This window comes from Microcebus murinus, chromosome 3 (genome assembly GCF_040939455.1).
Source record: "Microcebus murinus isolate Inina chromosome 3, M.murinus_Inina_mat1.0, whole genome shotgun sequence".
NCBI classification, from domain to species: domain Eukaryota; kingdom Metazoa; phylum Chordata; class Mammalia; order Primates; family Cheirogaleidae; genus Microcebus; species Microcebus murinus.
Genome location: NC_134106.1, coordinates 25,438,885 through 25,583,063, shown reverse-complemented (window position 1 = coordinate 25,583,063; position 144,179 = coordinate 25,438,885). Strand labels below are relative to the sequence as shown.

The following is a 144,179-nucleotide window of genomic DNA, read 5'->3' as shown; positions in this document are numbered from 1 at the left end:
AAACTCTTTGCCCAGGCCGATGTCTAGGAGAGTGTTTCCAACTTTTTCCTCTAGAGTTCTAATAGTTTCATATCTTAGGTTTAAGTCTGTTATCCAGCGTGAGTTGGTTTTTGTGAGAGGTGAAAGGTGTGGGTCCTGTTTTAGCCTTCTACAGGTGGCTATCCAGTTTTCCCAGCACCATTTATTGAAGAGGGATTCTTTTCCCCAGCGTATGTTTTTGTCTGCTTTGTCAAAGATGAGACGGCTATATGAGGATGGTTTTATATCAGGATTCTCACATCTGTTCCACTGGTCAATATTCCTGTTTTTGTGCCAATACCATATTGTTTTAATTACTACAGCTTTGTAGTATAGTTTAATATCTGGCATATTAATGCCTCCCATTTTGTTTTTGTTGCCTAGAATTGCTCTTGATATTCGGGGTCTTCTTTGGTTCCATACGAAGCATAAAATTATTTTTTCTATATCTGTGAAGAATGCTGATGGGATTTTAATAGGTATTGCATTGAATCTGTAGATCAGTTTGGGTAGTATAGACATTTTGACGATATTGAGTCTGCCGATCCACGAGCATGGTATGGATTTCCATCTGTTTACATCCTCTGCTATTTCCTTCCTCAGTGTTTCATAGTTCTCCCTGTAGAGGTCTTTTACCTCTTTGGTTAAATATATTCCTAGGTACTTTAATTTCTTTGTTGCTATTGTGAAGGGAATTGAGTCTTTGATTTGGTTCTCAATTAGATTGTTGTTGGCGTATATGAATGCCTCTGATTTCTGTGTATTAATTTTGTATCCTGAGACTTTACTAAATTCATTGATCAGTTCCAGGAGTTTCTTGGTTGAATCCTTGGGGTTTTCTAGATACAATATCATATCATCAGCAAACAGTGAAAGTTTGATCTCTTCTGCCCCTATTTGGATACCTTTGATTCCATTTTCCTGTCTGATTGCTGTAGCCAAGACTTCCAGCACTATGTTGAATAGAAGTGGAGATAGTGGGCAGCCTTGTCTGGTTCCAGTTCTAAGTGGGAATGATTTCAGTCTTTCCCCATTCAGTATGATGTTGGCTGCGGGTCTGTCATATATGGCTTGTATCATTTTTAGGTATGTCCCTTCTATGCCTATTTTCTTAAGTGTTCGTATCATGAAAGGGTGTTGAATTTTGTCAAAAGCTTTTTCTGCATCTATTGAAAGAATCATGTGGTCTTTGTTTTTGCTTCTGTTTATGTGGTGAATTGCATTTATAGATTTACGTATGTTGAACCATCCCTGCATCCCTGGGATGAAGCCCACTTGGTCGTGGTGGATTATTTTTTTGATAAGTGTCTGTATTCGGTTAGCTAAGATTTTGTTGAAAATTTTTGCATCTATATTCATTAGGGATATTGGTCTGTAGTTTTCTTTTTTTGTTGCATCCTTTCCTGGTTTTGGTATCAGAGTAATATTCGCTTCATAAAAGGTGTCGGGGAGGTTTCCGTTCTTCTCGATGTTGTGGAATAGTTTCTGCAAGATAGGTACTAGTTCTTCTTTGTAAGTATGGTAAAATTCAGGTGTGAAGCCATCTGGACCGGGACTTTTCTTTTTAGGGAGATTTTTAATTGCTGTTTCTATTTCAGCTGTTGAAATTGGTCTGTTCAGGGAATCTATTTCTTCCTGGTTGAGCCTAGGGAGGCTGTGTGTTTCTAGAAATTTGTCCATTTCCTCCACATTTTCCAGTTTGTGTGCATAAAGATTTTTGTAGTATTCATAAATTGTATCTTGTATCTCTTTGGGATCAGTTGTGATATCTCCTTTTTCATTCCTGATGGAGCTTATTAGAGATTTCTCTTTTCTGCTTTTCGTTAGCTTAGCCAATGGCGTGTCAATTTTGTTTATTTTTTCAAAGAACCAACTTTTTGTTTTATTAATCTCCTGAATAGCTTTCCTGTTTTCAATTTCGTTTAGTTCTGATTTGATCTTGTTGATTTCACTTCTTCTGCTGGGTTTGGGGTTGGTCTGTTCTTCTTTTTCCAGCTCTTTGAGTCGTTTCATTAGATTGTCTATTTGTGATCTTCTTGCCTTTTGGTTATAGGCATTTATGGAGATAAACTTTCCTCTCAGAACTGCTTTAGCTGTGTCCCAGAGGAGTTGATAACTTGTCTCTCCAGTGTCGTTTTCTTCATAGAAGTTTTTTATTTCCGTCTTGATTTCTTCATTTACGAAGTAATCATTTAGTAGGAGGTTGTTTAATTTCCACGTTTTTGTGTAGAAATGTGAGTTTCTGTTAGGGTTGATTTCTAGTTTTATTCCACTGTGATCTGAGAAAGTACATGGTATGATTTCTATTTTTTTAAATTTCTTGAGATTTTCTTTGTGTCCTAGGATATGGTCAATCTTAGAGAATGTCCCGTGAGCTGATGAGAAGAACGTATATTCAGTGGATTTTGGGTAGAATGTTCTGTAGATGTCTGTCAGACCCAATTGTTCTAGAGTTTTGTTTAAGTCCATTATTTCTTTATTAATTTTCTGTTTGGAGGATCTGTCTCGTGCCGTCAGTGGGGTGTTGAAATCTCCGGCGATTATGGAGTTGCTATTAATCCATTTGCTTAGCTCCAGTAAGGTTTGCTGTATGAATCTGGGTGCACCTAAGTTGGGTGCATATATATTTAAAATTGTTATCTCCTCTTGTTGGACTGTGCCCTTCACCATTATATACTGACCCTCTTTGTCTTTTACTACTTTTGTTGGTTTAAAAACTAAATCGTCTGAAATTAGAACTGCCACACCGGCCTTCTTTTGGTTTCTATTTGCTTGGAATATTGATCTCCACCCTTTTATTTTTAGTCTATGTGCATCCTTGCAGGTTAAATGTGTTTCCTGAAGACAGCATATACTTGGCCTGTATTTTCTTATCCATTCAGCCAGCCTATGTCTCTTGAGTGGAGAGTTTAAGCCATTCACATTTATTGAGAGAACTGATAGGTAAGGTAGATTACTGATCATTCTGTTGGGTTGGATGTTGTTGCTATGATTTCTGTCTTGAGCCATTGTAATATCTGGCCTTTAATATCTTTGGGTTTTGGTTGTTTTTATATCCGTGGATTATTATTATGATATTCCATGGGTAACGCTGTTTTAAGTACTTCTTGTAGGGCTGGTCTTATCTTGGTGAATTCTCTGAGCCTTTGCTTGTCTGAGAATGTTTTTATTTCTCCTTCATATATGAAGCTTAGTTTTGCAGGGAATAATATTCTAGGCTGGGCATTGTTTTGTTTCAAAAGAGTGAGAATGGGGCCCCAGTCTCTCCTTGCTTGTAAAGTCTCATTAGAGAAGTCTGATGTTATTCGAATTGGCTTTCCCTTGTATGTCACTTGCTTCTTTTGTCTTACAGCTCTTAGAAGGGCCTCTTTAGTTGATACTTTGGTCAGTCTGATGACTGCATGACGTGACGTCTTCCTGTTTGCATTGAATCTCCCAGGGGTCCTCTGGGCTTCTTGAACTTGTATATCGAGATTTTGAGCAAGGCCTGGGAAATTTTCCTCTATTATATCTTCAAAAAGCTTGTCCAGCCCTTGAGTGTTGTCTTCCTCCCCTTCGGCTAAACCTATGACCCTCACGTTAGGTTTTTTCACATAATCCCACAGCTCTTGTAGGCTTTGGTCTTTTCTCTTGTTTCTCTGCTGTATTTCTGTGACTGATTTATTTAATTGGAAGGTGTTATCTTCAAGCTCTGAGATTCTTTCTTCTGCTTGATCTACCCTGTTCTTGAGACTTTCCACAGTATTTTGTAGTTCTCTGAGTTGATTCTTCATCTCCAGGACTTCGGTTAAAGTTTTCTTCACTGTGTCAATCTCTTTGTTGAACCTTTGTTCCATTTCTTGGAGGTTTTTTGTGTTTTCTTGGTGTTGGTTATTGAGTAGTTGTTGCAGCTGGGTGAGTGTTCTTATGATCCACATACGAAATTCCTTTTCTGTCATATTGGTTGCCTGATTTTGGTCGGTGTCCGTTTCTAGGGGGCTGGTGCTCCTCCTTGGGGGTGTGTTTTCCGTTTGGTTCTTCATATTTCCTGAGTTCTTTCGCTGACTTCTTCCCATGTCGATCAGTTGTTGTTTCTTTCCTTAGGTTATTGTTTGGGTATTCACACACCTTGTTTAGTTTCTGAGGCGTTAGGTGGTGCCTGTGGGTGAAATTGGACTACTCCCTGTATATTGAGTCAGTGGATGCCGTGGAAAGGCTGTGCAAGATGCCGCCCCTGTCAGTAGGTGGCGTTTGCTTGGAGGAACAGGCTATGGTGTTGATTTTGAGTCCTGTTATCAGCTCTCGTTCTGGGCGGAGCTGGGTTGGGTAAGCCTGCCCTCAGGCCGTTAGCAGGGGTCAAAGTTCTGTTCTCAGCTTACAGGGAAAGCTGTCAGGGCAGGGCTGGAATGGTCCCACTCAGCCAGAAAGTCTGGAGGTGGGGGTGGGGCTGTCTGAGACCCGCAGTCTGCAGCAGGCCTCGCTTCTTTCCATCCTCCCCAACTCTGCAGCTACTCCTGGGCCTCTGCCAGCAGGCCAGACCACAAGCCACCAGGCCTCCCCAGACTGTGGTGCTGACGGGGAGGTTCCCTGCACAGGAACGCCACCTGGGTTGGGCGCACGGCCTCCTCCTGGGAGGAGGGTTGCCCTCTAGGATGCCGATCCGCCCCTGGAGGCACACAGCCCTCAGTAGGCTGTTCGCGTATAATCCTTCTGTGCCCGGGGCAATGCTAGCCCTCGGTGCAGGGGATCTGGTCTGCAGGTCCGACCTCTGGGTCCCAGAGTTCAAACTGTATTCCCACCAGGGAGAGGATTTCCGGTCCTAATTCACCCACAGGGAGCCCAAGCTGGATCTATGTCTCTCAGCCTCTGAGTCGGCACCGTTTTCCTGGGAACACGGTGCCAGCAGCACCTGGGAGGGCGGGCGGGGTCCCAAACAGGAAGGTCCCGTTCCCTGGAGGTGCCTCCGGCTGGTGGCTGTATTGTCTCTCTGGGCAGCCGCGGGTAGGGTCGGCGGAGGGGAGGAGGAGGCAATATGGCGCCTGCCGCGCGGCTCGGGTCCGTGCACACGGAGGTGCCCGGAGGAAGTTGGGAACCTGGTGCCACGTCTGCTACAGGCTCACCGTTGGCAAGCGGCGGCAGTCTCTGGGCTGATGTCCGCAGGTCTCTCCACCCACTGGGGAGCCCGCCAGCAGTCCCGAATGCAGGGGAGGGGAAACAGCAATTCCACCTACCCTTGCCGCTGGTCTCCGGGCTGCTCCGGTGGTCTCAGCCTCCAGTTCTCCTCCGCAGCCTCCTCCCGTGGAGTCTCCCGGGGTCTCAGGTACCCCTCCTTCCGGCCCTTGTCCGCTGTATGCTCGTCTTCTTGCTTCTTTCCTCTAGTTTCTGCTAGAATTGGTCTTTTCTGTAGAGACCCTCTGTCTGGCGGTGTTATTCGTCCGCCATCTTGCTCCGCCTGGACTGGTTTTTCGGTTTCCATCCTTTGTATGACCTCAGACTCTGTGGTAACATGCGGAGACCTTACTTTGATGGAAACATAGGATGTTGTAACTCAAAGGACCTTTTTAAAGGCCAGGGAAGAGGACATCGAATACAAACTATTTTCTAGTTACTGTGCTGGGTATTTTTACGTGCAATATCTCATTTATTTCTTACAGCAAGCTTGGTAGGTAAAATTATTTCCTTTTACACAGGACGAAAATGAGAATCTCATAGGTTAAATAACTGGCCCCACATTATGCATTTAAAATGAAGCAGAGCTAAGATTTATTTGAACACTTCTTGATCAGCATTAAAGGCCTTAAGCTTGCTGCCTGAATACATTGCCTTTGAGATCAGTGAGACATTTCGTTTTGAGCAGGAGGGAATGGCAGCACAGAAGCATGGAGCGACTTGCAGAAAGTCACACAGAGACTTATGGTAGGTCTCGGATGGGATCTGGGGTCCTGTTCTGGTGCTCGCTCTTCCAAGCCACGCAGGTGCCTGATTGGGATATGAAACCATGATCCTGTGAGCCCCACGGAGGTTTCCTTCCTAGAGCTCCTTCTGGTGTAAGGGACTCTTGCAGAGATTTGCACTCTGGGCCCGTTATGCACTTCTCGGCTAGCTTTGCTAACCACACTCAAGCCTGTGTCTCTCTGCCAAGATCTCAGACCTTTATATTGTCTGTCTCTTCCCATTTCCCATACATGAGAACAAGTAAGAAAACAACCTCAAAGCAAATGTTTATGAGCCAAATCTTTCAGATGAGTTTTTAAAAAAAGTTTCCCTTGAAATGGTTTAACAGGTGCTTGTGAAAGCTTATCTTGTACTCATCAGTTTACAAAGGGGAGGTTGCCAGGTATGGGTGGGGAATGTGGCGAGGTGACCTCATGTGACAAACAACTGAGTGGGCAGCAGGAGCTCACTGCTGAGCAGGCTGTGTTCTTTGACCTAGTGAACAAATGCCACCCCCTTTATGTCACAGTTTTGTGTCCAGCAGCCTCAGGACACCGACAGGGGCATGAGCCTGCACAAGCTCTTCTCTCCACCTTATCCCCACCTGGACGACCTCACAATGTTCTGGGAAAATGGGTAAACTTTCTTCTTTCCATACCTCCTTTGGTGAAGTTTCTTATATCAGGGATACTTCCCTTAATTTTCTCTCTAATCAATTCCTACTTCTTTTCTAAAGCCAAATTTCAAATGCTTCCTCCTTCATGGACGTTTTTCTTATCCCTCTCATGGAGATAATGGCTCCCCCACTCAGGACTCAGTGCTTGGCATCTCTTAAATTCTTCCACTAAATGCTGCCTGGTTGTGTATTGACTTCCACTTTGGTCTTAGCTGCAGGATAAGAAGTTTCTTAAGGGCAGGGAATCTTGTATTTCTCATCTTGTCTTCCCTCAGTGCCCCACATAGTACTTTTCAGGGGCAACATCAATTGTTAGGGAACACATGATGGATCTTCAAACATAGAGCCCAGCATTAAAAATACTTCAATGGCCTTCAACCAGCTAATTTATGAGTCTCTTCTTTCTCAAGAATCTTAGGGGTACTCTTCTCGCAGCCCTCAACTTTTTTTCTCCTTTATGAGGCTCTGCTTGGGGGAGAACCCTTTATTGTAGGAGTCATTTTAGAGCATGTGGCTGTATGCTAGGACATAAAGAAATCTTGTTTAATTCTTGGTCAAGATCCAGCAGAAAGTCTGGAAGAGAAACTCACATTATCTGTTGACTTCAGGTGCTGGGACTTGGTTTTCACTGGGGTTGAAGGACAATTGTGTATTTCTGTGCCTGAGGCATCTTTCAAGGATCCACACTGGCTGTGAACCTGGTGGAGTTGAGGAGGAAGCCAAGATAATAGAATGAAGCCCCAGGATAGAGGGAACAGGAAGGGCCTCCCTCAGCTCTGTCTCCCATGAGGACATCAGAAGACTAAATGATATCCTCAGAGAGACAGTCAGGAAGGGCTGTGAAGAAAAGTACCTTAAGAGAAATTTTGAGATGGGCCAGGATGAAGGAGCACTGACACCAGATATGTTTTTCAGAGAAGTAGCAGTTTGGGGCAACTGAAGCTAGAGGCTGAGTAGTTGGAGAATTGCTAATTTTTAGAATGGAAATAAATGTGACCACTGAACTTGGATTCTAGTGGCTTCAAAGAAACTCGGTGGGACTCAGGCAGACAATATATGAATTTACAAGTGACTGAGAGAATGAATTGAAATGGCTTTGGCTTTGGAAAGGAGGGTGACCTGGAAAAGGAAATACCAAATGAGTTGTACCCTGGACTCTGAACTCACCTAATTTTAAAATAGTGTTACACCCAGTGATTTTGTAATCAAGGTATAAAGTAGCTTGTAGACTGAATAGTTGATTGCTGGGAAGGGCATGATGAAGGGAGAAGAACTGAAGGAGAAACTCTTACTTAGCCACTCTTACTTAGCAAACTGACAATTTCACTTCTTCCTTTTCTATTTGGATGCCTTTTATTTCTTTCTCTTGCCTCAATGCTCTAGCAAGAACTTCCAAAACAATATTGAATACAAGTGGTGAGAGTGGATATCCTTATTTTGTTCCAGGTCTTAGAGGAAAAGCTTTCAACTTTTCATTGAGTGTAATGTTTGTAGTGGGCCTGCCATCGATGGCCTTTATTGTGTTGAGGTACATTCCTTCTATACCTAATTTGGTGAGAGTTGTATCTTGAAAGGATGTTGCATTCTGTCAAATGCCTTTTCTGTATCTAATGATATGATCATATGGTATTTGTCCTTCATTCTGTTAATGTGATGTATCACATTGATTGGTTTGAATATATTGAACCATCCTTGCATTCCAGGAGTAAATTTCACTTTCTTGTGGTAAATGATCCTTTTAATGTGTTGTTGAATTCCTTTTGCTAGTATTTTGTTGAAAAATTTTGCATCTATGTTCATCAGGGGTATTGGTCTATAATTTTGTTTTCTTGTAATGTCCTTGTCTGGCTTTGGTATCAAGGCAATGCTCCCCTCGTAAAAAGAGTTTGGAAGTATTCTTTCCTCTTTGAGTTTTTGGAAGAGTTTGAGTACAATTGATATTAGTTCTTGAAATGTTTAGCAGAATTCAGCAGTGAAGCCATCATGTCCTGGGCTTTTCTTTGATGGAAGATATTTTTTTGAATTACTGATTCAATATCTTTACTTGTTATTAGTCTCTTCAGATTTTTTATTTCTTTATGATTCAGTCTTGGTAAGTTGTATGTGTCTGAATGTATCCATTTCTTTAGGTTATCCAATTTGTTGACATACAATTATTTATATAGTCTCTTATCCTTTGTATATCTCTGTGATATGAATTGTAATGTCTCCTCTTTCATGTCTGATTTTATTTGAATCTTCTCTCTGTTTTTCTTTGTCTAGCTATGGGTCTGTTGATTTTGCTTATCTTTGAAAAAAAACCAACTCTAAGTTTTGTTGATCTTTTGTATTTTTTCTAGTCTCTATTTTATTTATTTCTGCTCTCATCTTATTATTTCCTTTTGTCTGTTAAGTTTGGGCTTAGTTTGTTCTTCATTTGCTAGTTCCCTGAGTAGTAATGTTAAATTGTTTATTTGAGATCTTCCTCCTTTTTTTTTTTTTTTTTTTTTTTTGAGACAGAGTCTCACTTTGTTGCCCAGGCTAGAGTGAGTGCCGTGGCATCAGCCTGGCTCACAGCAACCTCAATCTCCGGGGCTCAGCGATCCTACTGCCTCAGCCTCCCGAGTAGCTGGGACTACAGGCATGTGCCACCATGCCCGGCTAATTTTTTGTATATATATTTTTAGTTGGTCAATTAATTTATTTCTATTTTAGGTAGAGACGGGATCTCGCTCAGGCTGGTTTCGAACTCCTGACCTGAGCAATCCGCCCGCCTCGGCCTCCCAAAGTGCTAGGATTACAGGCGTGAGCCACCACGCCCAGCCTTCCTCCTTTTTTGATGTAGGCCTTCATTGCTATAAACTTTCCTTTAGTACTGCTTATCTCATAAGGTTTGGTATGTTGTGTTTCCATTTTTGTTTGTCTCAAGATATTTTTTAATTTTTCTTTTAATTTCTCCATTGACTCATTGGTTGTTCAGGAGCATGTTGTTTAATTTCCATGTGGTCATAAATTTTTTTAAATTCTTCCTGTTACCGATTTCTAGTTTCACACCACTGTGTTTGGAAAAGATACTTGATATGATTCTAATCTTCTCAAATTTGCTAAGGCTTGTTTTGTGTCCAAACATATGATCTATCCTAGAAAATGTTCTGTGTACACTTAAAAATGTATCTCTTGTTACTGCTGGATGGAATGTTCTGTATATGTCTCCTAGATCCATTTGGTCTAAAATGTAATTCAAGTCCTATGTTTACTTGTTATTTTTTTTGTCTGAATGATCTATCTGTTGTTGAAAGTGGGGTATTGAAGTGCCCAATGATTAGTGTAGTGCAATCTATCTCTCCATTCAGATTCTCTAATATTTGTTTTATATATTTAGGTGCTCTGATGTTGGGTCCATATATATTTACATTTGTTATGGTCTCTAAGTTAATTGACCCCTTTATCCTTGTATACTGTCCTTCTTAGACTCTTTTTACAGCTTTTGACTTAAAGCCCATTTTTTCTAATATAAGTATAGCTGCCACTGCTCTCTTTTGGTTTCTATTTGCATGGAATATATTTTTCCATCCCTTTGCTTTGTCTACATGTGTATTTAAAAATGAAGTGAGTCTTGTATAGGCAACATATAGTTGGGTCTTATTTATTTTTATTCATTCAGCCACTCTATGTCTTTTTATTAGAGAATTTAATTCATTTGCATATAAAGTAACTATAAATAGGTAAGGACTTACTACTGAAATTCTGTTAATTATATTCTGGTTGTTTTGTAGATACTTTAGTTTTCCTTCCTCTTTTGCTGTCTTCCTTTGTGGCCTGATGGTTTTCTGTAGTGGTATACTTTGACTCATTTCTATTATTGTTTCATGCTTCTGCTGAAGAAATTTGCTTTGTGGTTAACATGAAGGTTACATAGAACATCTTGTACTTATATTAATGACAGCCTGTTTCAAGCTGATAACAATTAACCCTGATTGTATACAACAACTCTGCACTGTTACACTATACCCCCCTACATTTTATGTTTTTATTTTATTTAGGCATATTATGGGGGTACAGATTTTAAGGTTTCAATAAGTGCCCTTTCCCCCTCCCTCCTTATTTTATGTTTTTGACATCAGAATTTATATCATTTTGTAATATGCATCCCCTAATAATTATTTTGTCTATAGATATTATTAATTGTTTTGTCTTTTAACCCTCATATTAGGGCTGGGCCACTGCCTTTGCTCTGATGTTAGGTGGGCTTGCTGGCTGAGTTCCACTGTTTTGGCAAGACCACTAGCTAGGTTCTGCTATTAGGTGGAGCTGTTGACTGGGTACTGTGATGGCTTCTGATCAGGCCAGTCACAGATTGTATTTTCTGGCTAGGTGATTCCACTATTTGTGATCTGCAGTTGGGTAGGGTTCCCAAGTTAGGTATAGTTGCTGCTTGAGATAAATGGGGCCAGAGGTTGTGGTCTTTAGAAACGCACAATTATGGATTGCTTCCCTCTCGGGGTGGAGCTGCAGGGTGGGCTTTTGGCTGAATTGAACAGCTATTTGACCTCTCAGGTCAAGCAAGTCTAGCCTCTATGCCTCTGAAATGTGCAGAGATGGGAGTCACCCTGCCTGGGTGGGGTTGTTGGGTGAGCTCTCTGACTGAGTGGAGCTATTGCTTGACTTATAGGGTCAAACAGATCTATCCCCTATACTTCTTTGAAGTAGAAGGAGTTGGGCATCTCCTGGGCAGAGTTGTTGTGGTAGACTCAGGCTGGTTATGGAGACTAGCCATCTAAAGACTCAAACTAGGTTGAACTTCCCACTGTGCTTCTGAAGATACCCAGCTCAGCTTTGTGGGTGAGCTGTGATATTGACTGATATTTCCAACTTGGCACCACAGCTGGTAGGAACACAGAGGCATCACCAAGATCCACACACTGGTAGCTGTGATCTCTGCCTCTTTTCTTTTTTTGAGACAGAGTCTCACTCTGTTGCTGGGGCTAGAGTGCTGTAGTGTCAGCCTAGCTCACAGCAACCTCAAACTCCTGGGCTCAAGCAATCCTCCTGCCTCAGCCTCCCAAGTAGTTGGGACTATAGGCATGTGCCATCATGCCCAGCTAATTTTCTCTATATATTTTTACTTGTCCAGCTAATTTCTTTCTATTTTTAGTAGAGACAGGGCGTCGCTGTTGCTTAGGCTGGTCTCGAACTCCTGAGCTCAAATGATCCTCCCATCTCAGCATCCCAGAGTGCTAGGATTACAGGTGAGCCACCATGCCCAGCCTCTGCCTCTTTACTTTTACCTGACCATGGGCGGTGTAGTCATGCTGTAACCCCCTAGTGTTTCCCATGAGGTGAGACTATAGTAGCCTTCCAGGGAAGCATCTTGGAATGCTAGGGAAGCTGAATGACTGCCTTCAGTTCTATTTTCTCATTGTATAAACTACTGGCCCAGGGAATCCTCTCCATCTGGCATTGTGCTGGTGTGGGTGAGGGGAGGAGTGGTGTAGTCAAAGAGAGACCATTCTTCTTACTCCTCTAATTTGGTTTTCATTAAGTTCTGCAGACACGTGGATGTCTTAGTCTTATTCCTAAGTGTTGGATTTTTCAAAAAGATGTCTGGTCTGTGGATAGTTGCTATTTGAACTTTCTGTAGTGGGGAGCGGAGCGTGAGACTTCCTATTCCACCATCTTGCTGATGTTGAGTCTTACATTGCCAGTCTTATTGATACAGAGAGAAAGGCTATCAAATAGCAGCTGAAGTGACCTCAGGGCTTTCAGCTTCTTGCCTCTACATGGGAGGTGTCAGAGCCAGATTGGGCATGTGCTGTCATGAGATGGACTCCATATCAGTCAGTCTCACACATACTTCTTGGGGATAACAAGACCTGGAGGATTTGACCTGGGACTATATTGTTGTGCCACAGCCCACCTTGTCCTGTGTCCCATCTATTTCTCTTAGAATCATATAAACTTGTCAATCTAGGTTTGAAAATGAGGATCAAGGTCTTTACTTGATTTTTCCCATGGTTAGGTGGAAAACACCTTTACAGTGATTACCCTGCTTGTGCTTTCTTGCCCTAACAGTATCTGGCAGAGCCTAGCACTTGTTTCAGATCCCTCTGTGCTCTCTGAGGGACCCCTCAGCTTAGGTTATAGTGACACTAGTCCTGTGAACTTTCCATTGGCTTTGGGAGAAGGAAAGTTATCCCTGTGAGCAGAAAGTGCAGATGAAGTTAGTGATGGGGGCAGGAAGTGGATAAGATAGTTTTATTAATTTATTGGAATGGAGTATAGGTGTGCTTAATGAAAAAAGTTGGCTCAAAAGTAAACTTTTGGATTTAGAAACACTTTCTTGTTAATCTTCATAATTAAACTAAAGATGATTTTTTTCCAGTGGGAAATTTTAATCCTAAAAGGGTACGAATTGCACTTTCCAAAAGCAACCCCTTAAAAAAACAAGACATGTGAAGGGAAAAATTAGTTTTCAGAAGACATCAATGATAACCGGAAATCACAACCTATCCATTCAATAATGAATGGAACACATTGTATTAGAAACTGAGTTCTCTTGGGCTGCTGTGTCACTAGACTTCCAGTGCCCCAATGGTGCCTTTATTGGCACTTTGGAGAATGCGGTGAAGAGAAAGACTAGTTGCGTCTTCAGAATCTAAGGAAACTTGATTGACCTAGTTGTGCACATTGGCATTATGGGAGAAGGCATTTTGACATCCCCAATCTGTTTGCAGGGAGTAAAGGTAAGCATAATGTACAAAAGTAAACCTTAGTACTGCATCTTTACATTTGTTTCTGTTTCTCTCCACTGGTGCCATATACAATCTGTGTGTAAGTTTTGATAAATGTTAACTTTTTGTGTATACTTTATTTGTGTATAGCATAGACTAGTATCTACATATGTTTTATGCATTCATAAATACCTAACTTTTCATTAATTTTTTGATATTTCTAGGCTATGTGGTTCATCTGTTTTTCCAAATTGTCACAAATTTCTAAAAAATTTTCCAAAATGTTTATTGAAAAAATCCACGTACAAGTGGATCTGTGCAGTTCAAATTTCTGCTGTCCAAGGGTAAACTGTATTTTGTTTGGGATTTTTTGCATCTATGTTCATGAGAGGTTGGTCTAGAGTTTTTTTTTTTTCTTGTAATAACCTTAATAGGCTTTGAATCAATGTTATTTTGGCTTCATAAGCTGGGAAATATTCCCTTTTTTCTATTTTCTGAAAGCAATTCTATGTAAGATTGGTGTTATTTCTTTCTTTTTTTTTTTTTTTCGAGACAGAGTCTCGCTTTCTTGCCTAGGCTAGAGTGAGTGCCGTGGCGTCAGCCTAGCTCACAGCAACCTCAAACTCCTGGGCTTAAGCAATCCTACTGCCTCAGCCTCCCAAGTTGCTGGGACTACAGGCACGAGCCACCATGCCCGGCTAATTTTATATATATATATATATATATATATATATATATATATATATATATATATATATATTAGTTGGCCAATTAATTTCTTTCTATTTTTATAGTAGAGACGGGGTCTCACTCAGGCTGGTTTTGAACTCCTGACCTTGAGCAATCCGCCCGCCTCGGCCTCCCAGAGTGCTAGGATTACAAGCGTGAGCCACCGCGCCCGGCCTTATTTCTTAAATATCTGGAAGAGTATTTACCAAATGAAACCATCTTTTCCCAAAGATTTCTCTGTGGGAAAGTTTCAAGTTAAAAGTTCAATTTCTTTCATAGATACTTGTTTTAGTTTTGGTAAACTTTGCTTTTCTAGAAATTTGTCATGTCATCTAAAAATTTAAATTTAGTGGTATAAACTCATCTATAATATCCTTTTACTATTATTTTATATCTGTAGGAGCTTCAGCAATAATTTATTTTACATTCATGACATTTGTAATTTGTTCTCTGTCCCTCTTTCTCTGTCTTTATTTTTATGAGTTCTTGTTAGAGGTTTATCAATTTTATTAAATTTTGTCATTTTCCTTTGTAGAATTGTTTCCTGTTTCATTAGTCTCTACTCTTATCTTTAGAAATTTCTTTATATTCTTTCACATTTAATTTGCTCTATTTTTCTAATCTATTGAATTTGATACTTTAAATAAAATTGATTTTCAACTGTTTTTCTTAATATATATATGCAATGTCACAGAGTCTTTTCAAAGCATTGCTTTAGGTGTATTTGCAAGTTTTGAAGTCATATTTTTATTACAGTGTAGGTAGCTCTAAATACTTTCTAATTTCCTTTCTGATTTATGCTGTGACCCAGCATAAATGGGTTATTTGAAGTATGACTGTTTCATTTCAGCATTTCATGAATGTTATCAATAGGGCTTCTAGTCAACTGTAGGTTACCAGTAATTAAATTTGGGGGGAGTCAAAAGTGATACACAGATTTTCAACTGTGCAGGGGGCTGGTGCCCCTAACTTCCATGTTGTTCAAGGGTCACCTGTAATAACAAATCAAAGCCAGTGGAGTATGTGTGTGTGGAGAGAGAGAGAGAGAGAGAGAGAGAGAGAGAGAGAGAGAGAGAGAGAGAGAGAGAGAGAGATTTATTTTAAGGAATTGGCTCATTTGATTGTGGAGGTGCAGTCTAAAATCTGTATGCTAGGCCAGAAGGCTGGTGACCCAGGAAGAGTCACAGCCCAAGTCCAGAAGCAGTCTGCTGGCAGAATTCTTTGTCCCCCTCAGTCTTTGTTCTGTTAAGGCATGCAACTGATTGGATGAAGCCCACTAGCATTGTGAAGGCAATCTATTCAAAGTCCACTGATTTAAGTGTTAATCAGATCCAAAAATCACTACACAGAAACATCCAGAATAATGTGTGACCAAATATCTGAGCACTGTGGCCCAGCCAAGTTGACATATAAAAATTAATTATCACAGCATGCATCGTTTACTTGTTACACTCTAATATAAATGATTTCTTTTACTGTTTTCTCTATGAAAATAGGAACCTTAGAAAATTTAACTCTATTTATCCTTCCTTCCTTTGCATTGTTGTTGTCCTACATCTTGTTTCTTTTTATATTTTAAACCTTACAAGTTCAAATCTTAGTAAGGAAGTGTCAGTTTTATGACACTGATATGCATCTCTTCCCAGCTTTACCTTTGCTGTCACTGGAAAATTGGTAAATTGGTTCTATTAAGTTCAAACCTGAAAATTTATCATATTCAGATACATTTTAGACTTTAATTGTCCACTTTAGCTCCCGAATTTTGAGTCAAGAATTTGATCTAATCGCCTCTTAAAGGGCCCACCTTTCAATACTGTCACATTGGGGATTAAGTTTCCAACATAGGAAGTTTGGGGGACACATTCAAACATGAGCAACAATTAGTTTCATGTCAGAAACCAATATTTTAAGCATGAGATAACATATAAAATTAAAGAAAATAGGTAATAACCTTATAGTGTTAAATTTGAGTTTGAACTACCAATATAAATTCATGATTTAAACATATATATTTTATAGTTCTGGCCATGAAAATGTTCTTAAAAGCAATGAAATTCCAGGAACAGGGTACCCCAAGTGGCCAGATTTTGGTTTGTAAATATCATTTCCCATAGAATGCTTTGGGGAGATGGCTGATTGCAGGTCTAGGGCAGAGAATATATGAGGTGAGCCTGAAATAAGTTGTTTAGTAGAAAGGAAGTAAGGACTCAAAGACTAATGGGGTCATGTCAAAAGGACACAGGAGCCAGCCTACAGGGGCTGCCACTGGCCAAAGCTGGGACATCGAGGCTCAAAAGGATGATGACTATAAATGATTGAAACATTTGAAACATATAAAAATCAACAAGTCTGAGAAAAATCCAAAGGAAAACAAGACCTTGCTTACTAACATAGGAGGTGAATGCTACAGCAACTTCTTACTGTGGATATTGGTAACTATAGGGAAAGAATCAAGCACACAGTCTGTCTTTCCAGTACAATTTCATAGTCTCAGTTTTTAAGGGAAAGTGCTTCCTTACTAAAGAATGACTGCTAAAAAACTGAAAGATACAGGGAACTGGACAGTCACTAACTATCACCACATAAACCCAGAACTGGTCCCAAGGAGGAAAATTTATCATGGAAAGATCTAGTAATCACCACCTTACCCCAATCATCAAATCAACATCCTGAATGGTAGGATAACCAGAGAACATTGCTGTCTTTGGATTCAATGCATGGTGACTCACACAGCATCATGAAGTACTCTTGCCTAAGATGTTTACCCAGAATGTAATGAAGCCATTAGGTCTAATTTCAGTTTACAGAAAATACAGGGGTTACAGGAAAACATATAAAACCATAAGGAAGTAGACAAATCTCAAATGCAAGACAATGGATTTGGTTTCTTCAGCAAGAGAAGAAAAAAAAGGAAGGGGTGGCTGTTCTCAATTAAAAAAGACTTAGGTACATTTATCAAATATAACATGTGGTACTTGATTGGACATTGGTTTGAATAAACACATTATAAAACATGTTTTTTGGGGGGAGGATAACTGGATAATTTGAATAAAGACTAGGTATTAGATGATATTAGGAGATTATTACAAATTTCATTAGAAGGGAGTAAATAGCACAAAAATGCAATTGTGGTTATGTGGAAACAAATCCTTCCTTGAAAATACATAGGGGCAAGATATTGTGAGGTCTGTTGTATACTCTAAAATGTTTTAGCAGGAGACTGTAAGAAGAAAATATGGCAAAATATTAACAATTTTAAAATCTAAATGGTGAGTATATGGGTGTTCATGAAACCATTTACTCTTCTATATGTTTTGAAGCTTTCAAATATAAAAACTTAAAAATACATTTTGTAGCTAAAGATGTCTGACGACTGAAATGTCTGGCTGCCTGAGTATATTCTGGTTTGTCTTTGAGATGTAAGAGGGAACTGGAAGTTGGATTGTTCTATCGCTGGCTGTGATTTGAGTCCCTTAACCAAAAAGTTGGAAAATGGCCCACAGGGCAACTGTCCAGGACACAGATCACAGGTGTCACTGGGTGTCCGAGGACTCATTCCTCAGCTCCATCCTGCCCTGAGGCTTTGAGTTCTGTTTCACTGGAGGTCAGACTGTCCTGGACTAAGTCCCTTAAGCAGTGAAGCATTCAGGTGGCCTTTCATCACTTGTGACCTTGCCTGTACCCCTTTAGGGAGGTTCAACTGAGATCAATTATTTGTCTCTCTAGCCCCGAGAGTCATTTATCCTCATGTGCCCGTGTCTCTGACTATAGAACTTGACTAAGATACTTGATAGAAACTTGGAGCTAGAGAGAAAGCATAAAATTCCATTCATGGAACTAAATCACTATCTTTCCCTAAAATGCTAGGCTTGGGAAAAATAGAGACTTTTCTATTTAATTAGTTGATACCCTAGTTTTTTTTCATTAAAGAAATTTATTCTTTAAATTGACAGATAAAATTTTATGTATTTATTATTTACAACATGATGTTTTGAAGTATATATACATTGTGGAATGGTTAAAGATTAACAGGTATATTACTTCACATAGCATTTTTGTGTTGAGAATGCTTATCTACTTGTGTTCTTTAAGAATATATTATATTATATTATCTACAATATAATATAGTCTTGACTATATTATATTGACTACAGTCACTATGCTGTACAATAGATCTCTTGAAGTTATTCTTTCTATCTAATTATAATTATGTATCCTTTGACCAATATCTACCTAATTTGCTCACACCCTAAGCACCCCTGCCTCTGATAACCACCATTCTATTCTCTACTTTTATGAGATAAACTTTTTTAGATTCCAGATATGAGTGAAATACTGCAGTATTTGTCTTTCTTTGCCTGGCTTTTTTCACTTAACATAGTGTCCTCCAGTTTCATCCATGTTGTTGCAAATGAGAGGATTTCATTATTTTTTAGGCTGAATAATATTCTTTTGTGTGTATATATACCATGTTTTCTTGATCCATTCCTCTGTGGATGGACAGTTGGATTGATTCCATATCTTGGCTATCATGAATAGTGCTGCAATAAACATGGGAGTTTAGATATCTTTTTGACATACTGATTTTCTTTCCTCTGGATTACCTTGTAGTGGAATTATTGGATAATATAATTGTTCTAGTTTTAATTTTTGTGGTACCTCCATACTGTTTTTCATAATGGCTATACTAATATACAGTACCCACCAACAACATGTAAGAGTTCTCTTTTCCTCATCCTCACCAACATTTATCTTTTGTTTTTTTTTTTGATAATAGCCATTTTAACAAAAGAGAGGTGATATCTTATTATGGTCTTGTTTTGCATTTCCCTGATTATTAGTGACATTTAGCATTTTTTTCATATACCTATTGGCCATTTGTATGTCTTCTTTTGAGAAGTGTCTAGCCAGGTCCTTTGCCCATTTTCTAATTGGGTTATTTGTCTTCTTGCTATTGAGTTGTTTGATTTCCTTATATGTTTTGAATTTAACCCCTTATCAGATATATAGTTTGCTAATATTTTCTTCCATTCTGCAGGCTATCTCTTCATTCTATTGATTATTTCCTCTGCTATGCAGAAGCATTTTAGTTTTTTTATAATCCCACCTATATTTTTTTGCTTTTGTTGCCTGTGCATTTGAAGTCATATCCAAAAAATTATTGCCAAGATCAATGTTCTGGAGCTTTACCCTTATGTTTCTTTCTAGTAGTTTTATAGTTTTGGGTCTCACATTTAAGTCTTTAATCCATTTTGAGTTAATTTTTGTATACGGTTAGAGATGAGGGCCTAATTTCATTCTTCTGTATGTGGATATCCAGTTATCCTAACATTATTTATTGAAGAGACTGACCTTTTCCCATTGTGCCTTCTTAGTACCTTCATTGAACATCAGTTGGCTGTAAATGTGTGTATTTATTTCTGGGCTGTCTTTCTGTTCCATTGGTCTGTCTGTTTTAATGCCAGTATCATACTATTTTGGTTGCTATAGCCTTGTAGTATATTTCAATACTCCAGTTTTGAACCTCTGTGGAGCATATACAGATTCACTGTAGAATGTATCTGAAAATTCTGGGTGACCCTCTCATTTTACAGATGAAGATAAATAGACACAGAGAAAGTAAGGAGTTTACCTGTGAGTGGTGGAATGCTAGAGCTAGAATTCACAGAGTTCAAGTTTTTTCCAACATACCACATTTCATACTCAATTGCTCCAAATTTGTTGCATCCATCCAGATCTTTCCCTGGTGCTATAAGAAGTTTGCTAGATATTTCTGTCTTCATGCACCTTGCAACCTACTTTGATAAACATTTAAAAGACCAGATTGTACTATACTTGAAAAATTAAGGGTGAAACAGCAACACAGGGCAGAATATACCTAGGGAAAATGAGTAATGAAGTTAGAGGATGCTTCTGGAAGAAGACAGAACTAGGTTGGTTGAGCCTTGAGGTAGTTTCTCAGTGGAATCCTCAAATTGTAGTTAGTTTTTCAGGGCAAGGAACTTGGTTTTGTTGTGTTTCCAGAATGCACAGTCTATATAGGCCCAATCCACCCAAGTGACATTCTCAAGAGGTTGCATTGAAAACCAGAAGGCAAATTTATTGGTTTTCCAAGGAAAACATGCCTGTCTAGGAGCCCACATATTTTTGTCTATATTCAGGGCATTCTCTCATGAAGGATCAGGGAGCCAAGATCATCAGCATTTTGCCTGGTGATTTTTGAGTCAGAGCAAAGGATGTTGTGTAGACTTGGAGGGCAGAGTGCTTTACTGTGACCAGAACTTTCAACCCATCTTCCTCAGTGTTATCACTGGACATTGTTTGGACTGGATGGAATTAACACCACCAACATTTGCTCTTTCATTCCTTTTGCTCACATATTTTAATAACAATTGATTAGACAACAGGTTTTTTTTTTTCCAACTTTATTCATACCTTAATTTGATTCCTAGGTCATTCTTCCTGCTTTGATTAAGCAATCATCATTTCCATTTAGGTAAAGACATTATCCATTTCATGAGACTTTTGCTAGTCCAACGTCTAGATGGTCACTTATTTCAAAGTTTCAGGGCATTTCACTGTAGCTTCCAGCCAGGTACCAAGCAGATGAGAAGGGCTCTAGGTCAGTGTTTCCCAGACAGAGAACCCAATTGGGGCTTGATTGTGAGAAAACCTTCCTCAGTTGGAAGTCATTTAGGAAGCTCAGTTTAAGGCAGAAATGGATCTATCAGTCATTTCTCCATACCCAGTTGGCAGTTCCTCTATCTCTGAAGGATCATTTGGAATAGGGCTGTTATGTCACCCATCACCTTGGCAGAGTCATCCTTTCTCTAGAAGCCAAGGTGGGGTAAAACTGTCCATAAAAGATGCATATCCATGGCATACACCCTTGGGACAGTGGTGATAACACAAGTGGGCTTCTAGGGTTATCACTCTTGCCTCACAGACAGGAAACTTGAATCACAGGATGTTAGGTGAGGTGAGATGGCATGAGGTGCTAACACACAAATGCAATACCACAAATCAGGGGAGAAGCTGACACTAGCACTTAGAAAATGGATGTCAGCATGTTTTCAGCTCCAAATAACATTCCAGAAGCTGGAAATAGGCCAGGGCTTCTCATGGTTAGTTTATAGTTGTACAAACAAAAGTTGAGGGCCAAAGTGGACTTACGTGGTCCACTAAACAAACACCTGGGGGAGAGAAAACACCTACAAAAGTTCTTCACCCCTGTGTCTTCCCCACCCCTGGGTCCCAGGATGAGGCCCACCAGCTTCTCTGGGGGCTGCGCCGAGCCTTCTGTTGGCCTGCCCGCCTGTCTAGCAGAGACCGTGAGCTGCTAAGGGCTGTTTGGAAACACACCTTCAGCTGTGGCCTCCACAGGTGCTCTCTCTCTAATCCTTCCCTCCCACTACTCTACTGGCTACATTTAGAAATCTTATTTCCTGAAAGAAAGTATCACACTATGAAACAATTGCTGCCTTTGTGCTTTCAACATACTTTACCCGCTGGGTCCAGGCCAGTATCTGTCTTTAGGGATAGAAGAAGAATGTGAGTTGCTTTCCAGGCAAGAGCCATAGGACTTCAAGCCCTTTTCGTGTCAGGTTCCTCTTGAAGTTTGAACTTATTTGGCATGGCAAATTCTGAGTAACACCCAAAGTAGGAAGTTTAAGGAAAGGAAATCTGCTGATGAAAGCACAACGAGGCCCACTGTTGAGGCCCCCAAATGGCCACAGGTTTTTCTTTGAAGAAGCCATGGAGAGCCCCTCATAAAGATAAAGCTAGCTCAGATTCCTGCCATCAAATATGACCCTGGGACACTAAATCCAGAGTTTGAACTTTGTTCTGGAACAGACGTTCCAGATGCTCACTCCCAGGACAGCACCAGTCTACAGTGACATTTTCACTGGGATGCTATGAATTGTCAGCATCAGATCATCAACTGTTCTTTCTAGAGGGGGAAATATTTTCCTTTATTCTGTAACTGTATTTTTTTGCTTTTTTGACAGCAAATATTATTTCTTGTATGAAGTTATTACAATGGCAAACATTAGGTTTTTTTTTTAAAAATGTATTCAATTAGCAAAGTAAAAAGTTGGCAATTCTTGGGTCCCAATTTTAAAAAATTAAGTTTAGTTTGTGAAATTTTAAAGTGTAGAACCACTGATTTGGGGCAAGGAAAAACTGGTTTCCCAGAAGCTTGGGATTAGGAGTGTTTTTCACAAGAGGTGGGTTTAAAGTTCCTTGTTCCTGGACTCATTTGGCTCCCACTCCCCATACACTACTTCTTTATTAGACTTCATCTGCCCTGAGCTTTGCCCCAGTTTCCTCATTTTGCAGACCTGCTTCTCCAAGAACACAGTGAACTTGGCGCAGCAAAGCTGTGGTTTGTGTCCACCCCCATAGCTTATATCCTTTGATGTTTATACTTCTGCCTAACTAATGGCCTGTCCATTCTCCTTCAGGACACAGAGGGGCTGTCGCTTGTTCTTCCTAATGATATTTTTGGCTAACTACTAGGGAAAAGGATCATATTAATACAAAAAGTGTCCCATGGAACAGGTTCTAATTTGGTGATATGATTTGAATCTCTATGTAATTCTCAGATATCTTCAAGAAAGATCTGCTACCATGTCTTAAATTCTCACTGAATTGTTTTTCAATGACCTTCCAGAAAAAAAGAAAAATTAAATTTTACTCGGAAGTGGTAGCACAAATTGTTCTACCTTGGGGCCACATGTGGCCCTCCAGATCCCCAAGTGCGGCATGTTGACCAAATTCAAACTTCATAGGACAAATCCCTTTATTAAAAGGATTTGTTCTGTAAAATTTGGATTCAGTCAGAAGTCCGCATTCAAAGATACAGAAGGCCACATGTGGCCCCAAGGGCACAGGTTACTCACTCCTTAATAGAGTTGTATAGCCCACTATCATGAAATAATTTATTTGACCATCATTTTCTTATCTAGCATTCAGGCAGGTAGGTTTTGATGTAGGAATGAAATGGAATGTGCATTAGGGTTTTCTTTTCTAACTAGCTTAGGTTTCCATTCTTGGTAGAGTAGGTTGCTAAATGTTATGATATGCATGTGAGTGTGTGAGTTTCCAAGCACAGTGAAGTAATGAAGACATGCATAAGAAAACAGGGGATAAAAGAAGGCATTTCATGCCCAAAATACATGAAGTAAAGGCATTAGCCACAAACTCTGCCTATTTCATAATTCTGTCCGGGGCTGGCACTTAGGGTAGGTAGCAGGCCCGTTCCTTACACTTGTGGAGCTGAGGAAGAGTCAGCTTGAAGCCCTAATTCCATATGTCTAAACATTTAAAATTTATAAGTCAAGCCAATGTACTATTAGATAAAATATGTCATATCTTCTTAACATGACAAATATGAAGTTGATCATCATTATTGGTGGATTCTGTATTTTTGAATTTGTCTATTTGCTAAAAGTTATTTGTTACCTCAAAATCAATGCTTAGAGTACTTTCATGGTGACTCATGAACATGTGCAGAATGGGAAAAATTTTAGTTGCTCAATGTATTTGTTCCTAGGAGAGGTTAAACAAAGTAACACTCCGCCCCCTTGTTTCAGTTCTCATGCTGTAAACAAGTATCTTTTACATGGCCTATTTAGTGCTATGTTTTTCACATTTTTGTCCTTTTTCTTGGTGATTTTGTTGTTGAAAATGGCCTCCAAGTGTAGTACTGAAGTGCTGTCTAATATCCTAAGGGCGAGAAGCCTGTGATGTACCTTACAGGGAAAATGCATGTTAGACAAGCTTTGTTCAGACATGGGTTATTGTGTTGTTGACTTTGAGTTCAGTGCTACTGAATCAATAGTAAATAAATGATTGTAGAGAGAAATAAATGTAAAATGAGGCTATGTATTGATTAGTTGGCAAAAATACAAAGCAAGGTTAAATATTGACCTGTTGACAAAAATGAGATGAGAGGTTTGTGGTAACCCTGTGTTTCCTTTGGGACAAGGATTCAGTATTTGATAATTCAGCATTCAATGTGACTTTACAGAACATATCTACTATGGATAAGGAGAACTGACCAAATCTTTAAGGTGACTAAGTTGAAAAATACATGTAGGACCTTCCTGCCTAGAGGGGTTGGGGGTTCAACTGAGGGGAGAAGAAGGTGATAACCAATCAGGAGGGGACCACAGGGTATGACACCAGTGGACCCCAGAGCCTCCACCACCAAAGCAGGGCTGGAAGAGCTGCTCCAAAGTCCAGTGCCCTGCCAGGGGACTCCCCTTGCCAGCCTCAAGCTGCCAGCACACTATGTCCTGCTTTGAGCAAACACTCACAACCCAGGAACACATGACAACATTATCCAGCTGCTGTGGCTACCTCTGTGGAAGAACCTGGGTAGAGCAATCCCCATAATAGCAGCCTCAGTGAAGAGAGTTCCGTTCACCTCCCAACTTGAACATCCTACAACTATCTGGAGAGTTCTCAGAAAGGGACAAGAGTCGAGCAAACCTATTAACTCCAAATTGAGAAAAGAGTTATCAGATAAGAAATCAGCAAAAGAATCCTGGCAACATGAAAAATCAAAATATATCAACACTCTTTTTTTTTTAATTATTTCAAGAAAATATGAGAGTACATTTTGGTTGCATTTTATATCTTTGCCTCTCCCTAGCAAGGGTTAGAGATATGTGCTTCCCCTCCACAATGCTCACCACATCCCTCAGATGTGGCTCTACCCCTCCAACACCTGAATCCCTGGTGAACACCACCACCATTTGAGCACCATAGTGTTAATCAGTCAGTACCAATTGGATGGCAAGTACATGTGGAGCCCATTCTTCCGATCTTGTGTTACCTAACTTCGGATAATGATCTCAAGTTCAATCTAGGATAATATAAGTGGTGCTAGCCCACTGTCATTTGTTAAAATTGAGTAATATTCCATTGTAAACGTGTACCAAATTTTAATAATCCATTCATGAATTGATGGACACTTCGGTTCTTTCCACATCCTTGCAATAGTGAATTGTGCTGTGATAAACATTCAGGTGCAGACGTCTTTATAATAGAATGTCTTATGCTCTTTTGGGTAGATGCCTAATAATGCTATTGCTGGATCAAATGGTATTTCTATTTTTAGCTCTTTGAGGTATCTCCAAATTCTTTTCCACAAAGGATGCACTAATTTGCAGTCCCACCAGCAGCATAAGAATGTTCCTATCTCTCCACATCCTTGCCAGCATTTGTTATTTTGGGATTTTTTTTTGATAGAGGCCAATCTCACTGGGGTTAGGTGATACCTCATTGTGGTTTTGATTTGCATTTCTCTAATGATTAGAGATGTTGAGCATTTTTTTATATGTTTGCTGGCCATTATTTGGTCTTTTTTGGAAAAGTTTCTGTTCATTTTTGTTGCTCATTTCTTGATGGGGTTGTTAGATTTTTTCTTGTTAATTCTTTTGAGTTCTAGATAGATTCGTGTTATCAGACCTTTATCAGAAGTGTAGAGAGAAAATATTTTCTCCTATTCTGTAGGATGTTTATTTGCTCTAATGATAGTTTTCTTGGCTGTGTAGAAGCTTTTTAATTTGATCAGATCCCATTTGTTTATTTTTGTTGCTGCAGTGATTGCTTTGGGAGTCTTCTTCAAGAATTCTTTGCCTAGGCCGATGTCTGAAAGGGTCTTCCCAACAACTTCTTCTAGGAATCTTAAAGTTTCATGCATTAGGTTTAAGTCTGTTATCCATCTTGAGTGGATTTTTGTGAGAGGTGAGAGGTAGGGATCCAGTTTCATTCTTCTGCATGTAGCTATCCAGTTTTCCCAGCACCATTTATTGAAAAGAGATTCTTTTCTCCAATGTATATTTTTTTCTGCTTTATCAAAGATTAGGTTACCATATGCAGATGGTTTCATCTCTGGAATCTCAGTCCCATTCCAAAGATCGATGCCTCTGTTCTTGTGCCAGTCCCAGGCTGATTTAATTATTATTGCTTTATAGTGCAGTGTGAAATCAGGAAGACTAATGCCTCCCAGTTTGTTCATTTTACTTAAGATTGCTTTGGCTATACGAGGTTTTTTATGGTTCCTTACAAAGTGAAGAATTATTTTTTCTAGATCTGTAGAGAATGATGATGGTACTTTGATGGGGATTGCATTTATTCTGTAGATCACTTTGGGTGATATTGACGTTTTAACGATATTGGTTCTCCCAATCCATGAACAAGGTAGATTTTTCCATGTGTTTACATCATCTACAATTTATTTTTTTAGCATTTCATAGTTCTTGTATAAGTCTTTGATATCTTTTGTTAAATATATTCCTAGATATTTAATTTTCTTCGGGGCTATAGTAAAAGGTATTGCATTTTTGATTTGAGTTTTGGCTTGACTATTATTGACATATATGAATGCCTCTGATTTGTGTATGTTGATTTTGTAACCTGAGACTTTACTGAATTTATTTATCAAATCTAGGAATCTATTGGATGAATCCATGAGGGTTTTCTAGATATAATAGCATATCATCGGCGAAGAGCAAGAGTTTGATCTCATCTGCCCCCACTTGGATGCCCTTAATATCCCTCTCTTGCCTGATTATTATAGCTAGGACTTTGAGCACTATGTTAAATAGATGAAGAGATAGTGGGCATCCTTGTCTAGTTCTAGTTCAAAGTGGGAATGGTTTCAATTTTTCCCTATTCAGTATGATATTGACCATGGGTTTGTCATAAATGGACTTGATAATTTAAAGGTATGAGCCACCTTTGCCTAATTTGTTAAGAGTTTTTATCATAAAGGTGTGTTGGACTTTGTCAAATGCTTTTTCTGCATCTATTGACAGAATCATATGGTCTTTGTTCTTGTTTTTATTTATGAGGCGAATTGCATTTATAGACTTGCATATGTTGAACCAGCCTTGCATCACTGGAATAAAGCCCACCTGGTCATGGTGAATTATTTTTTGATGTGCTGATGAATTCTGTTTACTAAAATTTTGTTGAGGATTTTTGCATATATATTCATGTGGGATATTGGTCTGTAATTTTCTTTTTTTGTTGCATCCTTTCCTGGCTTTGGCATCCAGGTGATATTGGCTTTGTAGAATGACTTAGGAAGGATACCATCCTTCTCAATGGTGTGGAGTAATTCCTGTAGTATAGGTATGAGGTCATCTTTGTATGTTTGGTAAAACTCTGAAGTGTAGCCATATGGTCCAGGACTTTTCCATTTGGGGATGTTATTAATTACTGCTCCAATTTCTGAGCTTGAAATTGGTCTACTCAGAAATTCTGTTACCTCCTGGGTGAACTTAGGGAGGTTGTATGTTTCCAGGAATTTGTGCATTTCCTCCTCGCTATGTAGTTTTTGGGCATATAGTTTTTCATAGTAATAAAAAATAATGTTTTGAATATCTGTGGTGTCTATTGTTACCTCTCCTTTATCATTTCTTATTGAGTTTATTAGAGTCCTTTCCCTTTGAGTTCTTGTCAATCTAGCAAGACGGTTATCAATTTTGTTTGTCTTTTTGAAAAACCTGCTGCTAGTTTTGTTGATCTTCTGTATAATTCTCTTGTTCTCAATTTCATTTAGTTCTGCTTTGATCTTAGTTATTTCTTTTCTTCTAGTAGGATTGGAATTAATTTGCTCTTGTTTTTCCTATTTGTTGAGTCTATTCATTAGGTCGTCAGTATCTAAGCTTTCTGTTTTTTGGATGTGAGCATTTAATGCTATTAGTTTTCCTCCCAGGTATGCTTTTGCTGTATCCCACAGGTTTTGGTAACATGTGTCACCATTATCATTTAGTTCAAAGAAACTCTTGATTTCCCTCTTAATTTCCTCCTTGACCCAATAATTCTTCAATAATAAATTGTTTAGCTTCCATGACTCTGTGAAGCAGTGAGTGTTTCTATAGGAATTAAATTCTAATTTTATACCTCTATGATAAGAAAAGATACATGGTATAATTTCTATTTTCTTGAATTTTTTGAGATCTGATTTATGGCCTAGTATGTGATCAATTTTGGAGAAGGTTCCATGGGCTGCTGAGAAGAATGTAACTTCAACTTTATTTGGGTGGAATGTTCTGTGGAGATCTATGAGAACTTTTTGTTTAAGAGCTCTGTTTAAGTTCATTATTTCTTTGCTTATTTTCTGTTTGGAGAATATATACAGTTCATTCAGTGGAGTGTTGAAGTCTCTTGCTACTATGGCAGTACTGTTTAGCATGCTATTTAGATCAGTAAAGGTTTGCTTTATGTAATTGGGTGCTCCTGCATTGGGTGCATAAATATTAAGAATTGTTATATCTTCTTGTTGGATCTTCCCTTTCACCATTATAAACTGCCCATCTTTATCCTTTTTTACTTTTGCTATTTTAAAGCTTATGTTATCTGCAAATAGTATAGCTATCCCTGCTTTCTTTTGACTTCCATTTGACTGGATGATAGTTTTCCATCCCTTGACTTTAAGCCAGAAGGCATATTTGTGGGTTAGATGTGTTTCTTGTAGACAGCAGATACTAGGCTTGCGGATTTTTCACTCTGCCAGACTATGTCTCTTCAGAGGACAGTTTAAGCCATTTATATTTATTGATAGGATTGAAATTGTAGGAAGATTTCCATTTGTATTGTTGGATGAGGTCCTCTTGCTTTGTATTACTCCTTGAGCCATCATGCAGTTCAAGTTCTAGCCTTTAACTCTTTAAAGATTTTAGTTTGAGGAGTGTCTATTGCCCTATTCGGTGTGAAAAGGAGGTCTGAGTACTTCCTGTGGGGCTGGTCTGGTCTTTGCAAATTCTTTCAGTGATTGCTTGTCTGAGAAGGACTTTATTTCTCCCTCATAGATGAAACTTAATTTTGCTGGATACAGAATTCTAGGTTGGGCTTTATTCTGTTTTGGAAGAATAAAGATAGGCACCCAATCCCTCCTGCTTGTAAGGTTTCAGTTGAGAGGTATGCTGTTAGCCTGATAGGCTTTCCTTTGTAGGTTATTTGTTGTTTTTGTCTTGGAGGATTGCTTCTTTCGCATTTACTTTGGCCAGCCTAATGACCATGTGATGAGGTGATTGCCTTTTCATGTTGAGTCTCCCAGGAGTTCAGCATGCTTCTTGTGTTCGTATATCAAGATTTCTGGCCAGGCCCAGCATTTTCCTCCAGTATTCTGTGAAATAAGTTTTCCAGCCCTTGTGAATGTTCCTTTTCCCCTTCTGGGATCCCAATCGATCTGAGATTCACCTTTTTTACATAATCCAACACTTCTTGTGAGCTTTGGTCTTGTCTCTTGTTTCTGTGTTCCTTTTCTCCTTCTGATTTGTTTCATGCATAGGCATAATCTTCAAGCTCGGAGATTCTTTCCTCTGCATGATCCATCCTGTTCTTGAGGGTTTCCACTGTATTTTGGAGTTCCTTGAATGTTTCCTTCATTGCCAGGATTGCTGTTTGGTTTTTCTGTATTATTTCAATTTCTTTGGAGAATTTTTCATTCATTTCCTGAATTGTTCTTGAGGTTTCTCTATGTTGGGATTCTATTTTCTCTTCAACTCCATTGAGTTTTCTAATAATCCATATTCAGAATTCTTCCACTCTTAGTTTAATCATATCATGTAAATTGGTATCAGTTGGAGATCAAATATTTTCTTTTGGAGGAGACTTTTGATCCTTCATGTTTCCTGTGAAATTTAACTGTTTTTTTCTCATTTGGGTGCTTTGCCAAGGATTGGCAGTGCTGGGACTGGATTATGAACTAAATTCTGGGATTCCAAAGGAATGATCTTTGGCAGAGCTGGGGAGATGTGCTCTGGTCCTGTATTGTCTCAGAGGAGTTTGAGCCTGTTGGGTTATCTTTGAGCTGATGTCTTCACCTTCTGCTTACAGAGTTTAGTGAGTTTGGGCCCCTTGCTTAGACACCCAGGGGTTAGATCATTCTTGTGAGTTTGAATCCGCTATCCACCACTAGGTTGAGGTGGGAAGCACTATGTTAGGATCTGAGTTTACTCTCTCTTTTGTTATTTTTGGTTTGTGAGGAGGAATCAGTTATGAAGTTATTCCAAATCCTTTGTATTGTGATCTAAGCCTCCAAATAGGATATACAGGTATCTCAGTCTTTGGGGAATGTCATGCTACTCCCAAGGGTTCCTAGAGTCCTGTTACTACTTTGAGTGGAGTGAGAGGAACATCAGGTATCAGTGAGCCTAAGAGAGAATACTTCAGAGGTTGCTTGATCTATAGCTAGGGGGGAGCTGTTAATATGTTATTCAGAGATCTTTCATCACTCTTGTGGAAGAGCTCCTGGTGGGGGGAGTCAATTGGCTAAGGACTATGGTCATAGCTCAGGACTATGGTCCAGATTTTCCTTCCCAAACCACAGACCCGTAAGATGGCAACAATCTGGGTGCCAAGGGTAAGGCCTATGTTCTGAATTTATCAGATGATCAAAAACAACCAGTGGTATGTAGACATCACTCTGCCCCCTTTTGCTTAATTCCAAAGTCCCACATATTCAAGCTAGTCATACAGGGAAAGCAGCTTTTCTCCTTTTTCCCAACCTTCCAGGGCTGAGTCTGTTTTGGTGGGCTGGGGGTAGGGGGAGGCAATGGATGAGACTGCTGCAAGTCCCAGACTGGGAAACGTCTTTTCTCATTTTTCCCTTTCCCAAAGGGCAGAGTCTGCCCTGTCAGAGGGAAAGATAACTCACTGACATGGGGGAAAGGCACTTCATAGGGCTACCTGATGCCTCAGCCCAGGAAGTGGTTACTCTCATTCCTCTATCCCTCCAAGGACAGGATTGATCTAGTTGGTATGTAGCCTAAACCTCAAGGTTGCTGCATAAGCCCTGCTCGAGGCCACTGAGGGTGCCAGACCAGAGAGTGACTGGCCTCGCCCCTCAGCCCCTGCAGGGGTGGGGTCAGTTCCTTCCACATGAAACCCCAGTGGTCTAGTTGCCGCCAAGGGCTGTCTTCAACTCTGGCAGATCTCAGCCTAGACAGTGGAATCCCTCACCCCTCATCCTGCAATTCCTGGGAATGGGGCTTCCCCTAGGCTGGAAGAAATGGCTATCAGGCCATAGTAAAGAGGTGAACATGGGTCTCAGCTTGAAAGGCTGTCCTGATAAGTTGCTAGTACCACCTTTCAGCTGCAAGTGGGGAGGTGGAGGCGAAGCAGAGTTAACAGTCTTGCGACATGGGTTTTGGGTTGAACAGCCTCTTTCTCAACTTTGCCCAGGGGTGGAGTCAGTCCCTTTGGCATGAAGCACCTGGGCCCAAGTTGCAGGAGAGTGTGGGTGTTAATGTCTCCCCAGGTCACATCTGGAAAAGCAGCCTCCTTTGCAACTCCGCCTTGCCAAGATGGGCTCTGCTTTCTAGGCACAAAGTGCAGGTGGCTTTGTGGGGCAGGAGACCACCCAATTCCAATCTGGCGAGACAGCTACACACAATCACTCTCCCCCTACTGCCCCTTTAAACGCAGTCTGAGCTGCCAGAATGGGAAGACCCGGGGTGGGGTTGGAGGAGCAGATGGTTTCTCTCCTTATTTCCCTCTTTCTAAAGCTCGACCTGTTAAGCCAGGCTAGGGCAGGGGGGAGGTCTGAAACTGCTTCCAGGGAAAGCCTCCACAGCATTTCCAAGCTACAGAGTGATGGTTGCCCTCCCCCCTGCACTCCCCGCAGAGCCAGCGTGGATGGTGCCTGCAGTGCGGAAAGCTGTGCTGGGCTTGCTGGACTGTCTCCAATCTGCCCACTGAACCCACTGCTTCCCCAAGTCTCTGAGTCACAACTGTTTAGATGCAGAGATCTCCACTCTCTGTCTACCCAGCACAAGCCAAAACCTCAGCAATTTCCAAGGGCAGAGCCTCCTTTAAGGTGTACACCCCCTGTCCTTGTCCTGGAAGCATCCTGAAGTGAAATGTCTGCCTCCACACTCACTCCTGCAGTAAAGGGAAGCATCTGCTGGGTTCAGACCCTCCCCCACCCTAAACTGACTCGGCAGAGTGCTCAGGAGAGTTCAAAATGTTCCCTGCTCCAGACTCTACTCCACACAGCCCGTCTATCCACGCTACCACTTCCCACCAACTTCAGGCACTTCCCTGCCTGTGTGGGTGTGGAGTTTGGTGGGGGAAGGATCATCCCCCTGTGAGGCAAACCAATGCCTCAGTGGGCCAGCCAATTTGCACGGCGGACCTGCACTCCCTCCCTATTGTATAATTCAGTCTTTCCAGGTTTTGCGGAAGATTGTCTGGTTCACCTTTGTTTTTCAGTACTGTTTTTTGTCCCATGGCGCTTCAATGCAGGTTTGTGAAGCTGATACTGTGGAAATGTGGTTCACTCGTGTGTAGTTGTCCACTTTCTTCACTTCCCACTCTGAGAGCAGAGAGCCAGGAGGTCACCCCTAATCCACCATTTTCCCCTCCTACCTACTAGATCAACACTCTTTTTTTTTTTGAGACAGAGTCTCACTTTGTTGCCCAGGCTAGAGTGAGTGCCATGGCGTCAGCCTGGCTCACAGCAACCTCAATCTCTGGGGCTCAGCGATCCTTCTGCCTCAGCCTCCCGAGTAGCTGGGACTACAGACATGCACCATCATGCCCGGCTAATTTTTTGTATATATATTTTTAGTTGGTCAATTAATTTCTTTCTATTTTTGGTAGAGACGAGGTCTTGCTCAGGCTGGTTTCGAACTCCTGACCTTGAGCAATCCGCCCACCTCGGCCTCCCAAAGTGCTAGGATTACAGGCGTGAGCCACCGTGCCTGGCTAGATCAACACTCTTAAGGGATCACAGTGGATCTATGGTAGTGAACTCCAAATATAAGGAAATTGTTGAAAAGACAGAAATCGAATTTGGAATATGGATGGAAATTAAGATGAATGGAATTGAAGAGAAAGTTGAAAACCAACAAAAAAAGCCCAAAAGATATTTTGGAAAATTAATGAAAAAGTCACTAAAGAGCTTGATGAAATTAGGAAGGATATAATAGAACTTAAAGAAATGAAATAGTCATTTGGAGATTTTCAAAATGAAGCAGAAAGTTTTAGCAACACATTAAGCCAAGGAGAAGAAAGAATCTCACACCTTGAAGACAAGGGTTTCGAGCTAACCCAATCATTTAAAGATGCAGAGAAGAGAACAACAAGGGCAGAGCCATCAGTTAGAGAGATATGGGACTATGCAAAGTGAACAAACATATTCATTATATGTATCCCTGAGGGAGAAGAAGTGCTAAAAGCATGGAAAATCTATTTGAGGCAATTATCATGGAAAACCTCCCTAGTGTTGCCAGAGATCCAGGCATCCAGATACAAGATGGTCATCAAGCTCTGCAAAGATTCATAGCACATAGGACATCTATAAGACACATACTATTCAACCTGGTCAAAGTCAAAGTGACAGAGAAAATTCTACAAGCAGATATAAGCAACAACTGACCTTCAAGGGAAAACCCATCAAGATACCAGCAGGCTTCTCAGAAGAAACCTTACAAGCCAGAAGGGAGTGGGCCCTCATCTTCAATATTCTTAAATAAAATAACTGCCAGCCTAGAATATTGTGTCCTGCAAAATTAAGTTTCACATTTGATGGAGAAATTAAGTCTTTTCCAGACACAAACACTGAGGGAATTCACCAAGTACAGATATACTCTCCAGGAAAAATACAGATCTTCGCTATACATGGATCAGCACAACAGATAGCCATCCAGTGTAAAACCCCCGAAAAGCTAAATGTCAGAGCCCACTTACGGCAATGGCTCAAGAGGTAAAGCAAAGCAATAAAGTTACACTCAATAGGAAGAACAGAAATCCACCCCACTTATCAATTCTTTAAATAAATGTGAAAGGCTTGAACTCCCCATTGAAAAGACATAGGCTGCCTGTATGGATAAAAAAATACAAGCCAAGTATCTGCTGTCACCAGGAAACACATCTAACCCAAAAGGACTCATTCAGACTCAAGTTGAAGGGATGAAAAAAGGAAACCAAATGCAAATGGAAACCAAAAGAAAGCTGGTTTAGCAATTCTCATGTCCAATAACATAGACTTCCAAACAGCAAAAGACACAGATGGCCATTATATAATGGTAAAGGGAATAATTCAACAAGAAGACATAACAATCCTAAATATTAATGCACCTAACATGGGTGTGCCCAGGTTCATAAAGCAAATAGTACTTGATCTAAATGAAATAATAAACAGCAGCAGGGACTTCAAGACCCCTCTGACAGAACAGGACAGATCCTCCAAAAAGAAAATAAACAAAGAAACAATGGACTTAAACAGGACTCTAGAAGAAATGGACCTAACAGACATTTACAGAACATTCTACCCCAAAACTACTGAATATATGTTCTTCTCATCAACTCACAGAACATTCTCGAAGCTACATCACATCCTAAGCCACAAAACATGTTTCGACAAATTTTAAAAAAATAGAAATTATTCCATGCATCTTCCCAGACCACAGTGGGATAAAAGTAGAAGTTAACTCCAACTAAACGCTCATCTCTACACAAACTGATGGAAACTAAACAAACTATTGCTGAATGATAGTCGGGTCAAGGAGGAAATTAAGATGGAAATCAAAAGAATCTTTGAACTAGATGATAAAGAGGACACAAGTTATCAAAATCTGTGAGATACAACAAAGCAGTCCTGAGAGGAAAATTCATAGCCTTAATGCCTACATGCAAAAGACAGAAAGATCACAAATCAACAATCTAATCAATCATCTCAAGTTACTGGAAAAGGAAGAGCAAACCAATCCCAAAATCAGTAGAAGAAAAGAAGTAACCAAGATCAGAGCAGAACTAAATGAAATCAATAGCAAAAAAATTATACAGAAGATTAATGAAACAAAAAATTGGCTCTTTTAAAAGATAAATAAAATTGACAAGTCTCTCACTAGATTAACCAGAAGTAGAAAAGGACTATAATAATTTCAATCAGGAATGAAAAAGGAGAAATTACAACTGTTACCACAGAAATACAAAATACCATCTGTGAATACTACAAAAATCTCTATGCACATAAACTTGAAAACATGGAGGGAAATGGACAAGTTCTTATAAACCCACAGTCTCTTTAGGCTCAATCAAGAAGAAATAGAATTCCTGAATAGATGAATATCAAGTACCAAAATCAGAACAGCAATAAAAAATCTTCCAACAAAAAATATCCTGGAGATTTCGGTGAAAAATGGTGGAGTAGGGGTGTCCTCCTGGCTCTCTGCTTCCAGAGTGGAAAGTGAAGAAAGCAGACAACCACACACAAGTGATCTGCACTTCCACAGGACCAGCTTCACAAGCCTGCAGACGTTCACCAGGAATCTGAGGGAGAAGACAATCTACAGCTGAAATCAAAGGAGAATCTGATATTCTTCTGCAAAACCCATGGAATCAGAAATATACAACAGGGAGGGAGTGAGGTGTGGCTTGAGTGGCTGCCAGCTGGCAGCGGCATCAGTCCTACTTGATGCCCAGAGACGCCCCCTCCTACACTGAGCTCCACACCCACATAGAACTGGAAGTGCCTGAAGTTGGTGGGAAGTGGTAGAGCCAGACAAAGCTGTGTGGAGAGGAGACTAGAGCAGGGAACAATTTAAATTCTCCTTAGATCACAGCTGAGGCAGTTTCAAGTGGAGGAGGGTCCGAACACAGCGGTCACTCCCCTACTTGGCAGGAACGAGAGCCCACTCTGGCATCTTGCTGCAGGTCACTTCCAGGTCCAGGGTGAGGGGAGTATACACAAAAGGAGGCTTTAACCTTGGATACAGTCAAGGTTTTGTCTGGCACTGAGTAGACAGAGTGCAAAGCTAGGTTCCTTGATCCAGGGGGACTCTGCGAGTTGGGGGAAGTCCCTCTGAGCCTCCAACATTGCTCCCGTCTACCCATCCCTGCGGTTTGACTTAGACTCGGTGTTTGGAAGGACGGTGGGGAGGGAGTGGCAATAGGTGCTGCTGCCCCACCAGTCCTATATTGGATGGTCTGGTCTCTTGCTACACAGGCCACCTGTGCTCTGTGTCCAGAAAGCAGAGCCCGCTAGGGTAAGGCCGAGCTGTGAAGGAGCCTGCTTTTCTAGATAGAGTCTGGAGAGAAATTTTAACCCACACTCTCCTGCGACTTGGGACTGGGCGCTCCGCACCAAAGGTTCCAAATCCACCTTGGGGCGGAGCTGAGAAAGCGACTCCTCCCATACCTGTCGCTCGTCTCCGGTCCTGTATTTAGGGAAATAGAAGGTGAAGATTGGCGGGTCCTGCTGCCCTGCCAGTCTGATATTGGACAGTCTCTCACTACACAACCTACTTGTGCTCTGCACCCAGAGAGCAGAGCCCACCTGGGCAAGTCTGAGTTGTGAAGGAGCCTGCTTTTCCAGGCATAACTGGAAGAGACATTATCACTCACATCCTTCTGCAACTTGGGACCAGGCACTTTGCACCAAAGGTTCTTGACTCTGCCTTGGGGCAGAGCTGAGAAGGAGACTGTTCCCATTCTTGCCATTTATCGCAAATTCTGTGTTTAAGGGAGTAGAAGGTGGAGAGTGGCAGTTCACGTGGCTGCATTGTGAGATTGATCTTGGGCGGTCTCTCACTGTACTAACTTCCTGTGCTCTGTGTTCAAAGAGCAGAGCCGGTCTTGGCAAGGTGGAGTGGCAAAGGAGACTACTTTTCCAGAATAACCTGGGGCGACACCAACACCCACACTCTCCTATGACTTGGGTCCGGGTGTTTGCACTATAGAGTCTAACTCCACTTCTGGGCAGTGTTAAGAAAAAGACTGTTCAACTCCTAATCCGGGTTGCAAGATTGTCACCTCTGCTTCACTTCCACCTTCCCGCTGGTGCTGGCCACAGAAAGGCAGCTCTAACAGTCAATCAGGACAGCCTATCAAACTGAGTCCCCTCTCTACCTCTTTACTGTGGCCTGTTAGCTGGTGCTTACAGCCAAAGGGGAAGCTCCATTTCTGGGACATATAGAAGGGTGCGGGAATCTGTTGTCTGGGCTGAGATTTGATGGGGCTGAAGAATACCCTTAGTGGCGACCAACCCACTGGAATTCCATGCAGAAGGAACTGACTTTATCCCAGCAGGAGATAAGCCATGTAGCAGGTCTCTGTTTGGTTTGGGACTCTCAGAATCCTCAGGAAACAAAAGACAGAGTAATCTCAGTGCCTATCATAGCACTTCCATCTTCAACCTAAGGGCTGAGAGCGATCTCGTGCTCACATGAGTTATCTAACCCCTGAATCTCTAAGCAAGAGGACTAAACCTATTAATCTTAATAGAAATAAGGTGAAGACATTAGATCAAAGATTACCCAACTGACTCAAAATCCTCTAAGATGCTATAAGACCATACCACATACTCCCAGGCCTGCCATAGATCAATCCTTAGGAATCCCAGAATTTCACTCATTACCCAGTCCCAACACCTCCAGTCCTTGACAGAACACCCAGATGAGAAAGAACCAGTGGAAGATCACAGGAAACATGAAGGAGCAGAGAAAAAAGTCATCTACAAAAGATAATACTCAACTTCTATCAACTGATACCAACTTACATGATATGATTGAACTGACAGAGGAAGAATTTCAAATGTGGATTGTCAGAAAACTCAACGGAATTGAAGAGAAAATAGAATCACAACATGGAGAAAACACAAGAACAATCCAGGAAATGAATGAAAATCTCCAAAGAAATTGAAATTATACAGAAGAACTAACCAGAAATTTTGGCAATGAAGGAAACAATCAAGGATCTCCACAATACAGTACAAAGCACCAAGAACAGGATGGACCATGCTGAGGAAAGAATCTCAGAGCTCGAAGATTACAACTATGCCCTAAACAAATCAGAGGAAGAAAAAGAACACAGAAACAAGAAACAAGACCAAAGCTCACAAGAAATGTGGGATTACGTAAAAAAGCCAAATCTCAGGGTGATCGGGATTCCAGAAAGGGAAGAGGAACAATTTCAAGGGATGGAAAACTTATTTCATGGAATACTCAAGGAAAATATGCTGGGCCTGGCCAGAAATCTTGATATACAAATACAAGAAGCTCACAGAACTCCTGGAAGACTCAAAATGAAAAGGCAATCACCTCATCACATGGTCATTAGGCTGACCAAATTAAACATGAAAGAAGCAATACTCCATTCAGCAAGGCGAAAACAATAATTAACCTATAAAGGAAAACCTATCAGACTAACAGCAGACTTCTCAACTGAAATCTTACAAGCCAGGAGGGATTGGGTCCCTATCCTTAATCTTCTAAAACAGAACAAAGCCCAATGTAGAATTCTGTATCCAGCAAAATTAAGTTTCATCTATGAGGGAGAAATAAAGTCCTTCTCAGACAAGCAATCACTGAAGGAATTTGCAAACTCCAGACTAGCCCTACAGGAAGTTCTCAGACCTGCATTTCTAACCGAACAGGGCAATAGAGACTCATCAAAGTAAAACTTTGAACAGAGCCCTTGATCAAAAAGGTCTGACTGATCTCTACAGAACATTCCATCCAAATAAAGTTGAGTTTACATTGTTTTCAACAGCCCATGGAACCTTCTCCAAAACTGATCACATCCTAGGCTGCAAATCAGATCTCAAAAAATTCAAGAAAATAGAAATAATACCTTGTATCTTTTTCGACCATAGTGGTATAAAATTATAGTTCAACTCCTATAGTAGCACTCAACACCTCACAAAATCATGGAAACTAACAATCTATTATTAAAAAATTATTGGGTCAAGAAAGAAATTCAGAGGGAAATCAAGAGTTTCTTTGAACAAAATGATAACGGTGATACTTGTTAACAAATCCTGTGGGGTACAGCAAAAACTTACCTGACAGGAAAACTAATAGCAATCAACGTTCACATCCAAAAAACAGAAAGATTAGACACTAACAACCTAATGAATAGGCCAACGAACTGGATAAAGAAGAGCAAACAGGCCGGGCGTGGTGGCTCACGCCTGTAATCCTAGCTCTCTGGGAGGCCGAGGCGGGCGGATTGCTCAAGGTCAGGAGTTCAAAACCAGCCTGAGCAAGAGCGAGACCCCGTCTCTACTATAAATAGAAAGAAATTAATTGGCCAACTGATATGTATATAAAAAATTAGCCGGGCATGGTGGCGCATGCCTGTAGTCCCAGCTACTCGGGAGGCTGAGGCAGAAGGATCGCTCGAGCCCAGGAGTGTGAGGTTGCTGTGAGCTAGCCTGACGCCATGGCACTCACTCTAGCCTGGACAACAAAGTGAGACTCTGTCTCAAAAAAAAAAAAAAAAAAAAAAAAAGAAGAGCAAACAATTCCCAATCATAGTAGAAGAAAAGAAATAATGAAGAGCAAAGCAGAACTCAATGAAAGGGAAAACAAGAAAACTATGCTAAAGATCAACAAAACCAGAAGCTGGTTTTTTGAAAAGATAAACAAAATTGATGGCGGTCTTGCTAGATTGACAAGGACTCAAAAGGAAAGGACTCTAATAAACTCAATAAGAAATTAAAAAGGAGAGATCACAACAGACACCACAGAAATACAAAACATTATATTTGACTACTGTTAAAAACTATATGGAAGATTAATCAAGATGGCAGACGAGAAACACCGCCAGACAGAGTGTCTCTGCAGAAAACACAGATTCTAGGAGAAATCAGAAGAAAGAAGCAAGAAGACGAGGATACATCACATAAGGGTTGGGAGGAGGGGTACCTGAGACCACGGGAGACTCTATGGGAGGAGGTTGCAGAGGAGAACTGGAAGCAGAGACCTCCAGAGAAGCCTGGAGACCAGCGGCAAGGGTAGGTGGAGCAGATAAATTTCCCCTCCCTTACATCTCAGACTGCTGGTGGGCTCCCCAGTGGTTGGAGAGACCTGTGGACACCAGCCCAGAGATGGCCACCACCAGTGAGCGGTAAGCCTGTAGCAGACGCAGCACCAGGCCATGGAATGGGACCTTCCCTTTTGGGGCCCTACAGCTGACTGAGGGGAATTCAGACAGTGAGCTCCCTACCCACCAGCCATCCCAGGTACTGCTGGCCCAGTGATCCCAGGAGAATGGGGCAGACCCTGAGGCTGAGCGACATCAACCTAGCTTGGGCTCCCCATGGGTGAATTGGGACTGGCACTCCTCTCCCTGGTGGGGATAGGGATTGAACTCTGGGGCCCAGAGGTCAGACCTACAGACCAGATCCAATGCACCCAGGTCTTTCATTGCCCCGAGCACAGAAGGAATATACGTGAACAGCCTACTGAGGTAAGTGTGCCTTAAGGAGCAGATGAGTGTCCTTGAGGGCAACCCTCATCCCAAAGGGGGGCCCTGCACCCAGCCCAGGTGGCAATCCTGTGCAGGGAACCTCCCTGCATATCAACTAAAGAGTCCCTTCTAAGAGCGGTAAGATGAAAGAAGCAACTAACATGCAAAAGAAAGCCAATCCCAATAACACCAGACTTCTCTAATGAGACTTTACAAGCAAGGAGAGACTGGAGCCCCATTCTCATTCTTCTGAAACAGAACAATGCCCAGCCTAGAATATTATTCCCTGCAAAACTAAGTTTTGTATAGGGAGGAGAAATTAAGACATTCTCAGATAAACAAAGACTGAAGGAATTCCACCAAGACAAGACCAGCCCTTCAAGAAGTACTCAAAACAGTGTTACCAATGGATCAGCACAATAAACACTGATGAATGAAAATCTACTCAAAGCTAAAGATCAAAGCCCAGATACCACAATGGCTCAAGAGAGAAAACAAAGGAACAAAGTTGAACCCAACATAATGAACAGAAATCTGCCCCACCTATCAGTTATCTCAATAATGTGAATGGCTTGAACTCCCCACTCAAGAGACATAGGCTGGCCGAATGGATAAAAAAACACAAGCCAAGTATCTGCTGCCTTCAGGAAACACATCTAACCTACAAGGACGCATATAGACTAAAGGTAGAGAGGTGGAGAACAATATTTCAAGCAAACAGAAACCAAAATAAAGCTGGTGTGGCTGTGCTGATTACAGATAACTTAGTTTTTAAATCAACAAAAGTAATAAAAGACAACGAAGGTCACTATATAATGGTGAAGGGTACTGTTCAACAAGAAAAGATAACAATTCTAAATATATATGCACCCAACCTTGGTGCACCCAGATTCATAAATCAAACTCTACTAGATCTAAACAAATGGATAAACAACAACACCATAATAGTTGGAGACTTTAACACCCCACTGACAGCACAGGACAGATCCTCCAAACAGAAAATCAGCTCATGGGTCATTCTCTAAGTTTGACCATATCCTAGGACACAAAGTAAACCTCAAGAAATTTAAAAAAATAGAAATCATACCATGTATCTTCTCAGATCACAGTGGAATAAAAGTAGAAATCAACCCTAATAGAAACTCACATTTCTACACAAAAACGTGAAAATTAAATAACCTCCTACTAAATGATTACTTCATAAATGAAGAAATCAAGCTGGAAATTAAAAAATTCTATGAACAAAATGACAATGGCGAGACAAGTTACCAAATCCTCTGGGACACAGCTAAAGCAGTTCTGAGAGGAAAGTTTATCTCCATAAATGCCTATAACCAAAAGTAAAAAAGATCACAAATATACAATCTAATGAAACGACTCAAAGAGCTGGAAAAAGAACAGACCAACCCCAAACCCAGCAGAAGAAGTGAAATCAACAAGATCAAATCAGAACTAAACGGAATTGAAAACAGGGAAGCTATTCAGCAGATTAATAAAATAAAAAGCTGGTTGTTTGAGAAAATAAACAAAATCGACACACCATTGGCTAGACTAACGAAAAGCAATAAAGAAAAATCTCTAATAAGCTCCATCAGGAAAATAAAGGAGAAATTACAACTGATGCCATGGAAATACAAGACATAATTTATGAATACTACAAAAACCTCGATGCACACAAACTGGAAAATGTGGAGGAAACGAACAATTTTTTAGAAAAACACAGCCTTCCTAGGCTCAACCAGGAAGAAATAGAATTCCTGAACAGACCAATATCAAGTACTGAAATTGAAACAGCAATAAAAAGCCTTCTTAAAAAGAAAAGTCCTGGACCACATGGTTTCACACCCAAATTTTACCACACCTACAAAGAAGAACTGGTGCCTATCCTGCAGAAATTATTCCACAACATCGAGAAGGATGGATCCTCCCCAACACATTTTGAGGCGAACATAACCCTGATGCCAAAACCAGGAAAGGAAGCAACAAAAAAGAAAACTACAGACCAATATCCCTTATGAATATAGATGCAAAAATTCTCAACAAAATCCTAGCCAATCGAATCCAGGTGGTTGTCAAGAAAATAATCCATCACAACCAAGTGGGCTTCATCCCAGGGATGCAGGGATGGTTCAACATACACAAATCTATAAATGTAATTCACCATATAAACAGAAGCAAAAACAAAGACCATATGATCCTCTCAATATATGCAGAAAAAGCATTTGACAAAATTCAACACCCTTTTATGATAAGAATGCTCAACAACATAGGCATAGATGGGGCTTACCTAAAAATGATACAAGCCATGTATGACAAACCCGCAGCCAATGTCATACTGAATGGGGAAAACTTGAAAGCATTCCCACTTAGAACTGGAACAAAACAAGGTTGTCCACTATCTCCACTTCTGTTAAATATAGTGCTGGAAGTCCTCGCTACAGCAATCAGACAAGAGAGCGGAATTAAGGGCATCCAAATGGGAGCAGAACAGACCAAACTCTCACTCTTTGCTGATGACATGATATTATACCTAGAAAACCCCAAGGATTCAACCAAGAGATTCCTTGAATTGATAAATGAATTTGGTAAAGTCTCAGGATACAAAATCAATACACAGAAATCAGAGGCATTCATATATGCCAACAACAGTAAAAGTGAGAACCAAATCAAAGACTCAATTCCCTTCACAATAGCAACAAAGAAAATAAAGTACATAGGAATATATTTAACTAAGGAGGTAAAAGACCTCTACAGTGAGAACTATGAAACACTGAAGAAAGAATAGCAGAGGACGTAAAGAGTTGGAAGAATATACTATGCTCATGGGTTGGCAGAATCAACATTGTTAAAATGTCTATATTACCCAATGTGACCTACAGAGTCAATGCAATCCCTATTAAAATACCATCATCATTTTTTACAGATATAGAAAAAATAATTTTATGTGAGAAAACCCCATATAGCAAAATCAATCCTAGGCAATAAAAACAAAATAGGAGGTATCAATTTACCAGACTTCAAACTATACTACAAGGCTATAGTAATTAAAACAGCTTTTGACTGGCACAAGAACAGAGACATTGACCAGTGGAACAGAACAGAGAACCCAGATATAAAAACATCCTCATATAGCCAACTATTCATCAACAAAGCAGACAAAAACTTACACTGGGGAAAAGAATCCTTATTCAATAAATGGTGCTAGGAAAACTGGATAGCCACATGTAGAAGACTGAAACAAGACCCACACCTTACAGATTTCACAAAAATCAACTCACACTGGGTAACAGACTTGAACCTTAGGTGTGAAACTATTAGAATTCTAGAGGAAAATGTTGGAAGTACCCTTCTAGACATTGGCCTAGGCAAAGAATTTATGAAGAAGACCCCAAAGGCAATCACAGCAGCAATAAAAATAAACAAATGGGACTTGATCAAATTAAAAAGCCTCTGCACAGCCAAAGAAACTGTCAAGAGAGCAAACAGACAACTTACACAATGGGAGAAAATTTTCGCAAGCTACACATCTGATAACATGCTAAAATAAGAAAAAATACTATATGCCCCAAAACTACAGAACGAAGATGAAATGGACAAATTCCTGGATTCATACAACTTCCCTAAATTCACCAAGGAGTGAACAGAATTCCTGAACAGACCAATCTCAACCTCAGAACTTGAAGCAGTAATTAAAAACCTCCCCAAACAGAAAAGTCCTGGGCCAGATAGCTACACTACAGAGTTCTACCAAACATACAAAGATGAACTCATACCTAAACTACAGAAACGATTCCACACCATTGAGAAGGATTGTGTCTTCCAAACTCATTCTACAAAGTTAATATCACCTTAATACCAAAGCCAGGAAAGGATGCAACAAAAAAAAGAAAATTACAGATATTCCTCATGAATATAGATGCAAAAATCCTAAATAAAATTTTAGCATATAGAATTCAGCAGCACATCAGAAAAATAATTCACCATGACCAGGTGGGCTTTATTCCAGGGATACAAGGCTGGTTCAACAAACGCAAGTCTATATATATAAATGCAATTCACTTCATAAATAAAATCAAGAACAAAGATCATATGATTCTGTCAATAGATGCAGAAAAAGCATTTGACAAAGTCCAACACACCTTTATGATAAAAACTCTTAACAAAATAGGCATAGACGGCTCATACCTTACATTTATCAAATCCATGTACGACAAACCCATTGCTAGTATTATTATAAATGGTGAAAATTTGAAATCATTTCCTCTTCGAAGCAGAACTAGACAAGGATTCCCACTATCTCCTCTTCTATTTAACATAGTGCTCGAAGTCCTAGCAATAGCAATCAGGCAAGAGAGGGGTATTTAGGGCATCCAAGTGGGGGCAGATGAGATCAAATTTTCATTCTTTGCTGATAATACGTTATACCTAGAAAACTCCATGGACTCATCCAAGAGACACCTAGATTTAATAAATGAAAGTGGTAAATTTTCAGGTTATAAAATCAACTTATACAAATCAGAAGCATTCATATATGTCAATAATAGTCAAGCCAAAACTCAAATCAAAAACGCAATACCTTTTACTATAGCCCCAAAGAAAATTAAATATCTAGGGATATATTTAACAAAAGATATCAAAGACTTATACAAGAACTATGAAACGCTAAAAAAATAAATTGTAGATGATGTAAACACATGGAAAAATCTACCTTGTTCATGGATTGGGAGAACCAATATCGTTAAAACGTCAATATCACCCAAAGTGATCTACAGAATAAATGCAATCCCCATCAAAGTACCATCATCATTCTCTACAGATCTAGAAAAAATAATTCTTCACTTTGTAAGGAACCATAAAAAACCTCGTATAGCCAAAGCAATCTTAAGTAAAATGAACAAACTGGGAGGCATTAGTCTTCCTGATTTCACACTGCACTATAAAGCAATAATAATTAAATCAGCCTGGGACTGGCACAAGAACAGAGGCATCGATCTTTGGAATGGGACTGAGATTCCAGAGATGAAACCATCTGCATATGGTAACCTAATCTTTGATAAAGCAGAAAAAAATATACATTGGAGAAAAGAATCTCTTTTCAATAAATGGTGCTGGGAAAACTGGATAGCTACATGCAGAAGAATGAAACTGGATCCCTACCTCTCACCTCTCACAAAAATCCACTCAAGATGGATAACAGACTTAAACCTAATGCATGACACCTTAAGATTCCTAAAAGAAGTTGTTGGGAAGACCCTTTCAGACATCGGCCTAGGCAAAGAATTCTTGAAGAAGACCCCCAAAGCAATCACTGCAGCAACAAAAATAAACAAATGGGATCTGATCAAATTAAAAAGCTTCTACACAGCCAAGAAAACTATTATTAGAGTAAATAGACAACCTACAGAATAGGAGAAAATATTCTCTCTACACTTCTGATAAAGGTCTGATAACACGAATCTATCTAGAACTCAAAAGAATTAACAAGAAAAAATCTAACAACCCCATCAAGAAATGAGCAACAAAAATGAACAGAAACTTTTCCAAAAAAGACCAAATAATGGCTAGTAAACATATTAAAAAATGCTTAACATCTCTAATCATTAGAGAAATGCAAATCAAAACCACAATGAGGTATCACCTAGATACCTGGTGATACCTAGGTATCACCAGGCCCCAGAGAGAATGGCCTGTATCAAAAAATCCCCAAACAACAAATGCTGGTGAGGATGTGGAGAGACAAGAACAGTCTTACACTGCTGGTGGGCCTGCAAATTACTGCAACCTTCGTGGAAAAGAATTTGGAGATACCTCAAACAGCTAGATATAGAAATACCTTTCAACCCTGCAATAGCATTGTTGGGCATCTACCCCAAAGAGCATAAGACATTCTATAATAAATACATCTGCACCCAAATGTTTATCACAGCACAATTCACTATTGCAAGGTCATGGAATCAACCCAAGTGTCCGTCAATTCAGGAGTGGATAATTAAAATTTGATATATGCTCATAGTAGAATATTACTCAATTCTAAGAAAGGACCATGAGCTAGCATTGCTATGTCTGGTTTATGCTATCCTGGGTTAAGTGTAAGCCTGTTATCCAAAGTGAGGTGACACAGACCAGGAAAATGGGCTCCACATCTACTCGCCATCAAATTGGTACTGACTGATTAAAACTATGGTGTTCAAATGGTAGTAGTACTCACTAGGGATTCAGGGTGGAGGGAGGTCCACATCCCATAGATGTGGTGAGCATTGTGGGGGATAAGGGAATGCCTCTAACCCTTCTTAGGGAGAGGCAAAGATATATAAGGTAACCAAAATGCCAAAAAAAAAAAAAAAAAAAAAAAAAAACAAAAACAAAACAAAAGAAAGAAAAAAAACCTTTTATCAGGTGATGGGCAGGTGGGGGGAGGAGGGAAAGGGTGTATACTTACATAATGGGTGTGGTGCACACCATCTGCTGGTTGGACAGGCTTGAAGTTCTGGCACGCTGGGGGGGAGGGGTGGCATGGGCATTATTTGTAACCCTAGCAATATATGTACCCCCTTAATATAATTAAATAAAAAAAATGTCCTGGACCAGATGGTTTGACACCCAAATTTTACCAGACCTACAAAGAAGAGCTGGTACCTATTGTGTAGGAATTATTTTATAGCATCAAGAAGGAAGGAATCCTCCCTAACACATTTAATGAAGCCAATATCACCTTGATACCAAAGTCAAGAAAGGACTGAACAAAAAAGGAAAACTATAGATCAATACCCCTTATGAATATACATGCAAATATTCTCAATAAAATCATAGGAAAGCAAATTCTACAGCACATCAAAAAAAATAATCCACCACAACCAAGTTAGCTTCACCCCAGAGATGCAAGGATGGTTCAACATATGCAAATCTATAAATGTAATTTGCCACATAAATAGAAGTAAAAACAAAGACCATATGATTCTCTCAATAGACACAAAAAGCATTTAACAAAATTCAGCACCCTTTTTGATGAGAATGCTTAACAAAATAGGTACAGATGGGACTTATCTCCAAATTATAAAAGCCATATACAAAAAACCCATAGCCAACATCATACTGAATAGGGAAAAAGTGAAAGCATTCCTGTTTAGGACTGGAACCAGACAAGTTTGCCCACTATCACTGTTTCTATTCAACATAGTGCTGGAAGTTTTAGCCAAAACAATCAGACAAGAGAAGGAAATCAAGATCATCCAAATGGGGACAGAAGAGTTCAAACTATCACTCTTTGCTGATGATATGACCTTGAATATTGAAAGCCCTAAAGATTCTGCCAAGGGACTCCTGGAATTGATAAATAAATTCAGCAAAGTCTCAGGTTACAAAATCAATGTACACAAATCAGTAGCATTCATATACGCCAACAACAGACAAGCTGAGAAAAAAATTAATGTCTCAATACCTTTTACAATAGCAACAAAGAAAGTAAAATACTTAGGAATATATTTAACTAAGGAGGTAAAAGAACTCTACAGGGAGGAACTATGAAACACTGAGGAAGGAAATAGTGGAGGACATAAACAGATGGAAAAAGCATACCCTACTGATGTATTGGCAGAATCAACATTGTTAAAACATTGTCTATACTACCCAAAGTGATCTACACATTCAATGCAATACCCATCAAAATACCAATGTTATTTTTTGCAGATCTAGAAAAAAATAATTCTGTACTTTGTTGGAACCAGAAAAGACCTCATATAGCCAAAGCAACCTTGGGAAAAAAGAAAAAATTGGGAGGCATCAATTTACCAGACTTCAAGCTGTACTACAGGCTATTGTAACTATAAAAGCATAGTACTTGCTTGAGAACAGAGACATAAACAAATGGATCAGAACAGAGAACCCAGATATAAAACCATCCTCATATAGCCACCTGATCTTTGAGAAAGCAGACAAAAATATACACTGAGGAAAAGAAGCCCTATTTGGTAAATGGTGGTGGGAGAATAGCCACATGAGGAAGACTGAAGCAGGATGTGTACATCTCACCATTAATAAAAAGTAACTTATCAAAATGGTGGATTAGTGTTGACTTCCTGGCTCTCTGCTCCTAGAGTAGGAGGTGAAGAACTCAGATGGCTACACAAGAGTGGATCGCTCCCTCAAGAACAGCATTGTGAATCTGCAGAGAAGCAGCATAGGACAAGCAGCACAGGGGAAAAAAAGAGGTGAATGGGAGATATGATCACAAAGACTGGAGAGTGTGAGATATACAATAGGGAAGAGAGCATGGGACAGCCGCACCTGCCCACAGGCATGGGCAGTGTGATGTGGCCTACAGGAGGATGCTTTGTTCCTCCACTGACCTCCACACCCACTCAGGCAGGGAAGTGCCTGAAGTTGGTGCAAAGGTGTGGCATGAGATGACAGGCTCTGTGGAAAAGAGACAATAGCAGGAAATATTTTCAACTCCCCAGGGCTCTGTGCTGGGCAGGGGAGGGACTGGTCTGACTGGACACTTCCCATGACTGTGTGAGGAAGTTTTGAGACAGGCACCTTGCCTCTGGCAGTCAGTGGGACCAGAACAAAGGAGGTGAACGCTGAAAGGGGGGCTCCCTGGAAACTGCCAAAGATTCAGCCAGCTAAGGGGATGACAGAGAGAGCAGGACCTTCTGCTGGACAGATGTGAGATAATAGGACAAGGACTCAGTGTGGGCAGCTGGCAGTTTGTTGATTTAGCCTGACAAACCGGCATCTGCCAACCCCCAAGCAGTTGCCCCCAGCGCTGGCTTTCCATGGTGGGTGGCCACCATTTCCGGGGTTCACAGCCTGGAGATGCTGTAGTTTGCTACAGTTTTAGGTAGCATCCCTCCTCCAGACTGGGGACTCTTTTCACTAGGCACTGTGGGCTCTGCTCTAGGAGCTAGAGAGAAGCAATAAGAGCCACTTTCTCTGTACAGCTGGCATTCATTCGTGGCACTTTGGCACCTAAAAGTAGTCCACAAGCTGTTGATTTGGCTAGTCAGGCTGGTGTCAGTGGGCAAAGCTTGAATTCATCCCCCAACAATGGTGCTCTAGGAGGGGAGGCCACATCTGTGGGATCCCCAGATGCTGTGATGCATGGCAGTGTCAGGCAACACTCCTCCCCCAGCTTGGTGATGTTTGTGCTGGCATGGCAGGCTCTGCTCTTGGAGGTGGGAGAAGGGAGAAAAGGTGCTTTCTTTGAGTGATTGGCATAAATCAGCAGTACCTTGGTACTAAGCATTAGGGGGGCAGCCTGTTGATTTGGTCCGCTGGACTGGTTTAGATCATCTGATCAGAACTTAACTCTAGGACTCACTCTCCATGTCCAGGTGGCTGCCAGCTTTGGGGTTTATGGACTGGGAAGGAAAATCCTGACCAGAGTCCCAGCAATTGCACCAGTTGACTCTCCCCATCAGGAGCATCCCTCCAAGTGTGATGAAAGAGCCTTGAATAACATATTATTGGCTCCCCCAGCAGCAGATAAATCAACCATAGAAGCATACACACTAAGGCTTGTAGGCACCAGTTGAGATCTATTTTTCCGTTACCCCACCTAAAGGGAGAACAGGGCTCAAGTAAACCTCAGGAGTGACAACACCAGACATCAGATTACCTTTATAACTGGCTCCTCCATGCAAACTACAATCCACAACAGAGAGGGTAATCCAATAGCTCAACACAGCACCTTCCAACTCAAGCTATTAGAGGGCAATGGAGTCATACACACAAGTGTGATTCACCACCTGAGAGCTTAAGCTGGGGGAGGAAACTCACTAATCTCCATTAGCAAGAGATGAAGACAACAGGTCAGAAGTAACCCAACTTGCTAAAATGCCTCTAAGGCAATACAGGAACAGCACAATTCTTCCCAGCACTGTCAAAGAACATCACTATGGGGACTTGGGGATAGGACAATAAACCAGTCATAGCACCCCCAGTTCTCAACCAAGTAGCCTGATGAGAAAGAATCAGTGAAAAAACACAGGAAACATGAAAGATCAGAGAGAAAATTCACCCTCCAAAGAAATCATGAGATCCTCAACAACAGATACCAATTTAAATGAAATGACTAAAATGATGGAGGAAGAATTCCAAATATGGATTGTAAGAAATTCAATGGAATTGAAGAGAAAATAGAAACCCAATACAAAGAAGCCGCAAGAACAATACAGGAAATGAATGAAAAATTCTCTAAAGAAATTGAAATATTATGAAGAAACCAAACAGAAATTCTGAAAATTAAAGAAGCATTTAAGGAACTTCAAAACACAGTGGAATCTCAGAGTTTGATGATAATGCCTATGTGCTAAACAAATCAGATGAAGAAAAAGAACACAAAAGCAAGAGAGAACAAAATATACAAGAAATGTGGGATTATGTAAAGAAACAAAATATAAGAATTATGGGTATTCTGGAGAGAGAAGAATGAAATACACAAGGCCTGGAAAATCTATTTCTTGGAACACGAAAGGAAAACATGCCTGGGCTGGTCAGAAATCTAGATATCCAGACATAAGAAGCACACAGCACTCCTGGGCGACTCAATGGGAAAAGACAATCACCATGTCACATCGTTATTAGGCTGACCAAAGCAAACATGAAAGAAGCAATATTTCGAGCTGTAAGATGAAAACAGCAGGTAACCTACAAAGGAAAACCTATCAGACTAACTGCAGACTTCTCAACTGAAACTTTGAAAGCCAGAAGGGACTGGGCACTAATTGTCAATCTTCTAAAACAGAATAATGGCCAACTTAGAATTCTTTACCCAGCAAAATTAAGTTTTATCTATGAAGGAGAAATAAAGGCTTTCCCAGACAAGTATTCACTGATGGAATTTGTGAAGAGCATCCTGCCCTACAGGAAGTACTAAGACCTGCATACACTGAACATACACTGAACAGTGCAATACACCCACCAAAGTATAATCACTCAAGATTTAAAGTCCAGATCCCAAATTCTACAATGTTTTTAGAGGTTAAACAAAACAATAAGAATTTATCCAACAATATGAACAGAAATCTACCCCAAATATCAGTTCTCTCAATAAATGTCAATGGCTTAAATTGTCCTCTGAAGAGACATAGACTGGCTGAGTGGATAAAAATTCATAAGCCAAATATCTGCTGTCTCCAGGAAATGCATCTAACCCACAAAGATGTTTTCAAACTCAAGGTGAAGGATGGAAATAAACTTCCAGGCAAATGGAAGCCAAAAGAAAGCAGGAATATTTATACTTATTTCAGATAATGTAAGCTTTAAAATAGCAAAAGTAAGGAAGGACAAAGATGGTCACTATGTAATGGTGAAAGGAAAAATCCAAAAGGAAGACTTAACAATTCTTAATATTTATGCACCCAACACAGGAGCACCCAGATACATAAAGCAAACCCTGTTTGGTCTAAATAACATGATAAACAGTAATGCCATGGAAGGTGGGGATTTCAACACCCAAATGACTGAACTGGACAGATTGTCCAAGCAGAATATAAGCAAAGAAATAATGGATTTAAACAGAGATCTAGAGCAAAAGGATCTAACAGACATTTGCAGAACATTCCACCCAAATAAAGCCAAATATACATTCTTCTCAGCAGCTCAAGGAACTTTCTCCAAAATTGATCACCTCAAATCAGACCTCAACAAATTTAAAAAATTAGAAATATACCATGTATTTCTCAAACCACAGTGGTATAAAATTAGAGTTCAATTCGTACAAAAACACCCACCATTGCACACAGTCATGGAAATTAAACAATCTATTGCTTAGTGACTATTGGGTCATGGAGGAGATCCAGATGGAAATCAAAATATTCTTCAAACTAAATGATAATGTGGACACAAGCTATCAAAATCTCTAGGATACAGCTAAAGCATTCCTGAGAGGAAAACTAATAGCATTAAATACTCACATCCAAAAGAGAGAAAGCTCCAAAAATCAAGTAACTAATAAATTGTCTCAACAAACTGGAAAAGGAAGAGCAAATTAATTCTAAACCTAGAAAAGAAATAACTGAGATCAAAGCAGAACTAAATGAAATTGAGAACAAAAGAACTATACTGAAGATCAATAAGACCAAAAGTTGGTTTTTGAAAAGATAAAATTGACAGGTTTCTTGCTAGATTGACAAGAACTAGAAAGGAAAGAACTCTAATAAACTCAATTAGAAATGAAGAAGGAGAGTCACCATAGACATCATAGAAATACAAAACATTATCTTTGAGTACTATAAAAATCCATATGTCCCCAAATTACAAAATGTGGAGGAAATGGACAAATTCTTGGAAACACATAACATCCCTAAGTTCAATCAGGAGGAAATAGAATTCCTGAACAGACCAATATCAAGCACAGAAATTGGAGCAGCAATTAAAAACCTTCCAACAAGAAAATGTCCTGGAATAGATGGGTTCACACATGAATTTTATCAAACCTACAAAGAAGAACTCATACCTATACTGCAGAAATTATTCCACAATATTGAGAAAGATGGTATCCTCCCCAACTCATTCTATGAAGCCAATATCACCTTGATACCAAAGCCAGGAAAGGATATAACAAAAAAGAAAACTACAGACCAATATCCCTCATGAATATAGATCATCAACAAAATCTTAGCTAATCAAATCCAACAGCACATCAAAAAAAATTTATCATGACCAGGTATGCTTTATCCCAGAGATTCAAGGCTGGTTCAACTTATGCAAATCTATAAATGCATGTCACCATATAAATAAAAGCAAGGAAAAAAAAGCATTTGACAAAATCCAGCACAACTTCATGGTAAAAACTTTTAATAAAATAGGCATATATGGGACATACCTTAAAATTATTAAGGCCATGTATGGTAAACTCACAGACAATATCATACTGAAATGGGGAAAAATTGAAAACATTCCCACGTAGAACTGGGACCAGACTAGGTTGCCAGTATCTCCCCTTCTATTCAACATAGTGCTGGAAGTCCTTGCCAGAGCAATCAGACAAGAGAAGGAATTAAGGGCATCCAAATGGGAGCAGAAGTGATCCAACTCTCACTCTTTGCTGATGATATGATATTGTATCTAGGAAACCCCAAGGAATCCACCATGGGACTCCTGGAGTTGTGAATGAATTCAGTAAAGTCTCAGGATACAAAATCAACGCACACAAATCAGTGGTATTTATATATACCAATAACAGTCAAGCTTGGAATCAAATCAAAGATAAAACACCTTTCACAATAGCTTTAAAGAAAATTAAATATCTAGGAATATACTTAATGAAGAAGGTGAGAGGACATATATAGAGCTAACTACAAAAACGCTGAGAAAAGAAATTGTAGAAGATGTAAACAGAGGGAAAAATCTACCAAAATCATGGATTGGAAGAATCAATATTTTTAAAATGTCCATACTACCTATGGGGATCTGCAGAATAAATGCAATCTCTATCAAACTACTATCATCATTCTTTACAGATCTAGACAAAATCATTCTATGCTTCATATGGAATCAGAAAAGACCTTGTACAGCAAAGCAATCTTAAGCAAAAAGAACAAGTTGGGAGGCATCAGTCTACCAGACTTCAAGCTTTACTTCAAGGCTATAGCAACCAAAACAGCATGTACTTGCACAAGAACAGAGATACAGACCTTTGGAACAGGACTGAGGACCCAGATAGGAAACTATCTGCATATTCTTATCTAATCTTCTACAAAACAGACAAGAATACACATTGGGGAAAAGAATCTCTGGTCAATAAATAGTCCTGGGAAAACTGGATAACCACATGCAGAAGATTGAAACTGGATCCCCACCTCTCACCTCTCACAAAAATCAACTCACAATGGATAACAGACTTAAACCTAGGCAAAAATGTTATGAAGAAGACCTCCAAAGCAATCATAGCAGCAATAAAATAAATAAATTGGACCTGATCAAATTAAAAAGCTTCTGCACAACCAAGGAAACTATCATTAGAGTGAATAAACAGCCTACAGAATGGGAGAAAATATTTGCTTTGTACACATATGATAAAGGGCTGATAACAAGAATCTATATAGAACTTAAGGAAATCAACAAGAAAAAATTAAACAACCCCATCAATTAATGGGCAAAGGACACGGACAGCATGAATAGAAACTTTTCAAAAGAAGACAGAATAATGCCCAGCAAACATAAAAAAATGCTCAACATCTCTAATCATTAGGGAAATACAAACCAAAACCACAATGAGGTATCACTTAACTCCAGTGAGAATGGCTTTCATCAAAAAGTCCTAAAACAACTAATGCTGGCATGAATGAGGAGAGATAAGAACACTCTGACACTGCTGGTGGGACTACAAATTAGTACAACTCCTGTGGAAAAGAATTTGGAGATGCCTCAAAGAGCTAAAAATTGAAATGCCATTTGATCCAGGAATCCCACTAATAGGGATCTATCCAAAAGAAAAAAAAAAAAAAAGACATTCTGTAATAAAGACATCTGTACTCGAATGTTTATAGCAGCACAATTCACAATTACAAAGATGTGGAAACAACTCTAGTGCCCATCAATACATGAGTGGATTAATAAAATGTGGTATATGTATACTATGGAATGTTACTAACCTAAAAAATACAATGGTGATCTAGCTCTCTTATATTATCCTGTATAAAGCTTGAGCCCAGTGAGATATCACAAGAATGGAAACATAAGCACCACATGTATTCGTCATTAAATTGGTACTAACTGATCAACATTAAGGTGCTCACATGGTATTAGTATCCATTTGGTGTCGGTCAGGTAGTGGGGTGCGTGTGGATAAACCCACAATGAATGAAGACAGAGTGCACTGTATGGGGAAAGGGCACACCTCTAGCCCTGGCTTGGGTAAGGTGAAGGTATTATTTGTAACCAAAATGTGTTCACCCCCATAATATTCTGAAATAAAAAAGAAAGAAAAATATTCTACATTGTGCTCTAAGATCAATTGCTTAATCCCTCTTTGTAATTCATGGCTTCATAATAGAGTTTGAATTCTTGAATGTTTTTGATATTTTGACTATAATTTTTATTTAAGATTTCTATTTTTTATTCCCATCTTTTCTTCACATTTGTGTTTTTCATTTTATGATTTCTTACCTTTTTCTCTTTCTTTACCAAGAGATTTTTCTTGGGCACAGTCATCTTCCATGATATAGGGAGGATGAGAGAAGCCATACCCTGAGACTTTTGGTGTTTGATGGAGACCAGTTGGGATGTTTTCACTATTTGCACTAGTGTTCATCAAGTTCTCGGTTTCCTGGATTAGGAATATGGTGCTGTTCATCTCAGAGATGACAAGCTCCTCACTGAGGTTCTGAACATTGGCCTTAACTTTGCTGTAGATGTTGAGATGGTGGCAGTTGAAGGCGATGTGCTGCAGGTGGGGTAGCAGGTGCTGCTTGCAGGCTGAATCTAAGCAGTGGTCTGTGATGATAAGGTTAACATAATCTAACCTGGAACTTGTCATAGCAATTTTCTTGGCAGCAATCACCTTGTCTGATGTATTTTTGAGTGGTCCTTTACCTTAGGTAAAGTGAGCCATCTCCATCATTATCATGTACATCTGCTGGCCAGCATGATGATGTCATTACCACTGTTGTTCCATTTGGATACTTCAGAATCCAGATTGCACTTTTCTTCTTCTTCTAGTTGTTTGATTAAATTGTTTTCCTCAGGGGTAAATTTCATTTATTGTCTTTCATGATTCACTCTTTGGAGATCCAGAAACTCTTAGCTATGGAATCATTTTTGTAGATAAGGTTTCTTGCTACATAATTGTCTTTGCTTGTACTTCCTACTGAAGAAGATGGGGTAAAGCTGCTATTGAGTTTTGTGCTTTGTAGTACTTTCTGTGAAAGCAGGGGATGGGTAGGATACGACTTTAGGCATAATACACCGTCAATTGGTCTTGTACACTATACTATTAATTCCCTCTTGAAGCTGTCAGATATCCAGGCACAGACTCTACCTGAAGCAGCATTTTCTGTTACAGGTGATTAACGTACAAAAGGTAGGTGGAGATCTATAGTTTGCCAACCAGTCTGGTTGCTTCCCTCATGATATGCCCACAGATCTCTTTATTGTACCTTGGCCCCTCTGGATGCCAGATTCAGCCACTTCCAGATACAGAGCTCCTATGATGTCACTTGCACCCTTTGTGGTGGTCCCTCCTCTGGGTTCTCACCTATATGATGGTTTTGCCTCTTCTCTCCAATCCTGTCTCCTCCCACTGTCTTGAAGATTCCTTACAACTTCTGATCCCTTCAGAATTCCATCTTGTTTTGGAATGGAGCTCTTTACTTATTTCATTTTAATAAGTATTTTAAAAATTATTGCTGGAGCTGGTGAGACCAGACAGTATAGCATATGCTTGGCTTAGAATATGGAAACTAGAAACCTTCCCTGGAATTTTAGTGGAGTTGGGGGATGATGCTATATTACTTGTCAGCTCCTGGAACTAAAAGGATAGGAATTTGTACTGTGCCTATGTGGTCCATAGAAAGACTATCTCCGGGGGAAAGGAAGAAGCTAAGGGGTCCTCAAACTTTTTAAACAGGGGGCCAGTTCACTGTTCCTCAGACCCTTAGAGGGCCATTGGAGAGTGCGGCACACATTCCACACATGCGCACTGTGGGCCCGGGATGAGTTGGCTGCTAAGCAGGACAGGCTGCAGCGGCAAAGACACTCAGCGGCTGGATAAATGCCCTCAGCAGGCTGAATGTGGCCCTTGGGCCATAGTTTGAGGACGCCTGCAAGACCTTGGCAGCAGAGAGGGCATTTCTCGAGGTCTGTGGAGCTACTCTGGTCTTGATTGTTCTTTTTACACTTTGGTGACTCATACAGGATCCTTCTGGTTTATGACAACCCGCTACCCTTGATTTTGCCCCTCCCCCACTTTTTCTTTTGCCTGAGGTGCCATATACGCCCTATGTAAGGCAAGTTTATGTTCTCTACAATTGTACCTCAGAAAAGCATTTATCCTATTTAGGGTACCCCCTCAGTTGTTTCATTTTGAATAACAAAGTACAGTACTCTTTGGGGAACACATGAGACTGAAATAACCTCAATCCAGTGCTAATTTTGAGTACTTATAAAGTATACCTGATTAAAAATGGATGGACACCAGAAATATACATCTCTAGAGTGAATGGAGAAATGTACCCTGTTCTACTTTATGTGAATATCCTATGGTTTGAGACAAAACTTCCAGGGACAGTATCATATACAGATCCCCAAAATGCTATATCTGCAAATTTTAGAAATGACAACGGCATACTCTTGGAAAACTGTGTTGAATGATTTTGTGATAGTAAGGATGCGTCAAAAGAGTCTGGATAAAGTAATTTAAAGAAATACATAGTATTCTTCACAAAAAAATTTATTATAATAATCTCTCATATTACTTTATATATAATTTAAAATATATATGTAATAAAATAATGCATATCATACATAGATATTTGACTTATCTAAATTTCTAAAAATATATATATATATTCATGTGGGTTAAAAATTTATTTTATAATTTAAAATTCCCTCATTGGAAAAATTGGAGCCTGTAGTCAAATATACAAGGGTGTAAGAGGTGGGTGTCATTTGCTTACAATAAGAATGAATAGTCCTGTTCAGTATGTCAGGAGTCAGTCGGTGAGATATCTCCACAATGAGATAATCAGTAAGGTGTATAAGTGAGTGAGCCAACTCATTGTTAACTCGTTCTCTCCCATGAATTGCAACTGAGTAAAATAGTCATTCTTTTCATGAAGTATTAAGATCAATGTCAAGGGAAATGGAATAGCCAGTAGCCACTTAAATATGGGAGAGACAGTACTGCTATCCAGTAATCTATTCCAAGTGCAAAATGTGTTGTGCTAGAAACCATGCTGGAGAAACATGATTGGGTTCTAAAGATAAGCACATAGTCCATTTGTAGAATAGAGACTCGTGTTTATTTAGAGGACTGTGAATTCTAGTAGTTGACCTAAGTGGGAAGCCCAGGAAGGAAAAGCATATCTTTAGAAGGCTTCCAAGGGCACTTTGTCTTCTGCTAGTTTTTCCTAGGAATGCAGGTGGTATGGCAACTGAAGCACATAAAACTGTACAGACAAAACTGCAAATCGATGTTCAAAATTGCTACTTGGAGGGTAAAGAATACTGTCATATTATGCATTGGAAGGTTCAAATAGAAGTGAAGCTCAGAAAAGTTTATAAGTCTCAAGGAAAGGACAGCAGTATTCTTTTTTTTTTTTTTCCACAGTATTTATTAATGGTTTATTTATCAAGAGAAACTTGATCAGCCCACATAGTCATAGCTCAGGAACACAGGTCAAGAAATTCTTTTATGTTCCAAAATCACTTTGCACTCTGAAAGATGCCAGCCTTCCTCATCTCCTCAAAATCTTTCATAGAATCATAATTTCTGTAGAAATCTGCATATGCCTTCTTCCTTGGTTCAGCCACACCAAACTTATACAAGGTTGCAACTCCCAGGGATACTATGAATGCTCCAACAATATGAATCCGCAGACGCCTGGCCAGGAGGCCACGCATCTGAGGTTTCGCCAAAGTGCCGGAAGTCATGGTAGTGACTGTCCTTGACCGATATGCCTACCTCAACACGTCCTTCCTGGCCGATGGAGAAACGAACTGCGACAGCAGTATTCTTAATGATGTTTCAAGTTCATAGATGCTTAAACTGATGGGGCCATAAAACACCCAGCAGTTAGGCTGCCCTCTTCTGAGGAAGATGAAGCAGTCCTTTTCTGTTTAGGACAGGATGAGTCTGGCCTAACTGTTGGTCCATGGACTAACACATGTGTTAAAAAAAAACCACATATGGGCTGAAAGTAATGGAGTCCTCTGCCTTTGATGTGGCCTGGCATAAAATCTGGTCTATAATATGCAACAGAGACCAACGCTGGCTAGCTGAAGCTTCAAACACTGGATGTTACTGCCATGTTGAAATGTGGTTCTAGGTGGCTGACGAGGGTCATTCATTTACTAAAGGAATTGCTCCCACACACATGGTTGGGCTAAACCTTGAGTGGTTTAAACATCGAAAAATATTGTCTCCTCATATATGTAATCCAGATTGAATACAGTACTAAACTAGAAGATAAGTACAGTTTTGACTTTTCTCATGATGACTATTTTAATTTGTCTTTTGAAATCTCAAATAACAGTTTTTTAAACATGCTTTTCCTTATGTTTCGATGCCTTTACCATGCTGGTGCCTTCAGCACATGCTGAATTTATTTACTGGGCAGCTCAGCATTACTCAAACACCAACCCTAGAGTGAATGCCCCTTAGGTAGTGCTGAGGGGGTATTCAAATTGGTAAAACCTGAAAAGAGGGAAACTTGGTATTATTAACAAAACAGGACATGCATACAGGCTTTGGCTCAACAGTTATACTTCTAAAAATTCATCTTACAAACACACTCATACTGGTGCAAAGTAATACACACACATACACACAGGGTTATTTATAATAACAAAATGGTGGAAACAATCTTCATGTACACAAAAAATCAGATATGTACAAGAGAGTGAAAATGAGATAATTCTTTATGTAATTTTCAGGACATTATCTCCAAGATAAAATGTTAAATAAAAAAAGAAAAGTGTAAGGTGATGTAAAATCTGTATAACGTACACATGTTTACTTCTGTATATACAAAAGACTTCTGGAAGGTTCCATAAAAACTGGTGGCCATGCTTGTCTCTGAGGAGCGCAACTGAGGAATTGGACAACAGAGATGAGAGAGGGATTTATTTTTCACTGTATATCCCTTTTTACCTTTTGAATTTTATGACATTTATGATTAGCTTTCCAAAAAGCAATAAAACCAAATAATCTAGGCAAATCAATTAATTTTTGCTTTAGCAAATGACAAACCACCAAATTTCTTAGACCTCTGGAAGGCAGCTATGCTCACTACGATACAACCAGTTCCACCAGTTTGGTTGTGGACCTTTGAAGCAACTTAATAGTTAAAGCCATGAAAAGTAAAAGGGGGAATGTCAAGGATATGTTTTATTGAGAAAGGAAAAGGTGGACTCTCAGATCAGGTCTTCATTCCTGTGTGTGTGTTCTATGGGCTGTCAGCATGGGCGTCACCTGAGTTGCAGAATTTCAGGCCCCACCGCGGATTCGCCGAATCAGATTACACAGTGTAAGATTCCTGGATTGAACACACACGAAAGTGTGAAAAGCACTGCTCTATATTCCTCTTCCAGTTCTCCATGGTTCACCTTTGTTTTTCTTATAATAGCCAGTGTTGGGTGTTTGGGGGGACAAACCAAGCTTTGCTTGACCTGGCACAAGTGGCACTAGTAGAAGCCAGAGGTCTAACCTCAATTCCTTATGTATTCTTTCTCAGACTATATGCTTTTCCCTGTACTGCACATTGACTATGACTGCGGGTTGTCTCTCATATTTGTTCTCCTCTTCTTCCTCAGACATAGAACTCCTAATTTTTTGTTAGATACGTGGTGGCCCAAGTAATGATTAAATCCCTCAGCCATCCTGGTACCTGCATGCAGCCAAGTGACTCTGTTCTGGCCAAAGGTACATATGCAACTCCTGGGACATGCTCTTAAAGGGAGGGGATGTGCCTTTTTAAAAATGTTCCTCCTTCATTTGCCTGAAATATGAGTGTAACGTCTAGCACTCTAGCAGCCGAGAGGTGGCCCTGGGAGTGGGAACCATGCATAGGGAGCAAAGTGAGAAAAGAAGCCTAATGCCACCGTGAGATCACAGAGCCTACCATACAGGTAAAGCTCAACATTTACCTGGTTAATGATGAGTTTCACATCTCAAAGGTGATTTTTCATGTAAATGAAATTCTGAGGCTTTTGAATATAGATGGAAGAAGAAGGCCCTTGACTCCTAATTGTGTGTGTGTGTGTGTGTGTGTGTTTGGAAAGGGGTCACTGGGCTATGATAAACTGAAAAGTCATATTTAAGGTATTAAAACATTATTCAAATACACTGTAATCATCATTAATAAGATTTAGCCAGAAAAATTAAGAAAGATGAAGGAGGTAAAATTGAGGTCAGAACTTCAAGTAATTTTGGCACTAGTGGAAGGAAACTAATGAGGTAGGTGGCATAGACGTGAATTCAAGACAGAGCCCTGTTATGCAGGAATATATCCTATGGTAACCATGGCCAACTGTGTGTGTATGTGTAGCCATGTGAATGTTTTGTATGCACATGAATTCTATATGTGAGTCACACACACACATCCCTTGATGAATTGTGCCTTTGCTGTTTCATTCAACACTTATTTTATCTCAGGTGCTAGGTGGGTGGTAGTGATATAAAGAAAATAAAAACTATTATTTACTGAGAAACTCATTTTATTCAAGCATTATGTTGTTGTTTTTTTCCTTACATATTTTAAAGATATCACTCCATCTTCTTGCTTGTCCAACTTCTGACAAGAAATGTTCCTTTTTTTATATCAGCCTGGTTTTATTTTATACATTCAGCTTTATAACATTTAACATTATAAAGTTAATCAAAGAGCACACTTTTGATAAAAATTTGCAACTGGGGTGAATGGCTAGCAAGTGCAGTCTTTCTTGTTTTGTAATAAAGCCCTTTTTAAAGCATGAGCAACTGGGGTCTTAATAGCAATAAATATTGAAAAAAGTTGAATCAGATGTTTATAAACTTTTAAAGCTACTTACATGGAATTCTAGGGTTCTATGGAACACAGTTTGACAAACACTGCTTCAGCATCAAGCTTTTTTACAAGGCAGGCCTTTTAAAGCTATAACTCTCCAAAGGCTGCTAAACATGCCACATTCTCTATGTTTGTGGTAGAGGAGATATCACACTTTTTGAGAAGGTTTGCATCTCTCCCAAGGGGTTTTTTATCCCCACTCAAGGAAGTGTTACTTTTTAGGTAATGATTCTTTTTTGTTTTACCCTGTCTGCCTTTGAAATTTTATCTTTATTCTTGGTCTTCAGAAATTTAAATATTGAAGGACTTCTGATTCCAACCTGGCATAGAGGCAAGCTGACTTCACTACCCATCAACAGGAAACCAGAACCAAATATACAGTGCTGAGATTTTCACCAGCAAAAACCCAGATCTCAAATTTGAGAATGAGACAGTTTCTGGGGCCACAGAGAAATGGAAAAACTGAACAGATGGCAGAAGAATTGGATTTCCACACGTGTCATGACTCCTCCACCCCACCACCCTCTGCCCCACACCAAGTGCATGGAAAATCTCCCCTCAACTCACAGTTTCTACACTGGAAAAAGTGAAATTGAGGTGGTCAACCAGATTCCCCACCTTCTTGTGTTCCCTGGCAGGAGACCTGTCCCTGCCGTAACCCACAAGTAGTATTGTGACTGTACGAAAGGAGAAATATCTGTGAATCTGTGAGGACAGGCACAGGCAAATGGGGGAGGTAGGACTACCATTTCTAGCCCCAGAAACTCTACTATGTAACTCCACCAAGGGAGACACCAAATTGGAGTGGCTGTTCAGCAGCACCACATTGTAGGAGGTATGTTCCACTGGTCCCCTGTGCATGGACCTCTAGCCAGCCTTCCCACACTGCTGGGACAATCCCTTTAGTACCTCTCCTATTTGGGACAGGCAGGGCTCTAGCCACTTATTAAAGCTGAGGTGAACTTGGTCTTAGAGCTGTAAAGGAGTTAGAGACCTAGTAGTAAAGATTTGCGATGCAAGTATTTTCGATAAGAAACAAAACAAGCCAGACAGAGAAAACTGGAAAAAATAACGAATCCTTCAATGCAAAGACACAGACATATACCCAGAAGAAACAACAGTAGACAGAGAATCATTACCTCCCCAAAAGGGTAAAGCAAAAATCTAGTGACTGCCCTAAAGAGAAGGTGATTTGTGAGCTCTCTGACCAAGAATTCAAAATAGCAGTTTTAGGAGTGGCTGCTGAGCACCCTGCTGGGCAAGAAGCCAGGTGATGCCCATCTGCACAGCGAGCAGGCATCTCACACACCAACCTGCTGCAGTTCATTCTGGACATCCTGTAGACTGTGTCCTTGGGTTGTGTGAGCATGCTGTGCTATAGCCTCTTATGAGGGTTAGCACCCTCGTAAGTACTTGCAAGGAGAGCCCAGCCCACTTAGAGGCCTACTGTGCTCCCAAAGGCATGAACAGGAGTATTGCTGAGGAGGCCCTTTGCAAAGAGAGTCAGCATTCTTGCCATATCACCCCAGAGGGCAGCTCACCCAAGAATAGATGCCCTGGTGTCCTCTCCTGCCTTCCTGACAACAATCAATAACCCAAGGACATCCCCACTTGTGACCAGAATTTATCTAAGAAGGACACCTGGCTGGAACAGGACAAATACAACTGGGAGCCAAGCTAAGGTCAAGGCCACACCAGTGGAATTGGGATCAGGGATGACTGGCACAAGTGAGAGAGGAAACAGGAGAGGCAAATGGGCAACAGGGAACACAGGAGGCAGTGGAAGGAATGGCAGCCCCACAAGAAACATGCCTACAAGGATGACAGCCCCCACTGGTGGAGCACAAGCCCGGACCACACTTGGTCCCAGAGGTCCCATGGCAAAGACAGGCACTGAAGGGAGAGGAGCAGAGACTGGAGCAGAGACAAGTCAGCAACAACATGAAGTACAGCTGCCACCACTGTAAGAGTGAGAGGTCCCAGTTCCCAAGCAGGCACCGTAGCACCTGGAACAGGTAATGAAAGGCATAGCTTCCCCATAGCCAGTTCAGGAAAGACCAGAACCAGCACAATCACTGGCCACTCATTGTGTACTCTCTGTCTACCCTGACAAAGAGTCTCTTCCATAGCTGTGAATGTAAAAGTAATCTACCTGCATAGAGGAAAATACCATGTATTAGAGATCCATCTTCCTTCGTCCATGATGACATACTTGGTGCTTTAGTTTCAAATGTGTAGTCATCAGTCACTAGCTTTAGTTTTCCTTTCAAACTGTTGATCCAATAGCTTTAATATGGCCGGTCCTCGCTAAATCAGAAAACACACACAGACCAATAGTTGTGAGAAAGACAGTGTCGCTGTGTCCACACATCAGACTGGGATTTCTGTGTGTGCTCTGTGACCTCTCCACCATTTTTGAATTGTCAAAAATGTGAACAACAGAGTCATGCAGGGCACTAAAAAGAAAAGAGCCTTGCCGTGGTGATTTTTTCCTTTTTGTAATTTTAACTGATTAGGATATGCAGTTTTGGTGGGATGTTAAAAGAACAAAATGAGGGTGGCACATTAAAGTCATAGATGAGAGATGATTTCCTTTAAGATGGAAAGCTCAAACATGCCATCCTTTTAAAAATGTCAGCATGTGAGTGAGTGGTACAAAAGGTCTGATGCTCCTTAACTTCAGAAACATTCACTTTTTACACTTCTAGTAAATAGGCATTAATAAGATTGCTTAAAAAGCTTTGGTTTCTACTAGGTTAGTGTGTGTGATTTTTTTAACAAGCCGTTTTGCTAAATTATTTTTACTTGTAATGTTTCAAACAGATTTAAGGCTGCAAACTTGTTAAATTTTATAACTGTTTACTTCTAAAAGTGAAACTTAGAAATACTTAAAAATAGCTATTCATGTTAGAAAGGGCAGTGTTTATTCAAGTTTGCATTTTTATGGTGAAAATCTTTTCCCAATAAAAAACCAAAATAAAACAAAATAGCAGTTTTAAGATAGGTCAGTGATGTCTAAGATAACAAAGAAAAGCCATTCAGAAATTTACCAAAGAAAAGATAGGTCAGTGATGTCTAAGATAACAAGGAAAAGCAATTCAGAAATTTACCAAAGAAAAGAGAAATTTAACAAAGAGATTAAAATAATTAAAAAACAAACAAACAGTAATCTTGGAATGAGAAATGCATTTGCTGAACTGAAGAACTCTTTAGAGGCTCTTAACAACAGAATGAATGAAGCAGAGGAAAAAACTCAGTGAGTTTGAAGACCAGCTATTTAAAAATACATAGTCAGAGGAGAAAACAGAAAAAAGAATGAAAAGGAATGAAGACTGCTTTCAAGATATAGAAAATTACCTCAAAAGACCAAATCTATAAGTTGCTCTTTAAGAAGGAGCTGAGCAAGTACAAGGGGAATAAAGCTTATTAAAAAAAATAATAACAGAAGACTTTCCAAAACTTGAGAAAGATATCCAGGTACATGAAGGTCTTAGAACACCTAACAGATTCAACCCAAGTTAAGACTACTCTAATGCATATAATAATCAAAATAAAGGTCAAGGACAAAGGGAGGATCCTAAAGAAACAAGAACAAAAGAAATAAATAACATATAAAGAAATTCCAGTTCATCTGGAAAAGGTCTTCTCAAGAGAAACTACACATGCCAAGAGGGAGTGGGATGACATTTTCAAAATGTACAAAGAAAAACACTGCCATCCAAAAATATTGTACCTAGCAGAATTATCATTCAACTATGAAGTAGAGATAAAGTCATTCCCAGACAACAAAAACTGAGAGAATTCACCACCACCAGAAGATCTTGTAAGAAATGCTAAAGGGAGTTCTTCAATTTGAAAGAAAAAACACTAATGTGCAAAAGAATACTTTTGAAGGTATAAAACCCACTGGTAAAATTAAGTACACAAACAAACCTAGAATACTCTATTGATGTATTTGTGGTGTGTGATTCACTCATAGATCTAGTGTGAAGCTCTACAAAAGACAAATCCATCAAAAACAATTAACTATTCAACCTGTTAAGAGATAGGTACTATAATAATAGGTAAACTGAGACAACTAAAAGTCAAAGTGTGGGGGGATGGAGAAAATACGTAGACACTTTTGTGTGTGTTTTTGCCTTACTTGTTTCTATTCTTCTATTTGTGATCTAAAATAAGTTGCCATCTGTTTAAAATAACTTGTTATATCTGTAAGTCTCATGATAGCCATAGTGCAAAGACCTATAATAGATTCACTAAAAATAAAAAACTACAAATTAAAGCATACTATCAGAGGTAATCACTTAATCACAAAGGAAGAGAGTAAGAAAGGAAGAGAAGAATCTAAAAACAACTAGAAAACAAGCAAAATGAAAAGTTGTTTGAAAAGATAAACAAAACCAACAAACCTTTAGCTAACTATGAACACAATAAATAAATATAATCAGAAATTAAAAAGGAGACATAAAACTGAGATCTCAAAAATACAGAAAATCATTATAAACTATTAATGAACAACTATACATCAACATATTGAAAAACCAAGAAGAAATGGACACATGCAACCTACCAACATTGAACCATTAAGAAATAGAAAACCTCAAACAAACCAATAATGAATAACAAGATTGAAGCCATAATAAAATATCTTCTATCAAAGAAAAGCCCAGGACCTGATGGATTCACTGCTGTATCTACTAAATATTTAAAAGGAGCTAATACCAATCTTAGTAAAACTCTTCAAAAACATTGAAGAGAAGGGACTACTTCCAAACTAATTCATAAAGCCAACATTGCCCTAGTCCTGAAACCAGATAAGGGCACAACAACAACAATAAAACTACAGGCCAATATCACTGATGAACATAGATGCAAAAATCTTCAACAAAATACTAGCAAACCAAATTCACCAAAGAATTAAAAAGATCATTCACCATGATCAAATGGGATTAATCCCAGGATGAAAGAATGGTTCAACACATGCAAATCAATAAATGTGATATGTCACATTAACAGAATCAAGAAAAAAATCATATGATTATTTCCATAGATGGCAAAAAAGTATTTGATAAAATTCAACACCACTTTATGATAAAAGTATTTTGTCGAGATGGGCATAGAAGGAATATACTGCAAAAAAAGGCTATATATGACAAACCCACAGCTAATATTATACTGAACAGCAAAAATTGAAGGCTTTTTCTCTAAGGACTGGAACAAGACAAGAATGCCTACTTTCACTACTATTATTCAATATAATACTGGATATCCTGGCCAGAACAATTAGGCAAGAAAGAAGTAAAGGAAATTAAAATTGGAAAGGAAGAAGTCAAAACTAGCTTTGTTTCCAGAGGACATGATCTTATACCTACAAAAATCTAAGACTCTGCCAAAAGACTGTTAGAACTGATAAACAAATTCAGAAAATTTGCAGGATACAAAAGCAACATGCAAAAATCAGCATTTATACACATCAATAGCAAACAATCTGAAGAAGAAATTTAAAAAAGCAATCCCATTTACAATGGCTAAAAAATTATAAAATACCTCATAAATAACCAGACAAATGAAAGAACTATAGAAGATAAAATATAAAACTCTGATAAAAAAATAAAAGAGGACACAAAAAATAGAAAGATAGTCCAGGTTTATGGATTAAAAGAATTAATACTGTTAAAATGACAATACTGCCCAAAGCAATTTGCATAATTAATTCAATTCCTATCAAAATGCCAATGACACTCTTCACAGAAATAGAAAAAGTTCTAAAATTTATATGGACCCCTAAGAGACCCCAAATAACCCAAGCAATCCTAAGCAAGAAGAACAAAGCTGGAGGCATCACAATACCTTACTTCAAAATTTACTACAAAGCTATATAACCAAAACAGCATGGTACTAGCATAAAAACAGGCACATTGATCAATGGAACAGAATAGAGAACCCAGTTATAAATCCACATGTTTACAACCAACCTATCTTCAACAAAGGCACCAAGAATATACAATGGGGAAAAGACAATCTTTTCATTAAATGGTACTGGGGAGACTGGATCACTATAGGCAGAAGAATGGAATTAGACCTCTCTCTCACCATAACCCAAAATCTAGTCAAAATGGATTAAAGACTTAAATCTAAGACCTGAAATTATAAAACTACTAGAAGAAAATATTGGGGAAACACTCCAAGACATTAGTTTGGGTAAACATTCTTTTGTGTAAGACCTGAAAAGCATAAGCAACTAAAGCAACAATAGAGAATTTGCTTCTGCAGAACAAAGGATACAATCAGTAAAATGCAGAGATAACCCACAGAATCAGAGACAATATTTGCAAACTATCCATTTGACAAAGGATTAATAACCAGAATATATAAGGAGCTCACATAACTCAATAAAAAAAACCCTAAGTAATTCAATTAAACATGAGCAAATGAGCAAAAGATCTGAACAGGCATTTCTTAAGGGAAGACATACAAATGGCCAACAGGTATATGAAAAATGCTCCTTATCAGGAATCATCAGAAATATGTCAATCAACACCACAATGTAATTTGACCTTCTCTTTCCCAATTTAGATTCCCTTTACTTCTTTCTCTTGTCTGATTGCTCTGACTAGGACTTCCTATATTGTATTGAATAGAAGTGGTGACAGTGGGAAGACTTGTCTTGCTCTTAGGGGGAATGCTTTCAATTTTTCCCCATTCAGTGTGATGTTGGCTGTGGTTTGTCATGTATAGTTTTCATTATTTTGAGGCTTGTTTTTTCTATGCTTAGTTTTTGGAGATTTGTATGATGAAGTGGTGCTGGATTTTATCAAATACTTTTTCTGCATCTATGGAGATGATCATATGGCCTTCATTTTTACTTATGTTTATGTGGTGAATTACATTTATTGATTTGCATATGTTGAACCATCTTGCATGCCAGGAGTAGCTTTTATACTTTAGGCACATAAAAACGCTTGCTGTGACTTTTTGGAGGGAAAGGTGTGAGCCCCAAGCGCCATGGAAGCCTGGGTATACTAGACACTCTGTCAGAAGTGGGGCAGCTATTTCCAAGTGGTCTGGCTTAATTGTCCCCTGCTTGCACTACTTTTGTTAAATTTCTATGTTTTTGTTCTCTTTGGTGCTTTTGTAAATGGATTGTGTAATTGTATTTTGTAATTTTATTTCAGATTTTCATTGCTAGTATACAGGAATACAATCAATTTTGTATATTGATCCTGTATTTTATAACCTTGCTGAATTTATTAGTTCTAATAGTTATTTTTAGTGTTTTATAAGTAAGATCATGTCATCTGCATATACAGATAATGCTCTTTTAAGCAGTTCCAGCCATCCATTTCTTCTGTGTTTTGTTCTGTTACTCCTTTCCTTTCTCCCTTTGTATTATTTGATTATTTTTTGGATTTTTTCTTAATTTTCTGTTGAATTTGTAGTTATTATTTTTATAAGGGTGCCTTAGGGGTTGCAATATACATTCAAAACTTTCACTGTGTAGTTATAGCTGTAATGCATTACTTCACATAAAAAATAGAAATCTTGAAACATTATAAATTCATATCTCACTGTCCTTTATGTTATCATTGTATATGTGGTACATCAATGTACATTATGAATTTTATAAAACAATACTATAATAAAATTATACAAATTTATATAGTGTCTTAGTTGAAGTTGCTACAATGGAATACTATAGATTGGGTTGCTTAAACAACATACTTATTTCTCATAGTTTTAGAGTCTGGGAATGCCAAGATCAAGGTGCCAGCGGATCCAGTATCTGGTGAAGGCACATCTTTCTGTAGAAGGTTCTCTTCTCATTGTATCCTTACATGGGGGTGGGTGGGTAGGGGAGAGAGAGAGAGAGAGAGAGAGAGAGATCATCTTTCTTCTTATATGGACACTATTGCTGTTCATGAGAATCTTCCGTTGTGAACTAATAACCTCCCCAAAGCTCTACTTCCTAAAATCGTCACATTGGGGATAAAGATTTCATCATGTGAATTTTGGAGGACACAATCATTCAATCTATAACATATTGATTAAATAATATCAAGAAGAAATGGGCAAAAATAGGTTTGTTTGGGGTTTTTTTTGCATTTACCTGATGTTCATTTCTGACACTCTATGGTTTTTTTTGTTGTTGTTGCTGAGGAGCCACATTTTCATCAGATATGTTTGCTTTCAGCCAGAAGAACTTTCTTTACCGTTTATTGTAGTGCAGTTATGAATTTCCACCTGGAGCTGGGCTCTAAGTTGCTCCACAGTTGAATGAATGAGCACAGTCAAGATCAGCAAAGTCCAGCATGGATTAGCTGATGCCTGAGCCAACCCACAGATGCATACGTTGAATATAATTGGTTTTATTGCACCATTGGTTTTTAAGGTGGTTTCTTACTCAGCAAAAGCTAACTGTTAAAGTAGTGGAAGAAAGATAATGAAGACAAAAATTGGGCAAAGTTAGAAGAAACTTAAAGAGGAGGAAATTGAGACAGGAGAAATTTCATTTAAAATAAGTTATTCCATTGAACTGGCTTGGAAATGTCACATTGCTTGTTCTCATAATGCTGCATGGCATCATGGGATCTATAGTTTCCTGAGTCTACAAGCCAGCTTTCCAGGGAGGCTATGGCTATTGAGAGAAGAGGTAACAATCAGGAACACAGAGGGTGGATTTGGGTGTGGCTCGGGTGGAGGGAGAGATAAATGGGCTCAGTTTTGAGCAGGATGGTGATTCTGAGATCAATGAAGGGCGTCCAAGGGGAGTTTTCCAGCAGCTCAGCTCAGGGCTGTGCTGGAGAACTAGATTTGGGCGTCCTCAATAAGCAGCCAGTAGCTGAGGAAGCTGGGATTGGAGGTGCACTGTGAAGCCAGTGCAAAAACAGCTGGAGACAGCTGTGGTGGCTGACACCTGGTTATTCTATGGAAAATACTTCATTCATATGGGTGATTGTATGTCTTGATCAATTAAAAACTGAAGCATGTTTATTATGAATATTTAATTTTTAACCCAACAGGGAGATGATAAATACCTCTTGGTCAGCAAGCAGAGGGTGCCTTGTAGCACTAAAGCATCACCATATACCAGGTGTCCCCAGAGCCAGGAGATAACCTCAAACTGGAGCAGATGAGGGAGTGTGCCTTTCACCAGAACAGCTGGCATGACTGGCAGGACTGCGTGGGGAAATACTGACGGGGGTTCCTGAGAGGCGGTGAGTTGGAGCTAAGGGAGAAGGAAGAAGAAAGCTCCAAAGTAAGGGGAGAGTGAAACGTGGGAAAGAATGAAGCAGAGCCCCAAGTAGGGACCATCGGAGAAAACAGGGATAAAGTAATCAAGGAAAGTGGGACAAGAAGATGGAAGAGTCAGGTAGACGTCAGGTGGGAAGAGGAGGTCAACCCGCAAGGAGAAAGCCAGGTAGAAGAAAGAAGGAAGAGAGAAAAAGAAGGGGTAGAAAACAGAGGAGGAGGCAGCCAAGGAAATCTGGATGCTGAATCAGAGACGGGGACAGGTAGGAAAACCAAGGGGCGGAGGACGAGATAAAAGCGGGAAATGGAAGAGAGGAAGAACGGCGTCTGGATGTGCCATGGCTAGGCAGGGGTTCAGAGAGCAGCGGCATCGCCAAGGCCTCCACCGGAGGGAACCCGGCTCAGCGGCTCCAGGAGCTGGGAAAGAGCATCCCGAGGGAGAAGCCCTAGATGTTAGCCTGAGTCTGGGCCACTCCCAGTGTGGGGCGGACGGACAGGACTACTAGTCCTGGCCCCATCGGTGCGTCAGCACCGGAGCTCAGCGGACGCGCCTCTTTGACCAAGGCGAACGGCCCAGGGATGCTCGCGGGGAGGCACAGAGACAGCTCAGGAATTAGGGCCCGAGAGAGGCCGGTACCTGCCTGAGGGGCGCAGGCACTGCTGCCGAGTGGCTACGGAGCGTGGCGCCCCGAGCACAGGGGCTGGCGGGCGCTCGCAGCGCCAGGACGTCCGGCCCGGGGTCGAAGGAAGGCTGCAGGGCTGGGTGGGAGCTGCGGGGAGTGAGACGGCTAAGGAACACGAGGGGTCGGGGAGATCCCGGCTTGGGGCTTTGCGGGTGGGGCTGCGTGGCCACGGCCCAGAGGATGTGTGTTGGCACGGGAGAACGATCCCAGCTGAATCGTCCGTCCCAGTGGGGCTGTCTTCCTGTTTCTTAGTTCCAGAAGTTGCAACATCAGAGGTCAATGCGTGAGGAACAAGTCATTGAGGGGCAGCCTAAGGGGAGACCAGAGGAAAGTGGGGGAGAGGACGGGCGCGGGCGGAGGCGGGGGCCCAGGACACCTTTTGGCACCACGAAAGCCATCGTCCTCGCGCTCTGTCCCGGCCGCATCCCAGAGCGCCAGCCCTGGGAACAGGCATCGCTGCGGAGCCGAGCGCGCGCCGCGCTGGGGTGGGAGGCAGGATGGAGGGGCGGGAGCCGAGGCCGAAGGGGCGGACACAGGGTGGTGTCTTGAGCTGCATAAATGGGCCGTGGGGTCCGCGCTCTCCTCTACGTGGGCAGCAGCCACTGGCGGGAGCGCGGCGCGATGCCGGGCCGGTGCCAGCAGAGCCCAGTGCTGGCAGGCAGCGCCACTTTAGTTGCCTTGGGGGCACTCTCGCTGTACTTCCCGGAGCCCGCCGGCTACGGGAAGTACACGGAGACCCTGACGCCCTCGGCTGTCCGCCTGCCCGCCGGCGCCGCCTGGTTCCTGCAGGAGCTGCCCTCCTTCGCGGTGCCCGCGGGGATCCTCGCCTGGCAGCCCTGGTCCCTCTTCGGACTGCCTGGGACTGTGCTTCTGGTCCTCTTCTGCGCGCATTACTTCCACAGGTAGTGTTTGTCCCCTGCCGGCGCCGAGCGCAGCGCGAACGCCGAGGAGGCGGCGCAGACGGCGGCGAGGAGCGTGAGCCGGGCTTGTGAGGCACACCTGGCGGGCCGGGCTGGGGGCCGCGTGCGGGCGAGATGGGAAGCGGCCGCGGGACAGACGCAACGGTCACTACCTGGGCCCCGCGCCCCTCTCAGCCGCTCCAAATCCTCCGGCTGCTGGAGAGGAGGCCCTGCGGGCAGGGGGCGAGCTGGAAAGCTCGGGTTGGGCAGAGCTATTGGACAGGACTCTTCCCTGTCCACCTGCGTGCAGTCTGCGCTTCTCTGGGGCGTCTCGCGACCCGCCCCCACTTCTCTTTCTTTTTTCACCTTTCCCTTGCAGGGTGGGGGCAGGTTGGTTCTGGGATCTTGGAAGAGTCTTAGTGTTGGCACCTCCTGAAGGAAACTCAGCTTAGGGGTTCTGATCAATTTAGTCTTTGCTGGTCTGAGGAGGGAGGTGGATAGATCCTGGGCTCTGGACTTCAGAGGTGGGAAAGAGAATACATTGGGATTCCACTGGCTTAAGTGAGAGCCCCACTTCTTAGGCTCCACCTCAAAGGGACCAAGCTCATCACCAGCTCACCTGTCTCTCCAGTTTCCCTGGGACTTGAATTGTGAGTGGGTCAAAGGTGACTTAGAGCTGAAATGTTTTTCTAGATTAAAAATTACGAGTTCAGGAGAACCTTGAGTCCTCTTCTGGGAAGGAAAGACAGGCAGGAGACCAAGGTACATAAGAATTCAGAGAAAGACTGTCAGCCCCAGCAAAGTCTTACAGGAAAAGGGAAGAACACATTATTGCCTACCATGCCCAATCATTTACTATGATCTCATTTAGCCCTATTGTAACCTTGTGAGATTTGTATTTATTATGTCTACTTTACAAAGAGACAGGCTGAGTAGGATTATGTGATTGAAGGAAGATGACACAGCCAGCACCCAGCAAGATTCGAATCTGAGCTTGTGTATCTCTGTGGTTTCAGGCCTTTTAACTGCTCTAAGTAGGAGATAACAGTCCGTGGACAGAGAAAAGTTGCCAAACCAAATCAAAACCTTCAACAAGAGCACTGCCTTATTTTGAGTAGAGGATTCCTAGGGTCAAAAGAGCAAGCAAATTTAGATTGGAAATTAGGGTAAAGGATTCCTCTGGAAGCTGAAAGGCATAATCCTCTCGTAGGGAAAAAGTGATGCCTCATTTTGGGGGGAAGGAAGTGTCAGAAACACAAATTTCAACCTCTCTTTCCTTAGTTTCCTCTTACCCTCCGAATCTTCTTTGTAAGTCAAGATTTAATATTTGTGCAACCTTAACTGAATTCTCCCTCTTAAAAAAGTAAGTAGTGACAAGCAATAAGAACTAAAATTTGTATCCTTTCAACAAATGTTTACTAAAAGCCTGTTGTGAACAAGGTTCCAGGGTAGTTATCAATCACTTTATTTTACCCAGATTTAGATGGTTTCATTTGCACAGAAAGAAGGATGTTGGGTATAGTAGATAAGAGACCAGTTTTTGATTTAACTGAGTTTGGAACAGACATTTGACAGAAAAATATGATTTTATGGACAACTACTTTTATCTTCAAGTTAACTACTGTCTGTTAGCGCCATAAACACCTCATAAATATTTTTATGAGGGCATTTCATCTTAGAATAATGATTAGTGTTTTCTGCAAGTCCTATTAACATAATTTTTAGGCTTGTTTTTAAAATCAAAAGGCACTTTGCACAATAAATTATGTCCAGCACATTAAAAAAATAAGGAAATATTTACCCATAAAATGAATATCTACATATTATCCATCTTCTTCAGAGGAAATTTGAAAATATTAGTAAAGGACATGGGAATTGATTCTGCCTGAGGAAAAATTGTCTACTGAAAGCACAATTCTGAGTTATTTGTTCCGAAGGCATCAAGATATAACGTTTGCCTGCCTTTTCCCTTGTTTGAATTCTTTTTTGTTTCCATTTTGAGTGCTTTACCAGGTGTTACCCTCTGTGCCAAACGCTTAGTGAATCAGCTACTAATCCTTCTACCAGCCCATTCAGATAAACACGATTATCACCCATTTAGGTAAACGCTATTATCACCCTCATTTTGCAGGCAGGAAACTGGGGCAAAAACTCTGATTCCTGAGGGTCACACAGTAACTGGAGGAATCAGAGTTCAAACCTGCGTAGTTTGAATCAGTTCAGATTTCAGGCTGTTAGCTAAGATGATAAACAATTTTATACTTGTTCTTAAGTATCATCCTCCTTGCTTTTTAAAAACTATATTTAGGTTTTAAATGATTACTTTTTACTAATGAAACAATGGAAAGTACAAAAATATAAAATATTCATAATTTCAATATCTAAGTATTTTAACTATGAGTGTTTCGTGACATTTCCATCAAGCCTTTTATTTTTCTTAGCAGATTTTTAACATGCTTGTTATATTGAATATGTAGTTTTTTGTTCTACTTGATTACCTAACATTTTATAATAAGTATTTCCCCACATTGTCATAGAATCCTTGTAAATATCTTCTTAATGGCTGTTTGTTATTTTTATCTCCCATAAAAACATATTTATTTATATATTCATTTACAGTTGGGCATTTACTTTTTTTTTTTTTTTTGGCTAGGTTAAATAATGCTCTGATGTGCATTTTTGCATCTAAATTCTTTTTAGAAGTTAGGATTATTTTTTTCATCAAGATTCCCAGAAGTAGTTCAAAGGTTATGAGCATTGTTTAGGATCTTGATATAGATCTGCTTTGAGACTTTTGGAGTCATTTGGCTGGATGATGAGTATGGATTAGGAACAAGCATCAACCTGTCTTGGCTTTTTCCTATCTTGTGTGTTCTATGACACAGAGAATATGATGGAGGAACAAGGTCTCAGGAGGAAGGATGGCTCAGGTTTGGCTCAGACCCTTTTGGAAAATGTCCCTTGGGAACTGTTCAGAACAGCAATATGTCTTAGTAGATAGAAGTTAAAACTCATTGCACTTTTTTCAGTACAAGGATGATATACTAGAACGTAGGTCTTAGAGTTAGGGTTTTTTTGGTCTCATGTCTTTATGGCTGTATCCCCAGTGTACAGAAAGTGCTGATACATAGGTGTATTCACTAAGATTTTTGAATGCACGAATGAACTCTACTTACAACAACAGTACTGAAGGAATTGTGGGAGAACTAGCAATTACTTAGGAATCATTATTGCTGAGATTGCATGGCTAGGTCACTTCAGATAACTTTCCTCCCTTCAGAATCTATTGTTGTGGATGTGTGGATTGCTTAACCACGTGAAAATCACTGCTGCCTAAGCATATTGCTTAATCTCACTGTCAAGGTCGTTTGAAGTCAGAGCTATCTCACCTCTTGACCTCGACTAGAGGTGTGAACGACTGTCCAAACTCTGAGTGATCTTCATTTTCTCAAGAAGTCTTGGTGTCCTATACAGTGGGCATGATGCCAATTGTGCATGGGGTAGCCAATGTCTTTTTCAAGAATTAGATGGGACCTTGATAACTGATGAAAAAGAAAAAGAAAAATCTTTTCCCCCAAAAAGGCGACTATATTGTGAAAAGGTGCTGGACGGTGATACACTTCTTTCGATGATACACATCTGGAAGAAGAGTGTAATGCACACATTAGAGTCTGCTTGAATTCAGAGAGATATTCCCTGGGATTTAGATGCTGAAATATTTTCCTAGTGAGCCAAATAAAATGATGGCTTCAGTAAGAAGGCTTTTGCTTTCTTGGGGAGTTCATTCTCCAGGAGCACCAATTCCTCCTCATCCTTCAAGACCGAGCATTTCCTCCAAACAGACTTGGGGCTGAGGCTTTTCTCCTATGTCAATCCAGTTTTGATGCCATTCGTTTGGTTTTTGTAGCAGCCAGTGTGGCTTTCCATGAGGCACTTCTCACACTGGATCATGATTGTCTCTTATAAAGAAACACAGTCCAAGGCCGGGCGCAGTGGCTCACACCTGTAATCCTAGCACTCTGGGAGGCTGAGGCGGGCGGATTGCTCAAGGTCAGGAGTTCAAAACCAGCCTGAGCAAGAGCGAGACCCCGTCTCTACTATAAATAGAAAGAAACTAATTGGCCAACTGATATATATATAAAAAATTAGCCGGGCATGGTGGCGCATGCCTGTAGTCCCAGCTACTCAGGAGGCTGAGACAGAAGGATCGCTGGAGCCCAGGAGTTTGAGGTTGCTGTGAGCTAGGCTGACGCCACGGCACTCACACTAGCCTGGGCAACAAAGCGAGACTCTGTCTCAAAAAAAAAAAAAATAAAAAAAAAATAAAAAAAAATAAAAAAAAAAGAAACACAGTCCTCATTTGTTCAGGCTCCTCATTTCACAGAAGCAAAGTGCAAGAGGTTGAGTCAGTTAGGAACAAAGTGGAGACTTTGGAACATAAGTATCCTCATAGACCCCTGCCACTGCTTCTCTTACCTCATAAGAGGTGCAGATATTTCAAATATTCAGAAGTAATCAGATCTTACTAAGGAAACTACTCATTGGCTAAGAATCAGAATGGTAACTGATGCCTACATTGGAAACAATAGACAAATCTGTCTTACAGATTAAGAAGAAAAGCTCAGGCAAGATGAGCAACATTCTTATGGTGACTTATCACATTTTAAGGATGTTCATGAGGCATAATTTGGATTATTTAAGATTAACTGAAGGATTTTTTAATTTTTAAAGTTTTTTTAAAATTTCAAGATATTTGAGGGTACAAACTTTGGTTACATTTTATGTTTTTGCCTCACCCTAGAGAGGGTTAGAGGCATGCCCTTCCCCTCTACAATGCTCACCATGTCCATTAATTGTGAGTTTACCCCTCAACCCCCTAATCAGAATGAGAGCCAGAAATCTTTTTCTGTAAAAAGCCAGATCATGGTATCTATTGCAAAAACCCACCTCTGCTGTTGGAGCAGGAAAGCAGCTACAGACATGTAAACAAATGAGTGTGGTTGTATTCAATAAAACTTTATTTACAAAAACAGCCAGTGGGCCATATTTGGCCTGTGGGCAGTAGCTTACCAACCCCTCTTTAAGAAAACTATGAGTGGCATAGGTTTACATTTATTCGGTGCCCTGGTAATTCTATAATAGAATTTGGTTAAATTCTGTAGCAAAGAAGCAGCATATTTTAGAAAATTTCTGCTCCATGTAAGTGGGGACATGACAGCAAACATCATTTTCTGAGAATTCTTGGGTTCCAAGTTCTTTATTTGAACCCTTATGGGAAATAGTAGGAGTCTTGGAGTTTTCATTCTAAATGGGATGACATCATAAGCACATCTGAAAAACATATAGCTATGTTTGCCAAAAATATAAACAAGCTTCAGAGATCATGACAATTTCACTTTTACCACATTGAATAAAGGACCAACTTCTTGCTCATTTTCAATCTAACTTATTGTCACTTAAAAAAAAACGTAAAGAATTCAGATTGGAATTCAGGGTTTTGGATTGGCAAAGTGGCCTTTACCAAGTTACCTGGCAGGGAAAGAGTAGAGTAGAGCTTGAACTCAGTACCCCAGATCTTTATCAGAGTTATGTTAATACATGCTGAGAACTATGCTAGGTTGTATGGGAGATGCAAAAGAAGTACAGTACCTGGTGCTTGCCTTTTGGGGAAGAACCATCATTGCTTGCTTATCACTCTTCCTGGCGTGAAACCTGGTGGAAGCAATGTCAGTCTGAGAGTACCACACAGGTGGGAAAATGTACCCCGAGGGGAAATGTACCCCGAGGAGGACCACAGGCATGCCACTAAACATTCATGCTGAAGGTCTACAGGCTTGTCTGTGCTTGTGCAGGGGACACAGGGCAGATGGCTGGGTGAGTTTTGAAGGTGCCCCCAAATGGCAGCCCTCTTCTCCACCCAAGTTCAGAACTGACTGATAGATAGACCCAGGAATTAGGCTACTAGAGACAAAATACCACCCTATTACTGGTAAAGTTTGTCTGGGGGAATGTGACTTAGATTTTGAATCATGTGGACCTCCTTACACTGTACTTCGAAAATGCTCAGCAACAACCATGGCTGGACAACCTCAGGCTTCTCCCAGTGGCGCCTGTTCTGAAAAGACAGCAGAAGGAGGGCTGAGTTGTATACGCCCTTTGAGAGGTCCTGCTCTCACATTAACCAATCAGGTAATTCCTTTTGCCTTCCAGAGGAGAAACAGGTGAGGGAGAGTGGGCAGATCCAGAGGGATTCTCTAATGAAAGGCCCTCAGCAAGTTGGAAGGGAGCATAAATATGTTTTTATTTCTACATAGAATACAAGCATTATCTACCTATTGATTTTTGCCAGAGACTGGCAACTTGTTTCTGGAACTTGGGTCCTTCCCACTCGGCTGTTGACTCTCTGCCGTGTATGGCAATGGGGACATCAAAGTCTGGACTTGAGTTGTTTAAAAAGTTTCTGTGCTCAACCCAGGAGCCTTTAACGAGACTCAGCTCAACATAGGAGCTCTAAATTTTAAAAACCTCTGAACTGGGGCCAACAGTGCAATTTGCCTTCCATTTGGTTATAGAAGGGAGAGAAGGGAAGGAGAAACCAATATTTATTGAGCTCTGCGTGTTCCAGGCACTATGTTATTTGCTTTACACTAGCTATCTCATTTTGTGCTTGAGAAAATCACTATTATTAGTGCCATTTCACAAGTGATTGCAGTGCAGAGCATTGGTGGGTGAACGGGAGTGAGGATGGAAAGACACGCACTTGACCTGGTCCTCGAAGGATGGCAGGACCAGATTTGTGGGTGGGGATGTGATGTCTGTCAAAAAAAAGGGACCCATTTGGTGATTTATGACTTAAAATTGCCCTGTACTCCATATACTCAGTCTTGAAATATCTCTCCGCTTTTTAATCCAAACATCTTCTGTATCTATGCCATACTATCCAAGCCTACTACCTAAGTCTTAAATCAGACTCTGGGCCATTAGCAAAATTGTTCTATTATACTTGTTCCATATTGTCAAGGCTTATCCTAGAAGTTACTGGGAAGGAAATAGAATAATTTGCTTTTAACATTTTGTCTATCTAACCATAAAGCATCTCAAGATCCTTTTCTGTGCACAGACTCCATTTCTCTGTTGCCTCTGCCTGTCTTCTTGTAACAGCAATACACAATCTTCTATCATTCACAACTTACCTCTTCTGTACCTCAGTCTATCAGTGAATGTTCTTTACTTTCCAAACATTACTTATCTGGTAAACAAATCCAAATAGCAGTGTATTGGGTTGCTTGTTTTTATTTTATTAAATACCAGTATTTGGATACAAGTGTTTTACCAAATATGTGCTTAGCAAATATTTTCTCCCAGTTTGTGGCTTGTCTTTTTATTTTCTTTACTGTCTTTTAAAAACTTTTAATTTTAATGAAGTCTAATTTTTCAATTTTTCTTAGGCTTTTGGTGTTATATCTAAGAAATCTTTGCTCAATCTAAGGTCGCAAGGATTTTCTCTTATAATTCATTCTAGAGTATTTGTAGTTTTAGGTTTTACGTTTAGCTATATGATTGATTTTGAATTCATTTTTTATAGGATTAGAAGTATGAATCAAAGTTATTTTTCTTTTGCATATGGATAGCCATAGTATTTTTTTCTCCAATGAACTGCCTATGTATCTTAAATTTAAAAAATGTGAAAATTACGTAAACATATATCTTGCCAAAAAAAAATATGAATGGCAAATAACAAAATGAAAAGATGCTCATTATTAGTCATTAAAGAAATGCAAATTAAACCACAATGGAGTACCACTGTGTATCTGCTAGAATGGCTAAAATTAAAAAGACTGAGTATAACAAGTGTTATGGAGTATGTGCAGGAACTGGAACTCTCATACATCATTGATGGGAATGTAAATGGCAACCACTTTGGCAAACAGTTTGAAAGTTTCTTCCAAAGTTAAACATATACTTATCATATGATCTAGCCATTCCATTTTTAGGTATTTTTCTAGGAAAAACAAAAGAAGCTGTTCCTACAAGGACTTGTATACAAATACTTGCAGCAAATTTTTTTGTAGTGGCCTAAAACTGGAAACACCACCACTGCTGATCAGCAGGTGAATGGACACACCCACTGCACTGAGGTATAACCACATAATGGAATACTAATCAGCAACGAAAAATGAACTATTGATGTGTGCTACAACATGGCTGAAAAGCAAAGTAATTATTCTGGGTAAAATCAATCAAAAAGAGTGCATGCTTTACGATTCTGTTTACATAAAATTCTATGAAATTCAAACTAATCTATAGTGACATAAAGTACATCAGTGGTTTCTTGAGGCTATAGGAGGAATAGGAGGGTGGAAATACAAAGGGTATGAAGAACCTTTTGGTGGCGATGGATATGTTCATTATTTTGATGTGATATGGTTTCATGGGTGCATATATTGCAAGTTACCGAATTGTACACTTTATTGAATTATAATTAGTTATACCTCAGTACAAATTTTAAAAATGTAGGTAAGCCTGTGAGAAAATTGTATGTTTGTGTTACCTTGTGTCACTGATAATTGTTCAAACTTTCTGTGGAGCTAAACTGGCAATATTTACCAAGAACTGAAAAGCTATTCACTTCTGTTTGGGAGGGGGCAGCAATTTTACTCAAGGGTAATACTTAAGGGAAATAATCCAAAAGAAAGAAATCCAGCCTACATAATGTTATAGTGTTACTATTCACAACTGTGAAACACTAGGAGTTTCTTAAGTGCTCTACGATGGAGGACTGATTGTAATCAATATGACTAAATATCATGTATACTTCAAAAATATCCACATAGACTATATCTGTGTTTGTAAATAAGTATATGAGGTCATTTAGTTAAAAAATAGCACCTAAGGAGTACACAGAATAAATCCATGCTGACATGTATGAATTAATATTGATAGTGATTGCAATATAAAGTGATGTAAATAGCTGATACTTGAGTTTTACATTTTCTCTTGTAATGTTATTAAAGTACTTAATGGTTTAACTCCTACTATAACTAATAGAGGAAATAATATTACTATTACAAGATTTTAAGAAGTACCTTACAAACTGACCATACAAGTAAATCTCAACAGAGATCAAGACATCCCTATACGTATGCACTGCTTTGAGGGATTTTAAAAGTCATGCTTTGTGTGTGAGATCTCCCCTACTAAGCCATTATGATACTACCAACTTCTGAAATTATCATCTTTCTGTTCCTCCTTTGTGTTAAGATGTTGAAGATTTCTTAAAATTCGATCATATTCCCTGATAAAGTGTCCAAACATCCTTTTAATATTTGTTGAATCTGTGGGAACCTTACCTCATTCATTCTTGATAATGGTAATTTTTATGGTCTCTCAATTTTTTTCCTGATCTGATTAGTGCTTTATCAATTTTATTGATCTCAAAGCATCAGATTTTGGTTTCATTGAGTTTCACTATTGATTTTCTGTTTATTTATTTTCTGTCTTGATGTTTATTATTCCTTTCTTACGCTTATTTTGGTTTTAACTTACTCTCTTTTTTTCTATTTCATAAAGTGAAAGCGGAGGTTATAGATTGACAACTTCTCTTTCTTCTAATATGGACATTTATTGCTATGAATCTCACCATACATATTGTTTTATGGCACTTCACAAATTCTGATATGTTGTTTCTTTTAATTCACTTCAAAATAGTTTAATTTTTCTTTTGATTTCTTCTCTTGTTCATGGGTTATTTAGAAGACAGTTATTTAGTTTCTAAATGTTTAAGAATTTTCCAGACATTTTATGTGATTAATTTCTGGTTTAATTCCATTGCGGACAGAGAGCATACTTTGTGTGGTTCATATATCTTTTTAAACTTACTGAATTTAAAACTTATTTTACGGCCCAGAATTTGGTCTATCCTGGTAAATGTTCTGTGTAAATGTGAAAAGAATATGTATACTGCTCTGAAGAGGAGTGTTCTAAAATGTCCATAGATTAATTTGATTGATAGTGCTTTTCAAATCTTCTATATCCTATTTTCTATTTGTTCTATCAATTATTAAGAGAAGAATATTGATATGTTCAACTAAAACTGTAGATGTGCTTACTTATAGGCATCATAATAGTTCTATCAGTTTTTGCTTCATGTATTTTGGGTTTTGTTTGTTTTTGTTTTTTTAATAGTGAAAATATACTTTTTTTTAATACAGTAGCTGCCAGCAGTATGCTGGTGTTGATGTTTCAGAGAGAAAAGAAAACACAAGCGCTCTATAATAAGCTTTCATCTGCTTGCTCAAGAAATTCGAAAGAAAATGCTCCAAAATTCTGTTCAATATTATGGCTTGAGGGGTTAAAATTTTTTCCAGGATAAAAATATAATTTTAGTGGCCCAAACCTTGATCATTTATAAAGGATAGAGTAAAGAAAAGTCCATATATCAATAATGAATGCTTCCCTCTCTATGAATTAAATACTGGTTATAACAAGTGTAAGAAATTGGTGAATCAATAAACTTGATAAAATGTGTATCAAAATGCTCATGAAAAAATACATTTCTATTTCCTTTCATTTTTACTTTGTAGTATTCTCTAAGTGGGTTTTTTAGGTGCACAGAAATAAAGGCTATCTACATACAACTCTGGAGAGATTCAAAACCCAACAGAAGTAAAGTTAAAATGCCTATATTCTAGAGTTGATCCACTTAGTGTAAGAATAAATGTCAGAAATATCTTAATTGTATATAGATGGCTTAAGGGTTTAAAGATGAGTTGTGAAAGCCAAGGTTATCAAGAAATCTTATTTGAATTTCATCACAAAAGTTAACATTCCTAGTAAAAACAAGATAACAGAACTGTATAGAAAATCTGCATCTATATCAGAAAAGGGAAGTTATATCAACTAAAATAGAAGAGAGCTTTCCAACTGTTGAATACAAAAATTTCTCAGAATCCTTTGGAAAACAGTGAGAACTTCCATTCAGACTCTAACCTCCTTACTGAAGTAATAAAACATAAAAGGTGTTTAAACAAAGGAGAATGATTTGTTAGTTGTAGAAATAAAATCAGATGAATTCCATTATGTCAACCTATACACTACATGAATTGCCTGCCATGAAACTTTTTTTTAAAGAGCATATAGTTAAATTTTATTTATTTATTTATTTATTTCAGCATATTATAGGGGTACAAATGTTTATGTTACATGTGTTGCCTTTTCCCCCCTCCCCTCCCGGAGTCAGAGTTTCAAGCGTGTCCATCCCCCAGATGGTGCCCATTGCACTCATTATGTATGTATATACCCATCCCCTCCTCCCCCCTCCCATCTGCCTGACGCCTGATAAATGTTACTCCTATATGTCCATTTAGGTGTTGATCAGTTAATACCAATTTGCTGGTGAGTACATGTGGTGCTTATTTTCATGAAAACTTTTATGTCCCAAATCTTTCAATATTTTAAGCTATAATCTTTCCACAAACATACAATGAGGTAAAAGAATGTTGTGGGATCATCCTTTCTACTAGCTTTTGTCCACCTGCCAATCTCAATTTCATTTGACTAACTTCTCTGATAAAGTAATAATAAAATCTGTCTTTATACAGAGACAAGTAATTCTGTCTTTGTCAAAGTCTTTTGGACATCCAGAGAGAACCAGGTGTAATCACTGGATAAATAAAAAACAATCAAGAGAATAAATATCCAAAGTGAAAATACTTTGAATTTCAGAATGGGTTTGTCATCACTCTATTTTAAGAATGGAGCTCTTTCCTCGGTTAGCCCTCCAGCCCTCTACCCTGTACTACTTAATCCACCATTCACTAGAAAGAACAGATACCCCTTCTCTCAAATCTTTTTCATACTTTAAGCTATAAGGCAAGGTTCAACCTGAATCACCTGAATGCCAAGCTGCCACTATTTAAAAGGTAGATGAATAGTGATGATACTTGCCTGTGTACTGGTACAGATGGGACACTTTCACCCACTGAAGTTACTGTAATATAATTTTGCAGTAGATAAATGGATAGTGCATCTTCCTGGAACCAGATAAATCATCATCCAATATTTAATTAACAGAAAAGTACTCACATTTTTGATCAGCAATAGGAGTTCTAAGAAAGATAAGGCAACGGAATTTCCCTGAGCCAAATGGATACAATATGGAGCTTTTTTTATCTTTCAATACTAAGCTAATTTACTGATAGGTTAAAAAAGCAGTATGCTTATAAAAGTCAGGCTGCTATTATAAAGCCAGTGCTTACTAAGTATAAACATATCAAAGGGGAAAACCACTGCCGTTTTAAAGCAATATGCTTAAAATTTCAAAAAATAGCTCATGACAAATAGCACTTTCTACACAAGTTGGGTATAAAAAATTACAAAAATGTATTATAGTCACAAGCACAGTCTTCAGATTTGTACTCAGAAAGTCTGTTGTTTTTTTTTTTAAAGAGTAAATGCATAACAAATTTTTATTTTCACCAAGTTCATCCTCTCTTGTTAGAGCACAAAGAATTCTTATTTAGGACTTCAATTTAAAAAGAAAAAACAAAACAAAGCAAAAACACATGCAAGTGCTATTCCTCAACATGACTGTAAAAAAATTTAAGTCAAGGAAGTGTGATGATTGACACCAGGCAAAACTGCAGTAAATACTCATTCACCATAACAACTATAATTTAGTCCAAAAGGAGTGAACAATCCTCTATGTAAGGTAAATGAGGTGAAATAAGAAAATTGGTAATCTGTGTTTTATTTTGTTTCACTATAGGATGGATAATGCATTCTTTAGACCATCTACATTAAATATGCTTTAGAAACAAAAATTTACTTGCTATTTTGACAAATGCACCTTTCATTCCTTAGGTTAATTTCTGTGTTAATTTTTACATTACTAAACATTGTACTGATATAGATAAATCAACTAAGTATCAATTTATGTAGTGTTGCTCAAAAGATCTACAAGTAGTAAGCTCTCTGCTTACCTAAAAAAGGAGTTTTTTTTTTAAATAAAAGAAAAAAGCAATAATGTTCCAAATGAATGGCACTGGGCAAAATATATGTAACAAACACATTAATACAGAATCTTAGGTGCCTATCAGTTTCTATAAAAGGATAAAATGCTTGCAGAAGATCTTGAGAGAAAACCATCTCTCCCTCTAAACTTTTAGCTTCTACATAGTGTCAGATGTTTCAATTAGTATGAAGGATAAATGCTTTTAGGTAAAAGTAAAAATCTACCTACAAAGCAAAATAGCAAAATCTGTAGTGTCTTTCTGTACAAGGCTCTCTGTTCTCTGGTGGCAATATTCTTTAGTACATATACAGGATAGACTAAATGGAAACAGAATATTTCTGATACAGTAGCAATCCTCTCATATATTCTTACTAAATATTACAAAATTTAAAAAATACATAGATATTCCTTGTACTACATATTATGCACCAGTTTGGGGCTGCCTGATGAAGTCGTGGCTACTATTTTGACAGTTAAACATTGCACCTCCGAAGTTCTGCCATGGGTGCACAGTGAATGGACACAATGCTTAGGGCTCCCGAGAGATGGCAAACTACCTCTAACGTGAAAAGTTTGTGACAGAGTGTCTCCAAATTAGAAGAGAGGGAGATATGGGTAGGGGAGGTAGGCAAGGCAAAAGAATTTCAAAATAATACTGCTTAGGAGTGTATATTTTAAGATAACTACTATACCTTGTCTATGCTTGACCCTAATCTTGGATAACTGCATGTTCATGCAAAATATAATTTCTACTCTAGGAAGAGGAGCGGTCAGTTAGGAAAAGCATATTCTTAGGGGAAGACATGAAGATATCTCTGTCATAGGAGCTATTTTATTTGGTGAGTCTTTTGGCTACATCACTAAATGCTATTTCAACCTCCTTATCAGTGAGACAGGTATTGGTGAACTCATCCCTATTATACGAATTAGTTAAGTATCTCCAGATGCCAGTCATTCAGTTGTGATATTTTTGGCTCACCATCTTGGCAATAATGCACTTTGGGCAATAGGTTGCAATCAGCTAATGTCATTTCATTGCCATCCAGAAAGTTACATGTAGAAAACTTAATGTCCTCCATACTCTTTTCATCAATTTCATCAGGGAGTGCAGAATTCAGATATTCATCCAGTTTCAGCATTGTTTTCAAGAGACCCCTCTCCAGTGCTTCATTAGCCCCTGGCCTCGAATTCTTGATATATGCAGAGAATTAGGCAAAGATGTCCATTCCAGCAGTATTTTGACTCTGGGTGTTTTGGTGAAAGCTTTAAGTACTTGGGAGGGCATAAGACTTCTTCAAGAAATTCCTCAATTTTATTTACATCCCTTTTAACATCGTTGTTGAAAGTTATAAATGGTGGCTGGGTCCAAGGAGCCAAGTTCTGCAGGTCTGCAGGCTTTCTTTCCAGGGCAACGGCGGTGACACTCACTACAACTCCTTTGAGCCTCTGAGAAAGGGGGCAGTTTCCTGTGCTTTCACCATCACTGCCAGGCTTGACGAAGCGCTCGATGAGGGGCTCCTTGTCCTTCAGCGGGTTCAGCGGCATCGAGAACGTGCCCGGCTCAGCTGGGCCCCATGGACCGCGGCCACTGCCGCTTCTGCTCTGGCCCCGCCCGCGCGGCTCGCTGCACGGTCCCTCGTGGGAACTGCCCCACGCCCCGCGCCACTCGGAGGCTGCCACAGCCGGTTTCCGCTTCAAAACGCTGGGCGGGGCTCCGGGGCTGTTTTTTTTTGTTTTTTGTTTTTTTGAGATAGGGTCTCGCTAAGTCACCAGCTATAATGCAGTGGCATCACCATAGCTTACTGCAACCTCAAACTCCTGGGCTCGAATGATCCTCCCGCCTCAGCCTCCTGAGTAGCTGGGACTACAGGCAGGTGCCACCATGCCCAGCCAATTCTTTATTTTTAGTAGAGATCGGGTCTCCCTCTTGCTCAGGCTGGTCTCCAGCTCCTGGCCTCAAGCGATCCTCCTACTTTAGCCTCCCAAACTGCTAAGATGACAGGCCTGAGCCCCCGCTCCCTGGGTTGCTTCATGCATTTTATATTATTATATACATAAATATCCATCTTTTGGATTGAATGTTATTTTATACTCTTTGTTGGAGTATTATCTGTAACTCTTTTGTTAGTTTGCTTCAAAGTTTATAACATATATCAGTCTACCTTAAGGTGATATTAGATCACTCTATGTATAGAATAAAAATCTGAAATAACATACTTTATTTCTTCCCTCTTGACCATTATGCTATTGTTGTTTTACTATATGCATGCTATAAAAGCCTCAATCTATTGCTATTATCTTTGTTTAAATAATTATTTTTTAAAAATATTTAAATAAAACAATAAAAACATTTATATATTTACCCATTGGTTGCCCTATTTGATGGTTTGATTTACATTTCAATCTGGTATAAGTGTTTTTCCTTTTGCCTGAAAAAAATCTCTTTATTTTTTTAGAGCAGTTATTTAGGTTTTGTATTTATATTTGTTTTTATATCTTCTTTGTTTTTGAAGATCTAGAATGCTAAGATACTGCATTCCAGATTGACAGCTATATTCTTTCAGTACTTTAAAGAAATTATTCCACTGTCATCTTGCTTGCATTGTTTCCGACAAGAAATCTGCTATTTTCCTTATCTTGTCTTTTGTACTTAAGGTTTTTTTTGTTTTTTTTTAATCCTTGGCTGCTTTTAATATTGTCTCTTTATCACTGGTTTTGAGAAATTTGATTATTATATGCCCTGGTGTATTTATGTTTCTTATGCTGAGGTTCTTTAAGCTTCTTGGATCTTTGGGTTTAAGGATATCATCAAATTTGGACAATTTTCATACATTATTCTTCATTTTTTACTCCTACTCTTCTTTCTTGTTAGTCAGGGACTTCAGTTACTATCTGTAATACCTACATGTGTATTAAACATCCTGAAACTCACTGATGCGATTTTCATTTTTTTGGATTCATTTTTCTGTGTCGTTTCATTTGGATAATTTCTATTGCTATGTCTTCAAGTTCATAATCTTTTTTTTTTTTTTGTACAATGTCTAATCTGTTATTAATTCCATCTGGGATATTTTCTTCTCATACATTGTAGTTTTCATCCCTAGAAGTTTAGATTTTGATCTTTTTTCTCTCTCTTTTATGTCTCTACTTAATTTTATGAATACATGGAATGCAGTTATATTAGCTGTTTTAATGTCATTGTCTGCAAATTTAATACTTGTGTCATTCTGTGTCATTTTTGTTTGATTAATTATTCTTCCCACTATAGGCAATGTTTTCCCACTTTTTTTTTTTATCTGCCTGATAATCTTTGGATGGTCAGAAATGGTACTTTATTGGGTGTGGGATATTTTTCTATTTCTATAAATATTCTTGAGCTTTGTTCTGGGATGCAGTTAAGTTACTTGGAAACAATTTGATATTTTCAGATCTTAATCTAATTTGTAAGATGGTTCCAGAAGAGTGCTAGTGCTGTGGCTAATTAATCATCTCCTTTGAGGTAAGGCCTTTTTGAGTATTCTACCCAGTGTCTCATGTATTATGAGTTATTCTATCTGGCTGGTGCGAACAGGCTCTATTTCTGGCCATGTGTGAGCTCTGAGTACTGTTCCCTGTAATCCTTTTGGATGATTCTTTCATCACACAAATGTACTAATTAACACTCTGCTAATACTTGAGAAGGACCCTCTGAAAGTCTCTGTGTGTGTGTCTCTCCTTTTTAGAACTCTGTTCTGAGAATTTGGATATTAATTTCTTGAAATGTCAGTTCTGTTTCTTCTACTCAGGAAGTCTTTTAGTTTCTGTCTGGGATCCTATACCTCAGCCTGGAAATTCTCTCAAAGCAGTAAGCTGGATCAGTTCTAAGGCTCATGTCATTTGTTTCTTGTCTGTCACTGTCTTTCATTGCCTGACGTCTAGTGTTTTGTAAATCATTATTTCATATAAATTGGGTTTTTTTCCAACCTAGAGGGTAAATCCAGTTCCTGTTACTCCATCTTCACTGGAAGCAGAAGTCTCTCCATTGGGTCTTAGTGTTTATCTTTGCTAATTTAATCATCTGCAATATTGGTTGATTTGTTGGTTTTAGTAGCCTCTGCTTGTACTCAATGTTATGCCTGTGTCCATTGTTTTGTTTTTCTAAACTTGCCACCAATTTGCCCAGAGTGTCTGCTTTATTCCATTGTAACCCTTTGTCTTTTTCCTTACTCAGGCTTGATACGCAATGACCTTTGGGACACATTTTACAAGCTTCCAAGTTTATGGAGGGCAAGGCATGATGGGAGAATAATTACTTTATTTATGTGAGTTCTATGACTGCACATGGTTGTGGCTGGCAAGGTGGCCCTAGGGCTGCGGACTGAGGGATAGAGAGTGGAAGATACCAACAGATGCTTACGAATGACACATTTAAAACTTTCGCATGGCAAATTCTGTTACCGAGACCTCAGAATATGCTTTTTATTTTTCTTTTTGGTCCAAGTGAACAATGGAATAGAGATAGACAGAGGGAGATTCGCTGAGGTGGATCTATCTTTGAATGTTGTGCCTTTTGATTAGAGCTACTGAATACCAGGAAAATATTTAAATGAAGGTGAAAACTCTTTAAAAGTTCTCAGAGTGATAGCAATATCTAGGCCCCATTACCGCAAAACTGTGTGGAGTTGTTTGCCTCCAAATGACATCAGAAGCCCTATAAACCTGGGTTACACTAGGAAGCCAAATAGTTAGAATGAGAAAACCACAGTTTTCTTTTTGCAAACAATGAGAAATAAAGCAGACAGAATTTAGTTTAGAGAAATGACATACTTGTGTCCAACAGTGAAAGCGCCCATCATTTTGTCCTTAATTTACCTTCATAGGCTTGCTGACCTTTGTACTTCAAGCTGAAAACTACCCTATGTCAACATTTATAATTTAATGTGTAATAACCATTTGGCATTAGTGGCTGAGCAAATACTCTTACACAGTGCCGAAACCAACCTCAAATTGATAAATCTAAAAGAAAAAATCGAAAAAATATTTTTCTTTCTGAAGAAAAATAAAGGCAAACTAGTTATTCAAATAAGTATGAAGATTTAAAAAACATAAATAGAAAACTTAAAAATTATGTACTGCATTTTAGGTGTAATGAGCTAATCATCTCAAGGTTTTTCATTATTTAAATGGATGTACTAGATCAGGACCACTAGAAAATTTAGACCAGATGACATTTGCATGGGGTTGACAATGGGACATGTCTGCTCTCACTGCCAGGACAGCAGAGCAAGATGGGAAGAAGCTTCCAGATACTGTTCTTTGGGAACACAGCACATTCTCAAAATGATTGTAAATTTTCATTCCTATGATGTTTTACCCTGTGCCTGCTGTAAGGATGTTGTCATGGATGCTGTTTATTGTATATCTCTTGTCTTTTTCTGTGAAAACACAGGGGAGAAACTTTGCTCTGGTCTCAAGTTAGAAGCCATTAAGATCATACTGAGTAACTGGCTTGTGTGTGTGTGTTGGTTTGTTTGCTTATGGACACTTTATTGGTTGCTAGAAAGTGCATAGTTAAATTTTTTTCCTATTCCAGCAAGCATGCCTGACTTGTTGGCATAAAGTATGGATGCTAAGTTCAATCATCAATTTGCCTTCCTTTCATATCTTTATTTCCTTTTGCCTCTTTTTCCTTAAATTTTATGCCATCTGGCTGCACCTTATACATTTAGGTTTATAGCCTTTGGTCCTTCTTTTCTTTTCTTTTTCTGGAGAAAATTGGGAGTAATGAGAATAAAACTAAAATACAGATTTAAATTTTTTGTTTTATGCAAGTATATGTTAAAATATTGGGAGAATAAAGGGACCCTTTGAGCATAAAAAGTAGGTTCTGGCACGACACCGTTAGCATGCTGTATCACTTAGCAAACACTTTCTAAAAAACAACTTAGCCATCATTAAGAAGGAGGACACACTGAGTAAATCAATGAGTGATTTCCAAGAAAAACTTTCTTTGACTGGAAAGACATGGTAGGACTTTCATTTTTTTAAAATTGAAATCTGGAAAGGAAAACATGTAAAGAAATATTCTATTCTGGACCTGATTGGCAGCAGGTCAGGCTAGAGTGGTGATGTCTGGAACCTACCACTCAAACAGTCTTGAGGCTCAAACATTAGACAATAAAAGCTTATGGAAGGCAGAAGGCAGAGACATGGATATCTGGTGTCAGGGTAGCTGCTGGGGGGGATATGGCCATGGTGATGGGGTCTCACTATGTTGCCCAGGTTGACCTGGGAAGTCCAAGATCAAGGCACCAGCATTTGATAAGGGGCTTCTTGCTGTGATCTCGCATGGTGGAAAGCAGAAGGGCAAGAGAGAGCAAACCCATTCTTGAAAGCTCTATTTCCAGTGGCATCAATCCATTCATGATGGCAGAGTCCCCGTGACCTAAATACATCCCCAAAGGCCCCCTCTTCCAACACTCTGGCACTGGAGATTAACTTTCCAGCACATGAATTTAGGGGGGCATATTTAACAATAGGAGTCTAGATGCGATCAAAAAAACAGTGACTGTAAATAAAGAAGGAAAGAGTCCTGAGCCCTGGGGGCACTGTAATATTTAAAGGTCAGGAGGATGAGGAGAAACAAGCAAAGGAAAATGGGGACAAATCAGTGAAGTAGAAAAACCAAGAGAGTGTGACGTGCTGGAAGCTGAGTGAAGAAAGTGTTTCCAGGAGGAGGGAATGATTAACTTGTCAAATAAGAAGAGAGCTGAAAATTGGCCCTTGGGTTTGGAAATGTGATGGTCTCTGGTGGCCTCACTATGATCATTTCTGTGGGAGGAGGGGGGGGAGGAAAGAAGAGGAGGAGAAGACATAGATACGGGAAGTATAGACAACTCTTTGGAGGAGTTTTGCTATAAAGGGAAACAGAAAAATGGGGTATTGGATTAAAGAGGATATGAGGTCAAGAAAGCAGTTATTACTATACAGAACAGCTAAATATATACCTGGTAACCTTGTATTTATATATGGAATTTAAATTTATTTTGATTGACAATGAAGCCTAAAATTTCATATAGTGAAAAGTCTTCAATAGGCTCGATAATCTTAGCAATAGCACGTATATTTGAAGAAGACTTAGTTAAATATGAGTTGGTCTATGCAAGATGTGTAATTTTAAAGTTTTTTTCTTGGGTTTAATTTGGATTTGTAGCTTCAGTTAACCCTTTCTGGTACGAGTCCCCCAAAATGAACATTTACTTAGCAGTGATAGAAAGCTTTATATTTACAGAGTACTTATCAGCTTCTATATCTGAACAAATATAAAAGAATTAAACTTTACATTAGAGGTGTAGGAGGTAATTAAAGAGATGTGGTTCCAAACCAGGGAAACTGAGTCTCAGGCTGTGGGTGGAGCATGGGATCTGCAGAGGAAACTCACCTACAACTCCACAGCACTAATTACCAGCCTCTTGGGCTACCAGACTTTCTCCCCCTTTTTGTCATTGTCTTTGTCTTTTTCTATACTGAAACATACTTATTTTGAGTTGTTTGCAGCTATCCAACAGCAAAGTCATTGTATCAGAAGAACTTTACTTGTTCTCCAGGACTTCTGCTCTGCAGAACCTCTGTCTGTGCTATTTATCCACTAAATGTTTCCTTTTCCTGCTGGGGAGCCCAGTAAACTATGTTTCCCAGTGTCCCCTGCAGTTGAGTGAGGCCAGAGGAATGAGGGTGAGAGGAAAATCCTCCGTGCTCTCACTCTTCCTTTGTCCCCTGCTCAGAGATGGAGGCTCCCCTGGAAGAGCCTTGGTCCTGGATGGCTGTAGAACACAGCATCACCCTAAACAGCACTGTGCTGTGGCCCGAGCAAGAAATGAGCTTCTATTACATGGAAACTCTAACACTTTGCAGCTGTTTGTTACAGTAGTGCACCTGCCCTGATTAATACCGATTCCTATAACTATTACAAAAATACAACTATTTTTTAATGACTTTCTGTAGCCTTCCAGGATGACCAGGTGACCCATGTCCTTTCCCTCTAACAAATCAAGCCACCTTTGGGCCCTCAAAACTTCGATGGGGGGTGAACATGAGGAGAAACAAATACTTAGAACAGTCCTGTATCCATTACTTTTTCTTTCATCATTCTCTTTAATTGTCACAAGAATCCAACGAAGTATAATGAGTAACCCCAGTTTACAGAAGAAGATATTAGTCTTAGATCACAGAATTATGAAATAGTGGAATCCTGCAATTCAGGCCTTTTTGACCAAGAAGCACTTACTCTTTCTTCTCTATGTCTTCTCTCTGTTCTGTTTCTGGGGAAGGAGGAAAGACTAACTTGCTCATGCACAGTCTGATATTAAACACTCAATCTCCTCCCTCCTCTTATGTGTATTTGCATTTTGAAAGAGGTAAGAAACAGAGAAGGTAATTATTTACTTAAAAAAGTGAATTGTAGGCACTGCTGTGATTGAGTGGGGTAGGAAGATTCTGCAGATGATATGGGGGCCTGAGTCCAGATGTAAGGGGAGAGGGAGGCACCAGATTGTGTTTAGTTTCTACGGAGACAACACAGGAAACTAGCCTTTCTTTGCTCTCTAGCTCTTTAATACAGAGAATTAAACATCCTCATGATCCAGTAACTGGCCAGGAGAGTAGATGGTAGAGGTGAGAAGGTTAAGCATCCTGAGAACATCTGGGCAGCTTCCCTACTCCAATAGTGTTGTCAGTGTTCAAGCCAAGAGAGGAAAGATGTGGAACATCTGTTGTTAAAGGGGGGAAGGGCAGGTCCTCAAGACCACCTTGGTGTTTTATGTTTATAAAATTTGGCTCACACATAATGCAACACCTGTCCATGTATGTTTGCCAGTCATGCTATAGTTTAAAATGTACTTCTATGTATATTATCTAATGTCATTCTCACCACAATCTTAGGAGGCAATGGGGAAGGAATTATAATCCCATTTCCAGGTAAGGCAATGGTCACCCATGTCCCTGACCTGAAGCCCAGTGCTTTTCTCTGGCTGCCTGCTTTTGATGAGGAGATCTACGACAAACCTCCCAGACTTTGAAGCTAGGAGTCCACATCCAAAATGCAACTGTGATTATCTGTGACAATTTCCAGATCTTGTCTACTCTTTGTTGTCTGAAAAAGGTCAGATGAATGCTCTGGAGATGTGTAGGGATGGCTAGTGTGTGTGTGTGTGTGTGTGTGTGTGCACAAGTGGGAGGGAGAGAGAGAAAGGGAGGGAGATAGGAATATGAAATTTACAAAATAAAATATCAGTCCTCAAAGCTTCAGGATCCCACTGTCTATATACGATTATCAGTCATGTTTTGGAAAGTGTTTTCTGGAGTTGGGCTCTAGTTCTATGATGAGTGTGGCACGCTGGACTGTCCTTTTCGGGGAGTCACCATATGCTTACGCATGTCGAGGCTTGGAGAAGTCCTGCACTATGTAAATGCTGTTTGATGTTTGATCCCAAACTTAACTATAGAATCCTTTTTTGAGCGTATCACTCATTCACATGTGGTGACAGTACATCTTTCTGAAAATGCCAATTCTGGAATAATTAGAAAGGTTTAGTGTAGAGAACTGGGCTTATCAGAAGACCTAGATCTTGTTCTTACTCCATCACCAATTGGCTTCATTATTTTGGACAAATTATTTAACCTCTTTGGGCTTTAGTTTTCTCATGTGTGAAATTAAGGAGTTTGATAAGATTTTAGCTCTAAAAATCTATCATTCTGTCTCTTTAGTTTTAAAACTACTGTGACATCCTAAAGAGCATTTAAATACATGTGTTTTAGCTTTAACTCTGCCTAATCTACTTTATAATCCAAGCATCCTTTGCTCACCTTTCCAAAATGAAAATGTGAAGCATCACTGAGGTCTCTTCTACCTTTAAACTTCTGGGACTCAAAACAAATTTCCAACCACACAAACCTTTTCAAATCTAAAAACTAACTGATGATGGGTCATCTACTTTCCTAAATGAGATCTTATATCTCCATTACTAGTTCTTTCTTGAACTGTCTGCTCAAGACTATCTGCCAGTTGTCCCCTGCATTGTGCTCCCTATTTCAACTATTGCATTTTTTGTAGCTAATATTTTCATTTCATTCCTTTTTAAGTGACTTTTTTTTCCTGCTTTGAAGGAAACATTTCTTTGAGGACACTTATTGTGATTATTTAAAGTTGTTGTTCTGTTGCAGTAATTCTGTTCCTCCTGATCATATCAGGAGGTACATAGTAATAAATTCTTCTATTCTCAGTGATGCCAAGTTTGGTCACTTGCTTGAAGTGGTGATCTCTAGATGTCACCATTAGAAAAGCATGTTTCCCCTTGTAATTAGCACATAATCTGTGGGCTGATACTTTGGAATTTCTAAGAATGATAAGTTTTCAAACTTTAAAGTTTGTCCTCCATTTATTAGTTGTTCTGAAAAGAAAAGCTTTTGCTTATCAATTGAAGATGAAAACCATAGTTCCTTTTAAGAAGGTAAGAACATAGGATATAGGATAAATGCTTAATTATCTTTTTAAGTTACATTTTATCAGAATAAGTGTTTTGTGTAACAATTACCTTCAAAGGTAGCAAATCTGTTTAAAATATTTTAAAAGTATCACTGTGGACCCATTGATTTCTATTTATTCACTGTTTATAATCAACACTATACAGCCACTATCCTTTTGGATAGTTTGTCACAAATTTGGCCAGTGGAACCCCTTTCCAATTGGCATCTATTTACTTTCGACAGCCCCCATCTCCTCATTAATCTTTTATTGTCTCCTTACTCTCCAACACAATAAAGTATGTCTGACTCACTTTATATTGCTCTCTGCCTCTGATGTGGAATTAGCTATTTCTCCAAGGCACCCCGCTTCCTGCAGGGAATGGTATTTACCAATGAAGATCTGGAGGCTCAGGGTACTTGTTGCTGCTGAAATGTCAATACTCCTAGGTCTCTTGGTGGAGACCCACGTTTAAAAGCCATGAGTCTATGTTGATATTTCCAATTCAAATTTAACATTATAGTTTTTCCTTTGATTTCTATTTTTGTGTCTTTTCTTTTACACTGAAAATCTTAGTTCCTAATCATAATAGCATATTTACCTTATGTGCTCTGTTTGATAACATATATATATAAACTAATTTACAAGTTTCAATATCAGCATTACTGATAAAAACAAAGTGAATGGAAGTTTATTATCTCTTTGCCATTCTTTCTGAGCTTACAGTATATCCTACTAAGAATATATGACGTTTTGTACATTGTTCAAAAATCACTTGAAATGATTTTCACGTGTGTGGTCACATTACCAAATTTACATGTAACTGGGCTCATACTTCAGTTTGTTTTCAATTGTGCTATTTGCTCTTTCTGCACTTTGTGATATGATTTTGTTTTTTAAATATGTAAAGGTACTTACATGGCCCCAAATTCAAAACTATATAAAAAAGGTAAAGTCAGTGAAGTTTCACTCCCATCTCAATCTTTTCTACACTTTATCCTCCCCCTCTTTCCTGCATTCTATAGGCAAATATTTTATAAAATTAATTTCTAATTTATGATTTTAGGTTTCTTTTTTGAAAAAATAAGCAAATGTGGCCACTTTGTTTAACAGGTTGTCATTTCCTCACAATGTTAACATAACCATCTGACCTAGACTTTCCACTCCTAGGTATCTACCTAAGAGAAATGGAACTACACATTCATGTAAAACTTGGACATGAATGCTCACAGCAGCATTGTTCAGAGTAGCTAAAAAGTGGAAACAGTTCAAGTTTCTATCAACTGATAAATGAACAAACAAAATGGGGTATATCCATATAATTGAATATTACTATGCTATAAAAAGGAACAAAATAGTGGCACATGCTGAAACATAGGTGAACCTTGAAGGCATCATGTTAAAGAAGCCAATCACAAAAGACCACATATTATATGATACCCATTTATATGAAATCTACATATTTCAGTTTGTCTAGGTAGATCCAAGAGACAGAGGGTAGATCAGGGGTTGTTGGACTCTTGGGGGTGGAAGAAGGTGGGAGTGACTGCTACCAGGTATGAAGGTTTTGCGGGAATAATGTTCTGGAATTAGTTAGTGGTGATGGTTGCACAACTTTTTGAATATAATAAAAATAACTGAATTGTGTACTTTAAAAGAATAAACTTTATGTGTGTAAATTATATCTTAATAAAGCTTTTATAAAAATAAGTAAATATGTATGTATATTTTATTTCACTTCCTTCATTACAAAAAGGCAGCACACTCTATGCACTGTTTTTCTGCTTTCTTTTTCCACTTAAAAACCTAGAACTTGGATGATTATGGAGGGAATTACACTGAATTTACAAAACCAACTTAAAAAGGTTACCTATGTATGATTCTATTTACATAATCTTGACATGATAAAAGTATAGAGGGGGAGAGCAGAAAGTGATTGCTAGGGGTTGGGGCGAGGTAGGCATGTATGGTGGTGGCTAAGAAAGGGCAGCATAAGGGGTACTTGTGCTTATGGGGGCATAAGAAAATATACTGAGAGCTTGGAAGTTTCATAAAATACTATCTTCTCAGTCTTATACAAATATATTTAAAAACTTGAATGATATGGATGACTTTCTGTGGAAATAAAAATTTTTCCATCAAGATGTCCCAGAAGACATTGATAATATAAACAAATCAATTGGCATGAAACAAATAGAGATGTTGTCAAATAGTATTGTATTACACTTTTCCAGAGAAACAGAACTGAAAGGACATATATAGATATCCAAGAGATTTATTGTGAGAATTGGCTCACTGCATTATGTAGGCCAAGAAGTCTGAAGACATTCTGTCTGCAAGCTGGAGAATCTGGAAAGCCAGTGGTATAATTCAGTCTGAGCCTGAGAATCGGAGAGGTGGCGTAGGGGAGGAGTGAGCAGGGGAAGGGTGTGCTGGCATACATGCAGTGCTAGAGCCCAGAGGCCGGAGAAGCAGGAGCTCTGATGTCCCAGGGCAGGAGAAGAGGGATGCCCCAGCTCAAGAAGAGAGAGCAAACTCACACTTCCTCTACCTTTTTGTTCTATGTGGGCCCTCAACAGACTGTGTGACACCTGCCCACATTGGTGAGGGCAGATCTTCTTTACTCAGTCTGCTGATTCAAATGCTAATCTCTTCTGAAAACACCCTCACAGACACACCCAGAAATAATGTCTTACCAGCTATCGGAATATCCTTCCGCCTAGTCAAGCTGACACATAAAATGAACCATCACAAACATGAACATCCCCTCCTTCCAATAATACAGTCCTAGATTGATTTCATAAAAGACTTCTATCAAATCTTTAAAGACTGGGTGATTCTAATGATCTTTATGTAATTCCAGAACATGGTCAAAAGATGAAGGCTTTGAGATTCTTTTAAAGAGAGGAGTCTAACATTATTTTCAGATGCTGGTATACCTAGAAAATCCTATAAAATAAATTTAAAAAAAGATTATAGACAAGGAAATTCAGGATGTGACTGGAAACAAAATTAATATTAAAAAAAATCAAAAGCCACCTTCTATTTGCTAGAGAAACCAGCTAAAATATGTAAATGAAAAATCCCATTTACAGTAACACGAAAAAAGATGAAAAAAACCTAGGATTAAAAATAACAAAAAATGTCCAAAACCTGTATGTAGAAACCTTAAAACTTACTGAGGGACAGACACAAAAGACCCAAGTAAGTAGAAAGGTATAACCTGTACCTAAACAGAAAAATAATGTTAACCACAACCTAATATAGATAATGTTAACAACAACACACATACACATATTGAGCTCTTTTATTTGCCTTGTTCTAAGCACTTTGCATATATTGACTCATTTAATCCTCACAACCCTATTAGATGAAAATGAAGAAACAGACACAGTGAAGTTAAATGAAAAGGTCACAGAGGGAGTGGAAGAGGTCCTACATTTTAACTTCTATACAATATTGCCTGAATTTTCTCTTAACTTAAAAAATTGAGATAAAATTTATATACTATAAAATTCATCATTTCAAAGTGTATAATTCAGTGGGTTTTATAATAGCATATTCAAAACGTTGTGCAATCATTACTACTATCCAATTCCAGAATATTTTCATTACCCCTAAAAGCAATTCTGTATCCTATAGGAGTCACTCCCTGGCCACCATGAATCTACTCTCTGTCTCTAAGGATTTGCTTATTCTGGACATTTCAAATCAATGGATTCACATGATATAAGATTTTTGTGACTGGCTTTTTCACTAGGATAATGTTTTCAAGGTTCATCCATGTTGTAGCATATACTGATACTTCATTCCTTTTTATGACTGAATGATATTCCATTGTATGGATATACCAAATTTTGTTTTTCAGTTGATGGACACTGTTTCCACTTTCTGATTACTAAGAACAATGCTGGTATGAACATTTGTGTACATATTTTTGTATGAACATAGGGGGGTCTTCAAAAAGTTCATAGAAAATGTACATTGTGAAAAAATTAAATATGAATTTCAATTTTGTGCACCAAAATAAACTCATACTAGCTTGTTATAATATTTCTGAACAGCATCTATTTTGAGCCATTAAAAAGGATAAAATGTCAGTTTCAAAAGAGCCCCTACAAGAGCAACATGAATTCTGCTAAACTTGAAACAAAAACCAACATCAAATTCATGACAAAGCTTGGTGGAAGAATGGTGAAATCATTGATGATTTATGAGAAGTTTATTGGGGCAATGCCTCAACGAAATCAGCAATTTACAAATAGATACCTCATTTTAAGAAGAGACAAGACAATGTTGAAGATGAAGCCTGCAGCAGCAGACCATCCATATCAATTTGTGAGGAAAAAATTAATCTTGTTCATGTCCTAATTGAAAAAGACTGACGATTAACAGCAGAAACAATAGCCAATTACACAATTCTGACTGGAAAATTAAAGTTGAGCAAACTTTCCACTCACTGAGTACCAAAACAATTGTGCTCAGATTAGCTGAAGATAATAACAGAGTTTTCAATGGAAATTTTAAAACAAGTGGGATCAAGATTCTGATGCATTTCCTTGAAGAATTGTAACAAGAAATGAAACATGGCTTTACCAGTGTGATCCTGAAGACAAAGCACAATCAAAGCAATGGCTACCAAGAGGTAGAAGTGGCCCAGTTAAAGCAAAAGTGGACCAGTCAAGAGCAGAGGTCATGGCAACAGTTTTTCTTTGGATGCTCAAAACATTTTGCTTGTTGACTTTATAAAGAGCCAAAGAATAATAATATGTGTTTATTAAGAGAGTGTTCTGAGATAGTGAAAGCTTTAGTAGAAAAATGCCCAGATAAGCTTTACCAGAGAGCCTTTCTCTACCATGACAATACTCCTGTTTATTCCTCTCATCAAACAAGGGCAATTTGGCAAGACTTTTACTGGGAAATCATTAGGTATCTGCCTTACAGTCCTGATTTGGCTCCTTCTGACTTCTTTTTGTTTCTTAATCTTAAAAAGTCTGTAAAGGGCACTCATTGCTCTTCAGTTAATAATGAACAAATGACTACATTGACATGGTTAAATTCTCAGGCCCCTCCATTCTTTAGGGATGGACTAAATGGCTGACAACATCACTTACAAAAGTGTCTTGCCATTGATGAAACTTATGTTGAGAAATTAAGTATATTTTTTATTTTTATCTTTTAGTTACAAGTTTCCATGAACTTTTTGAAGTCCCTTTATATGATTTCATTTCTCTTGGGTATCTACCTAGAAGTGGAATTGCAGGGTTATATGGTATCCACTGTGTTTAAAATTTTGAGAAACTACCAGACTGTTTTTCAAATCAGTTGCACTATTTTACATTCCAGCAACATATAAATGTTCCAATTTCTCCACATTCTCACCAACACTTGTTATTTTCTGTTTTTTTAAAATTATAGCCCTCCTCATAGTTGTGAAGTAGTATATCATTGCAGTTTTGATGGACATTTTCATAATCTCTAATGATGTTGATCATCTTTTCGTGTGCTTATTGGACATTTGTATATTTCATTTTAGAGAATTGTTTATTCAAGTCTTTTGCCATTTTAATTGGGTTGTGTTTTGTTGTTGAGTTATAGAAGTTCTTTATATATCTTGGTTATAAACCCTTATCATATATATGATTTGCAAATATTTTCTTCCATTCTTTAGGTTACCTATTCTTTTTATTGATAGTATTCTTTGGTACACAGGTGTTTAATTTTGATGAAGTCCAATGAATCTATTTTTTCTCTCTTCCATTTTTGAAAATTGTTCTGCTATATTTAAAAGAAAAATAGTTTCACATCTTTTTCTGTCAGCGCATTTAATGTTATTCCACTGTCTTCTTGCCTCCATGATTTTGATGAGAAATCAGCTGTTAATCTGTTGAGGCTACTTCCTATATGAAGAATTGCTTCTCTCTTGTTGTTTTCAAGATTCTCTGTCTTTGTCTTTTGTCAGTTTGATTATGATGTGTCTAGGAGTGGATCTTTTTTTTTTTATTTTGGCATATTATGGGGGTACAGATTTTAAGGTTTCAATAAATGCCCATTTCCCCACCTCCCCCCAAAAGGCTGAGTCTCCATCATGACCATCCCCTAGATGGTGCACATCTCACTCATTATGTATGTATATACCCGCCCCCCTCCCCCCTCCCACCTGCCCAATACCCTATTACTGTAGTACCCATGTGTCCACTTAGGTGCTACTCAGTTAATACCAGTTTGTTGGAGAATATATCTGGTGCTTGTTTTTCCATTCTTGGGATACTTCACTTAGTAGTATGGGTTCCAGCTCTAACCAGGAAAATATAAGATGTACTATATCACCATAGGAGTGGATCTTTATGAGTCTATCCTATATGGAATTCACTGAGCTTCTTGAATCTCTATATTAATGTTTTTCATCAAATTTGGGAGAAGTTTGGTCATTATCTCTTCAAATATTCTTTTTGTCCCTTTGTCTCTCTCTTCTTCTCTGTCTTTCAGACTTTGGAGGCTTTGTTTATTCTTCTTAATTCTTTTTTCTCTCTGTTCCTCAAACTGGATAATCTTAATCAACCTATCAACCTATCTTTAATTTCACTGATTCTTTCTTCTGCCTGGTCAAATCCACTGCTAAGTGCATCTAGTGAATTTTCCATTTCATTGTACTTTTCAACTCCAGATTTCTATTTGTTTCTTTTTTTTAATTATTTATATGTCTTTATTAAAATTCTCTATTTGAAGAGACATCATTCTTATACTTTCCTCTGGTTCTTTAAGCATGGTTTCCCTTAGTTCTTTGGACATGTTTAGAATCTTATTTAAAGTTCTTGGCCAGTAAGTCTAACATTTGAGCTTCACAGGCACAGTGTCTACTGATTGCTTTTCCTCTCCATGTATGGGTTGCATTTTCTTACCTCATTGCATGCCCTGAATTTGTTGTTGAAAACTAAACATTTCAAATAATATAATGTTGCAACTCTGGAAATCAGATTGTCTTTCTAGGGCTTGTTGTTGTTGCTGCTTATTATAGTAGTTGTTTGCTTAGTGGCTTTTCTGAACTAATTCTGTAAAGTTTGTGTCTTTGTTGTTATGGCCATTAAAGTCACTATTTAGTTATCTTACTGGTCAGTTAATGACTGGACAGAGAATTCTTTAAATACTTGGAATCAATAAGTCTTCCAGTCTTTGCCAAGGATATCTGTGTGCATGTTAGGGCAGTCATTCACCTCTGCATTAGCCTTACTTGCTACCTGTGAAGAGCCACAGGTCAGTCAGAGGTGAGACCTTAGGACTCATTCAGATCTTTTCTGAGCATGTGCATGACCCTACACATGTAGATTCCCAGGAGTATATCTGAGCTTTTCAGAGCTCCTATGGACATCTCATCCTTCAGCTTTTTCTTTCACTCTTTTTGGTTGGTCTCTTGTTTGCCTGCCATGTTGTTATCTCTCTCTCTCTCTCTCTCTCTCTCTCTCTCTCTCTCTCCATTCATTTATAGTGATCTATCTATCACCTCAGAGCACCATGCTGTTAAAACATTAAAAACCATCTCTCTCCCCATAAATTTTCAGCACTGGGTAGATTTGAGTGAGATGAAATAAAGACAAGCCTTTAGAGCAAGGTCTTCTAGGGAACCATCAGACAAGTAAAATAATGACTTCTCTTTAGTAATTGAGGCTTTGAAAAAATTTCAGTAGATTCAGGGGGTACAAGTGGAGTTTTGTTACATGGATATATTGTATAGCAAGGTATGTGGCTTTAAAAGAGTCATCTGTGTTCTGCTCCCTCCAGTCCTGGGAATGTGGGCTGTTATTTTTCAAGGCTGCACAGAGCTAGGAAGGGGGAGATGGGACTAGGGTAAGTTAAAATGTGACAGAGCTTGCTTTTCTCCTTGTGCATGGGTTGTACTTAGCCCTTACTGAGATTAAGCCATTTCCTTGCCTACATCTCCCTAGGTTGCTGTGAGGCTTTGGTTAATATTCAGAATTCTGAAAAAGTTGATTCTGACAAATTTTTTTTGCCAGTGTTTTCTTTGTTTTATGGAGGGGTGAATTCTGGAGGTCCTCTTTCTTCCATTTTTATCCTCTTAATTAATTTTTAAATTTAAGAGTATGTCTAAACTTTGTGGGGGGGGGAGTGGGCAGTTTGGGTGTTCCACAAGTTAATTTTAAAGTTCACATGAACAAATAATCAAAAATAACTTGAAAATCTCTCAAAAAGTGTAATGTCATGAGAATAGTCCCACCCAGGATTAAGACATTTTAAAACGATAATTATTAAAACAGTATAATACTGGCAATAAATAGATTAATGGAACAGAACCAAGACTCCAGAGAAAGAGCCAATACATATGATAAAGTGTATAATACTAATGGCAATGCATATCAGTGGGGAAAGAGATAGTAAATTTACTGGCATTAGAAAAAAATTAAGTTGGATTCTTACCTAACTTCTTACAACAACATAAATACCAGAAGGACTACTCCCTTTGCCTAGAAGCCTCTGTCACCATGTATTCATGGAGCTTGGTCCTTCACTTTATTTAGTTCTCTACCAATTTGCACCTCCTCAAAGAGAGTTTTCCCAACCACCCTATCTAAAATGGTTAAAGAAACTGATCACTGAGTGTTTTTCCATTTTCCGTAAAAGGAAAGAGTCCAGGAAGGCTCAATTCTTTGTATACTATTTTGGCTCAAATAATGTAATAACAGAATAGTAGGGATTATCCTTAATTCTTTTTAGTATCATCTATTACATCCTATCTGTTAGCTTAGTATTTCTGGCTCTAGGTCCAAAACATGTGCCAACTGGACACCTCACTTCTCGCTAACTTTATTAACTTTATCCTAGACCACATGACAATCGCCTCTTGCCTGGATTTCAGCAATAATCTCCAAAGTGAACTTTCTACCTTCACTTCTCTTTTTGTTAACCCATTCTCCAAGCAGCAGTCATAGAGAACATTTGAAAGCACAAATGACCAGAGGATCAGTTGCATGAATACCAAAGGTTTAAACAGAAAAAGAAAATCATAAAAATAATAGGAAAATTGAGAGTTATAACAAAATAATCTCAGAGTAGGTACAACTGTTCTGGAAACAATCCAAATATCCATTAAAGTAAAATAAAGATAGATAACTAGATGTCATATATTAATACATGAGAATAACATAAAATAATGAAAATAAGTGAACTATATCTATGTACAACAACATTCTTGGGTCTCACAAACAAATGATGAGTTAAAGAAATAAGATGTTAAAGAATGAGAATCAGAGGGTATGATTCCATTCATATGGAATTAAAAATGAGCAAAATAAACTATAGTTTTAGGGATGCATCCGAATATGGTAAAATTATAAAGAAACAAAAGGAGATAATTATTACAAAAATCCAGATAGTGGTTACCCCTGGGGTCTGGGGTGATGGTGGTACTGTGAACAGGGAGGGACACAGGAGAGGCTTCTGGGTAATGGCGATGTTCTATTTATTGACTTAGTTACTGGCTATATAGGTGATTATTTGTTAGTTATTCATTAAACTATTTACATAGGTTTGTGAACTTTCCTGTATGGCTGTTATATTACATCATAAGATAAGAAAAATTATAAAGAGGATGTAGTATGTGGTCTAGTATTTAGCATTATATCTTGGGTAAATTTTTATTTTGAGGGTATTTATATTTTTTAAACTCTTCATCCTACATTCCTCTAGATTCATAATTTCTAACATTTAGAGGGGTTTCTCTTTTTCTTTTCTCAAGGGATTTTGCAGTCCACTTTCTAGGGACTACTGTAATATCAGTAGTTAATCATATTAGAGAGACACTGTGAAAAGCTGTGTAATCAAGGAACTGCTATCAAAATACCATTCTGCTCTTTGTGGCTTTGCTTTTTTCCCAATATAAAGTAGATTTCACTTATAGATTTATAGAACGCTGATCTCCAATCCTGGGCTCATAAAATTTGATTTATTAACTACTGGATGTGGATGATCTTTACCTTTCAAGGCCTTTGTAAGAATAAAATAAGGTACTAAATGGCAGCTCGTATGGCTTTTAATGAAACAAAACAAATTATAGCTTAAATGGTTGCTCTAGAACGAGATATTAATGTTCTTTCATTCCACAAATGTAAGGGAAAATGGTTATTAAAAAATAGGTTTGATGTGGTGATCTGTTTGAAATCTTTTCATCTGATTGTTTGCTATTTCTCTTTTTTGACAATGGATCCTAACCTTTTCCCCCATATATCTCAGGACATTTGTTTACCCACTGCTCAACAGAGGGAGGCCTTTTCCACTTGCAATAATTTTCAAAGGCTTTGTCTTCTGCATGGGAAATGGAGTCCTTCAAGGCTACTATCTGATTTACTGTGCGGAATACCCTGATGAGTGGTACACCGACATACGGTTCAGCTTGGGTAAGAGAATCTGACCTGTTCTCACTCACTCTCCAGCTAATACCCACCATCGCCTCTCTCCACCCTACTGCAGAATCCTCCTCACGATCCCATCTCCTCCTCACTCACTTCCACTCTACTCTTTTTCTACATGGCATCCAGAGAGATAGGTTAACAACATAGCATGTCATTTCCCATCTCAAAACTCTCCAGTAGATTTCCATCACTCTCATGATAAAATACAAATGACCTTACCACTACCTAGAAAACCCAAATATTCTTGGTCTTTCTGATTTCCCAATCTCCTCTCCTGCCTCCCTCCACCTCACTTCTTATGCTCTAGTCCCAGTGGCCTTCCTGCTGTGCCAGAAATTGTCATGCTTGTCCTGCCCCAGAGCTTTTGGAGGGGACTACTCCCTCTGCCTAGAAGCCTCTGTCCCCACATATTCATGGAGCTTCGTCCCTCGCTTTATTTAGGTCTCTACCAATTTGCATCTCCTCAAAGAGAGTTTCCCTGATCACCCTATCTGAAATAGTTAAAGAGGCTAATCGCTGATTGTTTTTCCATTTTCCATAAAAGGAGCTAGAGTCCAGGAAGGGTCAATTCTTTGTATACTATTTTGGCTCAAATAACATAATAGCAGAAAAGTAGAGATTATCCTTAACTCTTCTTAGTATCATATATCACATCCTGTTCATTAGCTTAGTATTTCTGGCTCTAGGTCCAAAACATGTGACAACTGGACAGCTCACCGCTCCCTAACTTCGTTAACTTCATCCTGGTCCATGTGACAATCACCTCTTGCTTGGACTTCTGCAATAACCCTCAAACTGAGCTTTCTACTCCACTTCTCTTTTTTGCTAACCCGTTCTCCACGCAGCAGTCATAGGGAACATTTGAAAACACAAATGACCAGAGGATTAGTTGGATGAATACTGGCACCTGCACATAATAAGTATTCTACGACTACAAAAACAAAGAAACAAACATACAAAATCAAAAGCCTGGAGATCTCTGTGTGCTCATGTGGAGACACCTCTAGGATATACAGTTAAATAAGAAAGTAGGATACATGCTATGCCTGTATAACTAACATATATAGTATGGTATTTTTTAATATAGAAATGAAATAGAAGGAAAATTGTGTGTGTGTGCAACTGGAAAAGGAAATATTGGAAGTATAAAAAAAGAAACCAACAAAAAAATTTTTCTTCTCAGAGTAAAGAGAGCAGGGTGGGTGGGCAGAGCTTTTCTTTCAACATAGTTTTGTCCTTTGAATCATGAAACTTCATTTCTCAATTTTTTAAAAACTCTAAATTGAAGAAAAGTTTCCTAAAATTAAAAGCAAACAGACAAATGTGCCTAATTATGTATTAAACTGGTAATATAACCACGCAGGAAAATGATTTATGCCAGTTTACAAAAAACACAGCAGATAGAGAAATAACTTAAACACCTCCGTGAGGAAATAAGCTAATCGTATCTAGAAAAGGGGAAGGACAACTGTCTGATCTCTTCAACAAGTCAGTGTCTTGAAAAAAACAATGGAAGGGGTCTGGGCTAGATGAAAAGAGCCTTAAAGGACATAATGACCAGATGCCAGCTATGATCTCGTATCAGATCTTGGTTTGCACAAACCACCTGTAGGGGGGATTTGAGAAACATCTGAGGAAATTGGAATATGGCCTAGATATTAGATAAGATGAAAATCTGGAAGGATTTAAACTAATGTGCTTCATGATAGTAAATTCTGGGTGGTGGGAATAAGTGTCTTGGTTATTTTAAATTTCTTCTAATTAGTGTTTAATATTCTTTGTAACATACATATTTCTTTAGCAATAATAATAAAGAGAAATCAAATTCTATTTCTTGCCTGATTAAAATCTACCACTGACTTCCTATTGCACTTAAAAATCCAAATGGCTTTGGATTTGATGTGGCTTTCACTTCTGCCCTGCCCTCATCTCCTCCTCCCGGCACCATCCTCAGGCATCAGGACCTTGGCAACTGGGGCTCCTCCCGCCACCAGATCTCTGTCCCTCAGAGTTTTGCATTCTCATTATTCAATCCTGGGATAAATGTCAAATTGTCAGAAAAACTTTCCCTAGCCACCTCATCTAAAGTAGAGACACCTCCACACCCCTAACTTTACTCTCTCATTACCCTGCTTTGGTTTCCTGTAATACATTGATCATTATGTGATTTTTACTTTGATTTTTAATTCTTTGCAATTCTTTTCTGCGTTCCTCCACTGAAACGTAAGCTCCATGACTGTTCTTCTCACTACTGGCTCTCTGGTGCTTAGGAAAGTGCCTGGTCCATAGTAAGTCCTCAGTGAGCATTAATGATCTTCATTCCTTCCTTTTGAGATGCGTCCTGTTAGAACCTACATTTTATAGATGAGGAAACCGAGGCTGAGAGAGGTGAAGGGACTTGCTCAAGGTCACACAGGCAGCCAGTCTGAGGTCCCTGCTTTCTCCCACTGCTGTGCATGCTCCCCCTCCTCTTTCCCTCCCCCAGCTGTCCCGAGGCGCCTTTTCTTCCAGGTCAATGATGTTTTGACTAGACAAGGTGGAAAATCATTGTTTTTATATCATGTCAAATAAAGTGAGAGTAGATCTAATTATTTTCCTGATTTTTGCCTGATGCATTTTGATCCGCACAAATGTGCCTTCTGGGGGGGGGGCGGGACTGGGCCCCTGCGTGGGGGTGTGTCTCTGGGCTGTGGCGTCCTCCACTGCCTCGCAGGACCTCGCACCCTGACCCTGGCTCTCCATGCCTCAGACCAGGGCCCCTTCCGGACGGGAGGATGTACATGCGGAGACACCTCCGGGATATGTGGCTAAGTAAAATGAATAAAGGTGTGAGCAGTGTGTGTAGTGTGCCACTTTTTATGTCCGAATATGTGTGTTTGTGGGGGGTAGAAGTCAGTTTGTTGGTGGCCAAGACCTCCAGGCCAGCTCACGTTACTTTCACGAGAGCAGGTGTGTCAGTCAGGAATGCTCTCAGGCAGGAGTCACAGAAAACAGACTAATAGTGACCGAAACAACTCAGAATTCATATTTCTTATATAACAAGAAGTGCCCAAAGGTAGGTTGCTTGCTGACGCCATTGCTGACGCGATTAAGAACTCAGGCGCTGTCTCCACTATTCTTAGCCTATTTACCTGTGGTCCTCTTTGTTAGTCACTTCATGGTTTCAAGACAGTGGCTGTAGCTCAAGGCATTACATCTGGCAGACAAGGCAGGAGGAAGGAGGAAGTTGAGGCACCTGTTTCATCTGCTCCCTTTACCAGAAAAGCAAAAGATTTCCAAGGAAGTCTCGATAGGAGTTCCCTTTACATCTTATTGGCAGAATTAGGTCATGTGGTCACCTTTCACCTTTCCAGCCTCTGCACTGGGGGATGGCAAAGGAGAAGGGGTTGGCATGGGCAGTAGAGTTAGCCACCCACAGTTTGAGTGTTTCTGAATGAGCCAAAGCTTGCTGTCATTCATTCATTCATTCATTGATTCACCTAAATGTTGGACAACATGATGTTGCCTCCTCTCTCCTCCCACCTGTCTCCGTCAGTGTCCTTATGCACTTGTAGCCTTTTGGTCCAGGAAAAAGCACAACTCCTCCTCTATCTAGGACCAGCCCCCATCACCTTTTTTTTTTTTTTTTTGCCATATTTTAGTACCATTCTTAGATTTAGAAATTAAATTCCCCCTCTTTCATTTTTAGGAAAAAAAATCCTTAGCTTGTGAGAAAAAACACCAAAATCCAAACACTTTTTTTTTTAACTTCTACCTTCTCTCTTCTTTGCCAAGGTGTCTTCTTATTTATTTTGGGAATGGGAATCAACATTCACAGTGACTATATATTGCGCCAGCTCAGGAAGCCTGGAGAAACCATCTACAAGATTCCTCAAGGTAATGTATTCCCTGCCACCCAGATTCCTACTCCTCCCTGGAGCCTGTGCCAGGATCATGCTTGAGTAACAGACAGAGAGGGGGCAGCCGCGGCCTACACCATACCCTACATCCCGCTTGCTCTTGACTTTCCCTCCACTCCCTGCCCCACCCACAGCACATCTGCATTTCCAACCTGAGCCCAGCAGCTCGGGAGAGCTACAAGAGCCCTCAGGGAGGTGCGAGATCACAATATCCTGAAGGTGGGAGACAGTGGGAGGTCTGGGTAGGTTGGGATCAGGCTACATCCTAGTTGCAGCAGGTAAGATCATCATGGACAGAGTGTCGATCCCTTTCTAGGTTAGTAAATGAAGCTGAATCATGCATGATCAACAAATATGTTCCCTCCAATTGATTCTAGACTTCTTTAGAGAGTAGATAAGGGTAGTACTTGTGCATTTCCTACCACTTGTATATACTCTTAAATGTGTCGAGAACCATATTCACGTAATCAAAAATTAGGAAGGGAGGTCTTACAAGGACAAGCACATTTTTGGAGATAAAGGTGCAGAATATTTGAAATCCTAACTGTTCGTAAGAAACCAGGCTGTGAGACTGACAAACATAAGCAAGTGGGAGTAAATCAGTCCAGGTAATCCTTTGATATATTTATGTGGGTATTTGTATAGGTCAGTGGCTCCCACCCTGTTTTTCTGAGACAGAGTCTCACTCTGTCATCCTGGCTGAAGTGCAATGCTGTCATCATAGCTCACAGCAACCTCAAACTCCTGGGCTCAAGTGATCCTCCTGCCTCAGCCTCCTGAGTAGCTGGGACTACAGGCCTGCGCCACCACACCCAGCTAATTTTTCTACTTTTTGGTAGAGATGGGGGTTTCACTCTTGCACAAGCTGGTCTTAAATTCCTGAGTTCAAGCAATCCTCCCTCCTCAGCCTCCCAGTGTCCCACCCTTTTTGATGTATGTACAACCCTTTATTTATATCAAAAAATTTCTGAATTATGACATAGTGTTAGTGCAGATTAATATCCACTGATTAAGAAATTAATGACAAAGCTACTATGAATTCAGTAACACATTGAAATGGATTTGAATGTTGTTAATATCCTAACAGTGCCTACATCAAACAAAAATAATACAGTAGGTTGAGATGTACCATTTATTGTATTCACGGACAATTTATAGGCCCTTTGCATTAGATCAGCAGTTCTCTCCTAGGGCCTAGAGAATCTTATTTCAGGAACTGCTGATGCAATGTCATCCTTAAGGAAGATAACTTTAAGGGGCTTTGATTTTTTTTTTTTAATGTTCACTCCATAACTAGATAAATAAAGAAAAGCAGAGAAAGTTTGTCAAAAACCAATTGTCAAGTTTAGTTTCCAACTTTTGATTTGTGATAGAAAGAGAATGATTTAAAAACAAAATATTTTCAGATAACTATAGAAAGAACAAAATTGTTTTGGTTTAACTTCTCCAGTTTAATGTGGGTCATAAAATTTGAGTGTGGATATATTTAATAGCATTAGAAATATGATGATTTCTAGATACAATTCTGAAAGAGGAAATACCTGGTTGGATAGAAATGAAACATTTAAAACCAATAAAAACAGAAAGACCTCCTCAGCCTCCAGCAGGACAAATACCTGCAGCTCCTACTCCCTACTTTAGACTTGAACAGAGTATACTCCTTTGCAGAGGTGGGAGAAGGAGGAGAAAATCCCCAAAGAAAATCTAATTACTCTTCCCATAAATTCTGATTTTTATTATTTCAATACACTGTGTTATTTCACTTTGTGTGACTGTGAATGTAAACTTTCCAGGGAAGAAGTGAGAATGTAAGAAAGAAGTGGCTTGAAAACTCCCCTTAATAGAACGAAACAAATGTCATGATAGTTTCATTCTGATTGTTGATTTTTTTATTCTTCTGCACGCAGGTGGCTTGTTTACATACGTTTCTGGAGCCAATTTCTTTGGTGAGATTGTTGAATGGATCGGCTATGCCCTGGCCACGTGGTCCCTCCCAGCGCTTGCATTTGCATTTTTCTCACTTTGCTTCCTTGGGATGCGAGCTTTTCACCACCATAGGTAAACTTTCCAACAAAGGCGGCAGCACTCACATAGCTTTTTCCCCTCCAAATAGGATTTTAGCACCTGGAGTCAGATTTAGAAACCTAACATTTATTTTTATTACGGAAGGCTGATATAATCATTGGATTAGTATATTCTGACTTCTTGGGTTTTTTACTGAACCTGGAATTTAACTGGATGAGAGTAACAGCAACAACACTTTTCCTGAGAGCAAAAGGAAGCCCATGCGGACAGAGGCACCTGAGGGGGCGGCTGGGACGTCAGCATGCCCGCCGTGTTGAGGAAGGCTGCGGGGAGAAGCCCATGTATCCACAGGACTTGGTTGACCCAGGCTCTGCGTCCTCCTAGGAGGCCTGCCTGGTGATGGTTAGTGCTTGGCAGTCAATTCCAGATAAAGAGTCAAGAGGCAAAATAAGTCACTTCCATTCCACGCTCCAGTTAAATTCCCTTCCACCGTGTTTCTCGCAGTGTGTTCCACGGGCAGGACCATGGTCAGCACTCCCCAGAGCGCCACAGATAACGCTAAGGTACAGCAGGACAGAGGGGGAGGGGGGACACCAGCCTGCGGCCTATGCGACTGTTTATTTTGGCTGCTGCAAGATTTGGTGCTAATGGTTCAGGTAATCATAGAGCCTTGGAAAACTCCAGAAGGATATTTTCCCTGGAATTGGGTAATACCGGGGCTTATTTTAGTCCCCGCCCCCGCCTCCCTTTCTCCCGCACTCCTTAAACCTCAGCCGGGTCCAACGTCCGCTTCCTGGGAAGGTGGGACGAGCTTTTGCGGGTGGTGGAATTTTAGGACGGCCCCACCTGCTGGGAAGTGCCTGGAATCGCAGGCGTTTAGAGCCCTTCCCTCCGAAGGTCTAGTAAGCTTCACTAACCCCACTAACCTGGGGTGGGGTGAGGACAGAATAATTAAATAAAGGTATTGCTGGAAGAGAAAGGATAACATTCTCCGTTGTTATTAGGCTTTAAACCTGAGTGCGAATTTCAGATCTTTTCCCTAAAATTCCTTTTGTGGCAAGAGAAAGTCTGTGATTCCTGAAGCCAGAGAGAGGAGGGTAGGGATACTCCAGGAAGGACTGGCCTTGGAACCAGGACCCTGGGGGGACCCCTGAAGCTTTTGCCTTGGTGTTTTAGTCTAGCTAATGACTCCCTGCATAGTTCTGAAGGTTAAACTAAGAATGGGTTCTTTTCTTCTGAGCAGACTTCAGGAGACCAGCTCAGAAGTGAATAAAATAGCTGCTCTCCTAATGGCCCATCCCTGCCACCTCCTAGCCCTGGCAGGGGAGGGCGGCAGAGGGTTCCTAGCCCAGAAGACAGTCACAGCGGTCCTCGCCACTTCAGGCTGGCTCTGTTGCCCACCAGAGGCCGAGGGGGGCTGGGAGAGGAGGGCGCATCACCCCGCTCTGAGGGTGCTTGAGAAGCAGGGGCTCCACCGGGCCTGGGCGGGGGAGACCGTCGATTCCACCAGAAGTCTCCAGCCGGTGCAACAACACAGTCCAAACTGAAGGCTCAACCTGTTATGTCAGGCTGCCCAGAGGAGGGCCAGAGGGCATCTTTTTTATAGTGCTAACGGGGCTTTGTGCAGCATCCCGTAAAGCAGCCCGTGTTCATGGGACAGGGAGCACACAAAGAGGAGCTCCCCAGGCTTCTCAAGTCCCAGCACCAAAAATCAGCCCCTCCTGGAACACACTTGTCTGCAATTCAAACTAAGGTACTTAACAGAGCGTGTCATCTTGATTATGCCTTGAGGGCTGACCAGCTTCAACTGGTTAGGAGGAAAGCCCAGTAACTTAAGGAGAAAGGCTTCTTACAAGATGCCTGAGTCTCCTAGGCTGTTGTAACAAATTACTACACACTGGGTTGCTTAGAACAATGCAAATTTACTCTGCCATAGTCCTGGAGGCTAGAAGTTTGAAATCAAGGGGTAGGCAGGGCCATGCTCTCTGTGACAGCCCTGGGGAAGAATTCTTCCTTGCATCTTGCTAGCTGCTGGTGGCGGCTGGCAGTCCTTGGGGTTCCCTGGCTGATAGCTGTGTTGCTGTAATCTCTGCTTCCGTCTTCACATGGTCTCCTCTCCTGTGTTTCTCTGTCTCTTTGTCTCGGTTCCTTTTAAGACACAGTCATTTTGGATTAAGGGTCCACTGTGCTCCAGTATAGCCTCATCTTAGTTATATTTGCAATGATCCTAGTTCCAAAAAGGTCACATTCTCAGGTACTAGGAATTGGGACTTCACATATCTTTTTGGAGGATGAAATTCAACCCATAATACAAGGGCATATTTTCTTGGCATTCCCAGGCCTCATGAAAAGATATTTTCCTGGACCCATTGCCAATTCTCTGGGGTTAACTTTCCCCATGGTCTTTGGAGTCTTTTGTTCCCTGTGTTTCCCAGCTGAATCCAGATAGGTGCTTCTTTCTGGATATTACATTTTTTTAACCTGGTGAAATATATATATATATATATATATATATATATATATATATATATATAACATTACAATTTACCACTTTAACAATTTTTAAGTGTAAAATTCAGTGACATTAGATGCATTCACAGTGTTGTACCTAACCATCGCCACACCGCCCCTCTGGCTATGACTTTTTATTTCCCAGCACAAGAAGCTTCAGCATTTACGAGAGGTCGGCTGTAGGAAGGACAAAGAGGATGGACAAATGACCCTCTGGAATAGTCAGGTCCTGAATGCCAGTAGCTTGACTTGCAACAGGGATTTCAGACACAGCACACCTCAGCTGTTGATCACTGCTCCATTTGTAATTATTCCTTTCTTGTCTTTTTCAGGTTCTACCTCAAAATGTTTGAGGACTACCCCAAATCTCGGAAAGTGCTTATTCCATTCATCTTTTAAAGAAACCAAATAAAAAAGGAGCAAACCTCCTGGAATACTGGTGAAAACTGTCAAGCTGCTGAGACTGTAACTTTCATGATATCATATTCCATGAAATCTCCCATATGTATATACATTAGTTCTCTTGGTGTTCTGCCAGCTGGCCTGGGATTCTGAGTGGTGCCTGCTTAGTTTACTCCCACCCTGCCAGGGATCCCCATCCCCATCTCCTGTTGAACCCTTTCCAGATGGAGACATTTGCTTCTTAGCTATTCCTCTTAGAAAGTGCAAAACGTCCCATAAGTATTTTCTTCATTGGTTAATCCAAGTAAAGGTGGCTTTATACGTACTCTCTATTCATGTTGGACAGCTCTGTAATCAAGAATGTTTTGAATTGGGGCCATGCTTCTAGAACTTATTAAAGGTACACATTTTGTTCCTGGCCAGAGTAGCAGAAATTTAAACTTTGAAACCACATTGACCCAGAGCAAACCCATTCCTAAAAGAAAATCCATTCATGTCTTCCTTCTTTTTCAATTAGGAAAGATATGAAATTATTAAGCACACCTTTAATAGAGGATCCCTTTCCTCCTACTGCAAAATGAAAATGCATTAACTCCAGTTCGTATTTGTGCTGTGTCTTAGTTGATGAGTACCTCTGTCTTCCAGAAGTTTCACAATCCCCGTTGGAGATATTTTAGTCTAACCCAGAACACTGGTGTGGGTTTTCTTGAGGGCCAGGTTTTAATGACCACAAAGAAAAAGACATGACCCTGGTTTCCTCCCAAGAGAGTGGAAAAGTGTTTTACAATACACATTGCAAACTCTTATGTTCTTGGAAGCTGGTGGGCATATCCAAATAATGAGAAAGTGTTAGGTAAGGAAAATTCATGATTAATCACTTGACTTCACACTTCTGCTAAAAAAAAAAAAAAAAAAAATTCATGATTAAGATCACATACTGCTTATCTTGACAAGATGTCTACAATGATGGGAAGTACATCAGAAGCACTGAGCAACTTTCCTCTACTGGAATCTCTTCATCACAGTCCTCAGGACCTGTTCAAGAAGGTGTCTACTAGGGGTAGCCTGAACATCAGCCTTCGATGGTCCTGAGGGCAGAGGCTGAAAATTGTAGGCAAGGGTCACATCTGGGCAGAAGACCTGTTTTGTTTGGCTCAGACATATAGTTTGATTTTTTCTTTACATTCAAAATTTCAAAATTAGGAGGTTTCTACATAAAACTCTGGCATTCTAATTTCATTTAAAAAGCTGAAGTCTCTGGGCCCACAGGGCCTGCATTCCCACATGAGGAGTGGGACCAAGTCTCCAGTGAGCATTTGAGTTTGCAACCTCTTGTCGGGAGGTCACCCTCGTGTGGGTGCTGAGATAACGGACTCTCTGAAAAAGGGGACGCACACTTGTAATCAGCATGTATGAAAATATGTTTCCTCAGGCTTAGGTGTGTGGAAAGCATTGGCAATATTTGCTAAACTCCACCAGATGTGGTGCTAAGTACAGAAACTCACTATATAAGATACACAGGAAACTTGAAAGGTGTGAAGATGGCATAGATTACTAAAAAGATACAAATTATAATCATATAAATAAATGTTTTTGCTGTTCATTAAATGTATTTCAAATCATGGATTTTAAGTAATTTTGTTTGAATTAAAAGATCCTGGGATTTGTGGAGATTTTCCCAAGGTATTGAGCTGTGCTTGCTCACCCCTGACCTTCTCCTCCACCCTGCACCCCACGTTTATCCCATCTTTACTGTTGTTTCTTTCTTCTTCTCTCTTCATTTTGACAAAATGAAACTGCCAATTTGAAATTAGCAGCCAGGAGCTGGAAATAAAGTGATATGAGTAATAGAGCTTCTCAACCACGTCTCAGAATGCCAAAAACGTGCAAGTGAGGTGTAGGAAAATGTGCTAATGTCAGATGCCCGCCCTGCCCCCTGGTGCTCAGGAATACACAGGGAATAAACATACTCAGTGAAATAAATCTTCAGGTGTAGCTTGAACTCTGTAAAAGAAAAGACTTCCAGTTCTCTCCATGACATTGAAAATTGCCTTTCTTAAGTGCTTTATTGTATTACCATGTCAAACATCCAGGCCAGTCCTTGATAGGTAATACCTGCTTAATAAACGACAGCTAATATAATATTTTTCCAGTTTTCAAAATCTGAGGACAAAACTGTTATTTGGCAATTGCATTTTTGGCCACAAGAGGGTGCTTTCTAAAATTTTATTTATCCCAACCCTGACTTCATTTGCTAATTTACATATTTTGAATGGAAAAAAACCTCCAACCCTATTGCCTTTTCAAAGTTAGCATGATTGTGGACATTCTTTTTTTTTTTTTTTTTTTTGAGACAGAGTCTCGGTTTGTTGTCCAGGCTAGAGTGAGTGCCGTGGCGTCAGCCTAGCTCACAGCAACCTCAAACTCCTGGGCTCGAGCGATCCTTCTGCCTCAGCCTCCTGAGTAGCTGGGACTACAGGCATGCGCCACCATGCCCGGCTAATTTTTTATATATATATATCAGTTGGCCAATTAATTTCTTTCTATTTATAGTAGAGACGGGGTCTCGCTCTTACTCAGGCTGGTTTTGAACTCCTGACCTTGAGCAATCCGCCCGCCTCGGCCTCCCAAGAGCTAGGATTACAGGCGTGAGCCACCGCGCCCGGCCAATTGTGGACATTCTTAATTTAAATATTGGATAAAGTAAACTCCATGAAATCTTAAATCATCCCTTTGTACCTTCAAAATTGAAGTATTCTCAATACTCTAGGGCAGGCGTCCTCAAACTATGGCCTGTGGGCCACATGCGGCCTGACAAGGACATTTATCTAGCCCGACAGGTGTTTTTGCTGCCACTGCCTGTCCTGCTTAGCAGCCAACTCATCCTGGGCCCACAGTGCGCATGTGTGGAATGTGGGCGCTCTCCAATGGCTCTCCAACGGTCTTAGGGACAGTGAACTGGCCCCCTATTTAAAAAGCTTGAGGACCTCTGCTAGGGCAGTTGTGTTAAACTCCAGTTTTCTTTCTTTAGGTCTAGGATATGTAAGTGGATGAAATACAAGATCTGAATGTGTGCTCATCCCTAGACATACCTCTTTCCATTTCTCCTGAAAATAGGGTGCAAGAAAATAATGAGTAATTGAGGTTTCCATGGAGTGGTTTTTATTTAAAATAATGTAACAGTTCCTTAGCTAACAAGATACCATGTCCTGTTCTTGCTGTAGCTTTCACAAAATGAATGTTTTCCTGATGGCCTTGTAGAGGATGTTGAGTTTTGTTTGTTTTTTAGGATTCAGACTTAGAGAGCTGAAGCAGACCTCAGACATCAGCTAGTCCCACCCTTTCATGTTATAGACAGAAACACTGAGACCCACAGGGTTGAAATGCTCCCTCATGGTGCACAGTTGGTCAGAGCGGCTATCTCATCTTGTCCCTTTGAGGCTCAGAAGTCTGCTTTTTTTTCTACTTAAAGCACAAGCTGCAGGGCTCCCATTTGGATTTCTACAGAACTCATGCAGGAGAAAAATAGCCAGAGCTTAAGTACTGTTCCACAATTCGGATGTGCACATGCGGTCCTGGGCATGTTTGTGTGTGATCCATTTCCATCACTCTGTGGGACAATCAGGCTGATGTCCTTGTCATAAACTTACTTGACAAAATGTGGTTTTCCCCACCTTGGCATAATGGAGACATCATTTGTGTTCTGGATGGAAAAGGTCTCAGTTCACAAATTCCTCTCATCCTCAACACTTACCTTCATAAGGAGCAACGTTGGCACCACCATATTCTAAAAGACAAAAAGAGCTCTAATGAGAAATATGCAATTAAACAGTGATTTAGGTGGCTTACACCTCTTTGGGAACAAATAAATCTATGGTTTTACAACTCTGTAGGATTACAATTGCTGTCGTGATGTTTTGTGTCTACCTTGTGGTGATGTCACCAAGAAGCAGGGGAGAAAGCTCTGGGCACGTGGAAGAATGGACTCATGCAGAGTTATTTCCTGTCCTGCCTGGTCTTGCGGTTCTCTAAAAGGCTGTGCAACCCAGGCAAAGCAAGCAAGAAGGGGAACAGCAAATGTAAAGTGACTCCTTCTAGAGAAGGCTGTTGATTGTTTCAGCGGCCCCCAACCTTTTTGGCACCAGGGACCAGATTCATAAAAGACAATTTTTCCATGGACAGGGAGGGGTAGGTGGAGCACAGGTGGTGATGTCAGCCATGGGGAGCAGCTGTAAATACAGAGGAAGCTTCGAGGCTCCCCTGGCTCACCCACCATTCACCTCCTCCTGTGTGACCTCATTCCTAAGTTTCGTGGAAGACAATTTTTTTCCACGAACAGGGGTCAATTCAGCGGAACAGAGCTCAGGAGTCTGTGCAGCCTGGGTCCTGACAGTCTGCAGACTGGTACCGGTTCATGGCCCGGAAGTTGGGGACAATAGTTTTATAGCATCTACACTATCCCATGATGAAAGAAAGAGGCATGGACCAGGTGGTACTGTGAGTGCTTGGATGCTTTAACAGCCCATTGAGGGGATTAAATTTCTGGGTAAGGGATTTGTTCATTCTCTTTGCAAGTCCACTGGGTTGTGATCGTCAAAGGGTCTATGTTATTTGTATTGTGTCCCATTTTTCCCCACCAGCTATAGATTGGGATCTGGATGAATGAAATAAGTTTTCAGGGAAGGTTAAAGTATGCACCAATCTGTGCTAGTTCCTATAGTCCCTTCATTTTGGGGTTCAGAGTCCAGTGTTGCTCAGTGCAATCAGAATCTAGATTGTTTACTAGAGGGCTATCCAATAGCTGTCGCACACGGCAGGCTAGCTTGGGGGAGGAAGAGAACAGAAAGAAAGGGTAAAGGAAGGTGGGGAATGATGTGTGAGGGCCCGGGGGAGGGTTGACAATGAAGGGAAGCAAATGGCCTGAGAAGAGGGGGGCCTCCCCCAGCTGTGTGGGCTTCTTCCCTCTCCAGCACCAGCCTGCACAAACCTGACTCCCGCTCTGTCCTCCCAGGGAGAGCAGTCCCTCTGAGACAGAGAATACACTCGTCTCAGAGCCCCATTTCATAAGTGAAGCTGAGTTTCTTTAAACACACACCATATGGCTGTGCCGCACGATAAATAATTCAATTGTATTTCTGTCAGCTCACCTCGTAAAGATGGTTTTAGGTCTGCGTAACAGGGACACTTGCGAGAAAGAGGTGAAGTCATTGTTTTGAGATGTGTGTGGCAGCATCCAAGTTTGGGGAGGCCAGCGGGGAGATGGGAGCATCCCGAGGAAAAGCAAACATCAGGGCTTTCTCTTTTCAGGGCCTTTGCTTCCCTTCACCCCAGAGGCCCCCCAGAAAGGATCCTTCCTTATAGGGAGGCATTTTTCAGTGTTGACTAGAAAGAAACACCATACAATCAATTAAATTGTGTCAATTCAACCATGCTTTCATTTGTTACAATTACCTTTCAGATACTATTTTGTTAAAAGACTTCTTTGAGGTAGTTTGTAACAGGATATACTAGCAACAAATAAGTGGAGGTGAGTAAAAATAGCTGTAAAAATGAAATAAAGCTGAGACAAAGCCAAAATGCAAAGACACATGCTAGAAGATCACGTACGGTGGCCACATGTACACCTAGACCTAAATTGGGTGCTAAATCTTCAAAGTCAGGAAGGAAATGATCAGTTGCTAAATTCACAACATCCATAAAACTAAAAACAAAACTAAAAAAGGTACTAGTTGACTAGGAGAACACAGCTATTACTGGTACTGAGACTCATGACAAATTTCTTCACTGTATGATATTGGGAGCTACATTCATTTGAACGGCTGTACAGTAAATGCAGTGGTCACTTTTGTACAGCTTCCTGCGATGTCCTCCTAAAAGGACCATAATCTAATGCCACAGCTCAATTCTCTAAAAGCAAAGGGGCCGAGGAGTTCTGTTTCCACTTAGCATGTAGAAAGACCCAAGAGATTATCACCCTAAAAATGAGATGTTCTTAAGTCTTTTAATGCTGTGGTCACCAACCCCTGGGCTGTGGCCGTTACTGGTCCATGGCCTGTTAGGAACTGGGCTATGCATCACCGCCTGAGCTCCACCCCCACCACCACTGTCCATGGAAAAATTGTCTTCCGTGAAACTTAAGAACTGGGCTGCCCCGGGTGAACCAGCAAAGCTTCATCTGTATTTACAACTGCTCCACATCACTTCTGTTACTGCCTGAGCTCCATCCCCCCACCTCCCAACTCCCTACACCCAGTCCTTGGAAAAACTGTCTTCCATTACACTGATCCCTGGTGCCAAAAACATTGAGGACTGCTGTTTTAATGGGCTGAGATAGGAAAGCAACCATAAGGACGGAATTCCAAAGAGTGGGCTGGAATATATAAACTTTCCTTTTTGGCAGAGTATGGGAGGAAGAGGTGACAGCCATAAGAATAGGAAAGAAGAAAACAATGGAAATGTAAACGAAATTTAAATACAGCCTAGCATGAGGGTTTAGAATCTCTGGGAGCCTCAGATGCTTGGTTGATCAACCATCCTATATGCCCCGGACTGAGGGGTTTCTGTGCTCAAACTGGGAAAGTCCCAAGCAAATCAGGGTGAGTTGGTGCCCTTAGTCTACATGACAAGTCTCTCACCCAGACCTCCACTTGGAGCTTAATGGATGAATTGGGGACAAGGAAGGAGACCTCCTTGGTGGTGCACAGTCACAAAAGGTCACCCTCTTCCAAGCATTTCTCTTATACAAAGCAAAAGCTGGAAACCTCTGTGGGAGGGGTAGGAAACGCTCCTTATCTCAGGGCCCAGGCAAGGGTCTGCTGCTTCTAGGTGAGGGGATAAAGCAAAAAAGAAAAAAAAAACAGCCAGAAAATGGGGGATCCAGGAAACTGTCCTATCCCCAGTGCCAGTTTCCTATATACTATCACTGAGAAAGGGGTAGTGGCAAAAATTGTGTCTCCCTGGTGGAGGGGCAGAAAATCCACCAGCTCCTACCATGAGCCTTGTGCTAAGTAACAAGCACTAACTGTCTACTGGCAGGAGGGGGGGCAGGACATTGCTCCTGTTGCAGGCAATGTTACTCTGACACCAAGGGAAGGGTAGATGCAAATGCTGTCTGCCCTGGGAAGAGGGAAGGAAACCCAGTCAGGACCAGAATCCTGCAGGACACAAGGAAGAGGTCTGCTCCATGTAGGAGTCTGGGGGCAGGAAACTCCATTCAGACCAAGACTCCCCAACAGTCAAGCATTTGGCTGCAGAGGCGGTATGTGGAGCAGGAATGGTGAGAAATCCCTGCATGATGGCCCAGCCCCACAGGGTCACCTTAAGATTGAGGCTGGGGTAGGGGAGCCTAGAAACCATGCTATGTCCACCGCACACTCACAGCCAATAACAAGCAACAGCAGACTGCCACTGGGAGAATAAAGAGAGAAGCACTCACTACGGCATAGGCACGCTGAAAGCTGAGGGTAGGGAAGAGAGAAGAAACAATACCTCTGGCCTTCCAGGCCTTACACATGCACAAGGTAGCAGCAGCTCATCAGTGGAAAGATTTGAAGTGTATGGTGCATCCTATGTAAATATAGTAAAACAAAACCCAAATCTATCTCAATTATTGACCAGATTGACTTAACCCTGTTCCTTCTACCTACTAGTGGCTTGATAGAAAAGGCATGCTTAATTTGGGATATAAATGCCATCTCCTTCAGTCTCTATTGTGCTTTTATGTCTAGTGTTCAATAAAAAAATTATGAAACACACATATACACTTACAAAACAAAGCAAATAATCCTGATCTACTGTCAAGAGATAAAGCAGTCAATAGAATGAGACAAAAAAATGGCCTAGATATAAGAACTATCAGACAGGGACTTAAAATAACTGTCCTTAATATATTGAAGGATTTGGAGGAAAAGGTGGTTAATATGCATGAACAGATGAGGAATGTCAGCAAAAAGATAAAAACTATAGAAATTCAAATGGAAATGCTAAATCACCCCACAATATCAGAAACAAAGAATTGATGGGCTTAGCAGACCTGGAAACAGTAGAAGAAATAATTAGCAAACTTGAAAATAGATGGTTAGATTTATCTAAATTGAAACAGAGAGAAAAAAATTTGTAATTAGAATCTCAAAATATTGGTGGGGGTGGGAAGAAAAGGAAGGGCATAAGAAATATTTAAAGAGGTAATAGTTGAGACATTTTTCAAAATTAACGAAAGACTACATACCATAGATCCAAGAAGCTCAGAGATCTCTAAGAAGGATAAATACAGAGAAGGACACATCTACAAATATTGTAGTCAAATTACTGAAATCAAAGATAAAGAAAAAAATTTTAAGCTTGACAGAGGAGAAAAAGAGATAAATACTAGATGTGGAGGAACAACATTAAAATGAGAGGAGTTCTTGTTAGAAACTAGCTAGGCAAGCTGAAAGACAATAGAATATCATATTTAAAGTATTGGAAGAAATAAAAACCTGTAGACTCTGAATTCTGTACACAGCAAAAGCATCTTTCAAAAGTGAAGACAAAATATATGAAACAGTGTTTTCAGAATTTGAACAATAGCCAGTGCATGACAGTGGTTCCTGAGCAAAGCAAAGTAAGCAAAGTCCACAATCTTGTTGTGAAGAACAGAATCTAGTGAGAGGTAGAAGACAAAACTTCACTGATTGCCATTTTCAATTTACAAGAGTTGTCTGAGACAGAGTTTGCTCTAGGAGTTGCCTGATGTTCACCAGGGAAAAAAGACCAACTCATTAGCACCATTCTCTACTTGCATTTAGTAAAATTTGACAAACACAATTGTTGAGTGTCTAGAGTATACTATACACTCATTACAGGAAAATAAGACAGTCCCTGCCCTGAGGGTGCTCAGAATCTTGTGGGAGTATCAGGCAAACTAGGCTGTGATGAGGCTATAACAGAAGTATATAAGAGTACTATGGGGTAAGAGAGAGTGGGGCAGTGGACTCTGACTTGAGGGAAGGAGTTGGAGAAAGACTCGCCAAGAGAAGTTAAAGGATGAAGGAGCTTTTGATAGGTAGGAGGAGCAAGAGGTGTACCGCTGAAGGAGGAAGGAACAGCCTCAGCAAAGACAGAGGAAAGGATTCCTGCATGGACTCATGAGCAGTCAAGGTGAGAAGCACAGGTGCTTGGGACCCCACCCATTATGGCTGGAGACAAGAATGAAGAATGGACTTTGAGTATCAGGTCAAGGAGTCTGGGCTCTAAAGAAGTTTTTATTTGATAAACCTTTTACTATGTTGCATTTGAACACACAGTCCCAAAGATGGAGCATAGAGAGGAATGCACTCCTCCCCGTTTCCTTCCATCACCTTAATGGGGCTGTAGCTCCTGCTTGGCCTCCCAAGACCCACAATCCAATGATCACAAACCAGTAAATCACAGTACACATTTCTTGGCTGAAAGCTAACTAATGGTTTCCAGTTACCCTTTGAATAAATCTCTATTCTTTGGGCACCTCTGCATCAGAGTCACCTAGGTGCTCCTATTCTGCCTGATCTCCCTTTGACATTTAGCAAGAATCTCACCACTCCTCTCCACCACCTTTTTAAAAGACACCACAGTCTCTCTCGCACTTAGATTTGTTGCAAAAGTCTCTTAACTGGTTTCCCCACTTGCATACTTGCTCCCACATGGTTTATTCTTGACACAGCAAGCAGTGAGACTGACACTTTTACAAGTATTCATAAACTCTTTCACATCACCTTCAAAACCACCCTTGGCTTTCCATCTTACCCAGAGTAAAACAATAAGTCTCTGCAGTGGCCTACAAAGTGCTCCAGAACCTGGGCCCCATCACTTCTGTGACTTCATCTCTACTACTCTCCGCCTGGCCCACTGTCCATCAGCATGCTGATTTATAGGAAGTTCTTGAAGAACTCCATAGCCCCAGGATCTCTGCAGATGATTGCTCCCCTGCCTGGAATGCTCTTCTTTTAGACACCCATGTGTCATCTCTCACTTCATTTAGGTCTGTGCTCAGGCATCACAGATAAGAAAGGCCTTTCCTGCCCATCCTGTTCAACATAATGCTACATAATCCCACCCTGGGTGCACTTTATTTCCTGTAATGATTTATAAAACCCTTTATAATTCCTTTTCTACATGTTTATTGTCTACCTTTCTCCAATAGACTGTAAGCCCTCTGAGTGCTCTGAACTTTCTTATTGTAGAGTTTTGAGAAATATTTATATTAATATATTTTGAATACAAATGCTTAGTCAAATATACGTGTGGAAAATATTTTCTACTAGCCCGAGGCTTGTCTTTTTATTCTTTTAAGAGTGTCTTTAACAGATAAAAATTTTAATTTTGATGGAGTCAAATTTATTAAATTTTTTCTTTCATGATTCATACTTCAGGTGTCATAGCTAAAGAACTCTTTGCTAAACCCAAGGTTGTAAAGATTTTCTCCTTTGTTTTCTTCTAGATGCTTTATAGATTCATGTTTGGTTTTGTTGTTGTTGTTGTTGTTTAATTACACGATACATTTTGAGTTAGTTTTTGTGTAAGATGATGTAAGGTATGGGTTAAGGTTAACTTTTTGGTGGGGGAGGTATATGACTATCTAATTGCTCTAGCACCATTTTTTAAAATTTCAGCATATTACGGGGGTACAAATGTTTTAGTTACATACATTGCCTTTGCCCCTCCAGAGTCAGAACTTCAAGCATGTCCATCCCCCAGATGGTGTGCACCATACCCATTAGGTGTGAATATACCCATGTCCTCTTCCCCCCAAACATGCCAGACACCTGATGAATGTTACTACTATATGTGTACATAAGTGCTGATCAATCAATTAATACCAATTTGATGGTGAGTAATGTGGTACTTGTTTTTCCATTCTCATGATAACTTCACTTAGTAGAATGAGCTCCAGGTCTATCAAGGATAATACAAGAGGTGCTACATCACCGTTGTTTCTTATAGCTGAATAGTACTCCATGATATACATATACCACATTTTATTAATCCACTCATGTATTGATGGGCACTTAGGTTGTTTCCACATCCTTGCAATTGCAAATCGTGCTGCTATAAACATTCTAGTGCAGATGTCTTTTTTATAGAATGTCTTTTTTCCTTTGGGTCGATGCCCAGTAATGGGATTGCTGGATCAAATGGTAGCTCTACTTGTAGCCCTTTTAGGTATCTCGGTATTACTTTCCACAGAGGTTGTACTAGTTTGCAGTCCTACCAGCAGTGTATGAATGTTCCTATCTCTCTGCATCCATGCCAACAATTATTGTTTTGGGACTTTTTGATAAAAGCCATTCTCACTGGAGATAAGTGATATCTTATTGTGGTTTTGATATGCATTTCTCTGATAATTAGAGATGTTGAGCACTTTTTCATATGTTTCTTGGCCATTATTCTGTCTTCTTTTGAAAAGTTTCTGTTCATGTCCTTTGCCCACTTTTTAATGGGGTTGTTAGATTTTATCTTGCTGATTTTCTTGAGTTCTATATAGATTCTAGTTATAAACCCTGTATCAGATGTGCAGCATGTGAATATTTTCTCCCATACTGTAGGTTGTCCTTTTGCTTTCATGATAGTTTCCTTGGCTGTGCAGAAGCAATTGCTCTAGCACCATTTGTTGAAAAGACTAACTCTTTTCTATTGATTTTTTTTTTTTGTACATTAGCCAAAAACCTGTTGACTGTATTTGCAGGGTGTATTTCTGCACTCTCTATTTTATATCACTGATGGAGTTCTGCCTGTCCTTTTGTCAGTTCTGCATTGTCTTGTTTGATTTAAATTTATGAGCTTTGATATTAAGTCATGTGGATTCTCCAATGTTTTCATTCTCACAACTTTTTTGGCTATTGTAATTCTTAGTTTTTCCTTATTAATTTTGGGTTCAGATTTTTTTTTTTTTTTTGAGACAGAGTCTTGCTTTGTTGCCCAGGCTAGAGTGAGTGCCATGGCGTCAGCCTAGCTCACAGCAACCTCAAACTCCTGGGCTCAAGCGATCTTCCTGCCTCAGCCTCCCAAGTAGCTGGGACTACAGGCATGCGCCACCATGCCCGGCTAATTTTTTCTATATATATTAGTTGGCCAATTAATTTCTTTCTATTTTTTTATAGTAGAGACGGGGTCTTGCTCAGGCTGGTTTCGAACTCCTGACCTTGAGCAATCCGCCCGCCTCGGCCTCCCAGAGTGCTAGGATTACAGGTGTGAGCCACCGCGCCCAGCCAAGGGTTCAGATTTTTATTATCTAAAAAAGAAGTCTCTTGAGATTTTGATTTGTATTGCATTATAATTATAACTTAATCTGGGGAGAACTGACATCAAGATTGAATCTTCTGATCCATGAACATTGTACATCTCTCCATTTATTTAGGTCTTACTTGATTTCTTTTATCAGTGCATTGTACTTTTCTGCACACAGAACTTATATGTACTTTGTAGGATTTACATCCAAGTAGTCTGCTTTTTGTATGTTATTGTAAATGGCACCATTTTGTAAATTTTGAACTTTCTATTTTGGGAATTCAAGGCTAGTATATAGAAACACAATAGATTTTTGTACCTTGATTATATATCCTGCAACTCTGACAAACTCACTAGTTTGTTCTAGGAGCTTTTTAAAAATAGTTTTTTGGAATATTTTACAGAAACAATATGTTTTCAAGGGATTTTTTATTTATTTATTTTTAATCATCTTTTTAAAAAATCTTATTACACTGGGTAGGGTTTTTGCAAAACATCGACTAGGACTGGTAATAGAGGATATTATTATCTGTTCTCAGGCTTAGGAAGAAAGCACTTCTTTTTCCATCATTACCAGTTGTATTGTTTGTTTGTTGTGTGTGTGTGTGAGAGAGAGATTCCATTTATCAGATTATGGAAGTTTCCTTATTATAGATTCCTAAAAGTTTTTAAAAAATATATAAATAGATGTTGAATTTTGACAAGTGATTTTTTTTGTATCTATTGAGATAATCATATGGTTTTCTTTAGTCTGTTAATATTGTGACTTAGATTGATAGATTTTTGAATGTTGAACCAAACCTAGGATAAGCCCTTATTGTTCATAATATATTATCATATTTTTTTTGATGGATTTGATTTCCTGATATTTTGTTGAGGATTTTTACATTTATGTTAATGAGGGATATTGGTCTATGGTTTTGTTCCCTAGTAATGTTTTTGCTTGGTTTGAGTACTAAGATAATGCTTGCAACATAAAATTTTTTTTTAATATATGATTCCATTTGTTTAAAATTTAAAAAGCAAGTCAACACTGAATTGTAGCATTTATTGAATCACACTGTGTGATGAAACTGTAAAGAAATGCAAGAAAATGATTACAACCAAGGTCAGGAAAGTAATCACTTTTGGGGAGGGGGTGGGGAGGTAGAGGGAATAGGATTCAAAGGTCCACAATGAGTATTACTGGTTGCTGTGAATGTTCAATTTCTTTAATAAATCACCTCTGTCTACATTTTTATTTTGTATATTTTTCTATTATTTGATAATATTGTAATAGCTTAAACTCCATTATTCACAAACACATGGATGACTGTTGTCAGAGAATATAGATGTATTATATTATACTACGTTATAAATGCTGATAACTTTATAGCCACAAGGGTTTTTATATCACTGAAGACTAAGGTCTTGAGTAACCACTGATGCACCAAATTCCATCCTCTCCCTACATTTTCAGGGGCTTTGCTTCTTTCTGTCCTGTATCATCACGTTTTCCTCTAAAGTGGGACATTCTCCTCAGCAATCTAAACATACAATATGTTTCATTTTATTTAAAACAAAATAACACTCCCTGGTCCTTTGTCCAGATATCAACCTCTGATGATCCTCTGCTATGGTCTGAATGCTGGTGTTCCCCCAAAATTTGTACCTTGGAACCTAATACCCAATGTGATAGTATTAAAAGGTGGGCCATTTGAGAAGGGATTCAGTCATGAGGGCTTTGCACTTATGAATGGGATTAGTGCTCATATAAAAGGAAGCTGCTTTGTCACTTCTGCCATGTGAGGACATACAGAAGGCATCATCTATGGGAAATGGGACCTCACCAGACACCAACTCTTCTGGCACCTTAATCTGAGACTACCCAGCCTTGAGAACTGTAAGAAATATATTTTGTTGTTTATAAGCCGCCATTCTAAGTATTTTGTTATAGCAGCCTGAAAAGTCTGACACCTTCATTTTCTCTGTTTTACTTTACTGGAGCAAAACTCCAGAAAGAGTTGCCTAAACTCGCTGTGTCCACTTCTCCTTTCCCTCTCTCTCTCTCTCTTTTTTTTCTTTTAACGTATTATGGGGGTACAAGTGTTAAGGTTATATATATGTTGCCCATGGCCCCCCGCCACCTCGAGTAAGAGCTTCAAGTGTGTCCATCCCCCAAACGTTGCACATCTTACTCGTTTGGTTGTATATACCCGTCCCCTCCTCCCCACTCCCACCCCAGACACCTGATAAATGTTACTCCTATATGTCCACTTAGGTGTTGCAACATAAAATTAGTTAAAGTCTTCTCTCTCTTGTTTTGAAGAGATGGTATACAGTTGATATTATTCCTTCCTTAAATGTTTCATAGAATTCACCAGTGAAACAATCTAGGCCTGCAGTTTTCTTTGTTGAAAGGTTTTTAACTGCAAATTCAATTTCAAACTACATACAGTATTACTCGAGTTATTTATTTCTTCTTAGTGAGTTTTGGTAGTTTATGTCTTTCAAGGCATTGAACAAATCCATGTATATTATCAAATTTATGAGCATAGAATTGTCTATAATATACCCTTATTTTTCTTTCAATGTCTTTGTGTTTTCCCTTTCCTCCCATTGGTCAGTCTTGTTAGAGGTTTATTAATTTTATTGATCTTTTCTAAGACCAGCTTTTCGTTTCATTGATTTTCTCTATTGTTTTTGTTTCTGTCTTAGCAATTGATTTTTTGGACTTAACACCAACTACACAGGCAACAAAATAAAAAATAAGTGGGATTACATCAAACTAAAAAGTTTCTGCACAGCAAAAGAAACAATGAACAAAATGAAAATGCAACCTGTATAATGGGAGAATATATTTGCAAACCATATATCTGATAAGAAGTTAATATTCAAAATATGTAAGGAAACTCATACAACTCAATAGCAAAAAATCCCCAGATAACATAATTTTAAAATGAGCCAAGAACCTAAATAGATATTTTTCCAAAGGAGACATACAAATGGCCAGTAAGTATGTGAAAAGATACTCAACATTATTACTGATTGGGGAAATACATATCAAAACCACAATGAAATATATTACCTTTTATTAATTTTTCTTGGTCTGGTTGTTTTATCAGCTCCTGACAGAGAGGCATTACATTCTCATACTCTGATTTTGGGATTGTTTATTTCTGTTTTAATTTTATCGATTAAATTATTCATTTCCTGTATTTTGAGGCTTTATTAGTATTTGTATACATAGTTTTGATTATTATATCTTCTCAATTAATCAAGCTAAAAGCCAGGAGATAACATTATCAAAATGAAATGCTGTCTTTATCTTTGGTAATGCTGTGTTCTTTACTCTTTATCTAAGAGTCTATTTTATCTGATATTCACCTATCCATTTCAGCCTTCTTATGCTGACTGTTTACATAGTATATATTTTTCCATCTATTTACTTTCGATCTTTATATTTAATCTTTGTTTTTATACTTAAAACATGTTCCTTATAGACAACATAAATTTAATCTTGCCTTTATAAAAATCCATTCTGATAATCTTTGAAATGTTTGGTCCATTGGCATTTAATGAAATTATTAATAAGACTGGATTTAGTTCTATGAATTTATTATTTATTTGGTTGCTCCTTTTTTGCATTGTTCCTCTATTATCTCCTTCTGCCTTCTTTTACATTATTTACATACATTTTAGAATTCTTTTTCAATGTTATGTATTGGAATTTTAGCTATATTTCTTAGTATTGTATTTTTAGTTGCTGTTTTAGGAATTGCAATATATATTCTTAGTTTTTTAGATTCTGAGTTAATCTTAGATTTAATAATTTAGAGTTAATCTTATACTATTTTTCATGAAATATATAATCCTTTAAATTGTATAGGTTCATCCATTTATGCCTTCACCATTCTTTATGTTATAGTTGTTATAAATTTATCTCCAAATGGTCATCTGTATTATAAAGAAATTAAGAGCAGAAATAATATTTTATAAATATCCTTATATTTACTCTTTCCTGAGAGGTTTCCCAAGGTATTATTTCCCTTCAGCCTGAAGAACTCACTGTGACATTTCTTGTAGTACAAGCCTAGTGGCAATGGATATCCTTAGTTTTTCATTATTTGAAGATACCTTTGTTTCACCTTCATTCTTGAAAGATATTTTTTGCAGGGTACAAAAAATTTCTTAGTTAATATGTGGTTTTTTTTCTGTCAATGCTTTAAAGATGTTGCTTTACTAAAATATGCTGGCCTCCCTGGTCTCTGATGAGAAGTCATGATCATTCAAATAGCTGTGGAATATAATGTGTTATTTTCTCAGACTGATTTCATAATTTTCCCCTTATCTTTGGTTTTCAGCTGTTTGAGCATGATATGCCCAGGTTTGATTATTTTCAAATTTATCATATTTTGGGTTCATGGAACTACTTGAATCTATAATTTAAGTCATTAACCAAATTTTGGAAGTTTTTGGCCATTATTTCTTCAAATATTTTTTCTATCCTGTTCTCTTTCTCCTTTTATTCTTTGACAACACTTAAACATATGTTAGACTTTTTGAAATTGTTCCATATTCCAAAAGACTCTATTCTTTTTTTCCCGTTGTTTAGATTGTATAGTTTTTATTGATCCATCTTTAAGTTACTGCTTTCAGAGCAAAGTGACAAAAATGGGAACTCATTGTGTTCGTTGCGGCAGGTTTTGACTATCCTTCCAACACTGTATTTGTTCAGTCTCCAGAGGCTTGTGTACTTTTTGTATTTTGTCCAGATTTTATAACTCTTATTTGTAGCAAGATTACTTTTTTAGATGATCATTTTCCCCATACAGTGAGCAGAAACTAGGGGTATTTTTACCTTGAAATCAGCACAGATTTAACCTAATCCCTCACAGTTTAAGCAATCATATTCACAGACAGTTCTCAATGAATTAATAATCATACTGACCTAAAGTCTGTGGAAATAATTAAATAAAGGTTAAAAACTGTTCATTGTACCACACTTATTCATGAAGAATAGAACTCAGATGTTTACAATATTTTTCATCAATTTCCTCCTTGTTAACTAGAAAGATCTTGCTGACTGTCAATGTCTTGCTTTCTTCATCAGTTAAAAACAAAGTTAGATGATATTAGCTTGTCCTGAAAAATATTCTACAGTTATATGAGATGTTGCTTGCAAAAAAGTTGTGTGGTTAAATGCATCTGGGATCGGCAGCATTAAACGAAATTGAGTGGAACTCTTTTCTGCAGCATTTTTCAAAGTCTTTAATATGCTAACATATGTTGTGAGTTTTCAAAAAGAGGACAAGAGCAGTATTGCATAGTTTTCCATTTGTCTCAGAATTTAATAGGGTTTAGCATACCACTGTCACTGATGCTAGCTTCATTTAAAATTTTGATATTTTGCTCATCATGGAGTTTTTAATGTTAATTTTATTTTTAAATGCTGCATTGAAATATTGTTTCTCTTGGTTTCTGAGTTTTTGGTGCCTCCTTAAATTTTGCACTAGAGGCAAGCACCTCATTCACCTCACTTGCCTCACCTTGGTCTTGGAGCTAACAGCAATGGAGTGGAGAGATTTACAATTCAGCTTTGTATTTCTTAACGCACCAAGTCAAACAAACTCATCAGTTTATAAGACCCTCTGTGGTTTGGCTCTTATCTTATGAACCTCATCTCCACTCTTTTTCTGCTTCCTTCTTGTCACATGAATGTTCTGCATGCAATCTCTGCTCCCCTACCCCATGACTCCCACCAAGCTTTGTTAGTCTTCCGACCAAATCAAGAATGTCTCCCCGTCCCCACGTCTCCTCCTCAGCTAATCCACATTCTTTGTCAGAACACTGTTCAAGTCTCACTCGCCCCTTTGAAGCTTCCATGACTCCTAGAGGAAGGCCACAGACTCCCTTTGCTGATGCTGATGTATTGTTAATGCATTTACCTCTGGTCGCACACAACTAACTGGGTCCTAGGATGGTTTCTTCATCCTTTTATAGCTGCATATCTTGTCCTCTCTGGGGTCCAGGGCCCATGTCTCACACTTTAACACTAAACATTGTGTGGCGCCACATAGGGCTAACTACTGTTAATTTGATAGGTTGCTCTGAAATTTCCTCAATGCATTCCTGTTCCCCTAATCTTTGCTCTGCTCTTTTTCTTACCTACAAATCTGGGAGGATCCATAACCTCAGGTTTAGCTGGATTCAGGCTAAACTTATACCCATCAGCTTTGAACTCAACTCTAAATTCTAGGTGTAAACATAGGGCAAAGTTTTGAAGGATTTGAAAATTCACAAACACTTACCAGCAAAGGGTCCTTAGCGAACCCCATGTAGATCTATGGCACGTGGCAGACTGGGCCCCAGTGTACCTCTCACAGGTGTAAACACTAGAACTGTTTCCTTCTGGAAAAGTAGGAATCTGACCAAGGATATACCTTATGAGGTAGTGAGTGGGGTGGTGTGTGTTCTTGCAACATGTTGTCTCATTCTATAAGCTATGAGTTATTTAATTTCCTCCTAAAATCATGCCAGGCCTCCTGCTCCCAAGCTTATATTTGTACCAAATAACTTGCCTGCTTTATCTGCTTAGAATGTTGCAACCGGGAGGGAATGGATGTTTAAAGGGCTCTTCAGGGCTCTTCACGGCTTATTAAAGGTTTTCTCCAGGAAGCAAATATCTTAAGCTCAGGTGGAGAGCAAAGGGCTCTGGAACTAAGGGGTGTAATAAAGGGAAATCTGATATAGCCCTCTTGGGCTTCTTTCTGCTGAGTTGGTCTTCAATACCTGAAACATATTTTGTGCAAAGAAAATCATAGTCAATTAGACACCTAATTGGAGACAAGCCTTTCCTTTGATCCTGTTCATTTATTAATGATGCCTCATTTTGCTGCAGCCTGAAATAAAAGAGAACAGTCTGATGCTGGTTTGCTAATTGACCTCTTCAGAAGGGCCAGTTCAAGGCCTTTGGATGGGCAAGATGCTGCCTAAGCTGAGGTCTCCTGGGATAGACAAGAGAAAGTGTGTGCTCAGGGAAGAAGTCTGGGCAGTTATTAGGTGCTTGGCATGTCATTTTTGTCCTCAGGGTGCTTGTATTGTAATAGCCAACAGGAGTCTGAAGAATGAGAATCAATTCATAGGTCAGTTGTTTGTTCAACTGAGGTGATATTTTGCCAGTTCCAGAATCCCCCAAGGTTAGATACGTGTGGCCATTACAGGTTCTCCAGGGATCTATACAGAGGGAAAAAACTCTAGGCAAAAACATTATGTTTACTCTTGCAATTTTTCTCTCAAATACTTGGTGAGCTGGGCTGATCACTCAGCTTCAGACAGGGCTAATTCTGACACCAAAAGGGGCCTTGCTGATCCCCTTGCTTTGAGCTACTCCTTATTTTCAGCCTCCCAGGTGAGGAAAGGTAAAGACAGATAAAGTCAAAGAAGAGGACATCAAAGATGAACAAATGAAGGGATTTTCTTGCTATGGTTTGGCTCAGAGGTCATCTAGGTCAATTTACAAAGTGCTTTCTTATCGTGGGATCCAAACCTTCCCAGCTGGTCAGGGGATAGCACAGGGGCTTTCCAAACAAGAGCCCCAGAATGACCTTACTAAGCCAGACAAACAGGGACTCACAATATGATGTTTACTAGAGCCCAGGAAGGATGGTAGAAGTGGAAGGCTTATATCCAAAGCTGTTAAACATGTGCCCAGGTGCACACGGCTAACACAGATTCATACAGGATGTAGATATATATGCAGATTAATTTACAATTTATTTATTTACTTTCAGTTATTTATGGGCATTTGAGCTGTTTTCCATTTTTGACTATTGGGGGAAAAAAAGCAGCTATGGACATTTTTGGAAAGGTCTTTTTGTGGACACATGTTTGCATTTCTCTTAGGTATATACTTCTAGATAATAAGGTATTATAGACATATGCATATCTTTATTATTAATAAAAATTGCCAATGAGTTTTCTAAGGTGAACGTACAGTTTTACAGTATCATCAACAGTGTATGAGAGTTCTAATTGCTCTACATTCTCAACAACATTTGTATTGTCAATCTTAATATTAACCACTTCAATGGGTTAGAAAAGAGATCTCATTGTATTTTTTAAAAATAAGCTTATGAATGTATAATTTAGACATAAAATACACTCATTTTTAAGTGGATAGTTGGATGAGTTTTGGACATTTGTATACCTATATAACTACCACCACAACCCAGATATAGTATATTCCATCATTCTTGGACCCCTTCTCAGTAATAATAACCCATCCTTATCTATACTTCAGACACTCACTGTTATGCTTTGTCACTATTGATTAGTTTATCTTTTCTAAAATTTTCTATGAATAGAATAATACAGTATGTACTCTTTTTCTTTTTACTCAGCATAAGGTTTTTGAGTTATAGCCATGCTGTTGTGTATATTAATAGGTTTTTTTTCAAAATTAAGAAGTATTTCATTGAGTGAATGTACTACAAATTGTCCTTTATCTACTTGTTGATGGACATTTGGATTATTTCCAAATTTGGCTGCTACAAATAAAACTGTTACTGATATATGTGTACAAGTCCTTGTATGAACACAGAAGGAAGGAAATAATAAAGTAAGTAATAAATTATAAGAATAAACAAAATTAAGATAGGCTCAACAACACTAAAAATAAGTTATTTGAAGAGAAAAATTAGACAAATCTCAAGCAAGACCAATTGTGGGGGAAGAAAAAAAGGTATACAAAAGGCCAGGTGTGGTGGCTCATGCCTGTAATCGTAGCATTCTGAGAGGCCAAGGCAGGAGGATCGCTTGAGGTCAGGAGTCCAAGATCAGCCTGAGCAAGAGCAAGACCCCATCTCTACTAAAAATAGAAAAAAAATTAGCCAGGTGTATTGGCATGTGCCTGTAGTCCCAGCTACTTGGGAGGCTGAAGCAGGAGGATGGCTTGAGCCCAGTAGTTTGAGGCTGCAGTGAGCTATGACTGCACTCTAGCCAGGGTGACAGAGCAAGACCCTGTCTCAAAACCAAACCAAACCAAAACAAAACAAAACAAAAAAACCCCAACCCAAACCAAAAAAAATACCCAAAATTTTTTTACAATAAAAAGAGGCAGAATTACAAATAGAAAAGCAATATGGCAAATGATAACAAAAACCTTTATGCCAATAAAGATGAGAAAAATTTAATGAAAGATGAGAAACCACAGTTGTCTCAAAATGAAAAAATATTGAATAAATGAATAATAATAAGCTTTAGGAGTAGATGCAGATGAGGACATTGAGGCACAAAGTGATTAATAAATCTACATTGTTCATGATGGCTACAGTCCATTTGCTAGTAGTGACCATTATTAGAATGAATTGCTAGTGAAAAATCTCCACACCCAAAAGATATCACAACCAGATGGATTTACAGGCAAGTTTTATTGAACCTTTAAGGGACAGATAATTTTAATCGTATGTAAATGCAAATTATTTTAAATGAAACACTATACAGCTTATTATACAAAGTTGGAATAATCTTGGTATCAAAACTGTAAATAGTAAACTTATAAGTATGGATACCAAAAAACTCAAATAACATGTTTGTGTATCATATATTTATAATATAATTGATATCCAAAAATCTAGTGTAATTCTTTACATTAACAGATTAAAGAAAATGCTATATGATGATTTTAATAGGTGCATAAAATTTTTGAAACTTTAATACTCATTCATGATTGAAAGAAACTCAAACTAGGAATGAAAGAAATTCTCTTAACTTGACAAATAATGTCCTTTAAATACTACAGCAAGCATCATATTTAATAGCTAAAACTCAGAAATCAAGTGTACTTACCTTTATAATTCAGTATAGAGTTAGTCATAGTCAATAAAATAAGACAAGAAATAAGGTATAGGAATTGAAACAAAAAATACAAAACCATTTTATTTACAGATGTATTATTGTATACATAGAAAATTTAAAAGAATTTAAAAGTAAATGATGAGACATAAAAGGAGACTTCAGCAAATTAGTTGGTTAAAAGATTTACACACAAAGATTAATAGCCTTTCCTTATACTAGCAATAATCAGTATGTTATAGAATAATATTCCATCCATAATAGCAACAAAACCCAAAAGGTATTTAGGAATAAACCTTTTTTTTTTGAGACAGAGGCTCACTCTGTCACCCCAACTAGAGTGCAGTGGCATCATCATGCCTCACTGCAACCTCAAACTCCTGGGCTCAAGTGATCCTCCTGCCTCAGCCTCCCGAGTAGCTAGAACTATGGATGTGAGCCACTGCGCCCTGCTGATTTCTAATTTTGGTAGAGATGGGGTGTGGCTCTTGCTCAGGCTGGTCTTGAGCGCCTGAACTCAAGTGATCCTCCTACCTCAGCCTCCCGCAGTGCTAGGATTATAGGCATAGCCACCTCACCCAGTTGGAATAAATCTTATTAAAGATGAAAGATATATAAGCCCTTTATAGAGAACATTATTAAGCATATCGAAGGCCAAGTTATTCCTGAATAAGTGGAGAGATATACTGTGTTTCTAGATGAGAAAACTAAACAGTACAAATATGCCATCTCTCTATATCACTTCATAAATCCAGTGCATTAATTTTTTTTTTTTTAGACAGAGTCTCACTTTGTTGCCCAGGCTAGAGTGAGGGCTGTGGCGTCAGCCTAGCTCACAGCAACCTCAATCTCCTGGCTCAAGTGATCCTCCTGCCTCAGCCTCCCAAATAGCTGGGACTACAGGCATGCACCACCATGCCCGGCTAATTTTTTGTATATATATATTTTTTTTAGTTGGTCAATTAATTTCTTTCTATTTTTAGTAGAGACGGGGTCTTGCTCAGGCTGGTTTCGAACTCCTGACCTCGAACAATCCGCCCATCTCGGCCTCCCAGAGTGCTAGGATTACAGGCGTGAGCCACCGCGCCCGGCCAGTGCATTACATTTTATTAAAATTATTATTTTTACCCCTTGAGGGGGTGTCTTTAACGTGCGTTGTGTTTGTTCACTTAGCTTCGAATTTTGGTAGTATTTTGGTGCCAAGGCTCTGTACGTGTTTCTTGGTTGAAGATCGCCTCTTTGCAGTGGCTTTTTCAGACGCTGGCTGTAGCAGTGATGTACGGGGCCGCAGTTCCACCGGCCGGCCAGTAGGTGGTGCCTATGCGCAGCAGCTGGCTACCGCAGGTGCCACGGCGAGCGCGGGGTCGGTCTGCTCTGGCAGTGGGGTCCTCGGTGGAGTGCCTGATGTCCTACCGTGGGGGTCAAAGCTGGGCAGCGCTGGGCCGCCGGGCTCACCCTTGTACACCCCAGTGGTGAACAGAAGCACCAGCACTGACGAGGGTGACAAGGGAGCTGGCGCCGAATTGCACCAAGGTCTGGGGGCAGGGGAGGCAGGAGGGAGGGACTGCTCCGGCTCTGCAGCCTGGTGGTCAGACGAGGGACCCACCTGCCCATCTCACCACAGTCCCCGGGACTTTCAGTTCAGATAGGCATTGTCACTGTCCTCCAGGCCCTAATGTAGCTAAGGGCCACCTGTCCTGCAGCTCTGTGCCCAGATGGGCTCTGGGCGAAACTTCTCTCAGCCTGAAGCGGACGACTTTGTTGGTCGCTGCAGGATGCTGCCGCCCCTTAAAGGGAGGGATGTGGGTCCCTGCGGGCCTGGGCACGGTGGGTACGCTGTCGGGGTGGGGGGTAGTGCAGCCGATCCTAAACGGCCTGGATCAGCGGTCCCCAACATTGTTCGTACTAGGGACGGGTTTCATGGAAGATAATTTTTCCATGGGTGGGTGGGAGGGCGGTGGGGGTTGGGAAGAGGCAGAGGAGCTCAGGTGGTGATGCGCGGCCTGGTTCCTGACAGGTTACAGACTGGTATCCGGCTGCTGCCTGGGGGTTGGGGACGGCAGTCCTGGATGACCGTCCCGTGCGCCTACGCCAGCCCCACCCCCACCCCCACCCGAGAACAGCTGTAGCTGTGTAAGCAGCAGGCGGGGTGAGAAGAGAATTCCCACCTCCAGGTCCATTCCTGGGCATCAGTGCCGCCTGGTCATTGGGGTAGAACTGCTTTTCCCCCTACAGAGCCCAGCGTCACACTGGCGTTTCTGTTGAGGGGAGAGTAGACACCCTCAGCTCACAAGTGGGGAACTCTTGAAAGGAGGAGAGTGTGCGCTCTGGCCTCCTTTGTCCCAAGGGGCACCCCAGCATGCTGCACTCTCCTCTCCCCTAGGAGCAACCTGCCATGGGTGCTGAAACTCCAAGAATCCTACTGTTCCCCTGGATCTCCTTGTCGCCCTGTGGCTGCTGCAGCCCAGTGGGTGCTGAGGAATGTTTGCAGGGGATCCAGCCGTGTGGAGACCCAAGGGCTGAGATTCCAGGAGCAGGGCAGCGGCGCAAACACTGCCACTCTGCATAGCGGGGGACATGGGCCACACCCTGTGTGCAATCCCTGTGCCGTGGGCACACTGTGAATGGGGGTGCAGCTGCCCCTAAAAGCCCAGGACTGGCCATTCCCCAGCGCACCTGTGCCAGACCCCCGGTGGGAGCAGTCCTGGCTATGTCCACAGCAGTGGGTGCTGAAAGGAGATATCCCAGACTCCATGTCCCTTCCTGGGTGCCAGTGCCACTTGTCCTCTGGTGTGCAGCCACTCATCTCCCCTGTGGCATCTAGCACTGTACCGTGTCTCTGCTGGGAGGGGTGCAGACACCTTGGCTCACAAGCAGGGACTTCTCAGGCGGGGAAGGGTGTGAGGTCTGGTTTCCTTTATCCTAAGGGGCACTTTGTCACACTGCACTTTGCTCTCTTCTCGAGGCAGCCCACCTTGCGGGTTAGAACTTTGGGAAGCCATTAGCTTCCTTGGTCCTGTTGGACCTCTGTGGTTGACACAGTCCAAGTGGGTGCTGAGGGATGTTTTAGGGGGATCTAGGGACACCCTGGCCAGGACAGAGGCCCACAGGGGGCACAAGCAGTGTGGTGTCTGCTGCCTCAGCTTGGCTCTGGGGCAGGGGCAGTGACACTGGGTGGGCGGCAGCCTTGTGCTCTGCCCTTGAGAAGTTCCTGAGTGGCCGACTGTGGCGGTGCTTGGGCTTGTGAGGGTACAGGGGCTCTGTGACAGTTTGCGAGCCTGCAGCCTGCTGTGGGGGTGCGGTGAGCAAAAAGGAAACACACGCCTGCCCTTTCCTCGGGACTCCAAGTTCCTTGGGGATCAATCTCTCCCGAACTCTTGTTTCCTTCCTGTTCTGCACCCCAGCTCCTTCCCTTTTTTCCTTCTTCCTTTCTTCCCTTCTTCCTTTCCCTCTGGTAGGTTCTGGCACCCTTCCCTCAATATTCACTGGGGTTGTGCTTATTCACCTGTAATTTTGTTCCTCACTCTGAGGAGAACTGGTGTCTGATGTCTGTAGTAAGCCATCTTGAAAAAATCTCTCCATGCAGTTCTATATAGCAGTTAAAATAAATTAGAGCTACATATGCAAGCATGGAAAAATCTCGAATACATAGGTTATGGAATATTATGCAGAGTATATTAAGCAAAATGCACAGGTAATAGAATATTATGTAAAGTGGGATACCATTTATTTAATGTTTTAAAAATTCCACAGAAAACTAACTAATATTTACATATGTACATACTCGGTAAGAGTATGATGCAAACCAATTTCAGAATGGAAGGAAGAAAATGAGATTAGGAAGGAGTATATTAGAGCTTTCAGCTATATTATCAATGATTATTTTAAAAAAATATTGAGAGCCCAAACGGCAAATTGTCAGAATTTGTTAAAGCTGTCAGTGTGTACATAGATGTATAGCTTGAGTTATCATTCTCTATAATTTTCTCAAAGTTAAAAATCATTCATTATAAAAAGTACATGAGAAAACTACATTTTATGAGACAATTTTTAAAAAGAATAAATGTCGAAGACTTGGTAAAGATATTGCAATCTAATAAAAGTATAGGGAAGGGATTATTTTCATATCTGTCAACTGGAAATACAGTTTAATGTAGTGGCAAATACCAAAGGCTTTGGAATAAGATGACTTGGATTCAAATCCTAACTGGGCTGCTTTTTGGCTATGTAACTTTGGGCAAATAACTCAATGTCATTAGATTTCTGTTTCCACATCTGTGAAACAGGATCACAATATTTGCCTTACAGTGTTGGTAAGAGAGCCAAAGTGACATTATATATGTCAAGTATCTGGCAAAGTTGGCACTCCACAAACTGTAGGCTTGCACCCATTAGTGCAGAGTTCCATTCCCTTCCTTTATACCTAAGACCCTCCATACTTTTCCTCCCCTATTTCAAAGCCAATAGAAGAGGAGATCTACCTTAATAAGAATAAAACTACAAACACAGAATGACTGTCCCTGAGAAAAGTGAAACGCTGCTAACATAATAAGTGTACAGTTTGGGGAGGATGAAATTTAAGCAAAGCTTTATTGTATGACGGGATAAACCCTGCCCTGCCACAGTAGTCTCTGAAACCAGAGACCAAAACTGCTGAGACACTGGATGTTCCTTATTAGGATGGCCTTAAACCCCTTCCCAATGAATAACCGATACTGTTAGACTTGAAAATGATCTTCAGTACAATTGTCACAAGTTTTCCACACAGGTATGCAAAAATGAAGTAGTATATTTTTAAAGCAGACAGCATTCTGCTTACTTGGCTGCTTCAAGGACAGGCAAAACTGCTAGACTTCTTTCCTCCACTGGTCAGTCCACAAATCCATCTATACACACAGCCATCCATCCTTCCAGCCAGTCAAAAGGGGAGGCAAATGATACTATATTTAAGTACCATGTCAAATGCATTTTATATACCGTATCTCATGTAACCGGATTATTATGTGCTAGGCAGTATGCCAAGTACTAAGAATATTGAAGTCAATGTGGCATGGCCTCTGAGTCAGAGGTGTTGATAGAGTGACTAGAGCAATATTATAAGAATATAAGTAACTAACATAAGGCACAACACAAAAAATAGGAAGCACAAAGAAAATGATACAGCAATCAGAGGAGGGAGATGTCAAAACCAGTGGGCAGCATTAGGAAACAAGGAATGAAATGGGTTGCCTTTGAACTGGTTACCATTTGATCATACAGAGTCTGGCATGGAGTTGGATGAAGAGCATACCAGGTGGAGGAAAACATTGAACAAAAGCATGAAAGAGGGAAAGTTCAGGCTGGGAGAGAATTATCCTAAAATCTGAATTGATGGGATTGGAATAGTGGACCCATGACTTCTATGGCAGGATTTAATTGTATTTCCCATAGCGTCTTTCTACCTTCAGTAGCAAACACCCAAGAATCGTGTATTTCCTATGCTCTTGGATCATACGAAATTCTAGCTCTGATCATATATAATTCAATGCCTAGAGCATAACCCAAATGGTCCATATTGTGAGTTTGTTCCTATATCACACTTTGATATTCAGGACCCGTAATTTTCCCCTTGGGTGGAGAGTTGGAAGTGAATAAGAGTTCTTGGAACCTGAAAAGACTAGGCAACTTAGAGACTGCACATTGATAGCAATGGCCTAGAACCAGCAAGAGATAGAGTGATGCATGCTGGAGCCGTTAGGATTTGATTTCTTCCTCTCCCACTTTTTCAGTTATCTGCACCAAACCATCCCCTTCCTCGTCTCTGTGACTGTGTCTCTCCTTTCCTCTGCCTCCTCAAGGACCTCAGTGCATCAGCATCCACATGGGATCTTGGTCTTCAAGCTCTTGTTATTCATTGGCTTATCTCTCTCAGAACAAAAACATGGTCAAGCCTCTCCCATCAAAGAACAAAGAACAATCAAACTCTTCCCTGGTGCCAAATCCTTGCTATTTTTGTCAATCACTCATCAATCCCTCACAGTCGAGTTTTATGAAAGAGCTCTTCTACACTTCCTTTTTCCATTTCCTCATCTCAATAGTTATTTAGCCTAAGTGTCTTTGATTCCACACCATTACTCTACTGAAATAGCTCTCATTGTGTTGGTTATCTATTGCTGCGTAACAAATTACCCCAATACTTAGCAGTCTACAACAGCAAACATTTGCTATATCACACATTTTCTGAGGATCAAGAATTTGGAAGCAACCCAGCTGGGTGGTTCTGGCTCAGGGTTTCTCACAAACTTGCAGTGAAGCTGCCAGTTGGAGCAACAATCATCTCGAGATTCAACTGGGGCTAGAGAACCACTTCCACGTTCCCTCACCTGATCACTCCCTCCTTAACCCCTTCTCTGTTGGTGCTCATGACTTTCCTCTCTCTTGGTTTGCCTCCTACTTCTTGGGCTGTTAATTCTGTCTCTATTCCTCTTCCTTATTTGCCTCCTCAATATTGGGGTGCTCCCCAGGAAAATGTCCTTGGGTTCCTG

At 39.7% G+C, this 144,179-nt stretch overlaps 1 protein-coding gene and 1 pseudogene across 3 annotated transcripts; one reads left to right on the top strand and one right to left on the bottom strand.

Moving 5' to 3' along the window:
• The first annotated feature begins 72,495 nt into the window (after positions 1 to 72,495).
• Positions 72,496 to 117,204, top strand: SRD5A2 (steroid 5 alpha-reductase 2). Of its 3 annotated transcripts, none has more exons than XM_076000651.1 (6): positions 72,496 to 72,807; positions 80,799 to 80,915; positions 106,563 to 106,726; positions 110,516 to 110,617; positions 112,548 to 112,586; positions 115,509 to 117,204. In XM_076000651.1, exons 1-6 carry the CDS (start codon positions 72,527 to 72,529, stop codon positions 115,586 to 115,588), a joined length of 783 nt encoding a protein of 260 aa, XP_075856766.1. In that variant the 5' UTR covers positions 72,496 to 72,526; the 3' UTR covers positions 115,589 to 117,204. The 3 variants fall into 3 exon arrangements, with proteins under 3 accessions (XP_075856766.1, XP_012643824.1, XP_012643825.1); XM_012788370.3 differs by having other exon boundaries at positions 112,548 to 112,698; XM_012788371.3 differs by lacking the exon at positions 80,799 to 80,915 and having other exon boundaries at positions 112,548 to 112,698.
• On the bottom strand, positions 86,743 to 87,361 carry LOC142870001 (chloride intracellular channel protein 4 pseudogene; annotated as a pseudogene).
• Positions 117,205 to 144,179: the final 26,975 nt, after the last annotated feature.

Coding starts and splice junctions, on each gene's coding strand:
- SRD5A2 (XM_012788370.3), top strand. CDS start 72,527: ATGCCGGGCCGGTGCCAGCAGAGCCCAGTGCTGGCAGGCAGCGCCACT. Junction 106,727..110,515: donor CGACATACGGTTCAGCTTGG/GTAAGAGAATCT, acceptor TTCTTTGCCAAG/GTGTCTTCTTATTTATTTTG. Junction 110,618..112,547: donor CATCTACAAGATTCCTCAAG/GTAATGTATTCC, acceptor TTCTGCACGCAG/GTGGCTTGTTTACATACGTT.